Here is a 144,179-nt window from a genome sequence, read left to right on the forward strand (position 1 = left end):
ACTGTTCATAGTGAGATTGTGATACAGGGAGGATTGGAAATTTTGCCCTTTACTCATTGTAGTGCAATCTAAAAGTTGGTATATATAATTAGTGGGGGGGATGGTGTATTCAATAAATCCCATTCATTCACAGGAGCTTTCGATAATTTAATGTTTTTATTGTTGTTGTTGTGTCTTTCGACTTTTCCCGGTTAGGGGTCGCCGCAGCGGAACTCCGGTCCGCTAATGATTGGCAGTTGATTTTTACGTGCTGAGTTGCCAGCCCTAATGCACAACCTTCAATGATAGATCCCAAATTATACACAAATGCAAAATACATGAGGTCTGCATTCTGAGTAAACAATCCAGCAAACTCCTAGTTCTTAGGTTTGCTCCCACAGTGTTAATGTTTGATGCTATCTCCTGGTCTCTTATTGTTAAACTTCCAGACCAATAATATTTTTTTCAGTCCATCACCTGATATTAATTAAGGTTTATACATCTGTATACAGTTTAACATATAGTACTATTGACAGCTTTATGTCTTTGTAACTTCCAAATAGTACTTTTGATTACTAATAGTCTTTGTAATTTCCAAAGCAGTAATATGATGTTTCACAGCCCATTTTCCACTTGTGACAATAGAGGAAGGGCTGAAACTAATACACTTCTTCAAAAGCAATTACCTAACATTCTTATATACATAGTATACTTAGCATTGTTATACACATAGTGTACTTAGCATTGTGGATGCCACTATAATAATACTCTGATCAAACTCTTATATGTCTTACTACGTTGACTGTGTAGACTTTTAAGTTAGCCCTTTCCATCCTACTCTGGCCTTAGGTATAACTACTGGTAGCATATTATTTTATCAGAGCTGTCTCAGAGACTCTGCAGTACTGATTGGCGGCAAAATTATTTGAATTCTGTGCCCTAATGTACTTGCCAATATTTAGCTTTTCACACTCTCTGTTACCTGTTTTGCTTTTTCTCACATCTGTTGTCCTTCTTATATTTCTAGACACTAACCAGTACAGTTCCCTCATCAGTAAACTAGACCCAGTCACCCTCCCAGCTGTACTTGTCACCTAGTTTTGAGTGCTACATGCACTAGCAAGTATCTGGACCTCAGGGGTAGTCTGCTAAAGAGAAAGTCAACGACAGCCTATTTACTACCTTGGTGTGGATGTATCCATCCACAACCCCTTTTTTCCCATTTTTGCACATGGGATTGAGGTGACACACCAACAGTGACAACCATTTAGAGCCAAGGTTTACAGCCACAGTAGTTCTTCCACATCACACACTCACATGCACACTCACACATATGGCCAGTTTGGAGTGTCCATTCCACCTATTGCATGTCTTTGGAATATGGGAGGAAACCAGAGCACCCTGAGGAAACCCACATGAACACAGGGAGGACATGCAGACTCTACACAGAAGGCAACCCAGCTGAGAATCAAACCAGTGAACCTCTTGGTGTGAGGTGACAATGCTATCTGCTGTGTCAGTGTGCCACCTTGTTATGGATGTATAACTTTGAAACAACTTTAAAAGGAATAAGTCAAATAAATATGTGTTTTAGTAAGTACTTATTCACATTTCTTCACTACCAGAACTTCTGCCTTTGCTGTGGCATTTGTATAAGGCATGCACACTACATCAGGTGAGTAGTCAGTAGATCTGTATATTACATATTGCATCTTAACTTGTCATACTTTAAAAACTGCATTACCTAATTTTAAATAGCTTAATATAACATATCTCTTCACAGTCAACATTTAATCTACACTTACCTTATGCAACACCCCCATCTATCAATACTTATTTATTTATTTTATTTATTTACATTTGTTTACCAGGAAAGTCCGACTGGACACAAGTTCTTTTTCAGAAGAGGCCCGGGGAGAAAAGCTCCACAGAAAGTTGCATATAGATAGCATGGTAAACAGCCTAGACAGTATCATTTTACAGTTATAAAAGGTGTTAGTTAGCATGACAAATACAATGGAAGATTTGTTAAGGTTTACGTATATGCATATACAGAACAGAATACAAGAATACTGGGTAATAGAATACATAGAAAACACTTTATCTGACACTAGAGTTATGATAAAGAAGAAATGAAAAATTTTTTGGTAAGACCTGGATTTAGTTGGGGTTTTGGCAAGGACAGAGCCAGTGAGATTTTAGATGTGATTTAAGAACAGACTTGAAAGGATGGCTAGGGAGGGTAGTAATGTTAGTTGGTAGGTTGTTCCAGAGCTTGGATATGGCACAGAAGAACAGTGCTTCCCCTGCAGAATTTTTGGCTTTGGTGACTTGGAGCAGAACGGTATTTCATAGAACCACATTAGATAAACTTATTGCCCTCCCCCAAATTTTCAATAACGGGTAATTCAAAAGCAGGGTTTTTTTGGTATTAATCTAATTTCATATTTTCTCTGTTTGTTTCCCAATAAGCAGTAGATTCTGTCAAACCACCTCTAACCACACTTCTCTTATTTATTTTCTCATTTTATTTTTATGTGCTAAACTATTGTTGCTACCAGTGCCTTACTTAGCAAGTGTTAAACGTTTTAATTAATTTAAGTCCCTGCTTTATATAATTTACTTTATATATTAAAGTGGAAACAGAAACATTTACACACACTTACCTCATTTTGGCCCAGTTCACTGACTGTTTTCTGAAAAAGTGGAAGCCACTTTGTTTACCCTCGCTCTGCTTAGATGCATTCCACTCCCCTACCATACTCCAAATTCCCACCCACCCCTACTTACTCTAAATTTAAAGCTCCCACCTCTACCAACCTCAAACCACAACCAATCACAATCTATGACATACATCCCCTCATTCGTCTGCCCACATTAACTATTTGCAATCCCTCCTACATTTATTTCAATACTGCCTCCACTATCCAGTTTTTATTTCTATCCTGTATATTATAACAAAGAGTGAGAAGGTCCCACAGAAACACCAGTCAGTAAAAACTAAATGAAAACTCCAGCCAAGCTTGAACTTCCACTGAGTGACCTATCAAACCTCTTGTATTAGAGGCACATGGGATATATGCTAATTACCCTTATGAACATCAGGTTTTTCAGCTATATGGTGATTCTGAATGTCCATGACTTACCTACAACCAAGGGAGCCCGCAGGATTTTTTGCGGGGGGGTGCAAACCCAGAGCCCCACCCACATAGCGTGCCCCGCCCCCTGCCAACACAGCCCCGCCCAAGTCCACCCACCCAAGCCCCGCCCACACAGCCATTCCAATGTCCCATTACTTGGCTATTTCTCCCCATTTACTGTAGACACTGTTCAAATCTGTGTGCATACTGTGTTATGCTTTAGTTCTACAATGATTACAGGCAGTTGGATTTAATTTACAACTTTTATTTCAAACATTATAGCCCAAACACTGAGACATTTACTAAACCTAAACAAAGCAATAGTCTTACAATGAAAACAGACTTGGCATTAAAGCTTCTCTACTTTTGAAACTCACATTCAATGAAACGGCATTGAAACCCACATTCAAAGAAAATGCATCTGGCCAGTGGCTGGTTATTTACCTTTGAACTGTTTTCAAGCAATAGGCTTCTTGCACACCGTTAGGGCCATGCAAAAGTTATTTGATTTACCTGATTGTATTAATTATAATATATAATTGAATTATATCCCTTGTATTATACAGCAACACTTGTATATTTCAGTGTTTCATCTACAAATTCAGTGTCTGCTGCCGTCAAAGAATAAATTGCCTATGTTAAATTAAAAAAATGGTAAGCTGGTATATTGCATTAGAAAATGGATGACAAGCTGAAAAACAGGTTCATAGTTATTAGGCATCTCATCCAAAGGAGGACATCCTGAGGACTGCAGCATACAAATGTATATGCTGTAGGAATAGAACCTCAAGTCTTTACATTAAGATGCAAGTATTCTACTTGTGGTGCTACTAACATAGCTTTAAAACTTTATACCACAATAGAGATACCATTTGCTAAACAAAATGGTTGCACATTGTAAATAGACTTGGCATGAGCAGCAGTGAACTTCGCTTCCCTTAAAACTCACAGTTCCTTGAAAATGCACTTGAAAATTCCACCTGCTAACTCTAACTTGGGCATTTCACTTTCTCTCTCTCTTACAAATATACCACACCCCTCAAGGCCTCACCCTTAGTGCAAGAAATCTTGACAAAGCCTAAAATAAATAGGGACAGATTATAGATATGGATCTCAGAAAATTGCAAGAGTAACAGGATTTGTGTTAGTATGCATTTTTCTAAATGACATGACATCTAAAACTGAAATGTCTCATTATTTAGCAACTTCAATCCTTTTTAAGAGGAATATGGGGCAAAAATCTGGACAGCTGAGGGGTATGCTAACTCCCTCTTATACACACACCAAATAATTCTGGTCAGACTTGAATTAGTTCTGGGAAGGTTGCACTGAACGGCACCATGCTTGATCTGAAGTGGGTGAAATCCTGGTAGCTAGTGATTGCAGCTCAGCAATGTGGAGCATTAAAGCATTTTTAGCAGAGCATTGTTTCATCACTACCTATTGTGTTTGCACATAAGCTGTAGTTATTTCAAACATTTGCCTTTTTTTGATTACTACAGAGTACATTTACCCACCAGAGCTATTGTGTTTTGATTTCATTGTGGAGCTAGTTGTTGCAGGGCTTGGCTTTTAAGTAAGGTAGCAATGCTTATTTACCATATACCATTAAAGCCACCCAACTACAAGTGTACTAACACACAGACACTGCTATAAGACACTGGTCTCCAATAAAATGTAATGAGCTTCTGAAAATACTGTAATCCTGTCCTTTTATTACAAATACTGTCATATGCATTTCAATACCCAAGGCTTATACATTATCTAGCTATGTAAATATTCTCTGCATGGCAACAACGAAAAGGCTTTCAATGCTGGCAATTCTTTAACAATATGCTTACTAAAGCTTACTTGCATCTTACAATGTCCGACAAGCTTACTAAAGCTTACTTGCATCTTACAATCTCCGACAAGCTTACCTGATATTCATTAAACCATGGCTACTTAAACAGAGCAACAGGACACTGTGATAGCATGCAGTTCCTGAATAATAAGAAGCATAAATCAACAGTATAAAAATCTGATAGAAAACCAGAACATTTTGCAAAATCAAGGACAGATGAAAAGCCACGGTCATATTTGTGATCTACCTTGGATGGGGAATACTCTGCACACTTACTGCATAACTGCTTCTTGCCTTCCTTGGACACATCCGAGCCACTACAATGGGGGCTGGGGTGCAATAAGTATGTCATAATTTGAAATGTCTCTGGCTGACAGTGATGGCTCTGACACTCCTACCTCTCAACTTCAGAGCAAGAAATCTGGACAAAGCCATACATAGAACTAGAAGTGGGACACAGGCCCAAAAATAAGCCAATTTTTAAATATTGCTCTTATTAACTTAATAGAACAGGTAGATCTTGCATTAGTACAAATTTTCTGAAGGGTATAAAATCTGAAACTCAAATGTCTGCCATTATTTTCTAACTTCAATCTTTAATGACTTGCCACTAATTTGCCAGAAACCACAATTTTATGAAAAACAGACCAAAATGTGATGCAAAAATACCTGTCAAAAAAGGGACACCCTTTTAATATTAACAGTTAACTTGAAGCAGCTAACAAAATAAGAGCATTCACATGCATTTCTGAAATAAAGGTAATCTATAACTGATCATTACAGTTATAATTGTAAACCCTCCACATTTTCTTCCAAAATTGCCATTTTGGAGGAGGGATTATTAGGGGAGAGCAACATTTTGAGCCAGAATTGGGGACAATTGAGATGTTTGGATATTCCTAATCTACAAAGTGATTTGCACGTACCTCTCAACCTCTTAATGCAGGAAATCTGAACAAGGCCAAATATATTGGGGAACATACAAACACTACTAAAAATTGCTCTTGTATAAACTTAGACAGTCTTGCATTAGCATGCCTTTTTCTGAAGGTTATGACATCTGAAACTCAATGTCTGTCATTTAATGGCTTCATTCCTAAATGATTTGCTAGAAAACCACAAATTTTATGAGGAACAAACCAAAAATAAGCAGCAAATATCTATTAAATCTGCAAAGATATGGACAACTGAGAGGTATAGTTCAACCGGGGCTGTCTGAGTTTGCTACCCCCCCCTCACAAAATCATGGTCAAATGGAGCCTCCCCCCCTGCAGCCATTCCAATGTCCCATTCCTTGGTTATTTTGCCCCATTTACCATAAACACTAATGTGCATACTGCTTTACTTCTGCAATGATTTAGGATTTCATTTGAAAGTTTTATTTTACATTTTACAGCACAAACCCTAATACATATCTGTTAAAGCAATGCAGTCTCAATGAAAATAGACTAACATTAAAATTTCTCTGCCCTTGAAACTCACATGCATTGAAACAGCACTGAAACCCACTTTCAGAGAAAATACATTTTGCCAATTGCAAATATTAACTCTGGGCTGTCTTCAAAATCATAGGTCCCTCGAACATAACATACACATGCTCTTTGATACACCTTCCTGACTGTATTACATTATATTCCTTGTACAATACAGTACAGTTGTTAAAGGGCATTTTAAATTTATTGTTTTGAAAATTTTTCCAGTAAACAAAGAAACAAAAAGCATCCACCAATGACAAAATTGCCCAATTCAGAACATTTCCATCATAAAAAGTCTACTCAAGTCCACCAGTATCAGTAAAAAATATACACAATCTCAGTAGTAAAATCCACATTGAAGAAATTTGTAACTAATAGAGGTTTCTGCTAGCAAACACTTTATATGTCATTGTTTAATCTACAAATAAAGTGCCTGTTACCCTTGAAGAATAAATTGCCTTTGTTGCATGCAGTAAAAAAATGAAAAGCTAGTAATACCGCAATAGAGAATGGATAGCAAACTGTTAACAGGTTCATAGTTACTAGGTATCTTTGCCAAAAGGACTGCAGCATCCACCCCCTTTACAACACAATACAGCATCAGCAATGCATTTACCTACTGTGGGAGTAGAACCCACAGCCTTCAGCATCTAAAGCAAGTACACTATCTGTTGTGCTATTAACAATGCAAGCAGACTAAACATAAGCAGCACTAAACTTTTGCTCCCCTGCAGCTCTCAGCTCCTTGTAAAATCTACTCGACACTCAGCTGTATCTCTGAACTTTGCAGCACAAGAAATCTCGAAAAAGCCGAAATTTATTGGGGGGGGGGCAAAAGGCCAAAAAACAGGGACACATTTTAAACATTGCTTGTATAATGTTTGAAAGTTGCTAGAATAAAATGCTGCGTTACCACCATACATTTTACTGCCACGTCTTGAACCCAGGGGACCCCGTGCAAAACAGTCAAAGCAACATACCACTATGCCAAATCAGCTGTTTTGTGAAAGAGGAAGACTGAAACTTTACCATTTAGTGAATTCAGTTCTCACCATAGCACAGCTGTCAACCTCTTAGCACAAAAGACCTGAACAAAGCCAATAATAGGTGACTACAACCACCAAACACTCAGTGAATTCAGTTCTCACCATAGCTCTCAACCTCTTAGCAAATAACACCCGGACAAAGCCAGTAATGAGAGAATATAGCCCCCAAACATTTTCAGTGAAATCAGTTCTTACCATAGCTCTCAACATTAGCAAAAAACCTGGATGAAGCCAATAAATACTTGGATGAAGCCAATAAATACCTGAACAAAGCCAATACTGGGTGAATACAGCCCCCAAACATATTCAGTGAATTCAATTCTTACCATAACTCTCAACCCTAGCACAAAACCTGGATGAAGCCAATAATGGGGGGAATACAGTCCCAAACACAGGGATACATTTCAAATATCCATCTTAGAAAATTGCTAGAATAAAAGCTTGCTTTTGTTACCATACACTTTCTGAAGAATGTGAAGTCCGATATTGAAATGTGTCCATTTTTTTAACATGTATTAACCAGGAAAGTCTGACTTTGAAAAAAAAAAAGCTAATTTTTTTAGCAGAGGCCCAGGGAGAAACACTCCAGACAACCAAGAATAAAACCAGATAATAACATTTAGCTGTCAGGCAACAAGGACACAAATGCAGAAACCACAGATTTTATGAGGAACAGAAAAAGTATGAGGGAAAATCCTGCAATATTTTTACAAATGGTGGTGGGTAGGGAATTCAGGCTCTTGCCACTTGGGCCCAAGGTACAGGGTTCAAGCCTTATTCTCTACCCACCACCATGTACACCTGGGGCATTTTACACACACACACACACCTCTACCTGAACGGGTCCCATCTTCCATTCCTGCTTGAATAATCCGTCTGAGTCCCCGCTCTCAAACTCCTCTACCTGAAGGTGTATGATGTCAGCATGCCTGCCTGCGACTGGACTGTTAGCACAGACTTCTTAAAGAAGAATGCACTATCTTCTTAAAGAAGAACGCACAAAAAAAAAAAAAACTTTTTTTGAAATGATCGAGTCAGCCGATTCCAGGGGGGTGCAAGTACACCCCCTTGCACCTGCCTGCGGGCGCCCTTGCCTACAACTAGTGGGGTTTGGCTTTACTGGCCTGAAATTGTCCATTGAAACAACTTAAAAAGGAATAAGTCAATACTAACTCTTGCCACTCTTATCTAACTGGTTATAATACAACAACTTCTTCACAGTCTTTATCTGTCTACCACTCTCCACTACTATCTTTATCTTCCATAGACACTTCCATTACCTGGATATCCTCAATACACCTTCATAATTTGCAACCACCTTCATTCTATAATTCCTTCACTGTCACATACTTAATATCTAATTACAGCTGATCCCTACTGAAAATAACTATAGTCTTATAACTTCAATATTAACTTCAATATTAACCATATTTACTGTATTCTTGTTTTGATTAACTGTTATAATTTGATTAACTGTGTTTGTCTGGCCTGCTTGCTCTGAATATTGCTGATCTCTGGCTGCATTTTATTTTTACTTGAAGCTCTTCATTTAAGGATTGATTGCTTCTATTTTGTATCTTATTCTTTTATTACATTTGTTTGGTTTTAAGTTTTCTGTTCTGTTGGTGTTTTAAGAGTTCTTGGTTAGGGTCAGTTAAAAGTTAGCAAATAATTCCTTTGCAAACTGTGAATAACATCAGTTAATTAGTGAGGGAAGCTGAGAAACAGTATTGCAATTTTATTTAGAAATATCTCTATTTAGCTGAAGTTTTTGTTTGCGCTGCTTGCTCTGAATATTGCTGATCTCTGGCTGCATTTTATTTTGAATTGAAACTTTTCATTTAAGGTTTGATCACTTCTATTTTGTATCTTATTCTAGCATTATATTTGTTTTGTTTTAAGTTTTCTGTTCCTTTGGAGCTTTAAGAGTTCTTGGCTAGGGTCAATAAAATGTTAGCAAAGAATTATTTTGCAAACTGTGAATAACATCAGTTAATTAGTGGGAGAGCTGAGAAACAGCATTCTCTTATTTAGAAATATCTCTATTTATGGTTGTTTGGCCTGCTTGGTCTAAATATTGCTGATCTCTGGCTGTGTTTTATTTTGACTTGAAGCTCTTCATTTAAGGTTTGATCACTTCTATTTTGCACCTTATTCTAGTATTACATTTGTTTTGTTTTAAGTTTTCTGTTCTATTGGAGTTTTAAGAGTTCTTGGCTAGGGTCAATTAAAATGTTGGCAAAGAATTCCTTTGCAAACTGTGAATAACATCAGTTAATTAGTGGGGGGAGCCGAGAAACAGCATTGCTCTTTTTCTTTAGAAATATCTTTATTTAGTCTAAGTGTTTGTTTGGCCTGCTTTTTCTGAATATTGCTGATCTCTGGCTACACTTTTTTCCATTCCACCTGTCTGATTTTTTGTTGTTGTTAAATTTGATGACTTTTGACTTGCCCACCCCACTATAAATCTCATTTTGGATAGTCTTCCCAGTCCCATCTCATCAGCTCATTCTACTGAGTACATTGAGATAATTTGGAAAAGCCCACCCCCTTGGTTTCTCAACCTTGAATTATTTTGTTTCCTCCCTTCCCACTTAACCTAAAAATGCACTTTATTCATCTGCTTTTACTGTATTTGTGTTTCTTCCTACTTTATTTTGCTTTTGCTGGTTGTTCTTAAAAGTATTCAATTGCATTTATTTTGCTGCATTTATTACTGTGTGTTAATAGCCTGATTAAATTGTAACAGTTATTCTAAGCCTTTTGGTTTAAGCACTTGAGCAGCAGGCCAGTTGTTTTACATTAGGAAGGTTTGTGGTCTACACTCTTATGGCAGGAGAAGTAGCTTACATCCTTCTAAGGTAGGACTTTCTGGTTGAAGGCTTAGTGTGTCTCTTATTCTAAAAGTGTCTTAGTTCTGGTTTAAACACTTGGGCTTCAGAACAGTTATTTTACATTAAGAAGGTCTGTGGTCTGCATTCTTGTGGGAGGAGAGAGTAGAGTCTGCCTTTCTGAGCTTGGAATTGCTGGTTGAAGGCTTATTGTGGCTGCTTATTTGAACTGTTTCTTTCTGAAATTGGTCACTTTGTTTGCTGTACCATAGACTAGATCCAGAACTGCTGAATCTAGCTCTGTTTGTATAACTTGAGCACTAAACCAGGCCAGCTTTTGTTGGAGAGAGTTTCCCTGCACTCTAGTGGGAGGAGTGTGCAGTTAGAACTCATCTGATTGAAGATTGCTGGAACAGGGCTCAGTTTTGAGCTTTTTTGTTGGTTAATTGGATAATCTGTTCAAATCAGTTTTCTCTTTTACTTGCTGCACTTATATTTAAATGTGCATATGTTCTCCTGTGTCAAATTGACCTAAACAGAGTTTAAATATCTTTTGCTGTATCCAGATCTGTTTGTGTGATTCCTGTGTTCCTGGTATACCATCTTGTGCTGGCTGGGGCTTGTCTGCACTTAGTGGGAGTAAGTGAACTGGTTGGAACTGGTCTGGCATAAAGTCTTTAGCTAAGAGCTCAGGGACAAGGGTTGATTGGTTAATTCCAGTGTTTATATTTTACTTTCATTTGTTTGGTATTGAAACCACACATTTTCATGGATTTGTGCTTGTTCACATGTTGCACACCACCACTGTGCTGTTTTAACCTTTTGCAAGGTATCTCAGCTGCATTTTTGTCCTTACCAGCACTCCTGTGTAAGTGAAGCTCTCCCTTGCAACTACTGTATTGATTTTATCCAGTCCTACTCACACCTATAGGTACTCTCCTTAGATAGTACCCACTCCACTATTCCTGACATCTCTACCACAAATTCTGACAAACATGGATGAACAATTTCCTATGGTTTCTCCTGCTAGTCTGATTGATATGGGCATCTTGAGACAGTGTAGCAGCTGCCACATGTATCTAGATAACCCTCTACTACTACCACCTAAGAACCCAATATGTGAGAGATGCAATTACATTAATAACCTAGAATCCTTGATGTCTTAATCACAAGCCAGTATATCTGGCACTGAGAAGGTTGTCTGCACAAACACTACCAATACCACACTTCTAACACCACCTACACATGTACAATACACTCCTACATATGTAGAGGTTCTCAACAAAACCATACCTAAACAAAAGAGACCTCTGAAGCAAAAACACACACACATCACAGCCCATAGCACCTAGCACCACACATAGTACACATGCCTGTGTCTTGCAGCATCTAAGGCCCAGCCACAAACCCAACATACTAGTTATAGGAGACTCTATCATGAGACATACAGATGTGACCCTCACAGGCTAGACAAGCAGAAGGTCACAGTAAGTTGCTTGTCAGGTGCTAAAATCTGCCATATCATGCACGCACTTAAGTCTCTTAACAACAAGTACTGGTATGACTCTGTCATAGTCCATGTTTGTGCGAATGACTTGAGACATACCTCTCTGGACTATATGAAGAGAGACAAGATTGAGCTCATTTAATATGTGTCCCAGGCAGGTATGTCCCTAGCCTTAAGCAGTATCCTACCATCACCCAGAATGATGTCTCAATAAAAACAGAAAATGACTGACTTTAACAATTGGCTTAGTTTTTGATGTCATTCCAAGGGAATCCAGTACTTGACAGTCTGGGAAGACATGATTGACAGACCATGATGTTTTGCCAGAGATGGACTTCATCTGTCTCCCCTGCACATCAGGCTTCTGGAAAAGGCTCTTGCCTCCCCCATAGTGCCTTTTTTAGGCAACCTCTAAATGCTTGATCCCACATGGTTTGGTTTTCTCAAAGGGAAATCATGCCAATTAAACTTGGTTGACTTCTTCGAACCAGTCACCAAAGCCATGGATGAGGGGAAGCTGGTGTACACCACCTACCTTGACCTAGCCAAAGCCTTCAACACTATTCCCCACTTGGGCATAATAGATAAACTCTCCCAGCTAGGCAACAACCCATATGTTACCAGATGGGTAGCTAACTGGCTCACTGATTGAACCCAGTCAGTCAAAATAGGGGAAGCCACCTCTAGTAGTATACCTGTAATGAGCGGTATACCCCTAGGAATGGTCTTGAGGCCTCTACTGTTTGGGATGTACTTTTTTGAGGTGCAAGTCAAAACTAATGGTCTGTGGCTGACCAAGTTTGCAGATGATTGTAAGCTGGGTGCTGTCTTAAAATCCCCTAGTGATGTGGCCATCCTCCAAAAGCACCTTAGCCAAACATATAACTGGTACCAGAAGCATGACCTCAAACTGAATGCCAAGAAATGCATCATTATCCCCTTTGGGGAAAATGGCATCTTCACTAATTATCCCATTAATAACAATGTACTAAGCATGCAATCAGTTGTGAGGTACTTGAGCACCCAGGTTAAGAGCAACCTGACTTTTGACCACCACGTTGTCTCCATTGTATGGAAGGCTTTTCACATGGCCCACTTCATAAGTAAGGGTATTTCATCCAGAAACAAGGAGGTCATAACATCTATGTACTCCTCCCTTATCAGACCCATTATTGAGTACAATGCCCCCTTTGGCATATACCTTGCCAACCACGTGTAGCAGCTGGAGAGACCACAGAGGTTCCTGACCCAGGAAACTCCATGGTCTCAAACACCTATCCTATACAGGTAGGCTAAAAGCCCTGTTCCTCTACTCAGTCTCATACAGAATACTCACAGGTGACCTGTTTCTGGCATACAAGCCCATCTTAGACCCCGGCTTGATGGAGTTGTTGCAGATCTATAAGTAAAACTCAACTCGCGCAACCCACACACAATGCCTCAACCTGGTCTTTGACATTAATAGAACTTGTTGGCAGGATAGATTTGTGTTTCAAAGACTCCTCCATCTGTGGAATAGACTTTCTCTCCATGTTAATCATAGTACCTCACTAGCCCTCTTTAAGAGGAACCTAGATGACTGGATGGGAAACAGAAAATACACCCCTTGGATTCCACCTGTGTCCCTGCTGGACAGGGGAAACAGGTGCTGACTCTGTGGGTACAAGGGCAAAATTCTTGGCTAGGCTTATAAGGGCCTTCAGGCCAATAGCCTAGTATTATCCTATGAACCTATGAACCTATCATTACAATTCAATGCATGTACATTTATTATGTAAATCTTATATAACTGCCTTCTGCTCATTCTGTAAAATGGATTATTTATCCCCAGGCCTTCTTTGAAAATAGAATCCCTGCCCAGCCAGACTTTCCCATTGCACAAAAGCAATAGATAGATAAATAAATAAATAAATAAATAAATAAATATTACAAATGGGAATAACTGGAATCATACCATTGATAATTTGAGGGAACCCATGAGTGGGATAAAGCATTTAGGAACTGCCTCTGTACATTAATAGTGCAGGGGACTGTCCTGGGGTAAATTTTACTACCCATCCATGTATCCAAGTTGACTTGAATATGGACAGGTATGAACTATGTTTTCTAATGGATGGGGAATCAGTTCCAGAGCAGTAGCATTCTGTGTGAGCTATACCTGTTCTATTGATTTTTATAAAAGAGTTTTAGATCCTTGGACTGACTATTTCTGATGCCATTTGACTTGCTGATCTACAGTGTGTCCATCTGTATTGGGTCACAGGATACCTTGTATACCAGACACAGTCAGGTCACTTCTTAGCAAACTGCAGAATATAGAGTATAGTGGTAGAGCTTTGAGGCGATCCATTTAGAACTTATTGTTTAGGCCATGTATGATTTTAGCAATGTATCTCAGTGGGCGTTGTAGTTCTTGTATATGTCTGGACAGATACATGCCAAAGGGGATATTATACTCAATGATTGTCCTAATGAGGGCTGAGTAAAGGGGGGCAATGACATCTCTAGAGCTAGCCACAATGTTGTTGTTTATAAGCTTTACAATACAGAAAAACTTTCTTAAGACAATGGACACATGTTGGTTGAAAATTAGGTTACTGTCCAAATAAGTTGCCAAATCCCAAGCAATGGGGTAATCTCTCAGAGAGGTATTGTCAATGTTGTAGTTTCCCTGGAAAGATGATTTCCCAAGGGATACAATAATGCACATTTTGAGATTTAGTTTCAGTCCATGATTCTAGCACTAGTTCTTTACCTGGGACAAATTTTCTTGCAGGATGACTCAGTCATTTGGGAGTTCAGTAACTGCTTCTAGCTTGCAGTATCTGCAAACCTAGTCAGCCAGAACCCTTTGGTACTGGCTTTACTTCAGAGAAGTAGATGCTAATCAAGAAAAATCTGAGCACTGAGCCCTGGGGATGCCACTGGTGACTGGTTTCTTTGTGGAGGCATCTTCCCCTGTTTTGATCTCCTGAATTCTGTCTCCGAGCCAGTTGAAAATACAGTGGGTAATGTAAAGAACTATTTCAGTTTATTTAGCTTTTCCTCTATGCTTGAGTGGGACACTGTGTCAAAAGCTCTGGCTAGGTCAAGGTATGTGGTGTGTCCTGTTTTACCTTAATCAATTACTTTGGTAGCCTATTCAAAAAAGTTCACTATCCCACCAGAGTCTAGCCTCCCAAACATCTCAGATGCCCAGGTGAGAGCTGCTCTCTCTAAAGCAAAAAACACAGCATCAATGGGACCGGACGGTGTCCCCGGCTGTGTGCTACATGAACTCAATGAGGAACTAAACCCACACATAAGGCTGCTCTTTAATCTTAGCCTTACTACAGGATACGTACCCAAAGAATGGCGTACGGCAACTGTGGTCCCACTCCACAAAGCCGGTGCTTCTACGGACCCTGGAAATTACCGCCCCATAAGCTTGACAAGCCTTGTCTGCAAAGCTATGGAGAGGATCATAATGGAACTCATAAATAAAGACATTGGGGACCTACAGACACTGGATCCTACCCAATTTGGCTTTGTCAAGGGCAGACCCTGCCTCTTGAACTTGGTCGACTTTTTCAAAACAGTCACTAAGGCCATTGATGAGGGTAAGGCAGTTCACACAGCCTACCTTGACCTAGCAAAAGCGTTCGACACAATACCCCACTCGGGCATCATAGAAAAGCTCACCAGCTTAGACGTAAACCCATATGTCACAAGATGGGTTGCAAACTGGCTCAAGGACAGAACCCACAGGGTTAGAGTTGCTGATGCCATGTCAGACTCTAAGCCGGTCACAAGTGGTGTCCCACAGGGCTCAGTCCTGGGCCCCCTCTTGTTTGGCATTTATTTTTCTGAAGTGCAGGCAAACATAGGAGGATTGTGGCTGACAAAATTTGCAGATGACTGCAAACTGGGCACCATAATTGACACTCCATCAGACACAGACATCCTCCAGAGAGGTCTCATAGAAATGGATAACTGGTGCCAGAGCCATGGCCTTAAGCTAAATGCCAAAAAATGTATAGTCATACCCTTTGGGAAAAACAAGGTAACCCCTAATTACCACATAGGTGGTAATCCATTAAACACGGAAGAAGTTATCAGGGACCTGGGGACCCAAGTTTACAGTAACCTCTCTTTTGACCCTCACATTGCCAAAGTGGTTAGGAAGACCTTCTACATTGCCCACCTGATCATGAAGGGATTCACATCCAGATCAGGAGAGGTCATTGTACCCTTGTACTCTTCACTTATCAGACCAATGATTGAGTACAATGCCCCATTCGGAATGTACCTTACCCGACACCTGCAGCAGTTGGAAAGACCCCAAAAGTTCCTCACCAAAAGGGTAAAGGGGCTCAAACATATGTCATACGCTGCCCGACTGAAGAAACTCCAGCTCTATTCAGTCGCATACCGTCTGCTCAGAGGTGATCTGTGCCTGACATACAAGGCCATGTCCAACCCAGAATTAATGGACATGCTCCACCTCAAAATATCCAAATCCACCAGAGCCACGAGAGCAAGAGACTTAAACCTCAACACGGATATAAATAGGATGTGCTGGAGGGACAGATTCATCACCCAGAGACTCCCTACAGTATGGAACAGAATCCCAGTCCATGTGAGGCAGAGCCCCTCACTGACTCTGTTCAAGAAAAATCTTGACGAGTGGATGGGAGATCGTAGGTTTACCCCGGGAATCATCTCTGTGTCACTGCTGGACAGAGGCACAGCAAACTAATGGGTATAGTATTCTCATCCTAAGGGGTGGTGAAAGCCACACACACTCTGGCTAGGCTTATAAATGCCCTAGGGCAGATAGCCTAGTATGAACCTATGAACCTATGAGTAAGCATGACCTGCCCTTAACAAATCAAAACTTAAGGGCCCTCTAAACACTGAACCCATCTATGTCCTTATTGATTGGATACATGATAACTCTTTCCATGGCTTTGTATATGAGGCTGGTCAAACATATGTTTCTGTAATTGTCTGGGTTGGTTGAAGGTCCTCCCTTAAGCAGGTGAATGACTATAGCTGTTCTCCATTCACCAGGTACAAAATCTGTATGGAGGCTGAGTCTGGACAGTGTTGTTAAGGGTGGTTGCTAAATCACACTTTAGCATCCATCAATGTAATATTTTTAGCTTTTGATAATGCTTTCCGGACATGGTCTTGCATGACTGCTGTTGGTAAGTCGGTTTCAGGTATATCTTGTGGGGTAGATGGAGGGGGGGGTAAAGTTTGAGCTGAATTTATCAACAGTAGGTTAGCTATATCTTCTGCCTCAGTGTAGGTAGCAATGTTCACAATCAGCTCAGTTCATTGCTGCATTGTGCTTCTGAGATTATGACCATAATTAAAAAAGGCTTTGTGATTATCTTTGGCTTGGGTGGCTATTTTAGCTACAGACTTGGCTTTGGTGGATTTTATTAAGCTTCCAAGTTGTTTATTTATTATTATTATAATAATGAGGGCTGTATCATTCTGGGAAATACTCTTCTTACTTAATTTCAAAATACTCTTCCTTCTGTTGTAAAGCTTGTTGATATTATGTTCCACTAAATGGGTTTGTTTCTGAAGTTTGTTCCTACAGGGTACATACAGCTGCATGCATGCATCCATTTACATGCTGGTATAGTGGGGTGGTGTATGTTTCTGCATGTTCAACAGTGTTGACTGGGTTTGGTGGGATTTGAAGCTTGCCAATTTATTGCTTAGGAGTAGATAGTTTGTCTTAAAAAAATTCTAAAGGTACCTTTGGTAGAAGGGGGCCTCTGTTTTTAATTTTATTTCAAAGGAAACAGCTTTATGGTCAGACCTAACGAGTGCTGATGATATGCAAGGGATGGTGCAAAATGCCCCCATATTAATAAGGAAAAGATCCAGTATGTTCCCCCATAGTGGGTACTCTGGCTAATAGTTCCAGGGAACTTATACTAACAAAAGTCCAGGAATTTCTTTGTCTGTGCACTAGTGGTGGTGCTGGTTTCCCAATATATAGTTAGATAGTTTAGATCACCTAGAAAAATGGTACTGAGTTTAATACTGAGTGATTCTGGTTCCTGTTGATAGGCACAGTCACTTTTCTGGGTCATATAGAGTTCTACAGCTAGCTAATAAAGATCACATGACCTTTATGATAGTTATTTGGACATGAAGAAGCTCAATTGCATCATGTTTCACCAACATTAATACAAGTGTCTTCTGCATGAAAATTGAGACACCCTTACCTTTTTTCCCCCCTGCGCAGTAGCTGGTCTAAACATGTAAAAGATGTTAAAGCCCTGCACAGCCAGAGTGCTCTCAGCTATTTTAAACATGCTAAATACAAATGTTCAACATTCACAGGACTTTGGTTTGACACCATAGTTTTATGGTTAACACTATCCTTGACTGCTCTGCTGAATGTGTCTGCAAGCCATGTCTTTGGCATACGTATTCATGTAGTGAAAATCAGTAATAAGACTGAAAAAAATAACTGTTTTTCAAAAGAGAAATGTTGGAGACACGGTCATATTAAAGCTATATTGAATTAAGAAACATAAGCAATTATTTAAAATATAACAGTAAATTAAGTTGCATTGTACTTAGACTTTCAGCAAATGTGAAATATTTTAAATATTCTTGTGAGACTGTATATAAGAAAACTGTCCTGGGAATTCATTAAAGTGTTTAATGCCTGCTCCCATGATGCAGTTATTTGTGATTCAAAGACATGTTAGCAGTAACAATGTAAGACCTCATTGGCAACTAATGTGTGTGTGTGTGTGTGTGTGTGTGTGTGTGTGTGTGTGTGTGTGTGTGTGTGTGTGTGTGTGTGTGTGTAGTTGTGGACAAGCTTTAATTATTGTTCGCAAGATTACACTGGAAGGCTCTGGATTCAGTCTAAGGTAGGTGAAATCCTAGAGAGCTAGAAATTATAACTCTGATCCATAAATGCACACTGAAAAGCTTATTTGCGTGTGGCAGGTGTTGGTCATTACTCAAGGCAGCAATGCACATTTATTATATGCCTTGAAGCCCCACCACCCCTCACATATTAATCGGCTTGAATTGGTGTGGATTGCTCTTCACGTACTATTTCATGCCAGAAGTGGAGATTTAAAGCCTGTATCATCATACATGCTTAAGCAAATTTTGCCTGCCCTTATTTTGTAGAGAAAGAAAAGACATACATACATGTACTCTGCAAATTGTTATTGTCATGGTAAATCTAGGCCTGCAAACACACACCCCCTTCTGTTTTCAGCAGTGATATTACACTACTGTTACACATACCTAAGTCATGTGTATTAAAAAGTCGTGTGTATTAAAAATCTTTATGTAAATGCCAACATACTGGTTCCATTTATCAAGTGTGTTATTCATATGCATTTGTCAATACACTGATTATGTAGCTGTTCATATCTTGCACCATGTGATAGTTCATAAAACAGAAGCCCTTTCTGTTCTTGTGTTGCTCTTTCTTCACTTGGTGATGTCTTTATGTTCGTATGAATTTGTTCAAAGACACCTAGCAGCACTAGACTCACAGACTATTGGGCAAGTCCACTGTGGCACTATAGTGATCTGAGGAGGTGCTGTGCTGACTGTTTTAGCAAATGGGAAAAAGAGGCAGAACAAGGCTACCTGGAATGTATAGTAAGTACGTAAACAACTTCACTGCACATTAAATTGTTTTTTTAGCTCCACAGGCTATTAAGGTGAACACTCTTCTGTATCCAAGGAGAATGAAGAGGCTTTCCAGGGCAGAAGGCTGTGTTTGCTTATTTCTTACAGTAATTTTAAGTACAGTCAGTGTGTAGCTGCTAGTATGTCTTCACAATACTAGCACATGTCCCTGCATAGGTGGTAGTGCCCAGCTTCAGAATTGCTTGTTACATACTGAAACTGCATTTAATTCTACATATGTTACATAGATATGCATTTCAAGAAAATAACTAGAGACCTTTGCAGTGCCATTTGTTATAATCCATGCCAGGTATAAAACAACTTACTGATGTTATAAGAGAAGTATGAAGTATTGCATTGGTAGCAGTGGTCTTCATACACTCACATGTAGGACATAGGAACTGTATAACCTGGCATGCTGGTATTATGAGCTGTGTAACTGTGGTCTGATAGATGACTGCCCTGCCAATTGTAGCTGTACACAGTAGTTCAAAAAGAAAAGTCCATGGTATCCCTCAAAGTTTCAGAAAACCCAATATGCAACCTATACTGGGTCAAAAACAAACCAAGAAGAAACTTTGCAGTGTGGAGGGTATGAAGTTCACTCCTTGAATTATGTTATGCACCTAGTTCACTAATAAAAATCTAACTGAAAAATACGCACTACAAAATAATAAAATAGAAAATAATAGGTAATCCACAGTTGAGTTAAAAATGGAATATCCTTAATTAAAACAGGTATTCACTTGTAGATTTATACACATTCATTAATATTATGATATGTTTTTACAGTCTATATTAGATCATCGAAAATTCAATTCAGCAAACTGCATTTTCGGTGCACTTACAACGAGCATGCTGTTTGTTGAACTGTTCATACTGAGATCGCGGTACAGTGAAGCTTGGAAAATTTGCCATTTCCTCACTGTAGTGTGATGTTGGAGCTGGTATATATAATTAGTGGGAGGTCTGGGGGGGCTGCAGAATTCGATGAATGGCATTTCTGATGAAATTCCATACATTGAAGTAGGTTTTCGCTGATTAAATATAGACCCATTTTTCACACAAACCTGATGAAGTATTTATTTGGTACACAAGCAATCTTTGTTAAAAGTGTTGAAATTTATTAGTTATTATTATTTATTCTGATAGTTATTTATTCTGATGGTTGTCTAGGGGAAGATCTTTTTGTTAGTTAATTAATTAGTTATTTTGTTATTGAGTTGATTTCTTAATTAATAAAGTTTGGATTAGTAATTTAACCTTAACAAGCTGTTCTTATATTGTATATTTTAATTTGTCTCTAGCTTTTTAGTTTCAGTTCTAAGGTAGCACAGTCTCAGTTTATACTATGGTGTTAAGGGGGAAGGGGGACTCGGTAAAAGGAATGAGTTTATTGCTTTTATTGCTCTTAACAGAACTGGCCTTTGTAACCACTACCTTGCTCCAAATAACCAGATTACAGTATATATAAATAATGAATGTCTTTAATGCTTTTCATTATAGTCTACTAGGATCACTTGTTTGTGTGTTTCAGTAAAGGATATTCCATTTTTAACTGAACTGTGGACTGCCTACTATTTTCTATTTTATTATTTTGTAGTACATATTTTACAGTTCGATTTCTATTAGTGAACTAGGTCCATAACATAATTCAAGGAGTGAACTTCACATCCTCCTTGTTATTTGTGTATGTTAAGTCTAGTGGGTGGTGGGTTTGTGGTGCATGCTGTGTACCAATGTTTTCAGCTTGAGCTGTGCTCATGACCAATGTCTAATTTTAGTAGCATTACATGTTTAATATCATAGGCTGGCCATGGAAACAGTAGTCCACACAGTGGCTGTGCCTTTGTAGGCACAAAACTAGACAGTTGCACACATATCCCACAGCACACCTGAGCACGCAGTAGGTAATGCTAGTGGTATCATTGCTGTCCTCTTTGTGTTTCCTAGCATAGGGCCATAATATACTAACTTACATGTCACTATAAGTGTATGTTATTAATTATGTATGTATGTATGTATGTATGTATGTATGTATTATGTATTTATTTATTCAGTTATTCTAGATTTGTTCACTAGGATAGTCTGACTGAGCAAAGCCCATTTCAACAGAAGCCCAGGGAGAAAAATTCCAAAGTTGTTACAGCTTATAATAACACAAGCAGAAGTTGGCAAACATTAAAAAAGTCCTTAAGTTATTTAACAGCATTCATGCCATATGGTCATCAAGGATCACTGATTCCAAGATAGCAGAATCATATACTTTTTCTCCATCTCAAGTGTCCAGATAAATCGGGTCTATATTAAAACATCAAAGTTTTAAAACATCGAATGGTCTAATATCGACCCCAAAACAGCGAATGCTGAAAATAGCGAAGCTGCAGAACACCAAATTTTTTCTTAGGGAAAGAATTTGGTTGGCCATTTCTGTGGCTTCGCTATTTTCAGCACTGTGGTGGAAAGTTATAGGTCGGGAAGTGTGCAATTGTGCGGACGTTAGGGTTAGGGCGCGGGTGAGGTGAGTGTGCGATAGTGACATACTTTAGGGTTAGGGCGGGGTAGATGAGTTAGGGTTAGGGCACGTGTCAGGTGAGTGTGTGATAGTGACGGACCTTAGGGTTAGGGTTTGGGTTAAGGTAAGTGGATAGATAGTAGTGTATGTACGGTTTAGTGTAGGGTTAGATGTAGGATTTTAAATGTATGTGTGTAGATTGCTGTTTTTCTGGTGTGCTTGTGTTGTGTGTGTGTTTCTCAGGAAAGCACATTTTTTTCCCAGGAGAAAACATCCACTGTTCTGAGCAAATTTGAGCTCGCCCATTTACGTTTTGGTAAAACGTATGTTCGATGGCGAGTCCTAGATCCATATATAGATATATATATATATATATATATATATATATATATATATATACATGTATATATATATATATATATATATATATATATATATATACATATATATATATATATATATATATATATACATATATATACATATATATATATTGGTCTTGTCAAAACAATAACTTATTTTTTTATTTTCTCTTATATGTGCATAGCTGTCAGTGATGTGGGTGATGGTGTTTGATGTTTTGGAATTTCGATAATATGATATAGACCCGATAAATCTTAAATGATTCAAGATTCTCACTACTTCATATTGCTGCTGAAAGTTTATGCCATAATATCACCATTATTTAGGTTAAGAAAGAGTGGCATAATTAGTATTCACTGTACACAAATCAAAATTCATATAATCACATCTGCATGCAACATTGCAATTATAATTTTTTATGTCCAAACCAGCCTAGAGAATTGAGTCATGAAACATTTTTATATAAATATATAAATTTACCACAAACATAATAGCAATGCAGTATAACCAAAGTTATGAGCCGACAGAATCCTCTTCATATGTTTTTGTTGAAGTGTTTCTAATTTTTTTAACTGGCCTGTGATGTAAATGCAAACGGTACTATAATAGTATAAAACCGGTATACGTTTTATAAAGTGATATAAGAAATTTCTCATTTTTAGTACTCAGATTTTTAAATGAATATTCTGTGTAGCACATGGCTCAGTTACTAATTAATTTTGCATCTGTGTGAAAGTAAAGTTAGCTGTCAGAGTTATAACAAGATCCTTATATTGGGATGCCTTCTGTAATTGATGAAGTAATAAATACACAGACAAATTTGTAATTGTTTTCCCAAAATACATTGTGTTGCACTTGTCATAGCTAAAATGTATTCCAGTTTTAACTCCTCAGTCTCCAATCTGTCTCATATACAAATTATATCTGTTTCATGCTGTGTGATGAAGCCTTTCTTTCAGTCATCTGCGCGTTTGTTTAGCCAGTATGATATGGCAATAGTTATAGAGGAAAATGCAATATTAAATAACAATGGCCCAAGTACTGAATCTTGTGGTACTCCCAAATAAATAGTGAGAAGGTCGGATGTTGTGTCTTGTATGGTAACATACTGGTGCCTGTTTGAAAGTCATGGCATAATCCATTTTATTAGGAAACCATTTACCATGGCATAATGGCGGCATCTCTATAAAACATTATAAGAAAGAGAATCAAAGGCCTTGACTAGATCTAGACAGAGCACGCCACAAGAAAGTCCCATGTGCAAAGCCCTAGTTATTGATCATAAAAATGTAGTAGACTTGTCAAAGTTAATCTACATTTAACAAAGCCATGCTTATCAATATCTTGTATAGCAATGTCAGTACTATAATTTGGCAATATGTCCATAATACAGCTTTCATAACATATTTCCAGAATGGTTGTAAGACTTATAGGTCAGCAGTTAGTCACACCATTTTATTGCCCTTTTTATATATCGGTGTTATTGTGGAAATTTTCAAATAAGTAGAGACAGTACCCATTTGGGGCAATTTGTTAAATTTTAAATGTAATATTGGAAGAAAATAGTGTTTATTTGTTAATGTCTGTACACTAGGAATCATGTCCAGGCACATAGATGTCAAGCTCTTTATTTTATCTAGAGTTCTTCTAGCATCTCAGAAGTGATGGTTGGGCAAATTGTTCCATAAAGAACTGGGACATTTAGAGATGATTTATTCAAGTTAGAATCTTTACTAAACCGTGTTGCATAATAACAATTAAACAAGTTTGCTGTTCTCAGGGAATCATGAATTATGTTATTGATGAATTTTATTAAGATCACTATCTAGCAGGAATTATTTATATACTTCTGGAAAAATTTCTTAGTGTTAGCGAGCACAGCAAGCTTGTTTTCGTTGTTTATTTTCTCAAGTTTAATTCTCCTTCTTAACAGTCTATTGATATTATTAAATATGGGCCTGTATTCATAGTCCAGGGCTTTGCAAATGACTTAAGGTTATCTGCGAATAGCGACGGTACATGGATATGCAAATAAGATCAGTGAAAGTCATTTGCGATGAATAAAGAAAAGAGAAGTTTTTTTTTAAAATGCCCATTTCTTAAAAAAGAGTAAGTTTGCAAAGTTCAGCATGAGGAAGGTGCAGGTTACTTTCCAAAAGCCTGAATATTTGGGTTAATTTTTTTTTGAATATCGCAGATGAGCATGGCTAAGTGCAGTCGTGTTTCAAACATTCATGGAAAGCTGTGGATTGTAGCAATTATTTTTTTTTTTTTTAAAGAAAAGGAGGTTACAATGTTTTATATAGGAGTATCCTTTGGTTTGGTGGACACCCTAATGATTTCATTAAATAACAGAAAGGGGGAGATAGGAAAGACTGAAAAACTAGATACAAACTAAGAGGAAAGCACACAAGGAATAACATCAAGAGGATTTGTGCTGGAGGAGGTGGGAAAGGATGGGCATTATATTTTGTTGGAGATAGACCCTCCGATTTTTTTTTTTTCAAATGTATTAAATGAGAGGGTAGTGGGGATGGGAAATAGGTATGATGGTTTAGGAGAAAGGATAGGGAAAGAAGGGTTAAGGAAGTACCAGCAGGAGTCCCAGTCTATAGAGCCTCAAACATGTATACAGCCAGATGGTATAGCAGTTAAGGACTCCAATGTTGAGACGTTAGAGGCCTGTGTTGGTGCAGTAGTCAGCAACAACTGTGAGAGTTTGTCTTCAACATGCTGAAGACAGGCTTTCACTGGCTGTATTCTTCGGTCCACTACCTCTACCAGTATGTCCTCTTTCAAGCTTTGAAGCCCCTTTTTGGCTGTCATGTGCCAGGGTGCTTGCAGAAACAGTGCCTCCAACACAACCCTGCAAGGACTTCCCTGGACGAGCATAGAGTGGGCATACCCTAGCCTGGGAGAATATCTCTCGGCTATCCAGATTTTTGCATCATATTTTGTTTGCCTCTCATAAAATTAGTGTATTTCTGACAAATCACTGAGGACTGAAGTCACTAAATAATGACATACATTTCAGTTTCAGATTTCATATCATTCATAAAATGCATGTTAATACAAATCATGTTATTCTATCAGCTTTCTAAGTTTATAAGAGCAATATTTAAAATCTGTCACAATTTTTGGGCCTTTGTCTTCCCATTAATTTAGGAATTGTCCTGATTTCTTGTGCTAAGAAGTTGTGAGGTATGCCTGGGAGATACGTATCAGCCTAGTTTGGAGGGATTTGAATCTGAAAGAAAAAAGAAAATAAATGGGAGAGAAACAAAACAATAAAGAAGAAAGAACTGCATAATCAAAATCAGAAAAACAGAGAAAAAACTAAATATTACAATAAATCTTTATTGAAGTAAAACTTGTGTATGGGAAGTGCTTATGCATAGAGTGGGAGTAGTCATTAGGAAAGTGCTTGTGCCCTTAGGAAGAATGATAGGAGTGCTTATGCATACTTCAGATGAATTCATACAGCCAGTGCTTGTGAATACTTGAAGGGGAGTGTGTATCTCTCAGGTTCTGTGCATACTATACAGTCAATACAGTACTAAAAATTCCCTTTGTAGTTATTAAAAGTAATCAGTTAAAAACAGAGTAATGCCATTTATATTTATAACATTAGCTTGGACTGTAATGGTTTCAACTGCATTTTTTTCACTTGCAAAGCTATAAAATATTTTCTTTATGAGCAATACAGAAAACAGTTGTAAAAAGAGTATAGCAGTTGTACACGGACATATTTCTCTCTTTTTTTTTCTTTTGCAGTGATATAATGATTTCCTTTCATATGCTTCTTATACATATTACAAACTAGTAAAACATAATTCTCTTGGGCTTCAGTTCTACTTACCAGATGATTCAACCAGCCTGTCTACTGTTCATTCTTATTTCTGGTGATTATACTCAGTCTGTTCCTAAGCTGTAACTAGAAGACAGAAGGCAGTTCTTGTTTACCTGTTTTGGCACTTGTGATATATATATATATATATATATATATATATATATATATATATATATATATATATATATATATATATGGGTCACCTTCAGATGCCCGACAACGCGTTTCGCTGACACGGAATCCGACGGGACGAAAACACCAACAACGCAGATGACCGACAAGGTGAGAACCCGACGGACTCGGTAAGTGTGCGATCGAGTGAGGGATTTAGTGTTACGGAGCGGACAGGTAAGTGTGCGATAGTGAGGGACTGTGGGTTTAGGGGTGGGTAAGTGAGTTAGGGTTAGGGTACAGGTAGGGTGAGTGTGCGGTAGTGTCGGATCTTGGGGTTAGGGGTGGGTAAGTGAGTTAGGGTTAGGGTGCAGGTAGGGTGAGTGTGCGGTAGTGTCGGATCTTGGGGTTAGGGGTGGGTAAGTGAGTTAGGGTTAGGGTGCAGGTAGGGTGAGTGTGCGGTAGTGTCGGATCTTGGGGTTAGGGGTGGGTAAGTGAGTTAGGGTTAGGGTGCAGGTAGGGTAAGTGTGCGGTAGTGTCGGACCTTAGGGTTAGGGTTTGGGTTAGGGATAGTGGATATGTTATGTAGTGTACTGTGTTGTTTACGTGTAGTGTGTTGGTGTAATGGTTTTGGTGTTTTGCGTTGTCGGTATTTTTAGTTGTCGGTCTTTTGGTGTCGGTGATTAGTGTGTCGTGAAGCGATTCGAAGATATAAATGTGATCTATATATATATATATATATATATATATATATATATATATATATATATATATATATATATATATATATATGTAAAATCTCTCTCTCTCTATTTTTATATATATATATATATATATATATATATATATATATATATATATATATGTGTGTGTGTGTGTGTATTAAAAAATAAAGCGAACCACACCGCGGCAGTGAGAAGGCATACAATTCCACAATGAAAGATACGAAACATCACCAAGTCAAACATTTCAGTGTTAGCACTTTCACAGTTCACAATGACTGCTTCATCAGACAAATTCATGATAAAACACACTCCATATTTAAGGACATTAACAACCAATGAATTTCATCATTCAATTAAAAACATAATAGAATCACATGATAAGATCTTAAAGGCAAATTTCATCCTGCATAGAAAAAAATATATAAGATATATACATTAACTAACCTAACTATAAAAACTTTAATATAAAACATAATTAATGCACATGTTTTAAAAAAATCACTTGGCTAAAGGTCTATTACTGAGGGCAGGTTTTATGCAAATCTTATCACTGAGTCCACTGTCCCTATGGGCACTCATCCTAATAATCCAATTTAACTCACTAGTATCAACTCTATTACTAATATCACCACCCCGGGGCCCATATAATATGACTTCTATAACCATGAATCTGAACGTGTGTGCTGGATTCTGATTAACATGCTTGGCAAGGGCATTTGTCAAAATGGACTTATTTATGCTGTAAATATGTTCCCTAATGTGATCTCTCAACTGCCTATCTGTCTTCCCTATATAGAAAGAACTGCATTGCTGGCAAACAGCTAAATACACTATGGAGCTTGTGTTACATGTGGCAACCAAACTGAAACTGACCTGCTTACCTGTGTCAGGATGTAAGAAAACCCCTGAACTAACTAAATACTGACACCAATTACATGATGTACATGGAAAAGTTCCATTCATGGACATGGACTCCCCTCTAAGTTCATACTTCTTAGGATAACATAACATCCTTTTTAAATTTTTCTTATTCTTATAAATGAAAGTCGGTTTCCTGCCAACTACTCGACTGACCTCATTGTCTGATAGTAAAATCCCTCAATTCTTAATCATAATCCTTTCCATTTCCTTAATGTTAGTGGAATAAGTAACTGGTATCCAAAAATCTTGGATCACCTTACTAGATATAGATTCCCAAGGTCCAGTAGAAAAATATGGCTTACCATAGGTATTTCTTAAATATGTGATACCTACTAATATATCATCTACTTCTGATGCTTTGTAACCCCTGTCTCTGAACTTAACTTTCAATTTCTCAGTTTCTATTCCAAAGTCAAAATCCTTGGCATTCAATCTAGAAGCTCTCAGGCCTTGACCCTTAACTAGATTTCTAAAAATATGAGGGGAGTGCATGGTCTTCCTGTGTAGATAAGCATTTTTACTACACTCTTTCCAGTATGTACTGGTCTTGTATGTACCATCACCCACATCACTGACAATTACATCCAGGACGTCTATACACTCCCTAGAACAAGACATGGTAAACCTCAAAAAAGTAGTGGTGGAATTAAGGTATTCAAAAACAGCATTCAAGGGTTCATGCCCACCTTCCCAAACAAGGAAGAGATCATCCACAAACCTCCGATAAAACCTTATCTCTGGTTTGACCAGTATGTGCTGCTCTTCCCAACTAGCCAGAATCATGTTGGCGTAGCTATTGGCACAAGACGTGCCCATAGCTACGCCATCTTTCTGTAAATAATATTGGTCGCCATATGTGAAAACATTGTTCTCTAACACAAGCTCCATAAATAAGCAAATGAGCTCTGCAAATTTTCCTGTGAAGTCACTGCACCTGTCAAGATAATCCCTCAACATACTAATACCTAGATGGTTAGGTATGCATGTGAAGAGGGACTTGACATCCATGGTCACTAGAATTAATTCATTGTTAGATTCATAAGATGAAGCTAAAGAATATAAATCATTCAAAAAGTGTTTTGTATCCCTAAGCACATATGGATTCTTATCTAATATGGGTCTCAGTTGTTTCTCAACATAAATTGAGAGACTTTCAGTACACCAGCCCCTACCTGAGACTATGGGTCTAAAAGCGGGGTTACATTGATCCTTGTGGACTTTGAGTAAATCTTGAATACTGGGTATCAAAGGTTTATCACAAACAAAATATTTATACATTTCCAAAGAAATATTGCATCCTAATAAACAATCCATAAGAGTATTATTAACTCTCTTAATCATTAAATCTATTTGTTCTTTTGTAACTTTAACATAGGTCTCAGTATCCCCAAGCATGTTATTCATAGCTTGGTTATAAAAATCAAAGTCCATCACTACGACCGAGCCCCCTTTATCCGCTGGTCTAATGGATATAGTGCTATCATACATCAAGCTATCAAGGGCAGCCTGTTCCTCCCTGCACAAATTTTGTGACTTCTTGCATAAACCTCTATTAGTGAACAATGAATATATTTCATCCTCACACATTCTCTCATAGACCTCTAGTGTAGAATTCATGTTTGGAATAAAACTACTGGGTTTCCTAATAACAAAATTTGCATAAAAATTATTCACATTACTTGTCTTAAAATTAATTTTTAACATTGCATTTCTTGTGAAAGCTTTTAAATCAATCAATGAATCCGTGAGTAAAGTTTTTTGTGTGGGTATGTAACTCATACCTCTGTTTAACAGTGCCCGTTCACTCTCCGTTAAAGTTCTCCTTGATATATTCCATACTTGGGTGTTTTCGTCTTCTGCCACATGCGTTTCAATGACTGGCTCTGATAATTGTCCGGAGTTAGTTTCCTTTTCATACTTCCCCTGCTCTGCGAGCATTGTCTCACTTCTTTTATGGGTAACGGAAAAGGACGACTATTGACATCAGTAGAGTTCAACTGTTTATAGGAATACCCAACATTCTCCTTTGGTGAGGTAGTACGAACAGCTCCTACCTCCTTCACTTTCCTCTTGGCCCCTGAGTTGATGGGAAAATACTCAATTAACTCAGTACTCTGCATAGATGTGGACGGCAACGCAGAATGTACTGGTATATTATTGTTACTTTCTTTCAAAGTAGACACACTCACAAAATGGGTGTCTACGACAACTCCTTCATGATTGGATACTTGAGATGAAAACTGTCCCTCTCTTGCTTCTGCTATAGGCTGAACAATAGGCTGCTCTTTAGTTTTACGATTACGTTGTTAATTCACTTGTGTTCTGTCACCTGAATTCTGTGAAGCCATTCTATGTACACTCCTTGGCCAAATGCAAAAACACTATTAGTCGAGAAATCATTTAGATCTCTAATTTCTTTTGCTAATAAAACAATAACATCCGCTCAAAAATCATAGCGGAGTCTAAAATATGTCCCAACTTAGTGTCAACAACATCCATAGGGAAACCAGAATACAAGCGATTCTGAGTAACTGAAATAGAGTTGATTAACTGGTCTTCTTCCGGTCTAAAAAGTCTATAAAAAGTCTGAAATAATTGAAACTTAAATCTAGGTTCAATTTCTGCCACTTAGACAGTAAATCAGAATACAAGTCCCCATAAGTGGGCATGACCAATACCCTCAAGCCTCGAGGTATAATGCAATACTCTATGCAGGCTTCAAAGTGATACCTCTGCGTTTGAAGTAGTTTCAGTTTAAACAGTTCATCTTCTAATTGAAAAAGCTGCTTACGTAGCTCAGCTGAATCATACTCTGACTCAGCAACATTATTGTCCATAAAGCTCTTACCAGTCAACAAAGGATTACCATCCTGGTTCAATACTTCCTTAAATTTTGTGGCAACATTCCCTTGTTCTTTAAAGAAAGGAACAGAGGATTCAACAGCCTTCTCCACGCCTTCCGCCATGGTTCCTTCCTGCTGCTTACAAATCCAATAAATCCAAAAAGTACAGGCAACTAGGACAAGATAGGGTTCTTTTGTTAGGGCTGCAAAACACAGCACTATGAAAATGTAGTAAAAAATAAAGTGAACCACACCACGACAATGAGAAGGCATACAATTCCACAGCGTCAATGAAAGATATGAAACATCACCAAGTAAAACGTTTTAATGTTAGCGCTTTCACAGTTCACAACTGCTTCATCAGACAAATTCATGATAAAACACACTCCATATTTAAGGACATTAACAGCCAATGAATTTCATCATTCAATTAAAAACATAATAGAATCACATGATAAGATCTTAAAGGCAAATTTCATCCAGCATAGAAAAAATATATAAGATATATACATTAACTAACCTAACTATAAAAACTTTAATATAAAACATAATTAATGACCATGTTTTAAAAAATCACTTGGCTAAAGGTCTATTACTGAGGGCAGGTTTTATGCAAATCGTATCATTTCAAGCCTAGAGGTATAATGCGATACTCTATGCAGGCTTCAAAGTGATACCTCTGCGTTTGAAGTCATTTCAGTTTAAACAGTTCATCTTCTTGAAAAAGCTGCTTACGTAGCTCAGCTGAATCATACTCTGACTCAGCAACATTATTGTCCATTAAGCTCTTACCAGTCAACAAAGGATTATCATCCTGGTTCAATACTTCCTTAAATCTTGTGGCAACATTCCCTTGTTCTTTAAAGAAAGGAACAGAGGATTCAATAGACTTCTCCATGCCTTCCACCATGGGTCCTTCCTGCTGCTTACAAATCCAATAAAACCAAAAAGTACAGGCAACTAGGACAAGATAGGGTTCTTTTGTTAGGGCTGCAAAACACAGCACTATGAAAATGTAGTAAAAATGTAGTAAAAAATACATCCTGACATGGGTAAGCAAGTCAGTTTCAGTTAGGTTGCCACATGTAACACAAGCTCCATAGTGTATTTAGCTGTTTGCCAGCAATGCAGTTCTTTCTATATAGGGAAGACAGATAGGCGGTTGAGAGATCGCATTAGGGAACATATTTCCAGCATAAATAAGTCCATTTTGACAAATGCCCTTGCCAAGCATGTTAATCAGAATCCAGCACACATGTTCAGATTCATGGTTATAGTAGTTATATTACATGGGCCCCTGGGTGGTGATATTAGTAATAGAGTTGATACTAGTGAGTTAAATTGGATTATTAGGATGAGTGCCCATAGGGACAGTGGACTCAGTGATAAGATTTGCATAAAACCTGCCCTCAGTAATAGACCTTTAGCCAAGTGATTTTTTAAAACCTGCATTAATTATGTTTTATATTAAAGTTTTTATAGTTAGGTTAGTTAATGTATATATCATATATTTTTTCTATGCAGGATGAAATTTGTCTTTAAGATCTTATCATGTGATTCTATTATGTTTTTAATTGAATGATGAAATTCATTGGTTGTTGATGTCCTTAAATATGGAGTGTTTTTTATCATGAATTTGTCTGATGAAGCAGTCATTGTGAACTGTGAAAGCGCTAACATTAAAACGTTTTACTTGGTGATGTTTCATATCTTTCATTGACGCTGTGGAATTGTATGCCTTCTCATTGCAATGGCGTGGTTCGCTTACTACATTTTCATAGTGCAGACCTAACAAAAGAACCCTGTCTTGTCCTAGTTGCCTGTACTTTTTGGTTTTATTGGATATATATATATATATATATATATATATATATATATATATATATATATATATATATGTGTATGTATATATGCTTGTGCGTGTATATATGTGTATTATATATATATATATATATATATATATATATATATATATATATATATGGATCTAGGACTCTCCATCGAACGCACGTTTCTCCAAAACATAAACCACCAAACACAGTTTCATGAAAGTGCATTTAACGAAAATGTACTTTCACCAAAAAAAAAAAAACCCAAAATATTAAAAAATAAAAGACTGCTCACATTTATGCAGTGGGGTAGCTTTCCTGCACCCCCCACACACCCTCTACTTTAATATTCTCACTCCAAGATCGCACTACAGTGGGGAAAGGGGAATATTCCCTTATTCCCACTGTACCATGATCTAAGCAACAATTTGTTTAGTTGTACAATCTACACCACATGTTGATATACAACTAAATCTACATGCAAAAACTATTTGCTTACTTACCTTCTGGCGAAAGTGCATTTTCAATAAAATGCACTTTCGCAAATTTGAGCTCGCCCATTTACGTTTTGGTGAAACATGTGTTCGATGGCTAGTCCTAGATCCATATATATATATATATATATATATATATATATATATATATATATATATATATATATATATATATATATATATATATATATATATATACGTATTGGTCTTGTCAAAACAATAACTTCTTTTTTATTTTCTCTTATATGTGCATAGCTGTATGAATTCATTTAATACTGTGTCAATATCCCCTGTGCAAGAGAAAAATAAAATATATGAAATGTGTCTAGAATGTTTTCAAAATACTATGCTGTGCCTGTAATACTGTGTTCAGATATAACTTATTCACAAACAAAGAATAGTAGCAGTTCATGGAAGTTTGTATTTCTTTGCTGTACAAGTGTATCTGATTTGATAGATGATATAGACGTAAAACAACATTTCTCAGTAAAGTCTGTGCTGATCATTCACTTGGTACAGCACCCCCCCCCAAACTCTACTCTAATTAAGGTGTAGTGACTGAGACTTCGGCCATGATGTACCTGCAGGATAGAAATACTTTTGAACAAACAACTGTGTTAAGCAACAGTTTTATTTACATTTCTAAGACCTACATAAAACTGACTTCATGTAATGTAACTATTAAGTAATTTATGCAATAATAATACATTGTAATGTGTATTTTATTTTCATTATTTATAAATCCATTAACAAATACTTCTTGTAACCTAGGACATGATTTACAGAGCTAGATATACATATTATTATATTAATAAACATATATCACATTTGTATATATTATGAAAATATGTTGTCACATTATTCATATCTATCTTTTTAAAAACAAGCATGTATGATTATAAACATGCTCATGATTTCCTGTTATGTCACATACATTTTTTCTTAAAAGAAACCAGTTACCTTTTCTTTCTATGCCTGATTAAAACAGAAATACATTATTAATAATTGCTACTTTTTATTGGTAAAGATTATTTTTTGTACCATAACATCAGTATGTCTCATGTAGTACAGACTTTTTCTTTACTTTTTTTGGGGGGAGGGGGGATAAATGTCACTGTGTGTTAATTTTAAGCATTAGAAACTTATAATTTGTTTGAGGTTCTGGAGTATGACATTGGATGGGCAGGAATTACATTTAAGAATGCTACAAACTCAACATTCAGATGATTCCATTTTTTTTAAACACATTTTGATTTTAGTTAGTCTAGAACCATTCATGTGTTCCCATGGAAAGCTTGGAACAGCTGATCTGCAGCACATCCATGTTAGTCTGATGTGCATTTATGTTATTTGGCCACAAGTTCATGATCGGTGAAAAACTGAAATTCACCATTACATTTTGGGATACGTTTGTGTACAACTATGATTCATAGAGCTGGATATAAATTAACTTAATTTGCATATAACATGGGTAAATGTCCCTGAAGTTATACCAAATTGCCATATTAATTCACCAGTAGTTGAGAGGCAAATGCATTAGGATATCATAGACTTTTTAAAGTGAGGAAATATTTAAAAAAATATTATTTACTAAGAAGCACCTCAAACTATATTTTGTTGAGTTAAGGGTCATATTTAATGAATTTACATATATAATGTGCATGTCATTTTAGCAATGACTGATTGCTGGATTTGTGTCATTTGGAAGATGGATTTCATGACAGCAGCAGTGGAAATGATTACTGATGAAAGAAAATGATTACTACTATGGTACAATTTACTGATTGTGCATACATTAGTATGAATGCAGTAATTCACTACTGATATTGTGCAGTGCTAATGATATCAACAGGCACATGATGATGAAATGGAAATTTTCAGAGTGACAGTGATGAATAAAAAAATGGCAGTATAACGAGTGCATGAAAATGCGGAGGGTAGAGGAAGGATGCTTTTGTGACAAAAATGATTGCATTCATGACCTGAATATGCTGTAAGTACTATATTGCAATTTTATGATGCTATATTGAGATTACTGTATATAATTATATGGTTTGAGTTTAATAACATTTATATTTAATATGGGTGGCAGGTAGACTTGGCCAGTGTTTTGTACTTTAAAAGCTGATTACATCCAAACATTACTGTAACACTTTCTGACTGTGGCCCTTTTTTGACACATGTAGTAATGATGGAAAATAAGGGTTCAAAGCAGAGAAAGGACAACTTCAGCCATGATGAAAATTGTGCCATTATGGCAGCACTTAGGACATATTGGGAACTTCTTTTTGGTAAAGGGTGGCCCAGATAAGCCGAGAGAAACAAGGCCTGGAATTAAGTAGTTATTAATATTAATGCAGTGGGTGGTAGAAATCAAGACTGTCACAGTGCAAGAAAAGGGGAAAGGATGTGATGCACATGCTAGAAGCAAGGCCAAGCAGAATGCAATTTCCCATACCACTGCAGGGGGCTCTGAATCTTATTCAATTAACCCCAGATGAGGAATACCTTCTAGCCATCTGTGGAGATGACTATGACATAGAAGATGGTGGAAAAGAAATAATTAGAGGTGGTGTGAACACTTCTGCATATTATCAATGCCTGCCGTAGCAGGAACAACACTCATCTGCTCATGAAGGTTGGTTTAAAATCAGTAACATCCTGTATATTTGTATACAGAATTGAATGCTGTCAAGGAATGATCTCATTAAAAACATGTCACAATTAATAATTATTATTAGGTGAACATTGTACATCAGCACCGAATGGAAATGAAGGCAGTGTGCACGGTAAGTATCCCACGTATCCCCTTGTAGGCGTATGCAATTCCATTATTATTAATGATTCAAATAATTGTTTTACAGGGTCAGCATCAGAAACAAACAGCTCAGCTATACCATTACATTTGTACAATATCAGCAGCAGAATAGATGTTGCAGCTGATGATGATGATAGCATAGTTAAATTTATGAGATAGCCTTAGGAAAGTGGCAGGCACTCCCAAAGTTTAATGGCAGGATCTCTCACTCCACAACATGTTAGCAACTGTGCAGAATGTGACAGTGCATCCCAAAGTCAAGCACAAGCTCATATGCTACTCACGTTTATACTGGATGAATACCCCTGCACCTCTACATCAGTACCTCCAAACCCAGAGGAACAGTCTGAGGATGATGGCAGGCATTCAGAGGCAACAGTGTCCACAGTGACACATTTACAAAGAGGAGGCAGGTGTAGGAATTTCTTACAGCTACCCCAGGAAACACATAAAGCATTGGCTGTCCAACAGGAAATGTTCCACGACACTGTTAGGACTCTGACCAGTTCCACAGAGAGTCAGCTGGAAATGGTCAAGAGTCCACCAGGGTATGCATGATGATTTCCATCATTACTTGGAAATGACACAGAGTAAGGATAATGCCATGATCACACTGATGTGTAGTATCAGAATAAAGATAATGCCATGTTCACACAATGTGTAGTATCAGAGTAAGGATACTGCCATGCTCACCACTGATGTGTAGTATCAGAGTAAGGAATAATGCCATGACCACACATGATGTGTAGTATCAGAGTAAGGATAATACCATGATCACGCTGATGTGTAGTATCAGAGTAAGGATAATGCCATGACCACACATGATGTGTAGTATCAGAGTAAGGATAATACCATGATCACGCTGATGTGTAGTATCAGAGTAAGGATAATGCCACGATCACACTGATGTGTAGTATCAGAGTAAGGATAATGCCATGACCACACATGATGTGTAGTATCAGAGTAAGGATACTGCTATGATCACACTTGATGTGTAGTATCAGAGTAAGGATACTGCCATGATCACACTTGATGTGTAGTATCAGAGTAAGGATACTGCCATGATCACACTTGATGTGTAGTATCAGAGTAAGGATAATGCCATGATCATGCTGCCATGTAGTATGATGACACACTAAGCATCAGTGACCACCTCCATTTGTACACTAGTTAGGACATACCAGAGTCAAGCTGGAGTCAGTCTTGCAAGGGGCAGAGGACAGAGTATTATCCAGACACATGGGGGATATCACATGTTAATACCATTGTTTCTCAGGAACGTAAAGTAAGTAGTCAAGGTGAATAAGACAAACATATGTCATGCAGGCCATGTCAGTGTTCATTTACCCCTAACTGAACCTTGCATTCAAAGTCACAATCACAGTCATGCAGCACTGTCAGATCAGTGTTAGCAGAATCACCTGCATCAAGTAGGTTACAACATTGGGCCAACTCACCTTGCAGTTCCCATGGTAACCTCTCTTCAAAATCACTTGCAGCATCATCTAGAATGTCTGTAGAAGATCTGTATGACTCATTTGATCTTAGACTACTGTGAATCAGCTTCAAAAACACAGCTATATGTTTAACTGGAATAGGTGGTGGGGTGGGAGGACAAGTTTGCAAATGTATGCATTTCATCCCTGTAAAACTAGTATGTACACCATCAATGAAAGATATAAAGTAATCAGTCCTTCATGTATTACTATTCCTACAGGTGGCAGTTACATACAACATAAAAGTAGTAATGCACAAACATTTTCAGGGAAATACATAAGCAAATAACAGATTAAAATGAGTAGCTTGCCATATAAACTTACACTGCTACCTCTTCACCCTCCCCACCACACAAATAATAATTTTTCTAATAATTCCAAAGTCAGAAATTAGTGTGAATGACAACATTAAATTAATCTAATGTGTGATACCACAGAAATATCAAAGAAGTGGCATATTATAAAAAAGCTATTATACATTTTCTTTGACTTTTCAATGAATGTCACTGTTGACAATATTCAGTACTTATATACTTAAGTAAGCAGGACAGCAGAACTTATTTATCAAAGAAGACAAACAATGTGACTTATTTTTAGATTATGCCTTATGACATCACTGAATAGGAGTCAGTGAGCACTCAGGCATGATTTTAAGTAACAATAATATTGTTACTTAAAGTCATGCCTGAGAATATGAGTAACTTTTCTAAAAGATAATACAAAATATTTCAAGATGAGAGATAATGTCAGATGAACAGTGGCAGCAGACCATGCACTACATGTCACAGTGCACATTTATCACTGCATGTCTGAAAATAGCAAAGCTAACAGCAATGTGACAGCATTTTTGTCAGTTGCAACGACAGATTTCGCAAGGCTTCTTTTTATATAGCGCATCTGCAACCAGTGCAGAAAAGTGGAAAAATTTGACTGTAAATCAAAAATGGTATAAAACATACATCATTAGGATATGGATATTTGCATCATTCCTCATTTCCATTTCATTATTTTCACATTTGCATATGGACATTCAAGGTCACTGTGCATTAGTGTAAATGTCATCTATGACTTGCATAGCGTTAACACATTTGCATAAGTGAATTATTTTATTTGCTGTTGTAGCACAATTTCTTGTATGCTTTACATTTTTATCTTCTTCTTCTTGTATGATTTGTGGAGATATGGAGTCCACCAAGATAGCAATAAGTTTTTTGTGTGAATGAATGTGTGTGTGTGTGTGTGTGTGTGTGTGTGTGTGTGTGTGTGTGTGTGTGTGTGTGTGTGTGTGTGTGTGTGTGTGTGTGTGTGGGGTAACTTTCTAGGTTGTTGCAGATTCAAAACTGTCAAATCATAAATCACATAATGCTTTGTATCCATAATCTGACTCATATATTGGCAGACAACATTCCCAGTCAGTTACCTATATTTATTCAATTAAATTCCCATAGTTGATTCTACAATAGTTATTGCTATCATTTATTTTTTTCTGGAGTGTTTATTTTTAGCTGAAACCTCAAGGAGTTGTGATTTGAATGACAGACAGGTGCTTCTACACTTAATATGACAATTATATTACAGTTGTCAGAAAAAAAAATAAATTATTTTGTTCCCTCTAATGCCCTCTGTGAGAATTTGGGTCAGTTCCTGTTGAAGAATGATATAAATGGATTCCTTTTCTTACCTGTTTTTGGTGAAGTATTCCAAAATATACATGGATAATTTAAAGTTTCCCATTAGCAAAACATCTTTCACTGTCAAGTTATAATTTAAGCAAGAGAAGAATTGCCAAACATTGGATGTTTCTATACTCAGACTACAATTATATAGAGCAATAGGGGTTTACTCAAAACATGATCATTAACCTGCTATCATGCATTGCATTTCCTCAATTGCTTTAACATGTGAAGCTGGAATTTTGTTATGAATGCAAAATGCTATGTCCCCACACCTAGAATTATTTCTAAGACATTTATACTTAGTATATTTTGGAATTTCTAAACCTAATGTGTTCCAAGATTCCACAATTGCAATATTCGTGTAATTATCTTTAGTGACACTATCATCAAATTCATCAAACATATTACCTAGACTTTGTACATTACAGTAAAACATTTATCTAAAAGATGCACTTGGATGTTCCTTAATTTTCTCTGAAATAAAAACAGTACCTTATTGACTAAAATGTAATACATTGTGGGAGTGCATATGGATATCATATCTGAAGTTCTCCCAGAACTAATTGTTTGATATTACAGACAGTACAGAGTTGTCTTAGTCAACAGTGAACATGTAGGCTTTGGTGAATAAGTAATCATTCCAGAGTGGAGATAGTATTATTTCCCGTAATGTTAAAGTAATAGAAGATTGCACATGAAATTGTGTAATTTCCAGAATTAAGTTTTTCATATGATGATTGGTGTATATGCAAGTTTGTTGGTTTCTCCATAAATTAAAATCAAATCATAATGAACCTTTTCCAGAAACAGCCTTGAAATCATGCCAGGGAAGTCTGTTTATTGTAATCCTCACAGAGCACTCAACATGATTACTCTCTCAATTGAATTAAACCCACTAAACAGACATGCATAGTAGGTTCAAAAATTATGCATGAATGTGTTTGTGTGTGTATTTATTTTATCTATATGTCTCTCTCTCTCTCCTATATATATATATATATATATATATATATATATATATAAATACTGTATACTGTATGGGTCTACATTGGCCCATTGAAATTATACTTCAGAGAAAATTAAGTTAGACGAGTCCGTTTTCGCAAAAGTGCATTTATCCAAAAACACGCTTTCGTGAAAATCAACTCATCAAACTACAACAGAAAAAAAAAATACAGTACACACATGTATGCTGGGGGCAAGCCCCCCCTGCACCCACGATGTGGCGGCCCCCACACCCCCACTACTTATATATACCAACTCCGAGATTGCACTACAGTGGGGAAAAGGGAGTATTCCCTTAACTTCACTGTACTGTGATGTAGAACAACAAGCTCCCCTGCCATATTCCAGTCAAGAAACACCATACCTGCAACACCACAGGATCCCCGAACCGGCATTCGCTGAAGTGCTTTTTTGCAAAAGTGCATTTTCGGATAAATGCACTTTTGTGAAAATGGACTCCTCTAACTGACTTTTGCTGAAGTGTAATTTCAATGAGTCAAAGTAGACCCCTATATATATATATATATATATATATATATATATATATATACATTTATATATATATATATATATATATATATATATATATATATATATATACATATATGTATGCACACACACACACACATATATATATATATATATATATATATATATATGTGTGTGTGTGTGTGTTTGTGTGTGTGTGTGTAGACCACAGAGAAAAAAATGGTATTTGTGAGCAACAAAGCTGCTAGCTGAGAATCCTAAGAACACAAGGAAAAAGAAATCATGCACTGTAGACAAGCTCAGCTGAGATATCAGAGTAATGAAGCACTTATAACTTGTTTAGTAATTAAAACTTATTTACTGAAAAACAAACAGATGAACATTTTCACCCTTAAAAGAGCTTTGTCAGATCTAACTCCAGTTTACATGACACACAGTATCTATCTGCTTTAACACAGAGATCATTGTCAATTAACTCAAACAGGGTTCATAACTGTATGCCATAGACTGTTCATCCAAGCTAAACAGAATAAATCTCATTTTTTATATCTGTTCTGCATATCTACTCCTATTGGTAGCTAATATCAATGCTTATGTGCTGCATTCCTATCCTATGTGGCTAATGCCTAATACAAAGACTTTATATAAATCTCGGCCCTGTCTATGTATAGTTATTAGTACATCATTGCATCTGTGATCTGATAAGTAGATACTATCTGCCATGTTTAGATGGGGCAATAAGCACTAAAAAATATGTGACAACCAGTCAAATTAAAATCTTAAAGAATTATACTGTAGTAATAATAACTGCAGCTCATCAGGATAATCTGGCTGACCATGTGACTGGAAGCACCTGCCTTGTATCCTTATGTCAGGTAGCATACCACCCTTTCCATATCAGGATGAATTCAACTTTCTAGTGATATATCAATTGTAAGTTTTTTTCAGGGAGGCAAGAAAGGGATCTGTATGAGCTAGGTCTAAGATAAATTACAGCATTCTATGACAGTAAACCAAACAGGGCTAAATGAGGAAAGAGGTAACTGACTCCTATTTCAATTTGTTCTACCAAAATGCTGTCAAAACAGTTAGATTATAAGGGGTTGTCAGTAACATGTGTCATAAATCCTAGTTGCCAAAGTTGTGATCAAATAGGAAAGCATAGTCTCACAATAGGAGTCAGTGAGCCTCCTGTAAGTATGTCTTGTACCAGTGCCTGTTGCAAAAAAACTTTGCAGAGATGTCTAGGGAGAGTGGAAAGATATGTGACTGTATGGACTCACTAGTCCTTGGTAGTATACTGAATTTACTGATCATTAAGTATAAGCAAAATATTAATTCATGTAAAATTGTAAGAAGTAGAAAATAATTAACAGATGGTTAAGAAAGTACTAAGAAACATTAGGTATAACATAAACATAGTCTTACATATGAAAACAGTGCAGATATTACAGGTTGTATACTAACACAAGCTGAGTCTGTGATGGGGGGATATCACAAATGTGAATCTTTGATGAAAAAAGACAAACAAAATGTGTTAAACTAGAACTAAACAAGAGGAAGTGGTGAATATATATATATATATATATATATATATATATATATATATATATATATATATATACCATATTTTCCCGAAAATAAGACTGGGTCTTATATTCTTTCTCCTGGCGAAATACGCATTAGGGCCTATTATCAGGGGATGCCTTATTTACCCTCACCATACAACAATCTATCTTTATTCATTTCTTCATGTACAAAAATTGATATTTATTAATAAACACAAATTGACATTTCTTCATGTATACAAATTGACATTTATTTTGTACTTTTCTATTATTGGACAACAGTTCTAATAATGGGTGACAGTTATGTGAGAATTCTACATAAACAGTGCAACAAACATTTCAACTTCAGAATATCTGCACCTTGGCTTTCACAGTTATTCAAATACAGTCATGTCATCTTCTTCTGGAACATTGTCATAAGTGTCCAACCCCTGAATTTCGATCTGAATTTCTTGCGACTCCATTTCCTGTAGCACCATTGGTCCCAATCTGTCATGCCTAGCAACAGAGTTCTCCTTAAATGAGCACTGCTTGTCCAAGTAGCCTGCTCGTAGTGCATTGGCAACACAGCTGTCAGTGATTTTATCCCATTAAATTTTCACCCAAGTCACGACCTCTTGCAGGCTAGGCTTCACAAAGTTTTCATGATGATTTCTCTCCATTCTGTTTTCAATATAGTCATTGAGTTCCATGCACAAATTATCCTTGAATGGCTTGTTTATTACAATATCAAGATTCTGGAGATAGGCAGTCATTCCTGCGGGAATCATTATTTGATCTATTCTCCTCCGTGCTAGGAATTTCTTCATTTCTTTAGTGTGGTGAGTGCTGGCTGAATCCTAAACTAGCAGACCTCTTTCGCCACCTCGCAAAACAAGTGGCAGCATTACATCGACCCACTTCTTTCTAACTGCTTGTGTGCACCAGGCTTTTTCGGTTTCAAGAATGTCAGTGCTGGAAACATGTTCAATTGTATCTTTCTTGCCCTTACTAATGATTAGAGGTGGGGTTTTCTTTCCATCTAGATGAATTACCAAAATGCAGGTAACATGTGCACTCTCGTAACCAGTGGAGGGAATGGAGATTGACGAGGCACCCATCTGATCAATTGTTGTTTGAGATCCTTGGCCCATAAACACTGCAGTTTCATCCATAGCAATCATGTTGGAGAGTTGGTATTTAGAAAAGTCAATGCCATTAACAAAGAACTTGAACGCAAGTGCATGTTTAATAACTTCAGTATCTTCCAGCTTGAACAGTGTTGTTGATCTTCTTAGAGATGGTTCATATCACTGAAGGAAGCTATCCAGCCAATGTTGTGATGCACACTTACACTTCTTAGTGTTTCCCTCGTCGGCCTGTTGACTGAGGTTAACGTATGCTGCTCGCCATTTTCGGACCATTCGGAGATCTAACTTCTTCTCTTTACAGAAAGCCATCAGATTCTTTCCCCAGGAGTCCTCCATGATTCGTTTCTTGTACTCGACAGAATAGCTCTTTCTTTTTGCACTCATCTTGACTGGGGGGAGGTTAATTGAAGACTTACGCAACCAGAGTGGCAACACAAAATGGCGCCGATTATGAAGAGAAGACTACCACAGCTGCTTGTTATCATGAGCGTGCGCTTTACATGCGTTGTCTGTACTTTGACCAATCAAAGTACACCTGCGTGGGTTTATGGGCCAAGGATCTCAATCGTCAAGTGTGAGTGATGATTAGGATTACAGTAAGAATTGTGGAGGACTCCCAGTGAAAGTCTTATGACTTTCTGCAAAGAGAAGAAGTTGGGTATACGAATGGTCTGAAAATGGTGAGCAGAGTACTATAACCTCAGTCAACGGGTGTCAATAATATTATTTTATAATACAACACGTCCGTCATGTGTTGTTGACGATATTAACTGGGGCTTATTTTTGGGGTAGGGCTTATATCATGACCACCCTGGAAAAACCATGCTAGGCCTTACTCTCTGGTTAGGTCTTATTTAGAAAGAAATACAGTATATATATATATATATATATATATATATATATATATATATATATATATATACACACACACACACACACACACACACACACACACACACACACACACACACACACACATACAGATATATAGTGGGCTGGGGTATCCGGATACAGAAATAAAAATTAGAAGATTAGTAGGAAGGAAGAGATTCAGGAAAGACAGAGAAGAAATATAAGACAAGAGAGAAAGGAAAGAATAACTGGGAGATGGGAACAGTAGGAGACAGGAGAAGAAAAGATTAAAAAAATAAGTAAGAAGATGGAAAAGTAGGAGAAAGGGGTGGGAGGAAGGAAGTAAAAACAATGTAGGGACAAGCAGATAGTCATATATAAAAGTAAAAGACAAAAGAGAGGCAGGATGGATGCAAGGATGGGTTTTGAATGATGAAGGAATAAGTTAACAGAGGTTGTAAGTGTTGAGATATAAAAGTAAAAGTATGTATACACTTTCATGTGCAAGAACAGGAGCAGTTATTTGCTAGATTAGTTAAGGAATGTTTTTGGATTTATGTAATGTCTAACACCTAATGGAAGAGAGCTCAATAGTCTGATTACATAGACACAGTATAATGAGTCACCATAATGGTTATTTGATTTGGTTACTTGTAAGTGGCTATGACTGTGTCAATATAAGTTTCTGGTTGGTATTCAGTTATTAGATAGAGTGGATAATAATGGCCATTTGTTAGTCATGAATAGTGTTTTATGGGTAGTTTTCAGTTGATACAGTGTCAGTAAATAGTGGAGCTCTGGCGAATTTACTTTTTTTAGTGCAGTATAATGATGAACTGGGTTTGAGGCATTTGCAACATGTTTGGTAACTTTGTTGTAAATATATTGCAGTCTATGCCAGTGAGATTTGGGAATATTACAACGGAAGAGGAGTATAGTCGTTTTGGGAGAAGCAATGTTTGGGTTGTGCTTAGTTGTGCTGACTTAAAAAGGGCTTAGACTGATGACACTTTGTGATCTGTAGTCACACTGAAATGCTTAGCATGGATCACTTGTTTAAATGTGGTGTTACTTTTTGATGTAATTGAGATTTCCCTGGCCCAAATAACAGCAATAGTGTTATTGGCATTTACTTTCCGTCCTTTAATTCAGCCAAAATTCTACTTGTGAACCTAAATTTAAAGTCCTATTCACAACTCATCATAGCTTTTCCTTCATACATACTCAGCACAGGTTATTCTGAGTGACATTGCAGTGTGGTGACAGAGATGGATGAGTAGACTAGGATGGAATAATTAGCATACTGAATAAATGAGGCATTAGAAATTGTAATTTACATTTCATTAACAAAAGGGAGGCTAAAATAGGTCCAAGTATAGATTCCTGGGGGACATCTGTAATGGTGGGAAGAAAGTTGGGGACAGTTTGTGACCATCTTACTGCTTAAGAGCAGTTAGAAATGTAACATTTAAACCAGGTTAATGTGGCATTGCTAATGCCCATTTTTGATAGTTGCTGAAGGAGGAATAGATAGGAGACAGTATCAAAGGCTTAGAGAGGTCTAGGAATATAGCTGCAGTAAAAGGCAACTAATTTTACTTTGATTAATGGTGATTAGAAATGACAGCAGAACAGTTTCAGTACTGTGTCCAGAATGGAAGTCATGTTGAGATAGATAAAACGTTGTTTGTAATTAGGTGATTGTCATAATTGTTTTTGTATACACTTCTCAAGTTTTTTGGAGAGGAGGCTATAGTTCTAAAATTGGAAAGGTTGTTTTGTGAACTGGTATTATATAAGATTTTTTTGCAAAGATTTGTAACATACAGTTCAGTGATGGGTCTATTTATTAGGATTGCAACTGGGTAGGCTATGGCTTCAGAGTCTATTTGAAGACATTAAGAAGGAAGAAGGACTTGTCCAAGAAAAGAGGGCTTTTGGTTTTGTAGTTGCATCAATGAGCTGTAGGTTGAAAAATCCAGATGTAAGATTATTACTATAGTTGGCAGTGCTTGTATTATAACATAGTCTGACAGTACTTGCAGTGTTAGTAAAGTATTTATTGAAGGCAAAGGAAATGTTAGTATCAGATTCATCAGGGAGGGCACTGAGAGTAGTTCTTCTTCCTGGTTTGAGCAGTTTATTGATGCATGACCAGTATGTTTAGGATTATTGTAAGTATTGTTTACCAATTGATTGAAGTAGGAAGAATTAAAATCATTTACAGGCACCTGAGGAAGCAGCTGCGTGAATGTGCTTTGGAAAGATGTGGGATCAGTGGAGAAAAGAGGATATGATATAGGCTAAAGAATGGTTCTGGGAAGATATATTGACAATAATGAAGCTGTTAAAAGAGGTGAGTCTTATCAGGGATCATTACAGAAGGATGTCATACAGGTGGTACAGAACACCTTTAAAGATACATGAAAAAGATGGTACCCATCCACAGAGCACTGGATATCTAGGGAGGAAAATGCAGATCAGATGCATATGCAGTGAACATGTAAGGAGGCTGTACAACTATAGAAGGGCACACGAGAGATGTGGAATAAATTACTGGGAAAGAAGATACCAGAAAAATGATTTATGCATTTTTGAGGTGTGTAAAAGAAGGGGATGGACAAAAATGAAAGACTACAACTTCAACTGTTCACCGAGGAAGTGAAAAGGATGATAGCAAAGGCATGGAAAAGGGAGGGTCTGGACATTTATACAGAAGGAGAAACAAGGATCTGAATGCAGAAATTATATTAAGGACATGCAAATGGCTGACAATAAGATACAAGAGGGAAGTTTAATGATGGGTACACTGCCCAAGTAATATGACAAGAGTGAGTGATGCAACAGAAGAACGGTAGTTATAGTGGAATACGTGTGGTTAGTAGTAAGTGCAGATATAGCGATTGCTGAAGGTAAGGTAGAATGTACCCAAATGGTGGTAATGTTCTGTAAACTGAAGGGCAGAGAAAATTAGTACTCATAACTTTGAATATGGTCACTGATATAGTCTGAAATGTGTAAGGGGGAAAACTGTGTTGAAGAAAATCTCATAGCCCATTTTATGAGGTATGCAGTGGCTATGCTTGAGGTATAACAATACAGAATAAAGAAATTATGTCCATTGAATTAGGATGCAAATTATGTGCATTGGGGTTATCAATACCATAACAAAAATATTATATAATTTGGTAGACAATTGCGGAAAGTGTATTATATGTGAAAATGTCTATATAAATCAGAATTGCTGAAAAACTGTATTTCATATCAAGCAATAAAAATCACAAAGTTAAAAAAAAATCCATGGAAGGAAGACCATATACTCAATTTAACTATAGCTTTTGACTTGGTTTCTAAACATATATAGATCTGTCTTTAAGTTTGGAAGGAGAAATTTTTATATTACTTACCTCTACTAGTCATTAGCTCTTTAATCACAGAAAACATCCAAAGTGCAGTGGTGCTTCTTACCTTCATTGCATGGATGGGGACAGAAGGGTTAAGTCCAGCTAAGAACATGTGAGTAAAGTAGTTGGTGGTGTCAGCTAATGAGACATTTTTTAGAGTATATCAGTTACTTCATTTAAATAAGTTAGTGAAAATGTCTGTACTTGACTCCATTTGTTACCACCACCCCAATTTTCTCATCCAAGGTAAACAAAAAGTCAAACAGAATGACACATATGACCTAGTTAGATGTAAAAGAAACTTCAATAGAGTCCCCAAAAAAGACTATTGGTAGTAGTATTATTATCTAATCTTTAATGATTTCCTTCCAAGAGGATTTATCTATGGTAATAGTAACCAATCTATAATGCTTTCTTTTCCAGAGCTTTTACCCATCTGTTATTACTTGTGAAAAAACAGAGGTTAATATTTGGACATACTTGTTGGTAGTCCTTTTTTTTTTTGTTTGGTTTGGTTTGATTTGACCAATCTATGTTAACATTACTCAGTATGATTGCATGGTGTTTAGTATTAAATGAGATCCAGGATAATATGTCATCTAAGGTGAAAATATTAGTGGACTTTGGTTAAGGAAATATTTAAGAAGAAACTATGTTGAGTTGTAAATAAGAAGTTAAGTCTGGACTCGCAGGTAGAATTTCAGCTGAATTAAAGAAGGGAATGGGAAATTAGGACTGGTGTATGTTAAGCTAGTTAGAAAGAGTGTTCTTTCTCCTTTTCTTGTTAGTCCATTAAGACTAATAATGTTATATCCAAGGGTAACATTTCTTCATCTGTGATGAAATGTTTCAACCATGTTTCTGTTATGGGTAGGTCAGCAGGTTTGTGATAGTCTATCCAACTTTTGACTTCAATTATATTGTTACGAATACTCCTGATATTCATGTGATGATTTTAATTTCATCTTTTGAAGAGTGGTTATTAGTAAAATGTGTGCTAAAAAAAATTTAGCCAGGATCAGTTTCAATGTCTCTGCTTAGTAAGAGGTATATAGAAGAACATGAAAAGTAGTAGGACAGTTTCATCAATATTTTAACAAAGTTTGTTTTTTGACGTAGAGGTTTATGTAAGAAGGTAGCTTTTGTGACAAAATTAAATGTTTTATACACCAGGAAATCCAGTGAAAATGTGGGTGCCTCTGTGCTAACCATCACTTAGTATTACTGCTTAGAAGGGTGAAGAATTTAATAACTGCTAAACACATGCTGGAGAACTGTAAAGAAGCATAGAATAGGTGTTGGAATGTGCTTTGAAAAATTGAAAAGTACTGTGAAAGCGAAATGCATATGAGAGTGAAAATTTGCAATCCATGAAAGAACTAGCAATGAGGAAAAGTTTGTGTGTAAGAATTATGACTTGTGAGATATGAAACATTTTAGTTGTAATTGCAGTTAAACGTTGTGTTATTTTTTTTTGTTTGTTTGTTTTTTTGTTTCAATTGGATGTCTCTGGTTAAATGAAGTATTTGGATGGAGCTGAAGCAAATTATGTGTGAGATAGTATTAGCTGAATTATTGGAAGTGTGGTGTATCAGTAAGTGTACCCACACCTGGACGTGGTGGGGTATGGAGGTAGGAGAGGTGTAAATCAGGCAGCAACACAGCACCTAGAATACTTAGCATACCTACAGGCTGTAAAATCAGGTAAGTTATAAAAAACTTAAAATTTGATGGAACAAATTACCATCACTATATCTCTATGTGTTTATAAGATACTAGTTCAGATAAATAAGTCACATATCTGAGGCAAGACTTTGCAGAATGCATCCACAGAAGATCAATTTGTATACAAAAGTACTGTTACCATGAAATCCAGTGGGAACGTGGGCTTTTCTGTGCTGGCCATCACTTAGTAAGGATGGCTACATAGAATGGTGAATTTGCCAACTGATAAAGGGTGACTAAAAACAAATCCCTCTAAAAACACTATGGCAAGACTCCAAGCACAGACAGTTAAGCAATAATAAAGTTTAAATGAAAGCTAGACACAGCCTATGAGTGCTGAAAAAACAGTACAGGGTCAACGTCTGTCTTAGCAGACATTTTGCCTTTAGTACAATGACCCCATTGTTATTCTTGTTGTTTTTTTTTTTGTTTGTTTGTTTTTTGGGTTTTTTCTTGTTGACAATGGGCTACTAACACTAGAAGAAGAGACAAAGAAATAAATGTTTAATTGGGTTGCAAGTGAGGGAGGAAAAACTACACTATGAAGACAGAGCTAGCAGGTGTTTAAAAAAAACATACAGATCAAACGAGGCAATTAGTTAAGCAAATACTCATCGCATTAAACAGCAATGGCAGTGTCTACTTGAACTAGACTACATTGCTGATATATTCCATAATTCAATTACAGTATTTTGACAAACATGAAATAAGATAAAACAAGATATAGTACAGCTATTTCCACATTTAATCAATGACTATAATGCCTTAGTGCAAAATGTAATCATTTACCAGTATAACAGATGGTACAAATGACACCAAAAGAAATACTAAACAAATGAGATAATTAGGATCTCCAAGAAGTCATTTATAACCTGCTTGTGAATTATAGTAGAGGACAAGTCTCCTGGCAATAGGGAAGATGGGCACTAGATCAAAGCAATAGTATCATTCCCATCTAGAGCTGCAGAGCAGGTGCTCTGTGTGAGCATGCGAGCATCAGTCAGCCAGTAGAAAAGAGCATCTCAGATATTTAATAATCTTAGACCCTGTAAAATCAGTGAGGAACAAAGGAACATGGGAACAATTTTAGGTAAGCAATCACAAGGACCGTAAGAGGCCTAACCATATACACCTTTAAGTAGACAAACTTAAAAGTGCTTGCCAACATTTATGAGTACTTAATAGTGTCCACCCCTCAAATAAAGCAGGGATGCACTTGATAACCCTAGTACAAATTTTTGTCTACCGAACCAATCATCAGATTAGCCTTAAAGGCAGGTAAAGTAATGTTTTTTTTTTTTTTTACCTATAGTGGTAACTTATCTGGATACATAATTTCTTGTTGACAAGTCTGTTTCTGTTCATTGTTATTTGAAGTCGGTACAGCTCATTGAAAAGTGACAGCTTTTTCACTATGATATTGCACTACCAGTGGGAGTTGGGGAATATGACCTTTTCCACTGTAGTGTGTTCTTGGAGTTGGTATACATAATTAGCGGGGTGGGGGGTGCAGGGGGCTGCCCCTGTGAAAAAATGTCTATGAATTTAGATCCTTTGCGGATAAATCCTTTTGTGGTCAACTATTATGCATCAGTCTTGTATGGATCAATGTTTTGCATTTTTGAAGTAAGGTTAGGCTTCCCTTATTATATAGGCAGGGAATACATTTCATAAGGAACCTATCTATTCAACAAGTTTTATTTATTTATTTATTTATTTTGGGGTGTCAATTTAGTCAAGTAGGGACATTTGTAGAGCCACTGGTTTTGCAAAGAAATAGGAGGTCAAATAGGTCTGGGTCTTTTCTAGCTCAGAAAGCAAGATATAAGATACATTAGAATACCTGGGTTGCTCAGAATAAGAAAAATTGTGCTTAATCTAGCAAGATGATTGCAGAATTTATGGCCTTTAATTTTTCAGAGTTAAAACTGTTGCAGCCTTTCCAGTTGGGCAATATGTTTTGATTTGCACATAGAAAAGGGGGATACTGTATTCAGTGATGAGTCTTATAAGGGTCTATCTCATTTACTCACTCAACCGAGTACAGTGATATCATATTTTGACTTCAGACACTTCTACCAGTCCCATCTGTTCAGCTGTATCCCAGCTCTATCCCAGTCTAGTGTCACTAGCTCATTCTACCTAATACAGAGAGAACATTTGAGAAGAGCAAGCCACTTAGGTCCTTAACCTTGAATTAGCTTCTGTTTCTCCTTTCTCCCTTTCCACTTTACAAAAAAAAATTCTAAGCTTGTTTCCTGCTTTTCCTGTAACTAGTCTAGTCCAGATACAGATTTGCTGTATCCAGGACTGTTTGTAAGCTTCTGAGCCCACCCAAGCCTTTCTGTTTGGAGGGAAGCATTCTAGCGTATCAGTGAGTAGTGGTAAGCACTAGGTAGCCTATCTTCCACAAGAGTCGTTTCTGGACCAGAAATTGTAGTTTAATGGCCGTTTGGGCAGTTTTTCCATCTCTTTCAACTTTCTGGTTTAAAAGCCCATGTTTGCACTTGTTTCCCACCTTTCCTGTAAATAGTCTAGTCCAGATACAGAACTATTGTATTCAGGACTGTTTGCAATCTTCTGAGGACCCCAAGCCTTTCTCTGTTGGCGGGAAGCCTTCTAGCTTATCAGTGGGAGTGGTAAGCACTAGGTAGGCTATCTAACACAAGAGTGGTTTCTGGCCCAGAAATTGTAGTTTATTGTCCATTTGGGCAGTTTTTCCAACTCTTTCAACTTTCTGTTTAAAAGCCTGCATGTGCGCTTGTTTCCCACCTTTCCTGTAACTAATCTAGTCCAGATACAGATTTGGGGTAACTAGGACTGTTTGCAAACTTCTGAGCCCCCCAAGCCTTTCTGTGCTGGAGGGAAGCCTTCTAGCTTATCAGTGGGAGTGGTAAGCACTAAGTAGCCTATCTGCCACAACAGGAGTGGTCTCTGGCCCATAAATTGTAGTTCATTGGCCGTTTGGGCAGTTTTTTCCATCTATTTCAACTTTCTGATTTAAAATCCCGCATTTGTGCCTGTTTCCCACCATTCCAATACTAGTCTAGTCCATACAGACATTTGCTGTATCCAGGACTGTTTTTAAACGTCTGAGCTCCCCAAGCCTTTCTGTGTCAGAGGGAAGCCTTCTAGCTTGTCAGTGGGATTGGTAAGCACTAGGTAGCCTATCTACCACAAGAATGGTTTCTTCCCCAGAAACTGTAGTTTATTGGCCATTTGGGCAGTTTTTCCTTCTCTTTCTACTTTCTGGTTTAAAAGCCCATGTTTGCCCTTGTTTCCTGCCTTTCTTGTAACTAGTCTAGTCCAGATACAGATTTGCTGTATCTAGGACTGTTTGTAAGCTTCTAAGCTCCCCAAGCCTGTCTGTGCTGGAGGGAAGCCTTCTAGCTTATCAGTGGGAGTGCTAAGCACAAGGTAGCTTATCTACCACAAGATGAGTGGTTTCTGGCCCAGAAATTGTAGTTCATTGGCCGTTCGGGCAGTGTTTTTCCATCTAGTTCAACTTTCTGATTTAAAATCTCACATTTGCGCTTGTTTGCCACCTTACCTATAACTAGTCTAGTCCAGATACAGATTTGCTGTATCCAGGACTGTTTGTAAGCTTCTGGGCCCCCCAAGCCTTTCTGTGTCAGTGGGAGTGGTAAGCACTAGGTAGCCTATCTACCACAAGAGGAGTGGTTTCTTTTCCAGAAATTGTAGTTTATTGGCCGTTTGGGCAGTCTTTCCATATCTTTCAACTTTCTGTTTTAAAAGTCTGCGTTTGCACTTGTTTCCTGCCTTTCCTGTAACTTGTCTAGTCTAGATAGAGATTTGCTGAATCCAGGACTGTTTGTAAGCTTCTGAGCAGTGCCAAAGTCTGTTCTTCAACTTTTCCCTTAGATCTGCTAGTTCTCTCCTTTACTGCACTTTTACTAGCTTATTAGTCTAGCACTTTACCAGACTTCTTGTAGCAATTATTGTAGCACACAAAAGTGCTACCAGCACTAAACCTTCTACAAGTAAACAGCTCCAGTACTTATTATTAATGCCCATTGCTCCAGGCATGTCTAAAGGTCAGTTCCCTGTGCTTTCTCCTATGAACCTGGTGAACTTGGGCATCCTGAGGCAATGTAGCAACTGCTTCATGTACACAGACAACACTCTCCTCTTACCTCCCAACACTCAGACTTGTGAGAAGTGCACTTACTCACATTCTCCAGCCAAGACCGGAATAGCTGGTCAAGAGGAGAAGGTCAACACTTGCACCACACCACATGGAACATATAGCCCTCCAGAACACACACCAGCACTGTCTTCACATAAATACACAAACCACACACCCACCTTTGTGGAGGCTCTCAATAAAAAGCTATCCAAACAGCAGAGACCTCCAAGGCAGAAATGCACTTGACCACCAAAACACAGCACTAATCATGAAACACATTGCTGTGTCTTTCGGATTTTCCCGGGTTAGGGGTCGCCACAGCGGAACTCCGGTCTGCTAATGATTGGCAGTAGATTTTTACGTGCCAAGTTGCCAGCCCTGACGCACAACCTTCAACGAAGGTACGCCCATTCAAGCATGTCTCCAGACAGAAGACGCTTTAGCTGAGAATTGAACAGGACAACGTCTTACTATGAGGCAACAGCGCTACCGCAGCACCACCACTGACTCTCCTAAACAGTGTGCCACTCAACCAGAGCCCCTAATGCAAAATAGCATGCCCAACATGCTAGTCATAGGTGACTCAATAGTGAGGTACAATGATGTCCCACTCACTAGGGTGAATAAGGAGAAAATAACAGTCAGCTGCCTGTCAAGTGCCAGGATCCACCACATAATGCATGCACTCATGTCCCTCAACAACAGGTACAAATATGACTCTGTCATTTTACATGTGGATGTGAATGACCTGAGATGTACCTCCCTGGACTACATGAAAAGATACATGGAGGAGCTCTCAGATTATGTAGCCCAGGCGGGTATGACCCTAGCCCTGAGCAGCATCCTACCATCACCCAGAATAATACCACAGTACAAGCAGAAAATTATTGATTTCAACAATTGGTTAAGTTTCTGGTGTCATTCTAAGGGGATCCATTATCTGTCTGCCTGGGATGACATGATTGACAGACATCGATGCTTTGTCTGAGATGGCCAGCATCTGTCATCCCTGGGCTTCTGGATACTGGCCAAGGCTCTTGCCACCCCTATAGAGCCTTTTTAGGTGATGTTCAAAAGACCAAATTACCACTGTAACAGCTACAAACAAATGCAATCTGAGGGTCATGCTGCTCAACATTAGAAGTCTAAATTTCAAAATGCACTCGCTTGAAGTACTTTTTAAAATGAAGAAAATCGACATTTGTGCTGTAACAGAGACTGGTTCAAGGCAGCAGAAAGCACCCCTGCACTACCAGGCTGTAACTCATTCCACACCTTTCAGTCCCAGAACTTGGACCGAAGCTCCAAAGGCAGTGGTGTTTCCATATTCATAAAGGATGCGCACACCTCCAGACTGGTAGCCCAACATAATGCATCAGAGATACTTCAGGTGTAGCTAACACTGGGTAAGACAGCGATTCAGGTCGGAGCATGTTACAGGTCCCCAACCATGTCCCAAGACTCACACTCCACATTCCTAAACACCCTGGAGAATATTAGGGTCCAACCTAACACTCTCATACGGGGCTTAGCAGGTTTTCTAACTATCAGAAGTATGGGCTGTGAAATTATATCCACTTAATTAACAATTAACCTTGGGCCACATAGCATTCAGAGCTATACCCACAGAATGCATACTACATTTGCACTATGCATGTTTCTGAATCCCAGGGTAAATTCCTTCCCATTGTCTGCAGGCTACACAGACAGAAAAAAAACAAGGATAAAAATGCTGCTGTAAGTTTTGTTTGGAATCAAAAAACGAATAACCCAAAAAGACTGCTTCTCACAACTCTAGCACTTATTTTCACTCCTAATAATCCACCAACTTTCATAAAACCAAGCAGTTTTGGAAGAGCATCATTAAGCTTCATCATCAGGGCAAAATGACTCATCCTTGCCTTAAACCTAATGTAGTTCTCCTAATTCAGCTTCAAATTCATTGCTGCTATTTCTTCTGTGAATTGCCAAAGAATGCAATAGATGTCATTGTCTACCCTGTGTCCATTCTCCTAAATTGCTCCACCTGCACTTTATGTGTTACTCAGTGAAAAATTGGATCATCATTTAATTCCACAAAGGAGGTTCATTTTTTACTGCACAGAGCATCCTCTAGTTCTTTCAACATGACTTTGGATATGGACATATCACAGAAACTGTTCTTGTACATTTTTTAGTGATTAACTAAGTTTCAGGCTCCATCTAGGCTACTGTTCTTGTGCCATCTTTCTAGATATTTCTAAAGTCTTTTATCTGCATGTTTACAACATTCTTGCCCAATGGCTCACTGACTGTGATCTCTCTCCTTATTCTATATATCAGAACTGTGGCTAGGTCATTTGACATCCTGTGCAGTTCACCAAACTGGCATTCCCTAACTTGAAGTTGACCAGCAAAAAAATGTCCTTCTCAAAGCCAAAGATGTAAAATAATCTTTTCCACAGAAACTGTAACAAGCTGCTTGTTACAAATGAAGCAAGCAGCTTGCTACTGTTAAATCACCATGTATTTTGCCATGACTACAAATGCAGTGTTGTCATTCATTTAAGAAAATATGATATCCTTGTGGATTCATAAAGCAATCCTGATACTGCATTCCCACACCACTGACACCTGCTGGTCATGCCCCTTTAACAGTTTTTACCTGGAACAGACACCTCCATTGCCCCACCCTAGTTAAAACTCTGCTACACATTTCTTTACATTATTATGTACCTCACACAACACAATCAGCAAAGTGTGATCATTCCATCTACTTACTCTGTATTTCTCTTCAATTATACCATGGTTATGACACCAGGCCTCTCTCTTCAGTATCATTTTATGCTAATGGTATAGTCTCCTGCTATGTACCTTCCAAAAATCACACTGTTTATTGCTGCCTCCACATTATTATGTGCTGACAGTACTCTGTGATACCAGTTCCAAGCTCCAGAAGTGGTTTGCCAAAGGTGAAACCCTGCTGATGGAATCTGGCCTATATCTTAATGCTACTAAGACTTAAGTGATTCTCTTTGCTCCAAATGCATGCATGTCATTTTAACTCTTCTGAAATGCCACTCTCATCTAAGATTGGCATTTTTCCTCAGGTAATTCCGCAAAATGATTAAATGTCAAATTAGCTTCAGAGATCATAACTGTCCTCCAGATGAAATCCGTCATTCTTCACAGAACCAAAAGCTTGGACAGATCTACTGTGGATAGATTTTCTTCCTATCCATTTTGGGGCCTTACTACTATCCACCATCATCTGTGTTACTGTGACATTCCTCAATATCAATAGCAAAAGAGAGAAGAAATTAATTGTTACAGCAAGGCACCACCTTGATATTAGGGGTGGCTTTTCTCATTTGGCATATCCATAAACCCCAAGCCCCAAACATGGAGTGCAAAAATATCAATGCAATTTTTGTATACATGCCGCCATGTCTACATCCTCCAGTATAGGTGATCTGCTCCCATTCACCTTTCTTTTGTTCATCTGAACTACACCTTTTGGCCTCCACTACTTGGCTTATGTCCTTATCAGCCTGTCTAAAGTAATATTTTTATTCCCTGTAAAGAGAGAATTTTCTACCCATACTGAGGGGGCTGATATGCTGTTATATTGCTAACAGACATGACACTACAGTGGACAGAATGTTTTCCTTCTGTGTTATATGTAAGTACTGTATGTTACAATGAGTAACATTCCATTATAACTCCTCTTATTACCTTGTGTCTTCACAATTTACTACATCATGTTACTTCTATTCTTTCTTGTTGTGTGGAAATAAATAGTACTGTAGTGTGAAACCTATCTGTACAAAAATGGGTCTATATTAGCTAGTCGAAGTGTCAAAAGAGCAAACGCTCTTTCATCGACTGCTAATATGCGAAAACACAGAATGTCGACTGGCCAAAACAGCGATTTTTTTCCCAGAGAAAAAAAATCGGTGGGCCATTGTCAGGACTTTGCTGTTTCCTCCACTCTGGTGTGATCTCGGGGTTGGTATATTTAAGTAAGGGGGATGTGAGGGGATTTGTTTTTTTTTGTTTTGTTTTTTTGTTTTTTGGGGAGGGTTTTTTGGAGCAGTGATTTTTTTCCCCTGGAAAAAAAAAATCGCTGTTCCGTATGTTCAGCATTGTGTGTTTTCGCATATTAGCAGTCAATGAGAGAGTATTCACTCTTTTGACACTTTGACTAGCTAAAATAGATCCTACAAAAACAGGGCTAAATAAATGAAGACTATTCCCATGCTGTCAACAATTTGCCACTTTCACTGCAGACCTGACTTATGAACTGAGGTATTGTTTGATATGACAGGGCAGAGCTAACTTGCTGTTAAACCTTTATTTTAGTTTCCATATGCAAATTAATTATCAAGTAGGGGTACAAGGTAATACGCAGCTATCTAAATTGCAATATAAAATAAATCTGGTTTGATGTGGTGTACTAATATTAAGAAAGAAAGAAGTAGCAATCCTAGTAACTTTTATTATCTTGTATCATTATTTTAGTTGTTGTAGTATAACAATTAGACGTCTTGCAGTCCATTACTACCAGTAGTGTGGTTAAGCAGAAGAAATGTAGTATCTGAAACACAAGACTGGAAACTGGAGAAGTACCACATTCCTTTTTCTAAAACTACACTACTGGTAAACACCTAAGTAGGTTTCTAAATAAAGATATTGACAGATTGTTGTGGTTAATGTAGTAAAAAAAAGAAAAAAGAAACAGTCCTAGCCAGATCACAGTTTATGTACCTTTGACTTCTTTAAAAGGCCCTATGGAGCCAACAAGGACATGTAACTTCATTTGGAAGTAATATAATCAATAGATCAAAATCAGTCATTGCACTTACTTAAAGGGAAGCTGGCATTAATTAATATAGGAGTAAGCTGTAACTGAGGAGATAGACACAATTTAAAAAGACTACCAGTGAAAAGCATGCTGCAAATCAACTGAGGGTGCAGTTTTCAAGGCTGATGTCTGGTTTCTGTCTAGAAGACTGCATGCTTTCTTCATTGCTGTGTGTACTTCATCTGGATGCTTTTGGCACTTGCAATTTTTCAAAGACATTGTGTAATCCTGATGTGTAATCCTTTGCACCTGAAAAACTCTTAAAATATTACATTTAAAATGAAAATGTCCACATAAGTAATATGGTTCAATAAAGTATGACAATGTAAGGTTATCATAAAAATAGCAAACTACAGTATAATAACTGCAGCCAAATCTGTTTTTCTATCTGTAAGAAACATCTTACTTACAAAGCACAATTAATACTATTTTTGTTTTGCCTTTTTTTTTTTTCTGAACCACTCAGCCAAAAAGGAAAGAACTGAACATGGTACAAAGAATATGTTGTATGAAAAGTAACGAAAAAGTAAACAGTGAGAGGTGAATAGAAATTTTAAGAATGAATCAAGATACTTCACAGATTACAAATTCTATTTGTAGCTGTCAGACAAGACATTCAAGTCAGACAGGTGAAGCGAGAATGCTTAAGGAAATCCTACTTCAGGCAGATGAAGATGGTATGATTTGACAAAATATACAGTCCTTGAGACAGGAAATGTTATACGTCATACCTGCTTTTGGATATAAATAATGATATTACTGAAATACGAGTACGTTGGTTAACATGGTATATGAAAAGATATACACAAAACACATACATATTTTCAATATATCTATATCTATACCTATTACTATATGTAACTTTGTACACTGCACACACAAAATATACACAATTCATCTAAATAAATTTCACAGAAATTAAATTTAACATTAAAAGTAAATAAAATGAAAGATGAAATAAAACACCATTAACCTGTCAGAAAGCAGCATAATGGCAAATCAGATGTGAATTTGTAAATATATACCAAAACTAAACTACCTAAAACATAACTAAACTCAAAATGAACACCACTAATGCTATAAAATTACCCGACACTATTAAAGTAAAACATTTACAGCTTATTACAGAACCAGGGTACCAGTAACACAGCTCATTCATAAAAATTACCTAAAGCCCTAGGGTGCTGTCTTAGACAGTATACAGTATGGATCAGGGCTCATGCATCAAAGAATGGCATGTAAATGCCCACTGCAATTCATAAAAAGCATTGCATAATGACATATACCTTGTGTATGGTACTGACCCATTGCATTATGACAGAGCATCCCAAGCACCATTTTCCCGTGCTAATAAATACTCCCCAGTCAGATACATTTCATAAATAATGCACTACCATTGCATATACTGGTCCCAGCAGAGTAGACTATGGGAGTCCTCATGCATACAAATGGGTGGTGTACCATTTGAGGGTGTAGCATTTCCTCTTCTCCCACTAGTATATTGATAAGCAGACACTACTGAGCAGCATATTATCACTGTCAAAGCCAATACAAGCGCACCTCTGTTAGTTCATAGGTTAATACTAAGCTATAGATCAGAGGACCATTAGTAACCATAATATCCCCTGACATAGGTACCCATTGACATAACAATTTTATACTTAGTTTTGAGCCCTTTCAATGAGAGCTTGAGGGGCCAGATTAGGAGTGCATTTACAATTTCCCATCCATTCATCCAGGCTATACTTAAAGAGGGTCAGGGAGATAATTTGTTTTATTCTATAAAAGAGGGATTTTTCTGGGATATATATCTATCTCACCAGCAACCTCCTATTTATGTTTTGTCAGACATTAAGATCTCTTGAGTGAGTGTTTATGATGTTATTAGTTTTATGGATGTGCAGCAGGTCATAGAAAACTGTTTCCTTCAATGCTGAATACGCTAAACAGAGGTTACCGCTCAAGAGCCAGTATTAAACGCAAAAGACAAAGCAAGTTAAGATGGTCTGCATAGGTCAGGGAAGATCCTCGATTATCTTAGTGTTGACACACTGTGATCTCTCAAGCTGGGTCATATACTCAGACAAGTATGCACCAAAGGGGCCACTATACGCTGTTAGGGACTGATGAAGGAGGATTAGAGAGGGATGATAACTTCCTTAAATCTGATAGAAATATTCATGAAGAATAGTCTGGCTAGGTAAAAGGATTTCCTAACAACAGTGTATATATATATATATATATATATATATAGGGATTAAAGGATAGCTGATTGTCAAAGAAGGTACCCAGATCTCTAACATCTGAGTCATAGGTTCATAAGTGCATAAGTATTTACTATGCTGTTGAAATGTGAGTATCTTAAGAAGCCTAGTTTTACATTCCCATGGTAGTTTTTAGCCCTTATATTTTATGCATAAATAACTCAAAGATGGTCAGAACAAAGATATATTGAGACATGTTCATGTTGCCTGTATCCAAGAGGGACAATGGTAGTAAACAATTTGCAAATTTATGATTTGTGATCCATTCATCCAAATTACATTTGAACAGAAACAAAAATGTGCTAACACTAGCTTTGGATAAAAATGCAAATAATAAAAAAAATCTGTGAAAACACACAGCTTGTGCTACCCCCCATGTAAACATTGTTTAAGTTGTTTTAGAGATTTTTCAATGTTGGGGAGTTCAACCTTTTGGGAGTTGTTTTTAGGGTTTGATCATTTGTTTGATCAATGAAATGGTAGGAATCTGATTTATTTACTAATATTTCTGTACAGGGCTGGACACTGTTTCTGAGGATTCTAACATAATTACATACAGCTTTTTGGTCATTCACCTGGGTGGCTATTTTTCCCTCTTATTTGGATTTGTTCAGGGTCCAGAATTCCCTGTTTAGTTTAGCAAGAGTGTTTTTGGTATCTTGAGAGTTAAATTTATTTGCATGTACAATACATTTCTTTTTTTATTATAAACCCTGATTATATTAGGGTTCTATCACATTGGTTTATTTTTGAATTTGGCATTGTGTTTATTTCTAGCAAGGCTGTGTGGCTGTGAGCTATTTACATATGCATAGAAACTAGCAGTAAATGATTCTGCATAATTAATAAGATCATCAGAATGGAAGGGGCTTTTGAATTTAGCCAAGTCATCACTAAGTGTTAGTAGATTAGCCTTTGCATAATCTCTGAATACTGAATTATTGCAAGTTGCATCAGGCTTCAATTTTGTGGTGAATGTGAATGATTTGTGGTCTGATTTAAGCAGGGAGGAAATTACAGTTGCAAGGGATTAAATCTTCCCTGTATCAGCAAAAAATAATTCCAAGACCTGTTGGGGTACAAACTAACTGTCCAGAAAGTTTGTATTAATAAAGTCTAGAAATCTCTGAGCATCAACATTTGAGGATGTATGTCTCCCAATTTATGTAGGAGTTACTGAAGTTTCCTAGGAAAATGGTGTTTGGTTTTATACACAAGGACTCCATACTACTTAGGTAGGAAATGTGAGCCAAGGGGACATAGAGGATATCCTATAGTTAACTATGATATGATATGATATGATATGATATAATATGATAAAGGGTTTTATTAATAGCAAGTTAGACATGGAGGAGTTCCAAATCATTATCATGTCTAATAAGTCTGGAGTTTTTTTTTTTTTTTAAATCTGGAGACACCACCACCTTTAATATCCTTGTCTAATGTGGTAGGCCCGAACATATGGTAGGTATTGAAACAGAGGCGCTGGAAGCTGTTGAAGGCTGGGGGGTGGGGGGGTGGGGGCAGATGGTGCGAGGGGCACTTAGTGATCCAAAAAGGGCAATTTTTTAAAACTATTTACTACCACAACATAGGTTGTTGCATGGGACTGGACAGTCTTCTAGTAAGCAATGAAACAAAATGTATGAACCAATAATGACAAAACTACCCATTTCAGAAAATTTCAACCATAAAAGGCCACTCAAATGTATGTCATTGCAATCCACCAATATCAGTAAATATCCAAAATCTCTGCAGAAGTAAAGTCATCTAAATAATTCCACATTAAAGGGATCTGTAATTAATGAAGAAGTTGCTGCTAGCCAACAACTTTATATTTCATTGTTTCAGCTACAAATAAATTGCCTGTTGCCCATGAAGAATAAATTGCCTATGTTACATTAACAAAATGATAAGTTAGTAATTTTGCAATAGGGACTGGATGGCAAACTGATAAGAGGTTCATAGTTACTAGGTAACTCCTCCAAAGGAGAACATTCACAGGACTGCAGCATCCACTCCCTTTTAAAGTACAACACAGTACAGTATCAGCGATCCATCTGCATACTGTGAGAGTATAACCCACAGCCTTCTGCATCAAAAGCAAGTTTAGTACCTTTTGTGCTACTAACAATACAAATAGCCTTGGTGCAAACAGTACTAAACTCCTCTTCACCTGAAGCTCTCAGCTCCTTGTAAAATCCACTTGACACTCAACTAAATCTCTCAACTTTGTAGCACAACAAATCTGGAAAAAGCCAACATTTATTTTTGGGGGGGTAGGGCAAAGGACAAAACCAGGGATACATTTTAAACATTGCTTGTATAATCTTAGAAAGTTGCTAAAATAAACTGTTTTGTGTTGAAGTGTTTTTCCTGAAAGATAGAAAGGCTTTACTGGAAAGACTCACCCAGACTCTGCCACAGCTTTCTGCGAGGGAAAGGTTAGTTTGCTTTTTATTTCTTGTATTTTTAATTACTTTATTGCATTTTTTTACTTTGTATTCTGTGATTTGTTTTCTTTACACTGTGTTTTACTAGTTTTCTGCTTTTAACTACATACTACAACTTGAAAAGAGACCAGAGCTCTGTCTCTTGTGAGTCAGACAGAATTTTTCCCATCCTCCCCCCCTGTTACTATTGTATTCTTAAACACCACTGTCTCTCTACTTGCCTGCCCCATATGTTAATTTGACCATATAACTTGTTTCCTCTCTCCTTTTACTGGCTGGTGTGAGTAAGCACAACATTATAATTTTGCGAAATCACTCCCCTTCAGCTATTTAAATTTATTGGCCATCCTACTGTATTTCATAGTGCCAGAATACAAAAGTGCCCACCCCTTTCAGTCTATCTTGCTGTTTTAAAAATAGTGGCTTTTCACTAAAACTTAACTTTTTAGACAGCTAAAACCTAAGTTACCCACTTCCATATGTAACTGCTTAGTGCACACTGCAGTGTTCAGGATAAACCATTTTTTTCACCTTACCTTTAAGCATCTATTGCAAGATCACCAGTTATTGGAGAGCCCTCATTCTTCCTCTCAGTAATCATCTTGGGATTAGTGCTTCTGTTTTCTCCTGGTGGGAGAAGGAGTACAGTACAGTGACATTATTTCCTGGAGACTGCTGATCACCAGAAAGCCTAATAACTGCTTTATAGGTGACAGCTTGGAATCTGTGCTTATATTTTGACCCTGGTAAGATTAGAAGCAGAGTGCATTGATTCCTGACTGTTTCTGGTTGGAGAGTGAGTGGCTGTGGTTAACGTACCTGAATGGCCTGGTTGCTATTCAAGGCATGTACCAGAAAAAGGTTACAAGCCTACAGACCCTTGCATCATCTGGGACAAGACTGTGGATGACCAAACAGGCTGTGGCCTGCTTCTCTTCTAGGGATTGGTGCTAATATTTTGCTTCTGGTGAGAGAAGAAGCAAAGAGCATTGTATCAAAACAGAGTCAAGCTGTGGTGAGACCAGCATTAGTAGTAGCCAAGAAGTAGCCATTCATGCGAATCCCCTCTTTTCATCATTCTTGACAAGCTAATAATTTTTTGTTTTCAGTAAGTACTGCTTGATTTGCTTCTAACTTCAGAATATCTGCCTAAATACTTCATCCTTATATTTTTAGGGTCTACGTATTCGTTTCCACTCAAGTGTTTGGTAGTGCTCTGTACAGTCTCAGACACCTTGAGTGACATTTTTCCTGTAAAAGCACAATTGAAATTTCTCCAATATCTAGTTGCACACAGGACAACTAGTTTGCAGTGGCAAGCACTGGATACTCCTGGCAGTGATTGGTATTCTCATGCCGACTGTCTAATCAATAAAAAAGGGTCTGTTACCATGGATATTATCTTTCCTACTGTCTCTATTACCAGCTTGGTGGATATGGGCATCCTGAGGCAATGTAGAAATTGCCTCATGTTTACTGACAACCAAATAATTCTTAAACAAACTGATATGGTATGTGAGAGATTTATTTACACAATGTCACTGGAGGCAAAGACTCACATAAAAGTATTCCTAATGTCAATAAGGTTGTCAGTAGCACACATGTTACATGCATCACACACAATTCAAAGCAGACATATAGACCCACATATACTGAGGCATTTACATATAACCTTCCTAAACCACAAAGACCTCCTAGTCAAAGTACACATAAGAAATATCCTCAGCAGCCCCAAACGCACTCTTTAAAAACAACACCCACATCAACACATAGGTTTACATCTCATGGAGTCTCTACCTCTAAGCCCATAAGGCAAGTCACCACACAATCCTACATTCTAGTCATTGGAAACTCCATCATGAGGCACACTGATGTCACTCTCACCATGCTAAGTAAGGAGGAAGTTATGGTCAGTTGCTTATCAGGGGCTAGGATCCATCACATTACACTTGCACTCAAGGTCATTGGACCACAATTACCAATATGACTCAGTCATAGTCCATGGGAGTAAATGAACTGAGACATACCTCTCTAGAATATATGAAGAGAGACATCATAGAGCTCTTGGAATATGTGTCTCAGGGTGGTATGAGCCTAGCATTGAGTAGTATTTTACCTTCTCCAAGGATGATTCCACAATACGAACAAAAGACGATTGTCTTTAATAATTGGCTTAGTTTCTGGTGTCACTCTAAGGGGGTGCAATATTTGACAACATGGAAGGAGATGGTCAACAGACCATGCTGCTTTGCCAGGGATGGTCTGTACCTCTCTCCTCTAGGCTTTTAAATATTAGCTAAAACATTGGCTTCCCCATAGTGCCTTTTTAGGCAATGCCAGACTGAAAGTACTTCCAACATAGCAAATCAAAACCAAGAAAATCTAAAGGTATTACTGCTCAATGCTAGGAGCCTAAACAAAAAAACTCCATTCCCTAGAAGCTGTCTTTACCCTAGAGAATGCTGATGTCTGCAGTCACTGAGATGTGGTTTAAAGTCACAGAGAGCACACCAACAGTCTAAGGTTATAATGCCTTCCACATATTTAGACCAGCTACTTCACAGGCAGGGACTAAAGGTGGAAGTGTCTCTATTTACATCAAAAATAAATATACTTCAAGGTTGGTCAAACAGGACAATGTACTTGACCTGCACCATGTTCAAATCACCATAGGTAAAGTCCAATGCAACTTCCTTGCAAGCTATAGGTCCCCCTCTATGATCCAGAAAACCCATACCATGTATTTAAACTTATTAGAAACACTAACTATCCAACCCAATACCATATTTGTGAGTGACTTTAATTACCCCACTATTAACTAGAAATCTTATATGACATCAAACATACATGCACAAAGATTCCTGGATTTTGTAAACACAAACTCCCTGGACCAGATAGTTAATACACCACCCAAGGGTGCAACCATACTGGATTTTGTCCTCACTAATATGGGAGACTGATGCACACCCCCTACTGTATTGCCTTCCCTGCTAAGGTCAGACCACAAAATGGTCTCCTTTGAAATAAAAATAAAACCTGGACCCCTAGCTAAACCGAGAGTATTCAGGAACTATTCTAAGGCTAACCTCCTGCTACTAAGTGATAACCTGGAAAAATTTCAAGCCCCCATAAACCCTGAGAACACTTCTGCCTATGCAAAACTGTTCACAGAAACCATGTACAAGCATGTTAATAGCTGCATAGAGGCAGCTGTACCCACCAGGAAGAAGTACAGAACTAACCCAAAAAAACAAGCCATCCTGGTGGAATCAATCATATGTATAACAGGAGGAAGAAAATCGTGGCAAAAATTAGGATGTGGAGCACTCAGCAGGATAAAAGCACTCTCATCAAACTAAACAAACAACTCAGAGGACAAATAAAGTCTACAAAAGCCAGATTTGAGGTAAGTTTGGCCTCCCAGGCCAAGGACAACCACAAAGCATTCTTTAGCTATGTCTGCAACCTCAAAGGCAATACACAGTTATGTGCAGAGCTCATTGTAAATGGAGCCACCTATACTAAGCCAGAAGATATAGCAAACCTCCTGGCTGATAAATTCATCTCCAACTTTACTCCCCTCTCCCCCTCAACCTTCCCTTAGGAAATACCATCAAATATAACATCCCCTGCTATCACTAGGGAACGGGACCTTAATGCTCTAAGACCAAGAACACTGATCAATGGGCCAAAACAATATCCCAGGATGCCTTCTAAATGGCATGAAACATGACCTATCAGGGCCTCTGGAATTACTATTTAACTGTTGCCTCCAAACAGGCTTTGTGCCTCATGAATGGAGAAAGGCAACAAGGTGGGCCATCTACAGACCCTGGAGACTACAGACCCATAAGACTCACTAGTCTTATATGTAAAGCCATGGAAATGATTATCATGGAGGTGATCAACAGAGATATAGTAAACATCCAGACACTGGACCCAGCCCAGTTTGGTTTTGTCAAGGGCAGATCATGCCTGCTCAACCTGGTGGACTTCTTTGAGAAGGTCACCAAAGCAACGGATGAGAGCAAAATCATTCACACTGCCTACCTTGACCTGGACAAGACATTTGACACAATACCCCACTTGGGCATTGTTGACAAACTCAAGAGGTTAGGTACAAACCTGTATGTCACCCGGTGGATAGCCAACTGGTCACAGACAGAACCCAGGAAGTTAGAGTTGGGGAGTCCACCTCTACAAAGAGGCCAATCACAAGTGGAGTCCCCCAGGTATCAGTCCTTGGACCACTCCTTTTTGTCATTTACTTCTCAGAAGTCAAGGCCAATGTCAGTGGTCTCTGGCTGACTAAATTTGCAGATGATTGCAAATTAGGAGCTGTCATTGAATCTCACACTGATGCAAATATTCTCCAGGAGGGGCTGACACAGACAAACAACTAGTGTCAGAGCCATGGACTAAAACTAAATGCCAAGAAATGCATAATAGTATCCTTTGAGAAGTCATCCATCCCTGGTAACTATCATATTGACAACACACCCCTTAGAGTTGACCCAGTAGTCAGCGACTTAGAGACACACATAGATAGTAATCGAGCCTTTGATCATCATGTGTCTACAGTGGTGAGGAAATCATTCTATGTTGCACAACATATAAACAAAGGTATGGCATAAGTCCAAGGAAGTCATTGTTCCACTGTATTCGACATTCATCAGACCTATGATTGAAGACAATGCCCCCTTTGGTATGTACCTAACCAGGCATATCTGACAATTGGAATGTCCACAGAGGCTTCTCACTAAAAGAATACAGGGCATAAGTAATATGCCCTATGCAGACTGCCTCAAGGCCCTATCCCTGTATTCTGTCTCCCACAGGGTTTTGGGGGGATCTATGCCTGGCATACAGGGCATTGTCAGACCCCACTCTGATGGACCTCCTGCATATCCACAAAACAAACAGTGCAAGAATTACCTGTACTAAAGACTTAAACCTTGCCCATGATATAAATAGGACCTGATGGAGAGATAGGTATGTATCCCAGAGACTACCCCGTCTATGGAACAGGCTCCCCATCTATGTGAAGCAGAGTTCCTCCCTAACCCAATTCAAGTGCAACTTGGACAATTGGATGGGAAAATGGAAATTTATCCCTGGTTTGGCACCTATGTCTCTAATGCAAACAGGTAACCTGTAAATGGTTCATTTCCCAGACCCATGCTTACACTTATCAAGGGTATCAGACAGAACATGTCAGATATTTGGGATGCATGGCTAAGCTTAAAAAGACCCTTGTGGTCGTTAGCCTAGAAAACATCTATGAACTTATGAAACTATGAAATGTAAAGGGCTATCAGTATTTAGTGAATTCAGTTCTCACTGATTTGCCAGAAAACCACAAATTTAAGAGGAACAGACCAAAAGTATGAGCCAGATATTCTGTGAAAATCTGGATAGTTGAGAGCTATGGACTCAACTCCCTGAATCACAAGTGGTTGTATGGGTAGGGAATTCAGGCTCTTGTTTCTTGTACCTAAGGTACAGGGTTTGAGCCTGACTAACACTAACTACCGGGTCTACCTAAGTGGGGCATTACACACACACACACACACACACACACACACACACACACACACATACACACACACACACACACACACACACACACACAAGCACACATACACTGCCACCACCATGGAGTTTATTTTTAATTGCTGAAGCTGCCACAGGGGCAAGACAAAGACAAGATGGTCTTGTAAAAGTTGGGGGGGGGTGCTCCCTCCCTCTCACTCTATGGTTCCAGCGCCCTAGTATGGAAACCATACACTGATGGAGTGCTTCCACTGGTCTTGAACCAGGTCTCTGTGATGCTGCATACCTATTAATGTTTTCCAGGGTAATGAGCGCTTGTGGAGAGTTGAGCTTTCGTTAAGGCTCATAAAAGTTAGCAGCAATACCGTAATGTTAGTCAGATTCTTTTTATTTATTTATTTATTTATTTGCATTTGTTTAGTGGGATAGTCCAGCTGGGTCAACAAAAGCAAATCCCTTTTTAGCGAAGGCCCAAAGAGAAAAACTCCACACCTCAATATGAAAAGGACAAAGTGTACAAAGAGGGAAACAAAAAGTTACAGTGATTTTTCCAATAGGGTAACATAATACAGATTAAGCTTATTAACATGCAGTAGCAAAGGTAGGAGATAATCCTACAGTTTTGCAGTTGTACTGAATAATTTTCCACAATTACATATAGAAATCAGTTTCACAGTATATCAGTTCTAAAAATAATGGCATTCATATACAGTTACATAGCAGTTTTAGAGCACAGTAGGAATAGTAACTACAACAGGGGTAGGGTTTAATAGGGTTACTATCAGGGAGGAGTGCTCAGGTAATAGCCAGACAGTGATTGTGAAGAGAGTAGGGTAAGAAGGGAAGAGTCTAGGTCTACAGGTGTTAAGAGTAAGTGGATTTGGGATACAGAAAGGAGGGAAGGTAGAGTGGAAAAGATTAGGAAAACAACAGACAGCGAGTTAGTGGAGCTGGATGGGAGGGAAGCACAGAAGTAGAATAAAGTAGACAGGAAGCATTTTAGAAGTGGAGTATCAGTAACAGTAGGAAAATGTAGAGGAGAAATAGAAAGCAGAAAGGTCTGCCACAGGTTAAATTTGACACTTTTATAAAATACCATGCAAGTGAGAAGAGAAGAGAAGAGAAGAGAAGACAAGAGAAGACAAGAGAAGAGAAAAGGGAGGAAACGCTGTCTAGAAAGGTGAAGACAGTGTAGGGTTAACCTGGTGTGGAAAAAGAGCAGAGCTGTTTATCCTGTAAGTGTTGTTTGAGTTTCATTTTGAAAAGGTTGTTACTGTCATTTTGTCAAATTAGTAGAGGCAAGGAGTTCCTGTTTTGTGATATTGGAATATTCAGAAGACTGTCATTGTCTAAAAAAGGTATAGTGGGGATGGACAGCATTCCAAGGGGTGTCACCTATGTGATAGGTGCATTGGTGCCCAGTTTTGCCAAAGGATACAATGCTGTTGCATGGCAGAAACATTTCTAATAAAAAGGGGTCCCCTATGGTACAGGCAAACCTGCTACCAAGCACCCCATACTCTGATTCTGTTGAGCTCCATCCAATGGGAGCTCTTGTGGAACCAGATCCCCTTGCTACCATAATATGAATAATGAACCATGATCTACCAGCATGACTAATAACTATGATTTTTATATAAAACACAGTCTGACATGGCTGTGGACTATAGCACAGCATTGAAAGGCGACATTTCAAAGTACAGTATGCTTTACTAAGAAGCTACGTGGTAAGGCATAATTTATAATAAGCTGTCTTACATCACTCTGCAGTGTACCCAGTCATGCTACACAGAGTTGCTTTCCTTCCCAAGCAAAGAAGAGCTTAGTATGTATTGCTGTACTATATGTTTCTGTGCACCATTCACAACACAAGGATGGGAAGTGTTTGCAGCCATGATCTACTGTGATTCATACCTATGAATGACAGTAGCCCCCAGTTATATACTTGATAAAGTACAAAGGAACCTTTGCTGCCATTGTGCACTATGTCCATGAATGCCAGGGACACTTAGTAAACAGTGCACTCAGTTTCCCTAACTCTTTGGAGTGAATATGAAACAATAATCCATGCAAAAAGAAAAAAAAAACAAAAACAGGAAAAAATATGGATAAATCAAACTGGAGGGGGGTTGTTGTGTGATAAATGAAAAATCTTGCCGTGTAGGACTGGAAAACACTGTCCATGCATGACTTAATGCTTTGTCATTCATCCCATATGTCATTCCTTAAAACTGCAGTGCAAGATATTTCATGTACAACACACCAGACCATCAATTGTGTGTTGCATGTATTATACACCAGACCACACATGTTGTGTGTGTGTGTGTGTGTGTGTGTGTGTGTGTGTGTGTGTGTGTGTGTGTGTGTGTGTGTGTGTGTGTGTGTGTGCGTGTGTGTGTGTGTGTGTGTGTGTGTGTGTGTGTGTGTGTTTTCAATACATAACAAGAAAAAAGAACGGTCCAACTAACATGGCCAAATCCAGTTTAAAAGATTAGATAATGTTCAATAAATAAAATAAAATAGATAAGCGCTTTTGATCATTGAGCTCTTCTTCAGATCTAAAATCACAAGCTACAAAGTAACCCTTTAAACAGAAACAAATATTCTATTCAATAAAAATTGTCCAATCAGAAAATATAAGGAGTATATCAATGAAACAGCTGACGAGAGCGTAATACAGGTCTTAAAGGTACAGTCCCATAAAGCCCAGGAGACTTATCTGCATGTAGCCTCACAGTCCATTTCATCTCAGCCAGTTCAGTACTATGAACAATGTTACCTCCTCTCTTATTCTTCTCCACCAGCTGTAAAACCAAAAATGAAAAAGTGTGCCCTGGATTCATAGACACATGTTTCATAAGTGTATTCATCATGTTCTTAAGCTGGATATCACCCATATGCTTCAAGATTCTTTCTTTAAAAGGTCTGTTAGTTTTTCCCACATAAAAGAGAGGACATTTACTACAGACTGCCAGGTACACCAAATCACAACTACAATCGGCATACAGCCTGAGACTGTACCTTTAAGACCTACATTATGCTCACATCAGCTGTTTAATTGATACAGTCTTTGTATTTTCTGATTGAACAGTTTTTATTGAATGGAATGTGTGTTTCTGTTTAAAGGGTTACTTTGTGGCTAGTGATTTTAGATCTGAAGAAGCACTCAATGCTTGAAAGCCCTCATCTATTTGCATCTATATCATAACATTGACAGCTTAGGTTGTCAAATCCAAAAACATCGACACCTAAGCGTCAAAAGCTTACAATAGCGAATGGCCACATAATTGAATTCTTTCCTTGGGAAAGAATTCGAGTGGCTGTCCATAAACAAAATAAACAAACACACTCAAACATAGTGGGGACTTTGCCCCCCCACACACACACCCCTAACTAAATATACCAACTCCGAGATCGCTCTACATTGAGGAAAGGCAAATCCCCAATAATGGCCATGCAAATTCTTTCCCGAGGAAATAATTTGATTATGTGGCCATTCGCTTTTGTAAGCTTTTGACGCTTAGGTGTTGATGTTTAAGCATTCAACAACCTTAGCTGTCGACAATACAATAGGAACTCATCTATTTAATTTCATTTATTAAACATTTTATGTTTTTTAAACTAGATTTGGCCTTGTTAGTTGGACAGTTCTTTTCTGTTGGTTTTGTGTTTCTTGTTCAGGGCCAACTTTTTGCTGCAGTTTGTGTATTTTTCTTATTCAATGCATAACACAACAGACACCACTTGTTGTCACTATACATATATAGATGTGGTGTGTGTGTGTGTGTGTGTGTGTGTGTGTGTGTGTGTGTGTGTGTGTGTGTGTGTGTGTGTGTGTGTGTGTGTGTGTGTTTTCCTGTAGTGCTTGTATATAGATAGAGCTATAACTATAGATGGAATGCTAAACAGATAAATGAAGTGTGCATCTTGTAATCACATCAAGCTATAAATACTGTTGTAACTTTTCCTAGTTATCTCACCTTGCTATACTTCCACAAACTCCCTCAGTATTACCACTATTAAGGCTGCACCTCGCCGTTCCCCACCTTATCTTCCCTACCCCAATCCAATTTGTTGCAGCTCTCATTCTGTACTATTACTCACTTCCTCTGCCTTCATTCTGCTACTTTCCACCCTTGTCTAAATATTTTTGACCTCCCTCCCCTTTTAAACTGCACTATATTTCTTACTTTGTCTTTGTCATCTGAAATGATCACTCCTAACTCATCCATTTAATGTCACAGGTTCGAGATTGTTTATTGAATTCACTACAATGCATTTGCAGTTATGGTCTTGACCACTTTGCTTCCACATGTGTTTTAAATAACCTGTACTAAGTATGCTTTGTAAGAGCAGTAAGTTTCTTAAATGTCCTGTACTAAGTTGCATTATGTAAATTCACTGCACTAGGATACATTGTTCAGTTTTATATTAACCAACTTAAATATTCTTAGTTTAATCTGAGTTCTTTCCTGTATACTTACTACACTAGGATTCGATGATCAATTATATCAACCCCTTTAGATTTTTTTTTTGCATAATGTACTATTCTACTATGTTTTCATACTTCAGTATAAGTTGTCTGGGATTCTTTAACAATCGTGTAGGCTTTACACAATGCCTACACGATAGCAGCTCATTAGTGCAATAAGAAGCAGCACTCATTGAGTATGCATTCTGCTCATCAAGCTTACACGATTCCAGGCTCTGTTTCATGGCCATCACAGTGCTGGCAACGAAATGCTGCTAGAATCATGAGCACATAATGTAAACAAAAATGCTTGCCTGTAGGCAAGCATATTACAGGAGCATGCTGGACAGCTTATATAAAGCAAAGGCAAGTGACTTTTAAGTATGTAGATGCAAGGGATGTGAAAGTGGATAATTAACACAAAATACATTGTGAACAGTACAGGGATAATTACGAGGAAAGAGTAAATAGAAAAAATGTACTCAGTTAATGCATACAAACATGATGATGCCAGAAAGAAACATTTTTCAATAGGATATATCCATATTAATGGTAATAATAAATAATCCTGTTTCCAAGTATTTCTTCACATACGTTAAGAACAGACATGATAACAATGAATGTGAGAGGGAGACAATGAAGCATTGTAAGGAAGGGGAGTAAATGTGATATTAATATTGATCGAAAAACACACAATAGTCTCAGAAACGCTAGACTTTTAATAAAGCTTTCGGGCTCTCAACCCTTCATCAGCATACATAGTTCTCATTACTTCACATTTAAATAGAGGGAACAGTTAAAAACACATGACCAAACCAACCAATAAAATTCAAAAAATCATCACATATACTTCATTGTAAAAAAGAATATTTAGGCAATATAACAATTTAAAAACAGTATTTTGTATCAAAACTTAACCTATCAACTCATCACAAAACTACAAATATACAAATATGACTTGTTATAAATTATTCATTTGTCGCTTTAATAATACAGGTTTTATGCTGGTAGCATTATTTAAACCAGGAGTGGTATCTGCCTGCAACCTTATTATCCACTCTAACTCCCTTATTTCCAAAAGGTTATTGACATCACCCCCCCCCTCATACCCACTTGTACTATGTCAATGCATCTAAATTTAAAACTATGTGTATTGAATTCTAGTATATGTTTATATAAAGCATTGGTCTGTATCTGCCTATTAATTTCAGATCTATGCTCTATGATGCGATCTTTAAGCCTTCGTGTAGTCTTCCCAACATAGAACGCATGACATAATGTACATGTAGCAAGATATACCAGTTTTGTAGTGTTACAATTAGCATTACAACAGAACTGAAATTTCCTATGAGTGACCGGATGCTTAAAATAACAGTCTACTTCTAGAATATCCCCACAGCATGTGCAATTATAGCATTTATAGGTACCTCAGGCTTAATGCCAGTAATATGCCTGGTATCAATGAACATATTTCCATTTCTAGTATTTTAAAGAACAAATCATATTGTATTTAACATGTTTTTATATTAAGTAAACAGAATAAAAGAATACATGCATATTAATAACAGCAATAGAACATACTATAATCAAATACATACAAAATTTTAATCTATTTAATATTTATTCATACATATTTAAGAATTGTACAATTTAGAACTTAAAAACACGATTGAACAAACACATTAATTGTTAGTATAAGAAGTTTTTAGTATTATACATTTTAGATAGCTAGGTATTGTACCTAGAGGACTACGTGTTCTCAAAATGCCCTCATATGGCAATACATATGAGGAACTTTTAGTTAAGTGGCAGCAGCTTAACTTAGAGCTGAGTGCAAGTTATATGAGGCTTATGAATGATTACTTTGAAGAGAATGAAAAAACTTTACTTGCAGAGATAGAACAATGTGATAAAGATGTTTTAACAATACTAAAGGGCGATGTTTCTAATAGCATTTATCAAGCTTTTGTAGAAAGAGTGCATTTGTTGGATACCAGGTTGGAAGTGCAAAAGAAACGGAAATTACAACGAGATATTGATGATTTTAAAAACAGCCACATTTTTTCATGGCCGAGAACTGAATACAAAAGACCGTTTAAGGCCAACAAACAAGTGCAGCAAGTGCAGAGTAATATATCCTCTACGGGTGTAAGGAAATCCCTGGACCAGCTAGATGACTTCAATCTACCGCAAACTGCATTAGGCTGTCCTACCAATCAACGAACGCATACGCCTAGCGTCATCAGGTCAACGCCACACCGTCATGAGGCAGAGAAAGCGAAGGAATGTGAATCTACTCCGCATCCACCATTAGGAGAAATTAGCGTGGAGTTACTTTTGACTCCAGCAACAGAAAGCGTTAATCTAGATACTCCAAACACATCAACAACATCTGTGCAATTACGCGAAGCAAGAGGGAAGAGGCAGACTGAAATCTCGGCTTTTTTACCTTTTCGGCTGCAGCAACCAGAAAAGGTTGCAATACACAAACTGCATACCGAGGGAAGTCCAGTAACTACGATAGGAGAGCAACTCCAACAGCAAGGGGCAAAGAGGAAATTCAACAGCCCAAAGAAAAGCAACAAGGTACCACGCAGATGAATGAAATTGTATTTATAAGAGAAGGTACTGTAAATCTAACGCAACATATTCTTTTAAATGAACATTACAAAGTATTAAGCAAGGGTCTCAAGTTTATTCCCTTTGCAATGGACAATGTTGTAAATGCTATTATTGACCTGAAGTTATTTGCTAGAAATTTAATGTTAAGGTTAATATTTAAAAACTCTGTTACAAGTAATTCTGGTTGTAAAAAATCCAGTTTATTTATTCCTCAACTAGCTCCTGTTATTTTGGCATTCACCAACATTGTTGAATTGGAGCTAAGGTCTTTGTTTTCTCAAAGGTGCTATGCTATAAAGAATTATAATCTAACTTATAATGAGTATCAAGCTCTTATATATTTAAAGAAAAATAAGGATATAATTATTAAACAGGCCGATAAGGGTGGGGCGACTGTCCTTATGGACAGAGGTTATTATATGAACAAATTCAACATTTTTCTTTCTGATACTAATACATTTAAAAAAGTAACCCTCCTTGAAGTTAAAAATCATATAACACAAGTGAATATGGTCATCTATGATATGCAGTTGAACAACGACATTTCAATAGACTTGTTTAATTATTTTTCTACTCCATGTCCTAAAATTCCACAAATATATGGAATACCGAAGATACACAAATCCCTGGATGACCCACCACTGAGACCTATAGTCTCAGGTAAAGGGTGGATAACTGAACCTATATCTAAATATTTACAAACAATATTGGCTGATATGTTACCCAAGTGCGAAAGTATAATAAAAGATAGCACACATTTTTTGAAAAAATTAAATGTATGGTATAGTAATGTTTCTGATAACTATATTTTTGTAACTTTGGATATAGAGTCTTTATTCACTGTTATTCCCATTGATTATGGTGAGAAGCAGTAAGGAGATTATTATTGTGTAATTCGACTAAACAACCATGTGAAGTGGAGAATATATGCTTACTTTTACAACTGGTATTAACAAACAATATCTTTATTTTTGATGATATCCCATATAAGCAATTAACAGGAGTGGCTATGGGGACATCTGTTGCTAATACCTTTGCGAATTTGGTATTGTTTTACTGGGAGAAAGAATTTATTTTAAACTATAGTAATGTACTGAGTAAGCATGTGAAAAGTTATGTCAGATTTGTAGATGATTGTTTTTTTATATGGGAGGGCACGGAAGAAGAACTTCATGAATTTGTTACATACATTAACAATACAACAAGTTTCTTTAGATTCAAAATGAGCTTTTTATTAAATGAGATGGTATTTTTGGATGTAAAATTATATAAGAAGAACAATACAATACAAACAATGGTGCATAAAAAAGATGTGCACACATTAAGATACTTAGAAAGTACTAGCATGCACCCACCACATGTATTTAAGGGCATAGTGAAGTCGCAGTTAATCAGAGTAAGTAGACTAACAACAGAAGAACAAGTATACATGAATGAGATAGCAGTTATGAAAACAGAGTTTATAAAAAGTGGATACGCAGAACACCTTATTAATTGTAATATTGGATTGGTGACACAAGGTAGAAAAAATGAGTATAAACCGATATTTTTGAGTGATATGGTGAATGATGGATATGAGTTATCTACATCTATAATAAGAAAAGATACACCCATAAGGTATATAACCACATACTCTGGTTATACAAATCAAATATGCAAATTAATTGAAAAAAAATGGCCAATTTTGATGGCCATGCCAGAACTTAACCTTCTAGCAGGGTCTAAACCAAGGTTTACATATAGAAACCATCAGGCTTTAAAGAATATGTTGTGTTATAAGGATTTTGTAAGACAACCAAGCCCAGTATATAATAAACTAGGTACCTATAAATGCTATAATTGCACATGCTGTGGGGATATTCTAGAAGTAGACTGTTATTTTAAGCATCCGGTCACTCATAGGAAATTTCAGTTCTATTGTAATGCTAATTGTAACACTACAAAACTGGTATATCTTGCTACATGTACATTATGTCATGCGTTCTATGTTGGGAAGACTACACGAAGGCTTAAAGATCGCATCATAGAGCATAGATCTGAAATTAATAGGCAGATACAGACCAATGCTTTATATAAACATATACTAGAATTCAATACACATAGTTTTAAATTTAGATGCATTGACATAGTACAAGTGGGTATGAGGGGGGAGTGATGTCAATAACCTTTTGGAAATAAGGGAGTTAGAGTGGATAATAAGGTTGCAGGCAGATACCACTCCTGGTTTAAATAATGCTACCAGCATAAAACCTGTATTATTAAAGCGACAAATGAATAATTTATAACAAGTCATATTAGTATATTTGTAGTTTTGTGATGAGTTGATAGGTTAAGTTTTGATGCAAAATACTGTTTTTAAATTGTTATATTGCCTAAATATTCTTTTTTACAATGAAGTATATGTGATGATTTTTTGAATTTTATTGGTTGGTTTGGTCATGTGTTTTTAACTGTTCCCTCTATTTAAATGTGAAGTAATGAGAACTATGTATGCTGATGAAGGGTTGAGAGCCCGAAAGCTTCATTAAAAGTCTAGCGTTTCTGAGACTATTGTGTGTTTTTCGACGATATTTTGTTCTATCTTGGTACTTCATTTTCATATTAATATTGATAACATGCTGAGTTGAGATAAAGGTTACCAAGGACAGTGGCTACATTATGGGCCATTCGTATGCAGTGCATTTATTAAATATGATATGTGTATACAGGGAATATATGTATCCTCCACTTTATCCTATATAACCAAGGCATAACCCATACAGCAGCGATGTCATGCATAGTTAAAAGGGACATGTTTTAACATTTGCCAATGGAAAACCATAGACAGAGGTTATATTACATTGACACATAACTTTGACAAGCATGTGTTTCATATATATGAGCGTCATAAACAGTAATATAATAGCAATCAAAATACACAACTGACAATTGACAACACAGATCTGATGACAATGCAGTAATTCAAAGTCTCCATTTGTAAATGGAGTGCATCTAATATAGGATTATACTGAGCGTGCTCACAAGACATACACTGAAAACCACCATAACAGCATGTAAACAACACTAGCACATATTTTTATTTGCATTAATAATAAATAAATAGAAACTGAGAATAATAACTTCATGTAGTGTGCTTCAGAAAGTTAATACATTCATGGAACGTTACCCTCGGCTGGAACTGAACAGCAAGCTACATAAGCCCACCAACTACAAATGTGTATGAATCACATGCACCATGGTGGAAGTCTTTACAAAGCTGTGAGACTGCACCTATGTGAAGTCATTACATCGTATAATTGTGTTGCAATGTGTATGAGATAAAAAGGTTGGGGGATGTTTCTCCCACTGTAATTGCACACATTATAACACTTGTGGATGTCATTCATGCATAACAGCATTAGGACATACAAAGCTTACAGTCAACCAGTGTGGGTTTTGAACACCTGACAATTTGACAACAGAAGTTACATGATATTGGAATGCTACAAGTGTGACATATTTTTGTCTGTGAAGCCATGACATCATTTTATTGCTGCAAGAGATATCTGTTTCTGTTATTTCTTTAAAATAGCGTAATTATGTGTGTTTCTGTCACAACATTGCCTGCTGCTAGGTATTATCTAGACATATGCGGTGCATAATATAGTCATCACTGTGATGGGAGAATGGAAAACAAGCACAATGTGTGTGGATAATTTAAATACATGCCTTAGTAAAGTACAAGCATACAGAACATAGTCTCATGTCCATAGGAAAAGCCTGAGCCCTTCATCATCCCATGGCATCATCATTATCAAAGAAAGCATTTCTGGCTGAAAAAAGGGACAGAAATCATTGATATAGAAATCCGCATCTCTACATGTACACAGCAGATAGATGGCCAACAGTATTGTTACCTACCTTGACATTCACAGACATACTGACACAAGTGAGTCAAAGGAGTTGGATTTGAACAGACTACCAAAGATCACAAGGTAAACACACTGCCTGAATCACACATGCCACACACACAATGTTCTTTTACTGTTGTGACAGTACATATTTAAATGTATGACATCACCATTCATTCATGGATTGATGTTGTTCTAAAAATGTATGAAGGCAGTTGAACTGTACAATAACACTACACAGCTACACATACTACATGCATTACAAGCCTTCTCTACACAACATGACAGACAAACACCCACAGACAGTAGTCCATCACTGCTGGATTAAAACCTCATCTCTCTCTGTACTTATGCAGTCTAAACAGAACAGTATCAACAGCCAGTGCCACAAGGTAATGCATACAACCAGTCTGAAGTGGTTCTTTTTGATAGCATGATGTAAACATGTTTCCAAAAGTGTATATTGCCTGGGGGTAATTCAAATTGATAAGGTATTCCTCTGCCAAGGAAAATATATCACCTAAGTTGAATTTTATATAAGGTATATTGTCATGGACATGACTGTATATGACTGTACTCACACTCTGTCATTATCTACCCAACACTGAATCCGAACCCCCAACATATTTACACAATCTATACAACACAGAATTAGCCACAAGACCACAGGAATACTGTGAGCTGGAAGGAGCAAAGTGCGAAATTTTTACATGCTGACCTCATCAGTGGGGTGGAGAGAAGATAAGTAAAAGTGGGATAAGTGGATAGGAGCATCCTCTCCTATGTTAAAGTCTTCTGCTGAGTGGAATTTTATACACAAAGTGACTTTTAGGAAGTTATACATAACTGACATTGAAGCCAAACACACATACAAGTTCTAGACTGTGAGATTTGAACCTCTTACCTAGCTAGTTATACAATCTAGAGAACACAGTATTAGCTGCAAGCACCACAGAACAAGTCTGATTCTTAAGGGGAGAGAGTGCAGTTTTGTCAGGACTCATCACTATGCTGCAGATAAGAAGTTTGTGTTAAAAGTGAGATAAACTGCACAGGAAGCGATGTCTAAAGTTAAAGTTTTTCCTAACTGGAAGTGGATACAGAACATATGATACTGAAAGTTTATTTCCTTGACACTAGAACAACACAGACACCCAAGTTCACCGTCAGATTTGGACCACCTACCTAACCAGTTACACAATCTAGAGAACACCATATTAGTCACAAGCACCACAGGAGAAGTCTGACTCTTACTGGGACAAGTGCACTTTTGAAAGGATGACCTCATCACCGTGTTGCAGAGAAGATGTTTATGGTAAACTAGGATAATGTGGATGGTGGAATGCATGCCCAGGTTAAATTTTTCCTCTGCCTAGAAGTTGATACAGCATATCTGGTCAGGAAGTTATATATACCTGATATTGCAGCCACACACAGAAGTTTCCTATGATGGGGATTGAACCTCCTACTTATTGAGTTACACAATCTAGAAAGCACAATATTAGTTTGCATGCCACAAGAGAAGTCTGGCTCTTAAGGGCAGAGAGTTCACTTTTGACAAGACAACTTCATTAGTGTGTTGCAGAAGAGATATTTGTTTTAAAAGTGAAACAAAGTGCAGAGGGAGCTGTGTGCAAAGTTAAATGTATTCTTCTCAGTGGAAGTAGACACAGCAAATTTGACATTAAAGCATTAACTTGCCTATTACTATAACCCCCCCCCCCAGATGCACAAACAAGTTTCCCTTGGTGAGAATTGAACATCCTACATAGTTACACAATCTAGAAAGGACAATATTAGTCGCAAGTGCCACAGGTGATATCTAAATTTAATGATGAGAAAAAGTAAATTTGTAATTAGTAAAAATTCAGTGTTTAGAACAGCTGATGCTGTGCATCACAATTAGGTTCATAGGTTGGTACTAGGCTATCGGCCCTAGGGCCTATACAATCCTAGCCATAACAATTCCCTGGATATTTCTTCCCACAATATTTACTTCCCTGGACCCCTGTCTAACAGGGTGACTGACGTGATTCCCAGGGTGAATTTCCTATCTCCCATCCAATCATCATGGTTCTTTTTGAAGAGTGCCAAGGAGGCACTCTGCTTGACATGTATGGTCAGTCTATTCCAGAGTATGGTGAGTCTCTGGGTCAGGAACCTATTGTGATGACAAGGTTTAGATACCTGGAGCGTGTTGCTCTGAGGGACTGGGATTTCTTTAAGTGGAGCATGTCCAACAGCTAAGGGTTTGACGTGGCCTTGTATGTTAAGCAGAGCTCACCTCTGAGTAGAGACAATATGCCACAGAGTATAGCTGGAGTTTTTTTAGATGGTCAGTATAGGGCATTTGCTTTAGGCCTCTGATTCTTTTAGTTAGGTATTTCTGCGGCCTTTCCAGCTGTTGCAGATGTCTTGTGAGGCACATACCAAACAGGGCATTGTACTCTATAATGGGTCTAATGAGGGATGAGTACAGTGGGACAATGACCTCCATTTTTCTGGATGAAAAGCCCTTAGTGATGAGGTGTACCACATAGAAGGATTTCCTGACTGCTGTGGTGATGTGGTTATTGAAGGTGAGGCCACTGTCCACCTGTGTCCCTAAGTCTCTAATCACACTTTTTGTGTTTAGTGTATTGCCACCTATGTGGTAATTCATGGGTACATGGTTTTTCCCAAAGGGGATAACTATACATTTCTTGGCATTAAGCTTGAGCCCATGGCTCTGGCACCAAGCATCTGTTTCTGTAAGGCCCTTTTGTAGAATATCCACATCATTTGGGGATTCAATAATGTCTCCCAGTTTGCAGTCATCTATGTACTTTGTTAGCCAGAGTCCCTTAGTGTTGGCCTGTACTTCAGAGAAGTAGATGCCAAACAAGAGCGGTCCCAGGACGCCACTTGTCACTTGTCTGGAGCTGGATTTGGAGTCGGCTACTTTTACAGTCTGGGTTTTGTCAGTAAGCCAGTTGGCAACCCATCGAGTGATGTAGGGATTTATGCCCAGCTTAGTAAGTTTATCTATGATTCCAGAGTGGGCGAGTTCCAGATAGGCTGTGTGGACCCCCTTACCCTCGTCCACAGTTCTGAAGATTGATTCGAAGAAGTCAATCAGGTTCAGAAGACAAGATCGACCCTTCATGAACCCAAACTGGGTGGGGTCCAGTGTTTGAAAGTTACCAATGTCTTTGTTTATAAATTCCATGATAATGCATTCCATGCCTCTGCAGATCATGCTCGTCAGACTGATGGGATGGTAGTTCCTGGGATCCAAGGTGGATCCCCCCTTGTGGAGTGGGATAACTGTAGCTGTGCGCCACTCAGTGGGCATGAAGTCTGAGGTGAGGCTATGATTAAACATGACACTTAGGTGAGGTGCCAGTTCATTTTGTAGTTCATGTAGTACACAGCCAGGGATGTCATCTGGTCCCATGGATGCTGTATTCTTAGCTTTGGAGAGTGCGGCTTCTACCTGTGTGGCCATGATTACCGGAATTTAGCAATCTTTTGGTATTGAGATGGGCCCTTTAGGGGGTGAGAGGGAGGTGAAATTTGCACTAAATCGATCTGCCAGGATATTGGCAATATCCTTGGGATCAGTATATTTAATGCCATTCTGTTGTAGCTCAGAGCATATCTGAGCATTGCCATTTAGATTATTGACATAATTATAGAATGCCTTGTGTTTGTCTTTGGAATTTTTGGCAATTTTATTTTAGTAACTAGCTTTGGAGGATTTTATGAGGGATCTCAGCTTCTTACTGAGGCTGGTAAGGGAGATTTTTTCATCCTGGAATTTTCCTCTTTTCTGCAACAGTTTCTTTCTTCTGTTGTATAGTTTGTTTATGGCAGGGGACCACCAGATTGGCTTCTTTTTTTTTAGAAGAGGGTCTTGGTTCTATTTGGGATGGTACGATTCATGCACGAGTGGATGTGCTCGTACAGTTCCTTAGTGTAGGATTCAGCAGTCGAACTTTCAGCTCCCGTCTGCATGGATGTCATGAAGTTTGTCACTTCTGACTTGAGTAGCATGAAGTTGGCTTTGGAGAGGTTTTTTTACGAAGGTTTCCTTACTGGGGGGGTGGGATGTGGATGTCAAGGGTGATTAGCTTATGGTCAGACCTAACCAATGAGGGGGGTGACCACTGGTGTAGAGCATCTATCCCCCATGTTGGTAATGACCAGGTCTAGGATATTGGAGCCCCTGGTGGGACAATGGATTAGTTGATCCAGGGCATTAGAATTTATGAATTGCAAGAACCGTTGGGAAAAGGTGTTGGTGCCTGAGTAGTTTTCCCAGTTAATGGCAGGGTAGCTGAAATCACCCAGTATTAGGGTGTTTGGTTGTATCTTAATACTGTCCAGTATGTTTAGAAAGGTGTAGTGAGAATCTTGGGGCATGGTGGGGGATCTGTAGCAAGCTACAATTTGGATTGCAGTCTTACCTAGTGTTAGTTGCACCTGGAGAAATTTAGATGCATTGCGTTGGGCAACTAGCCTGGTGGTGTGAATATCCTTGGTGAATATGGACACTTCTCCACCTTTAGTGTTTTGGTCTTGTTTTGGTGGCCGAAAAGTGTGGTAAGAGTTGTAGCCGGTATTGCAGGGGTGGTCTCTGGAGCCTTGAACCAGGTCTCAGTTACTGCACAGATATCGATGTTCTCCATTTTTAGGAGTGCCTCGAGAGAGTGCATTTTGAGGTTTAGACTTCTAGCATTGAGTAGCATTACCTTCAGATTTTGCATGCTTGTATCTGTTATGGTGGTGGTTTTGTCCTTTGAACCTTGTCTAAAAAAGGCACTATAGGGGTGGTGAGAGCTTTAGCCAGTAACCTGAATCCCAGGGGTGACAGGTGCAGACCATCTCTGGCAAAGCATCGTGGTTTGTTGATCATGTCGTCCCAGGCAGACAAATACTGGATCCCCTTTGAATGACACCAGAAGCTTAGCCAATTGTTGAAGTCAATCATTTTGTGCTTATACTGTGGTATCATTCTGGGCAAAGGCAGGATGCTACTCAGGGCTAGGGTCATACCTGCCTGGGCCACATGATCTGAGAGGTCTTCCATGTCTTTTTTCATGTAGTCCAGGGAGGTATGTCTCAAGTCATTCACTCCAACATGGACAATGACAAAGTCGTATTTGTACTTGTTGTGGAGTGACTTGAGTGCATGTGTTATGTGGCATATCCTGGCACCCGACAGGCAGATGACTGTAATTTTCTACTTGTTCAGCCTAGTGAGTGGGACATCAGAGTGCCTGACTATACAGTCACCTATGACTAAAGTGTTGGGTAATTGTCTTGCCTTAGGGGCTGTTGTTGGGTGGCACACTGGTGTTGTGAGCTATGTGTCACTTTGGTTGTGACTGGTGTTTGCGTTTCAGCTTCGGAGGTCCTTGTTGCTTGGGCATGTTAATGTTAAGGGCCTCTGCATATGTGGGTTTAGTGTTGCTATGTGTGAGTGTTGATCGTGTGGGTTTTGAAGTGCTATGTGTGGCTTGAGGTGTAGTGCAGGTGTTAACCTTCTTCTCTTGCCTGTCAAGCACAATCTTCGCTGGAGAGAGCTTTGCTTCCAGTTTGTCTATGTAAGTGCATCTCTTGCAGGTTGTAGTGTTGGGTAGTAGGAGGAGAGGGCTGTCTGTGTACGAGGCAGTTGCTGCATTGCCCCAGTATGCCCAGATTCACTAGGTGGACAGGAGAAATCATTGGAAGCTGACCCTTGAACATGCCTGTTTAGGTGTTTTTTTTGTAAAGTACAAGAGCTATTTTCCCTTACCTTTGCAAAGTACTTTGCAATTATAGGCTGTTTAGTGCCTACAATTAATTTCTCCTTCTTAACAAGGAGAGTTGAGTGCTTGTATCAGTTTAAGGCTTCCTAGTGCTTTCCAGCAGGTTCTAGAGCAAGTGCTAGTCACAGGGGTTCAGATTTTAGTGCTACTACTGAGAAACCAGCTAGTTCTAAGGGAGAATTTGAAGAATAGACTTTCTGGCACCTGCAATAGTTTAACTGGAGCCCAGCGGTGCTGCATGATGTGAAAAATGTGCAAACATGTGCGTTTTTAAACCAGAAAGTTGAAAGGGAGGGAAATCAGCCCAAAATGGCTAAAATTACAATTTCAGAGCTGGAAACCACTCCTTTAGTGTTAGACAGGCAGTGCAATGCTCACCACTCCCACTGGTAAGCAGTAGGACTCCCCTCTACCACAGCAAGGTCTGGATAGCTCTGAACACAGAAAATAAAATCCTGAAACCAGCAAAGCCTGGGATCTGGACTATACTAGCTAGGAAATGCGGGAAACGAGCAAACAAGATAGTTTTTGTTTTTTTTTGGTTTTTTTGTTAAAACAGGCTAAACAATGCAATAATACACTAAATAAACACAGAAAAGGCGAACACACTTGAGTGTGTAGCCCTAAACAGTAAATACAATTAAAACTCTATAAAATTAACAATTTAAAACTTTTTAAATGAAGCAGGCAAGTGCACAACTGAAAAACGATTTAATAATAAGTAGAATAAGTAGCTAGTCTACATATACAGAAAAGTCTATATATATACAGAAAAGCAGCTAAAACACATTAAAACAATTCAAATGCAGTGCAACCTAGAGGACTTGAGTTGTAGCAATATTAAGACAAATGCAGTTTTAATAAATGCACTAAAATATACTCTATTTTTCCAAAATGTTTGAGAAGCATAGTCAGAACACAAGGATATTTAGACAATTTTTTTTTTTTTAGAAAGGGAGAAAGGAAGAACAGGTCCCAATCATATGTGTGGTCATGCCACTGTAACAGCACTGTGATTGCCCCATTCAATAACATACTTCTCTGCTAAGATTTATATGCTGTCCTTCATACATATTGTGACACAGTGAGGGGCGTGTACCTGTTTCACAGTATGGGATGCCAATGTCTCATGCTTGCACAATATGCATTGACAATACAAACAGACAATTCCTAAATAGGACAGTGCACTGCTGAATAACAGTAATGGATTTTGTGTGAATAGGTTATCCAACATTGTAACACAGTTGCAAGTGTAACCATTGGACGGCAGACATATATCAATATTACTCTGAAATCCAAATACCCTCTTGTCAAAATTCAGTACAGATGTTGTTGCAACCTAAACAATTATTTGTTGCAATTTTTTTTCCTCTCTGCCTCAGATGCAGCACTGCCAAGCTCAATTGTGTTGCTGATGGCAAAGCATTAATGCATACATAGTCATATCTTGAGGTGTTGACTTTAGAATGGGAATCAGTAGTAGTCTATGGTGATCTGTGCCAACTTTTGCATAAAGACACATTTCTGATGGAATACAGAACAAACGTGTTAGAGTCATGTTTCAGGTGTCATGATTTACACATTTGTCATGACAGTTGTAGTTAGCCAATCCTTATATATATGCTACAGATGTATTATGAAACACAAGAGGAACCAAGCATGTTATTACTGGAGAAAGCATGGCTTATGGAAACAAAGAGATTTATTGGCTGACACAGAAGGGGTGGGAAAAGGTGGACATTTTGTGACAGGTATACACAATACAGATATACTAACACATTAGTTCATGTTTCATTCCTTCACATATTTGTGTTGTTTTACTGTTTGCTTTACCAGCATAATTATTCATGCAAGATCTGTACAAAAGAGACTTCACAACAGGGAGCAAGCACATTACCATAACAACAGGATAATGGTAAGTTAAGAAAAGCAGTGGCCAAAATTTACACCCAGAGGAGTCATATAAAACATCCATAAACAGTTCGGCATACATCTGGATTTCAGTCTTGAGAGTATTCCGTGAAAAATCTATCTAAATACACCACATAGGAACTCCTGCTTCACAATGTTCCAATGTGACAACAGATCGCAGAAAAGGAGAATGTATGTATTACTCTTCATTATCGTCATGACAACTGTAAGCTGTACATTCAACGAATCTGTTCAAAAGTAGATTAACCTGACTACACGTAGTTAAGCACAGTAGCATGAAGGGCACCACAGTAATGTGGCTGAAGACAAAAACTTAACAAGATTTTTCCATAAGCTGGGTACTTCCATTTAGCCTCAGTTGTAGTTAGTGCTCACCATCAGACAGTGCTCAAATGCAGAAGAGGAAGACTAGTGTCACAGAAGTGAGAAGATACAAAGACAGGATGAGAGGGAGTCAGGGACCAAGTAGCTTATGACAGAAGCAGGATAATGTTAGCTAATAAGAATGTGTAGGCAAAAGCTACATATAAAATAGTGTACAAAATAGTCAGTAACACTAAGCTAATGCCTGGATTAGAACCTTGAAAGTATGCAAAATCTGTCTGTTGATCTAAACATTATCTAATCACACCACAAAGGAACTGTTACTAAAGACACTTTACATCACACAGTTGCAGGACGGTGACAACTTACTGAAGCAGAAGGGGATGAAAGAGAAACAGATGGAGAGGGTAATAGCAACAGTATTTTTGTGGGACAAGTAGGACCATCTGTATTGTGTGTTAGTCTTAATTATTTCCTTATTATTAAGCTGTCATGCTCTATACAATAAAGTGTTTGCTATAGGGAACATGAAGGGGTTGGGGAGAGCAATCAGCATTAAGACATAAGCAGAATAAGGGTGTCTTACTATGTTTATCTATTGGGGCTAGAATGTTTTTGCAAATGATGTCTTGCTGCACTATTCAAATAGTATGTTACTGAAATGTTGGAAAGAAGACGAATAAAGAGGTTTAAAGTTAACCATATGACAGTAATATAACATGTCATGAAATAATAATTTGACCTACAGCTGTAAACAAACTTATGACACTATGCAAAAACATCATTCTAAAGACATAGTAATTATCTCAACACACCACATAGGCTCTAGTTCATTACATCCAGCAGCCTACGAACTGTTACAATAACTGTTTCACAGTTGTGCCTTTTGTCTGCCTTTCCTCTGTGATCCCATATCACAGTGGATTTAAGCACATTTCTGCAAAAGTAAAAGGACTTCAACTTTTGTCATAGAAACTTGAATGGTATTCAGCGTCAATCAGCATTTGGTGTACAACGCCAACTTCTATGCACATCCTGAGGACAAAAAGTGAAGACTTTTCCATGGGCTATTTCTGGCTATGTGTGTATTATGCACATGATTCCATGTTTCACTAGATTAAACGTATGAAAAATGGGTTGATAGGACACTGGGGAAAATGGGGGGTGGCAAACAGAGGGTAGTACACAAGGGAAAGAATATACAAATTTGCATGAGGGTGGTGGAGGAGCATCATAGCTATCCACTTGTTCACATCAATAGTTAATTGGACCAAATCAAGTGTGTCAACATGACACATAGGTAACGTGGAGAGCTATGTATGGGGTGCAATGTTTTGTGGTGACAGGTACCCATTTTTTATTTTTGTGAGTGAAAGGAATGCAGTACTAAAGTTAAAATATATTATAAATTGTAGTCTGTAAAACACTGAATACCTGTTTCTGTGCATTGAACCCACAAATAATTACTCTGATGTACTCAATGCTTAATACAATAACCAAGAGATATTTGGAGCAAACATGCAAACTTGATATTAAAGTTAATGTATGACTGCTCAAGATGATAGTCACTAATGGGGTGAGAATACTTCTGTGCTTTGCAATCAGAACATATATATCCTTATCCCATATCTCTCTGAGGCATGTTAGTCTCTCCTAATGTGCTTTATGGTTTCCTACAATCCCTGCTGCAGCTGTTCAGTAGAAAATGAATATATATATATATATATATATATATATATATATATATATATGTACATATGTATGTATATATATATATATATATATATATATATATATATATATATATATGCGCATACTGAATAACTGTATTGTCTGGCTAATTAATGCCATATCATAGAGAGTTTATGGGCCAGTATACTTACACAACTGAGGGGATGTTTGCAGTCTTAAAGTCATCCTTCCATCTGCTAAATAGGTCCCTCTTGCACTTTTTCATGTCATTGTAGTGGTGATGACATTGATCCCTGCACTACAAGAGGACAGCCACAAACATCCTCAACTCCTCAACACCCCACCTTTGTGCTTTAAATGGAACATCATCTCTAGCATTGTCAGCTATGTCTGCAGCAGGAAAGCCAGAAATATGGGTCTGAACTGGCACCCAATAGAGATCTCACATGTAATAGTTTTTTGCAAAGAGACACCGCTGTACCAACTGCATTTGCATAGGTGGAAGCACTGCAATGGCTTGACAGTCACATTGGCAATGAGTACATCAAAAAGGAGAGAATTTTTTATAAAATGGCAGTAACATTTGGCCATGTGGGATGCTCACACTATTGACACATGTTCCAGTGTTTAACCCTGATATATTTTATGTTGTTAGTTATGATCATGGTTGTTTGGAAGAAAAAATTGTATGACTTCTGAAATATTGACAAGTTGGGAATTAGACACTAGTAAGATTGAGTAGTACCACTTGGGAATCAAAGCCAGGTAAAAGAGGATAAAAAATTTAACTTTGATGATTAACTGTCACTGCAACAACATAACTCACTTGTTAAAATGTTGATTTGAGGTATAGTAATGTAAGAATAAATGTAGAAATAATGAAGAAATGCCTGTGCATGTCTGACTTTGCTTAGTCAAGGGACTACATTTCTATGTAAAAGGCATTTTTTTGTGTAACTACATCTCAGATGCATGCAGTTGCATGATCTGAGTAAGACATGGTGGCTTAGATTACATACATACATACTTCATAACGCATGCTGTCATAGACACAAATACTTATATGTGGCAAATCAATAATTACAACAAAATATGTGGGTGCATTCTATATTAAATCTCATCAGTGTCATGTTTTACATAATTTACACACATTATATCAGGCTTCTATAGCAAGCAGTAATGACATATTTCTTGAGATAAACATGGTTATGATAATAAGGTACATTTACTGTGGCATTCCTGAGCAAAATATGGTGACAAATCACAATCCAACCCTCTCTGTAAAAGTAGCTGTCAACTGGATTCAATCCTTGCAGCAGCTGTCTTCACTCTTTATGTTCTCTGCAGTTACACCTTGTGCCACAGGAAAAGTTTGATGCAGCTTGAATTTATTCATGGAGTGCTATCCAAACTACTATCCAGAGTGCTGGCATCTGCGTACCACTTCCAGGTTCGTTTGCACTACAGAAAGCAGCCTAAGCTAAACTTTTCACTTTTATCCTTAGGCAGTGAAATGGGTTTGCATGCTGCCAAAAGGAGTGCAAATGCAAAAGGCATTATAAAAATATGAGGGAGAAAAAAAGCTGACAGTAAAAGTAATTCAATCAATGGGAATATCTAGCAATAACCAGAGCAAGTAGTGCATTCAAGTGACACACATTTATCCGTCTCACATCTCCTTGCAACATGAGAAATGTACTTTGTGGAACATGTAATCAGACTTGTAGTTAATGACAAATAATGTGAAAGGGGCAGACAACAGCTCACATGCTGCTAGTAATACTGAGAATAATTGAGTTTTATAAAACAACACAGTGATCTAAAAACAATGTGTAAATATGTAAAATAATCAATTAACTGGATTGGAACCGTACATCACCTATTTTATTTCTGTCTCAAGTCCCTTCAGTTATACCTTATACCACAGGAATAGTTATAATTCACTAAATACTATCCAGAGTGCTCATAGTTGAGGACTGGTGCCAGACTTATTTGAGCTACAGAAGGCAGTCCCAATTACATTTTTCACTTTTTAACCTCAGGAATAGAACCTAGTTTGTATGTTACTGAGTGAAGAGGAAATACAAAAGGCATCAGAGAAAAAAATAAAATCTGTATTTATACCTTGTACCACACAGAAAGTTACCTGACAGGTACATTTTCTTCAATAACTACCATCAAGTGTGTTGGCATCTGTGCACTGCTGTCAGGCTTGTTTGTGCTGCAGAAGGCAGCTTAAATTATCTTTTTTTTCAATTTTCTTAGGCATTGAACTGCAGTTCATGACAGGGACTGTTGCCAGTCCAGAATGTCCAATGCCAAATGAGGCACAAACAAAGAAGTGAAAAAAGGTACTGAAATCGAAGACAATTATGAAACAAGTAGTAAAAATGTATAATTTTGATATTCCTTCCACTTGGGCTGTGTTTCAACATGAACGTATGCTCATTAAACATGATTTTATGTTTACACAAACACAGCCATATTTTGATTAGAACCCAGGATATCAGGGCATTCAAAACACATAGTTCAGATTCTTATCACTGTGTGCCACACACATTATACTGTGACAATAAGAAAGAGGTTACTTATACACAGTATGTAACATAGTATCAATTGACATTACTAGTGCAATACAAAAAAATCCTGACTATTGTCCTGTGTAATTTGCAGTTAAATGTGTAAATGGCTGTGATACTGGCAACAGGGCAGATAATATTTTCTCATACAATATAAAACATTTGAATATTGCACTCTTTGCTTCCCTTTATTTTGTGAACATCATTCAAATATCTATGTCTCTCTAACAAGACTGCTATGTGATTTGCCTTTCAGTTGATATATGTTTAGTAATCTACTTCCTTGGAATTTATGACACAATTATATCTAATATTCTGCCATTTACCTTTGTTTGGTGAATAAATACCATTGTTTGGTGAATAAATACAAAATAGCTCACTACCATGTGCATGAAGTGCCACACAACGTACATGATAGCTGCATTTAGTGTAGCTGCTAATGAATCCAGCTCACTGTTTAACATACTGATTCTATTATGTTTTAAGGTTTAGTGTAGAGCATCTGGCTTGCTGTTATTTTAACTATATAAGGCAAATTGTTTCTGTAATGCTTTTACTGACTCTTGGCCCATGTTATTCCTGAAAAGCATCTTGGAAAAGTGTACTTACCCAGTTAACAAATGCAAAATGATAAATAGATAACTTTATTTATATAAACAGAGGCCTAAATCTAAATGTAGGTAGATTGTCAACTAGCTAGAGAGACAGAGGGACTGACAGAGTTTTGTGTGTGTGTGTGTGTGTGTGTGTGTGTGTGTGTGTGTGTGTGTGTGTGTGTGTGTGTGTGTGTGTGTGTGTGTGTGTGTGTATGTATATATATATATATATATATATATATATATATATATATATATATATATACATATACATATATATATATATATATATATATATATATATATATATATATATATATAGATATATAAAACATTTTATATAAATATATTATATATGGAGATACCTAAAATTATCTAAACACTTAATATAGACTAAACTCAAAATATCTAAACTCAAAAACATCTAAATACAAAATGCCAGTAAAACTGATGTTATACTAAGGAAAGATTTATACCCTTTTCCCACTGTTGCGTGACCTTGGAGTTGGTATACATAATCAGCAGGGAAGGTTGATAAATCTAAGCACATCCAAAAGCTAATGTTTTTGTAGGGAGGAAGGTCCCCTGTACCCCTCATACATCCTGCTAATGGTATATGGCTGAGTAGTTAATAAACAGTGAAAACTGACAGCAAATGATGTCAGGAAACACTATGTACCTGTTGAAGCAGTGGAGAATGGGAAATTGAACACTGCATGTCCACCAGTCCTTGTCAGAGAAAGGTGGTTCTGGCTTGCCACATGTGTGACACATAACAAGAGCAATGGGTATATACCCTATGGAGCTTGGGTCTATTGAGCCTGTTGTGCCATGCACAAGCCACACTGTGAGCTAACATGAACACTCTGAGGTCAGCTATAGGGGAGCTCAGAATAGTTGCACAAGGGAAGAGGGTGCTCAATCAGGGGAAAGGGTAGGCCATCACTTTACCCAACTCTCACTGTGAGTAGATGAGCTCTTGAGCATCCCAAGGCAGGAACTCTTGCCTGCCTGAGAATCTCCCACAATCATGGAATGAATGGGCCAGTGGGGTGCAGGTAGAGGAGCCACTGGGCTCAGTCTTGTGGTGATGCAAATAAAAAAAAAAGACTTATAGCTAAAAGACATATAAATTAATCCACCTCCAGCCTCTCCACAGTCATCATTCCAGTTACTGCACTGGAAAGATTGTGCTAGAAATTTAAAAACTCACTAAAGTATAGCCCTGATGAGAATCCCCTGGCTCAAGTGGATTATCCATAGTTATGTACATAATCCAGGACAACTTATTACCTTAACTGTCTCAATGCTTTCAATATATTGATGAATGGCACCAAATGCCTTTCTGTGGTATGAATATGTCATCACAATCCTATCAAAGAATAATAAGCCACCCTACTTGTCGGCAAACTCCATACCTCTATCTCTTATCTCAGTGTGATTTTTAATTGAGTGCATATCACAATGTCAGATGAATGCTGACTCGAGATCAAGAAATCTTACCATGTTTTAACTGTTGTTTTCACCTCTCAAAGTTCTAAAATAAACCCTGGGATTCATTATCATGTACACTTCACACTAAGCCTATACAATTTAAGCATGCAAGCACCCTAATACTAGGTGATTTCAACTACCCTGCCATTAACTGGGAAAACTACCTGGGTACCAACACCTTTTCCCAACGGTTCTTGGAATTCATAAATTTCAATGCCCTGGATCAAGTAATCCATTGTCCTACCAGGGGCTTCAGTATCCTAGACCTGGTCATTACCAATATGGGAGATAGATGCTCCACACCAGTGGTCACCCCCTCATTGGTCAGGTCTGACCATAAGTAAGTCACCCTTGACATCCACATCCCACCCCCACCCCCAGTAAGGAAACCTCTGTAAAAAACTTCTCCAAAGCCAACTTCATGCTACTCAAGTCAGAAGTGACAAACTTCATGACACCCATGCAGACGGGAGCTGAAAGTTTGACTGCTGAATCCTACACTAAGGCACTGCATGAGCACATCCACTCGTGCATGAATCGTGCCATCCCAAATAGAACCAAGATGCTCTCCTCCAAAAAAAGGAAGCCAATCCGGTGGTCCCCTGCCATAGAATAAGAAAGGGACGAATGCCATCTACAGACATAGTTTGGACTGTATGGGGTATACAGGGTTTACATTTGGTATTGTGGATGCAGTTAGCCTGGATGTGAGGGGAGGAGATTGAAAAAATTATTTATGTAAAAAGGAACTAATGGCTGCCACAACTTCCCCCCAGGCTTAAAAAAAACACCTATCTATTTACCTAGTGTTAAAAGAAAGAGCAAATCAAATAACATAGCTACAAAGATAGGTGCTATAATTAAATTTATTTATTTTATCATATTTTTTCTAAAAATTATGTAACACGATAAATTGACTTGACATAGGCAAAGTATCAACAAACAGTAGGGTTGGTTAGCGTAAAAGAACATTCATGTATTTTATTGTATTTCATTTATTAAATATTTTATATATTTTTATAAAGTTTTCAGTGACTATGGCACTTTAAAAACAGTACTCTGGCTAATTAACTAATTAACCGGGTGGTTTTTGAGTAATTGTGTAGTGAGTATTTAAAGATTCAGGTTTAGTTGGGCTGGTTGTTCTGATGAAGTCATATTATTTTGATGAAAGCACTTAACAGTGATGGTTTGTGGATTTTATTTTTTATTTTATTAAACAAAACTATCCTACAGTCCTTGTGGTGCATTTTGTTTTTTGTTCTTGGTTCTATTTTTGCACCAAGACACCACTTTGTTGTTCCTGGTCATATTTTTGTGGTGTGGGGACTCATGGATTCTTTGGACACCTTTGGTTCACCAGTGGATGTGAACCCTACACAGGCAGGGGAAATTGGTGAATTTAAAAAAGAGGTTGTGGATCTCAAAGGAGAGGTTTCCAAACTGCTTGAACTTTTTTCAAGGCATAGGCTGGAAACTTGGGCTCCAAATGACTTGGAGAAAACATGCAGCAGCGGAAAACGGGATGTGGGTTCCCATGGTGATGAGGAAGCTCCTATTTCATCAGATGGAGAGGTTTGTGAACAGAGGAGATGTAATGACATCACTACGGCAGCTGAAATCCATCATGGCAGTGGTAACATGACATGGGAGTGTGTTATACAACAAGGTGGGGGTTCCCTTTACCAGCAAACGAAGGCTTTGTGTTCTTCTCACAATGGAGCGATTTATCATGGGGAGGGGGTTGACCTCATACAGACGGAGAATTGCGTATCCATCAGGTGTTCGCCGAGTGCATCTAAATGAGGTACTGTAAACATTACTCATTCCCAGGTTACCCATTCAGGGGCAGTAGATTCGTTTTTTGGTGGTCACCAAACCGAACTGTCCCATTCTTTGGCGCAAGATGATGACATTTCTAAAAAATATGGTAACCTTTTGAAAAAGAACTTTAACTTTAAAAACTCCAAAAACATGACTGCTGAGAAAGCTACCAATCATAAATCTAATATTTATGTATATAATTCTTTGAAAGACTTGATTTTTGCCTTTGAAAAAAGACTTTACAAATTTAAAACATTGCAAATTGAAGCTATGTATTTTGCTGAGCACATTCGTTTAAAAGTTGTACTGCAAGGTTTACATGTTTTTAAATTTCCTTTTGGTTTATATTATGATGCAGAAATTATTAGTGATTTTGTTAATATTTTTGACAAGTGAGGTTTAGAATTACTGGAAAAGGTAGTGTTTTACCAGGAACAAATGAAAGTAAAATTGGAGAAGGAATTAGATGAAATGAATAACAGCATATTACAGGATGTGTTGTTTAAACAGTATGAGGGAATGTATGTTAAAGTAATGAACAGAGTAGAGAACAAGTGTAATATACAATTTCAAAAGAAAAACAGAAAATTGAATCGAGATATGGGCCAATATGAATTTCATGAAACATGCCACACTTACAAAATCTATTCAGAAAAGAGAACAGTTGAAATTGAAAACGAGATGATTCAAGAAGACTTAATACAGGGTGACATAGATGAAGGGGGCGACAGGGGTAGAGGATACATTGATACAGAAGATAATGGTTCTGATATGGGGGATTTTCAAGTACCCAAACGCTTGAAAAGAATAGCCAACAGGAATATGGAAAGGAAAGATTTTTACAATCAGGGAAATCCATGGAAAGGATTTGGCAATCGGGGGAGGGGCAGAGACTATTACTGAGTGAAGATAAGCCCAAATTGTTCATTCTTTTTGTGGGTTTAACATCTATAATTATACTTCTAGAGAGATTAAAGAGGAATTTTTTACCTTATTTTCTAAAGGGTTTAAATTTGTCCCTTCCCAAGTCCCTGATTTAGCTGATGTTGTGGTAGATATACATCGCTACACTAGAAAATTAAATTTCCGGGTAGTGTTTCCTGAGGTTTCCTATGGTTCCACAATTTCCTACAAAAAAGATGGTATCAGGAAAATAGTATGTATAATCCACCCTTGCATCCTTTGATAAACACCTTTGAAAAGGTGGTCAAAGAGGAAATTTATGAATTATGGGCAGAGAAAAGGGAGATTTTTTTTCTAATTTGAACCCCCAAGAAAGAATTCTAATGAAAGAATTGAGAGGCGATAGGACTCTTAGGATAATGGCCCCAGACAAAGTAGGTGGAATTGTTGTGTTCAACACTGATTATTACATTAACATTATGCAGGATATGCTATTTGATGAAAAGAATTACCTTCAGGTTTCCAGAAACCAGATATATATCGCTTATCAGCGTATAGATAGTTATCTTGAGGAATATCTATTAGAACAAAGGATTACCCTAGAAATATACAATTTCCTTGTCAATGCTTATTCTAAGATCCCTGTCTTTTTTGGTATACCCAAGATCCATAAAAGTATTGTTTCCCCACCTTTTAGACCTATTGTGGCAGCATGTTGGAGCTAAAACACACACTTTGGCAGTGTTTGTGGACAAAACCTGACAACATGTTTTGGAGGGTATACCACATATCATCAAAGACTCCTGGGATTTCTTAGGATAGTTAAAGCAAGAGTTTTGGTCTGAGGAGGTTATATTTTTTAACTACTGATGTCCAGGATCTATTTACATGAATTCCCAGAGTTGAGGGGATGGAACTTTTTGAAGGCATCTTACAGGCATGCTCCAATTTGGATCCTGGACAACTCCAACTTATTTGTGAAATTATGGCACATGTTCTTGACAACAACTATATATTTTTTGAGGGAGAGTACTACCAACAAATAATAGGGGTTGCCATGGGAGCAGCCTGTGCACCCCTATATGCCAATTTGGTTTTGTTGGGGTGGGAAGTACAGTATGTCTTTAATAGCAGATTCCAGGCAGATATATTAACATACATAAGATTTCTGGATGATATTTTTATCTTGTGTTAGGGGAAACAGGAAGATATACCTCATTTCATCCAGTATTTAAGTAATACTACTAACTTTTTAAAGTTCACATATGAGATCAATGAATCAGAAATTAGTTTCCTTGATGTGAAGATTTCTAAGACTAACTGTGGTTTTAAATCTAAATTGTATCGTAAGCCCACCTTCTGTAATGCTTATTTACACTATTTAAGCCACCATCCTAAAAATCTGAAAAAAGCATAGTGAAGGGTCAAGTTATCAGAGTGGTTAGAATGACTACTGAGAGGGAAGATGTAATAGAAGGGCTTGACCTATTGAAGACTGGTTTTTGAGAGAGGATATCCACCCCACAGAGTTGAACCTATCATAAAATAGATCTTTGAGGAATGGGGGAAGAAATATAAACCCTTTTTAGGTAGTGGGGATAGTAGGATTGAGAAAATAAACCAAATAAAAACCACGAAATAACCGAACCAACAGTAACCTTGGTTGAGGAATAAAAGCACCTGGAAACAAAATAACGTACTAGTATTTAATGACTGCTTTCGTCAAAAGACTTCATCAGAATAACACTAAAGTCTGCGGCAAATGCCTCGAGTCCTGCTGGTTCGTTTAAGGAAATGGATACAGTTATTGAAATCATTGAAGAATCTGGTCCCTTTAAAGACCAAGTTAGTGCAACTGGTGTTTGCACTTCCCGTTTACATCAATGTACTGAGCACGGAGTAAAACTGTTATTGGATAAGTTTGCTAATCCTTTTGGAGATACCTCCGAACATGTACGGACCTTTTGCAGCGAAGAAATAAACAAGAAATGTGAGCTTCTAACTAAACTACTGAAAAGGTACCGTTCTTTAGATGTAGAAAATTGTTATTTTGAACACTGCATTGAATTACAAATTATGCCGAAAGGGCTGAGATTTTTCAAATGCCCTAACGGCGTTTCCATTGGTGACCCGATGTTTGACACACTGGTAGCTTTCTTTAACGAAGCTGGGTTACGTTTTCTAAAGTTGTTAATTGAAAATAATTCTACAAAAATGAATCTCTTAAGAGAGGAAATCTGTCAAGTGGAGGCTGATATACAAACTATGTTAACTGATAAAAATCAAGTTGAATTTTTTAAAAAACTGACCGAACAGGTAGAAAAACATTCAGTAGATGTCACGAACAGGAAACATCTTAAATTGATGCGGGACATTTCTTCTTACCAACAAAAGACTGCTTACCATTTTTTTGCGCCAGGCAGTAAAGATAGTAATACCAAAACACCAGTTCATTACAATGTTAACAGGCGCAATTACAGTTCTGTAGTATCTGATAATACCAACGGTATGATGTCTAACACTAATAATGTGGGAAAGGTTCCGACAACATTTTCTAATACTACTGGTAATGTGTTTAGTAACAAGAACCCAGCAGCTGCTGGGAACGTTGACAGTGTTACTGATACTGATAATTCTAAATCTGACACCAATATTTCAGAAAACGAAACAACTGATGAATGTATTGTTAAGGCAAAGACTGGTGGTGGTACCATTAATTCTGTTGCTGGCTCTTCTTCATCTTCTTCTTTTTTTGCCAAAAAAATTCCACCTGCCAAAAAAACAGTGTTAACGAGGAGTCGTACCTTTCTAGGGTCAAACTCCTCAGGGGACGAGACTTAACACCACAAACGGATGGCTTTGACATTATTAATTTGACTGATGTTACTTTCAACATTAACGAATTAAATGTTTTAAGGTTGGGTTTCAACTTTGTTCCTACAGTGAAGGCCAATTTTAGCAAAACAGTCGTTGATATTAAAAAATATGCTAGGAAATTAAACCTTTTTCATTTGATGTTTGATGTTCCAGAGGTGAGCAAAGCTCTGATTAAACCATCTACATATAATCCTCAGTTAACACACACTATCAAAGTATTTGAGGAAGTATGCATACAAGAACTAGATAACGTTTTATCAAAGAATGTTAGAAGTAAACATAATTTAACTTCTGAGGATAGAAAAGCCTTCAAACAGTTGCATGATAAAAATCACACATTAAGATTTATGAGAAGTGACAAAGGGGGAAACATTGTCATTATGACACAAGATTCTTATAAAGATAAAATATTAGAAATGTTGGACAATAAAGATGAATATGAAGTTGTTTCACTTCATGAAATAAATAAAAAACAATGTTTAATACATTCATATTTATATGAAGCTTTAATGTCTAACGAGATCAATTTAGATGTTTATGAATTCTGTGTTATAGATCAACCTAGAATAGGGTTTTTTTTCGGAATACCGAAAGTGCACAAAAATCTTTTAGATCCACCATTTAGACTGATAGTGTCCTCCCCACATTCTGTTACTGAAGGCATATCACTTGTTGTAGATGCCACCCTAGGGCCACTAATTTCCGAACAGGAATCCTTTATTAAGGATTCCTGGTACTTTTTGAACAAGCTAAAGGTTTTGCTGATAGGGACAACTTTGATCCCAACATCCACACCATTTTTACTATGGATGTGGTTTCATTATATACCTGCATTCCCCATGAAGAAGGGGTTGAGGCTATACGTAGTTTGTTAAGTAAAAATCAGCATTATAGTGTTGGTCAGGTTACCACGATTTGTAGGTTTTTGGATATTGTGTTACATCACAACTATTTTTTATTTGGTCAAACCTACTATAGACAAAAAAGAGGTGTAGCTATGGGGTCCCCAGCTGCACCTTCCTATGCTAACTTAGTTATGTCTTGGTGGGAACAAGAGTTTCTTAGTCCCTTGAAGTCCAAATTTCAAATTTTTTTGTACTACAGGTTTGTTGATGATTTGGTTTTCATTATTGAAGGGAATGGTGATACCGTTAGAAGTTTTCTTTCTGAAGTTAACTGTTTTGGGAGTTTTTTTTAATTTACCCTGGGGGAAGTTAGGTTAAAGATCAATTTTTTAGATGTGTAATTTTGGTGGGACACATTTGAACATAGGTTCCACAGCCGGATTTTTCGTAAAAAAACTTTCACTAACAGTTATCTCCATTACCAAAGTTGACATCCAAGACACATTATCAGAAATATACCCAAGGGACAGTTTATTAGAGCTTGTCGCATGACATCAAAGGAACAAGATTTACATAGTGAAATTGAATTTATTAGATCTATGTTTATTGATAGAGGGTACAATAAACATATGTTAGAAGATACGATTAGTGAAGTTTTAAACAAGAGACAAATGTACTATCCAGCACTGTTAAACACTGATACATCTAACAATACTACCACCGTGATAGCTGGACCAAGTAAAACTTGCACCAATGACAATTTGGTTTGTTCTTTGGACATGAGTATTGACAGTATTACAATAAAACGTCTGCTTGAGAGAAACTGGAAAGTTATACAGGGAAATTCTGACATTTGTAAAGTTATAGGAAACAAACCAAATTTTGTTTTTAGAAACAATTTTAACATCAAAAAAGCTTTGGAGACAAATAGGGATTGGGTGGAACAAGCAGAATTAGCAAAAGAGGTATGTTTCCTTGTCACCAATGCAACATGTGCAGGTATATTTCTCAAGGGCCATTTATAGCCATCGATACCATAGACAGAACCCTGGAAGTGCCAGGGTATGTAAACTGCTGTACTAGGGGTGTCATTTACATCAGTACTTGTAGTACCTGCCCTGCTTTTTATGTCGGAATGACTACTAGGTGTCTAAAGACACGTATTCGTGAACATGTTTATAGTATTAACCATCAAGACGAGACAAATGCCCTGTTTAAACATTCCTTAGTTTGTCATAATTTTAAGAAATTTTTATTTTCAGTTGTTGAAGTATGTAAATCAGATTTGAGGGGGGGGTGATTTTAAAAATTATGTAGAGCAAAGGGAAACATTGTGGCAAATCAGGTTAAAATCTGATAAATTTCCTGGTTTAAATGATGCTATTAATATCAAATGTTTTTTAAGAAATCGCAAGTTATGCATTGACAAAAGCATTGAAATGAGATTGTTTAATTGATGCTTTCTTTTTAAGTAAACAATTTTTAATTGTGTAATTGATTGTTAGCAATGCTATTTAATGCAGCTTGTGGAATTTAGTGTTATTCTGATGAAGTCTTTTGACGAAAGCAGTCATTAAATACTAGTACGCTATTTTGTTTCCATGTGCTTTTATTCCTCAACCAAGGTTACTGTTGGTATAGTAGGATTGAGCCCAGGAGGGATGAATTGGTCAATGGACCAGGAACTAATAGAGGTGACCAAGATAATGATTTCCCCTCAAGTACAGACATCAAGAATTTCAATCAAGCATGTATTATCCAACACAGTCCTTTATCAAACAGAATTAAACAGACCTTGTATAAAAAATGAAAAGCCACAATAAGGCTACTCCCTCCACGTGGTAGCTAGCTCTAAGATGGTCCGTTTAGTGGGTATTATATATCCCCTTTCTTGTAGTTGCTGGTATGCAAGCACTACATATGTGTATCCCAGGTCCTTCCTTAAATAAAAACAATTTTTTTAATTCTGTTCAGTTAAAAACGGCAAATTGCCTACTTCAAAGTACTGATTCAAACACTAATAACACTTTCCTCTGAGCAAATTTCTTGTTATAGTAACAAAAAGACAGATTGGATACAAGTAGTAAGTGTAACCAATGAATAATGAAGGCAGAGAGTCTTATTTGAATATAATACCTCATTGGTCAATACCTAGAATACACACAGTATAAAAGGAAGAGTAAAGCAGATAAATACAGGATCTGAAGAAGGTTTACAACCGAAAGCGCTTATCCGTTCCTGAGTCCGTTTTTGAACACAAGCAGCATGCTTATTTGAAGTTGGCTTTAGAACTAGGAATATTTTGGAACCTGCTCCAGAGACTTTGCAAACAGGTAGTTTGCTGATTCCAGTTGGCTTCAGAAGAAGGAAGAATTATTTATCCTGGAATTCGTTTAAGTGCACAGGCAACACGCCGATTTGAAGTTGGTCTTAGACTTTGGAAATTCATTCCGGTGACCTTGAACACAGGATGCCTATTGGAATCAATTGGCTTTAGAAGAAGGAAGTCCCCCCCCACACACACATTTTACACACAGGCTGTATGCGGGTTACAGGTTGGCTTCCAAGTAAGGAACTTTTTGCAACTTGCTCCAGTGCTTTGCATACAGGCAATTTATTGACTTAGAACTTTGGAAGTACCTACTGAGGAAGTGGAGCATATAGTTGTCACTGAATGGAGGTTTTGCACTCAAGGAAGAAAGGTAGCTGGAAGTGACTTCTAATGAATGAGTAATTTCTTATCATATTGAGCCAAGTTTACTATAACAAGAAATTTGCTCCGAGGAAAGTGTTATTAGTGTTTGAATCAGTACTTTGAAGTAGGCAATTTGCCGTTTTTAACTGAACAGAATTAAAAAATTGTTTTTATTTAAGGAAGGACCTGGGATACATATGTAGTGCTTACATACCAGCAACTACAAGAAAGGGGATATATAATACTCACTAAACGGACCATCTTGGAGCTAGCTACGACGTGGAGGGAGTAGCCTTATTGTGGCTTTTCATTTTCATATGGTGAAGGCTTACCCCCTAGGCTAGAGCTTGTTCACTTTATCTTTTCATTTGTATAAAAACTGAGGTATATTTAAGACCAATAGTGAAATATACAGGAAGATTGGTGAGAAACCTATCTTTTCCATGAAGGTTGGTAACAATATTAAGTTAAATTTGGAGAAATTCAAGGTGGGTCTGTTCATCACTGGGGAAAATACTAAACCCTGTGGGTGATGTTCCCAATGTGGATATTTTTTTCAGGTTCCATCTGTAACTATAAATAACAGGATTGGTAGTGTTATATACCTTAGAAAAGGGAACTGTTATACTAACAAGATAGTTTATGTTGCATTGTGCAACACTTGCAATGGGTTTTACACTGGGAAAACTGAGAGGGCCTTTAAATGTAGGATATATGAGCACCTATATGAAATTAAGAATAAGAAAGAGACGAATGCCCTCTATAGACATAGTTTGGACTGTACAGGGTATACATGGTTTAAGTTTGGTATTGTGGATGCAGTTAGCCTGGATGTGAGGGGTGGGGACTGGAAAAATTATTTATGTAGAAAGAAACTAATGTGGCAACTTAGGTTGGCTGCCAACTTCCCCCTGGGCTTAAACAACCACCTATCTATTTACCCAGTGTTAAAACAAAGAAAACAAAATAACATAGTTACGAAGATAGGTGTTGTAATTAAATTTATTCATTTTATATTTTTTCTAAAAATTATGTAACACGATAAATTGACTTGACATAGGCAAAGTATCTACAGTAGGGTTGGTTAGCATAAAAGAATATTCATGTATTTTATTTTATTTAATTTACTAAATGTTTTATATATTTTATAAAGTTTTCAGTGACTATGGCACTTTAAAAACAGTACTCTGGCTAATTAATTAATTAACCTGGTGGTTTTTGAGTAATTGTGTAGTGAGTATTTAAACATTCAGGCTTAGTTGGGCTGGTTGTTTTGATGAAGTCATATTATTTTGATGAAAGCGCTTAACAGTGATGGTTTGTAGATTTTATTTTTTATTTTATCAAACAAAATTATCCTACTGTCCTTGTAGTGCATTTTTTTTGTTCTTGGTCCCCTGCCATAAGCAAACTATACAACAGAAGGAAGAAACTGTTGCAGAAAAGAGGAAAATCCCAAGATGCAAAAAAAACTCCCTTACCAGCCTCAGTACGAAGCTGAGATCCCTCATAAAATCCTCCAAAGCTAGTTACGAAAATAAAATTGCCAAAGATTCCAAAGACAATCACAAGGCATTGTATAGTTATGTCAAGAATCTAAATGGCAATGCTCAGATCTGCTCTGAGCTACAACAGAATAGCATTAAATATACTGATCCCAAGGATGTTGCCAATATCCTGGCAGATCGATTTAGTGCCAACTTCACCCCCCCTCTCACCCCCTAAAGGGCCCATCTCAATACCAAAAGATTGCCAAATTCTGATAATCACGGCCACACAAGTGGAAACCACACACTCCAAAGCTAAGAATACAGCATCCATGGGACCAGATGACATTCTGGGCTGTGTACTACATGAACTACAAAATGAACTGACACCTCACCTAAGTGTCATGTTTAATCATAGCCTCACCTCAGGCTTCATACCCACTGAATGGCGCACAGCTACAGTTATCCCACTCCACAAGGGGGGATCCACTTTGAATCCCAAAAACTACCGTCCCATCAGTCTGACAAGCCTGATCTGCAAGGGCATGGAACACATTATCATGGAACTTATAAACAAAGACATTGGCAACCTTCAAACACTGGACCCCACCCAGTTTGGGTTCGTGAAGGGCCGATCTTGTCTCCTGAACCTGATTGACTTGTTCGAATCAGTCTCCAGATCTGTGGACGAAGGTAAGATGGTCCACACAGCCTATCTGGACCTCACCAAGGCCTTCAACACCATCCCCCACTCTGGAATCATAGATAAACTTACTAAGCTGGGCATACATCCCTACATCACTCGATGGGTTGCCAACTGGCTTACTGACAAAACACAGACTATAAAAGTAGCTGACTCCAAATCCAGCTCCAGACAAGTGACAAGTGGACTACCTCAGGGTTCAGTCCTGGGACCGCTCTTGTTTGGCATCTACTTCTCTGAAGTACAGGTCAACACTAAGAGACTCTGGCTAACAAAGTTTGCAGATGACTGCTAACTGGAAGCCATTATTGAATCCCGAAATGATATGGATATTCTACAAAAGGGCCTTACAGAAACAGATGCTTGGTGCCAGAGCCATGGGCTCAAGCTTAATGCCAAGAAATGTATAGTTATCCCCTTTGGGAAAAAACCATGTACCCATGAATTACCACATAGGTGGCAGTACACTAAACACCGAAAGTGTGATGACAGACATAGGGACACAGGTGGACAGTGGTCTCACCTTCGATAACCACATTGCCACAACAGTCAGGAAATCCTTCTATGTGGCACACCTCATCACTAAGGGATTTTCATCCAGAAAAAAGGAGGTCATTGTCCCACTGTACTCATCCCTCATTAGACCTGTTATAGAGTACAACACCTCGTTTGGTATGTACCTCACAAGACATCTGCAACAGCTGGAAAGGCCACAGAAATACCTCACTAAAAGAATCAAAGGCCTAAAGCAGATGCTCTATGCTGACCATCTAAAAAATCTCCAGCTATACTGTGTCACATATCGTTTACTCAGAGGTGATCTCTGCTTAACATACAAGGCCATGTCAAACACTGAGCTGTTGGACATGCTCCACTAAAAGAAATTCCAAGCCCTCAGAACCACACGCTCCAGGGATCTAAACCTTGTCATCACAATGAACAAAACATGCTGGAGGGATAAGTTCCTGACCCAGAGACTCCCCATACTCTGGAATAGACTGCCCATACATGTCAAGCAGAGTGCCTCATTGGCCCTCTTCAAAAGGAACCTTGACTATTGGATGGTGATAAGAAATTCACCCCAGAGATCACGCCAGTCACCCTGCTAGACAGGGGTCCAGAGAAGTAAATAGTGTGGAAAGAAATATCCAGGGAATTGTTATGGCTAGGCTTGTATAGGCCCTAGGACTGATAGCCTAATACCAACCTATGAACCTATAAACCTATGTTAGCACACCAAACAGCAGCGCTTAATGAATATGCACGCTGTTTGTCAAGCATACATGTTTTTTACACCCTTTACATGTCCACCAGAAGTGCTGATGGCCATGAAAAAGTGTTGGGTAGCTCAGGCACAGAAACGGTAAACCTAGTAAGCACGCACACTATATCTAAACTCATATAGGAAGTAAGCGCAAGTTGACTGAAAAAATTAAGATGTAGGAGAAGTTAAATGGAGAGAATGCATACAGAATGCAATTGGATTTCTGCAGAAATTAGTAAAAGGGGAGGATAAATAGACAAAATGTTCCCAGAGAATGCAATCAAAAGTACTTAATTCACAAAGAACATCTTTTTACCATAAATGCTTCCATATTGATGCATTAATGACTAATCCTGTTCACAGTTCTTGGCCTATGCACATAAATAAATCGGACATGCTAACAAAGGGTGTGAGAGGACACAAAGCAACAGTGTAACAAAGGGGAGTAAATGTGATATTAATTTTAATGAAATGCTGAGTTAGTTAACAAGGACAGTAGATCCATTAGGGGATATTTGCACAGATTGCAGTTATTGCCTATGCAATGTACATGCAGGGAATTTATTTGAGCTAACCAACAGTAATGATGTATTCTCTACATCATCATGTATAAATAAGAAGAAATGAACTCTACAGCTGTTGTGTCATGCACATCAGAAAGGCATATTGCCATTTCTTGTCATTTACAACCATAGAAAGGGGGTATATTACCTTTAAGCATATATTAGATAAGCATGTGTTTATATTCATTTAAATCCTAAAATGTAATATAACACTCAGAATACATACATGACAAATGATAACACAGTTCTAATAAGATATCATTAGATCAAGGTTTCTGGTCATAAATGGTGCACATCTACTACATGATTATACTGGGCATGCTCACAAAATAATAACAGTGAACACTGCCATTACAGCAAATAAACAACATAAGCACACAAGCGTGTCCTAACAACATGCCTAGTTACACTTTATAATGATTTTGTATTATGTCACACAATAAGAAATGTAATGTATGCCCTTATGTCCTATAAAGAACAATAGTGTGAAGATAAGAATTACAGTAATACATAACTATCAGGATGAAGCATACAATACATAGCATTACTATATGGAAAATAAGACTTGTATAGCATATTTACACAAATAGAATATGTGTGAATGCAAAACAACGGAAAAAGCTTTCTTGGTAAAGAAAAGTTTATATTAGACTGCTCAATATTGTGAAAATAAGTAATGCCTGTGAGCAATCGATAACATACTCAATATTTGCATTTTGCAAGACTCTAACACATGCTAGGACAGATATCAGAAAGCATTGATGCCACAGAAATAGGCATGCCATTTGTCTCGTAAAGAATACCCTTGAAGGGCTTTCAGCACTTTCCTATTGTAATGTGTATTGATCCCCTACCTTGAAGTGTGAGGCCCTAAAAATATGGACCTCTGACTGTGCCATAACTACTGTCTTTGCTTAAGCCACTCCTGTCTGACACAGTTATCAGACAGACAGATGTTATCAAGTTTAAACCTCTGCCTATCATACTATGCACTCTACAGAACTGGCTACTGATTGTGTCTATCACAGAAGACAGCAGTGGAGCTTATCACAAATAACTGAAATTAATGTGTGAAGGAAAAAATGCTTTTGATGATAATTTGTACAAAATTAATTTGTAAACTGATGACAATGAGGTATCTTTGTTAATGTTCACACAACATTGAGCAGTCTAATATAAACTTTTCTTTACCAAGAAAGCTTTTTCCGTTGTTTTGCATTCACACATATTCTATTTGTGTAAATATGCTATGCAAGTCAGTATTCAAAGCATATGCCACAGGAGCACTCAAACCACAACATTTGCAGAACAACTGTTTCACTGACATGAAATGACAACATGTGCTTATATTTGTTTGTCCAGCATAAAAATAGATACTAATAACTTGATGCAGTGTTGTTTGTGTAATGTACATTTATATAATGTTGCTCTTTGCTGGAATTCAACAGCAAGGTATGTAAGTCCATTGACTAACAACATGTATATGAATCACATGCGCAACAATGGAAGTCTTAACACACTGACTCTGCCTATGTGAAGTCATTACATCATATGATTCTGTTTCAAACTATTTATATGACATAAAAGGGATGGAGGATGCCTCTCCCACTGTAATTGCACACATTACAAGTGTGGTGGATGTCATTCATGTATAACAACATAAGGACACACACTGCTTACAGTCACACACTGTGAGTTTTATACCTGACTATGTGACGGTAAAAGCTAAATGATACTGTGAAGAATGAATGCACCAAGATACAATTGTTGCTACAAGTGTGAGATACTTGGTTATTTGAAGGCATGGCATCCTGCTAGTGTTGCAAGTGATATGTGTGCCTTAATTTGCTTAAAATATTGTTGCTATATGTGTATTTGTCAAGCAACACTGCCTGATGCTAGGTATACCCAAACACGTATGTCTTAGTAGAAGGGCAATCATTAAGAATGTGTAGATAATCATGGATTTGAACATGTGTTACTAGGCAACAACATGCAGAAGAACATTGTTTCATTTCCTCACACAGGAGAAGTCTTAGTTCTTCTCTTAGGAAAGCTAATTTTCATCAGATGGCCTCATCAGTATCAAATAAAGCAATTCTCTTTAAAAATAAGCAGAAGTTTTTGTAAGAGGACTCCCCAGGTATACATGTACACAGCAGATAGCTGGGTGACAACATTGTTACTTGCGTGCACATTCACAGTCATACTGACACAACTGAGTCTAAGGAGTAATGTCTGGATTTGATCTGAATACCTAAGATCACAAGGTACAGAACATTGCCTGAATTGCATCAGCCACATGAGATGTTGATTTACAATTGTGACAATGCACATTTGAATGGATGACATCACCATTGATAGGATGATGTTTCTGCTAAGAAGGAAAGAAAGTGGTTGAAGAGCATAGTAACACTACACAAGTACACATCCTATATGGATTAGAAGCCTTTTCTACACAACACAACAGAAAAACACACACTCACAATAGTCAATCATTGCTGGATTCAAACTACCTACCTATTTAGTTACACACTCTGTGAGCACTGCATCAGCAACTAGTGCCACAGGATATCACAGTACAACTGTAAGGTAGTTTATTTTTGAAAGCAAGATGTAATCATTGTGTTTCTAAAACTGAGTTTTGCCTGGGGATACTAGAAATTTATAGACTAGCCATCTGCCAGGGAAAAATATCTCCTAAGTGAAAGTTTATATAAAGGGTTGTTATCAGGGAGCCAATTGTAGATGTCAGTATACACAGTCATATTACTTAACCATTGCTGGATTCAAACCCCTTACGTATCTAGTTATAAAACCTACAGAATGCAGTATTAACTGCAGGCATTACAGGGAAGTCTAACTTTTATAGTGAAAGAGTGCATTTATGAAAAGAGGACCTCATCCGTGTATTGCAGAGAAGATATTTGTGATAAAAGTGGGATAAGGGGGTGAGGGAGTCCTCTCACAGTTTGAATGCCTCTTCTGAGTGGAAATAAATATAGCACATCTGCTGAGGCAGCTATGCATTCCTGACATTTAAGCCACACGTCTAAGTTCACTACTGTGAAATTTGAACTTCCTACCTATCTCGTTGCACAATCTAGAGAACACAGTATTAACTGCAAGCTCCACAGGAGATGTCTGTGTCTTAAGAGGACAGTTTTGACAGGATGACTTTATTGGTGTGTTGCAAAGAAAATGTTGGTGTTAAAAGTGGGATAAAGTGCCAAGGGAGATGTGTCCAAAGTTAAAATTCTCTACTGAGTGTCTGTGAACACAGCCCAATCAATTGTTGAAACTTTACTTACCTGCTACTAGATCCTCATACACACAAGTTCACCACTGAAAGATCCAAACCATGTACCTAACTAGTACATAATCTAGAGAACACAATATGAATTGCAAGTGCCACAAGAGAAGTCTGACTTTAAACATATAAAAGTGCACATTTGTAAGTATTACAACTTCATAACTTTGAAGATCAGCTACTCTGTATCACAGATTTTGGGACAAATGTGTGTTTCTGGACAGGTCAAGGTAACAGCACTGTACTTATCCCATGTAGTTACACACTTCGCTGATAACATCTATATACTGTCATTCATGTACATTGAATTAAAGTGAGTGGCATGTACCTGTTACACAGTATGGGATGTCAATGGCAATCACAATTGTAAGAACAGTGGTTTGTTAAGCAAGCATTCATGACAATTCATACCAGGATGATTGCATACAAATAATAACTGTTACTTGTGCCATTGTCCATGATATTTGCTCATTCTTACACAATGTGCATTGGCAATACAAACATACACTTCCAAAATATGACACTACACTTCTGAATAACTCCGTTGGATTATGTCTGAAAAGGTTAAAACCATTGTAGCAAAGTTACGAGTGTAACCACTGGAGTGCAGACATACATTAACAGACTGAATTAACTGAGTCAACATCACTGTGAAATTCAGATACCTTTGTTTCAAAATTCCATTAACACATACAAAAGTTGTGCAGCCTACTGACATAATTCTTTGCTGTAATTTTTTTTAACTCTCTCACTGAAGTGCTCCACTGCCAAGCTCATTTGCACAGCTTATGGCACAGCATTAGCACATGGCTAATCATATCGAGGTGTTGCACTTAGAATGAGAATTAGCAGAGTCTATGGTGTTTCATGCCAATCTTTATGCGAATAAGCAGCATACACATACAGCCATGCCTGAATCTGATGGAATGCAGAATAGATATGTGTGATGGTCATGTTTTATGTGTCATGATTTACACATTTGTCATGACTGTTGCAGTTCTTCACTCCTTACATGTATAATATAGGTTAATTATGAAACACATAAGACAGTAAGCATGTTATTGCTGATGGAAACATGGTATGTTAGGTAGTCCAATGTCACCTTCATTTTTACATATGGGTTCGGAGCCGATCCTCGGCTCCGACTCGGATGATTTTCAAGCTCGAAGACTTCTGGTTGACTCATGGCTAAGCAGGTATCCCATGGTGCACCAGTGCAATCCCCAGATCTCGTTTGCCACGTCGACGAGTTCAGATGTGCTTCTCTTGGCTCTGGCTAATTCTTTTGCAATTTTTTCATTAATAAGTGGTTTTTGCATATTTACTGTTATTTAGTGGGAAAAATATATATATATAGATATATATATATATATATATATATATATATATATATATAAAGATAGATAGATATAGGTCTTTACCTTAATTGTCCTGTGGTCTTGTTTGACCTTAGTAGTAGTATCTTGTGTACCAGTAGTTAGGTGCAGTTGCGCTTTTTTTGCCTAGATCATTAGTTTTGGTGGTTTTGCCATTCTTAATCAACAGGGGCTCCTGTTGATTAATTTACTGTTAATCAGTTGATTGTTAACTGGTGGTCTTTGTCGGGGATCTGCTAAAGTCTTATTTACGATTGCAGTTGCAAAATTTTTTTCCTGTTTTATTGAACGTGTGTATGTGTGTGGTGTTGTATACTTGGTCTGTTTGACTTAGAAGACCCAGTTCTTTCACAGGGCTAGGCCCATTTAACTTAGAGGACCTAGTCCTCGTGTTACTCCTTCATTTGTAATTTTCTTTGAAAATTTTCCTGTGTGACTGAATCTCTGTCTGTTGGTCTGTTTTTTAGTTGAAAGACCTAGTTTCTTTTACACCAGGCTGGGCCTGTTTAACTTAGAGGACCTAGTCCTCGTGTAATTCTTCTGTAGGGCTAGGCCCATTTTAGTTAAGAGGACCTAGTCCTCAGTTTCTCTTTTCTCATCTGGTTTTGCTTGTGTGTCTGCAATGTCTAAGGATAGCAAGGAGCATAAACCCTCTGGGTTCAAAAAATGCATGAAATGCTCGCAGACAATGTCTTTGACGGATGGCCACAGTAGCTGTGTCTACTGCTTGGGAGCCATCCATTTGCAGGAATCATGTTTGTTCTGTCATGCTTTCTCTCCTAGAGTGTTGCAGGACAGAAAGAACAAGCTGATACTCAGGGGTCTTCTGAAGCCAACCTTCGAGGAAGCCTTATCTGGTTCTTCTGCTTCTTCTTCTAAATCTGCAAAGTCCAGATCTGACTCCAAATCAAAAGGTTCAAAAAGGCCTTCTCCGGCACTGGCTGGTGTTTCAGAGCCACCTTCCAAATGAACAAAATCTGTCTCCTCGACTCCTCAGTCTTCGGAACCGAAGGAGAGCACCATGGTTTCAGAGTCGGTCACAGGTGCTTCGGTGACGACTGCTGAACCTTTGGAAATAGTTGTCTCTTCTGCTCGGAGCCGGTCTGTAGAATCCCTTCCTGCTGATCAAATCTCCAGTGCCTGCTAGGTCGAGATCCCCAACTTTATCTTCCAGATCTTCCAGGAGTCTTTCAGAAGAAGATGAGGAGAGGGTAGTATTGAGACTCCTAAAGTCGTCTGCTCTGCCTAAATTTCTGTTGGCTCCGACCCAGTCGGCTCCGGAGCCACTGGAACAAATTTTGCCCTCATCCAGGAGTCCTCCTCTGAGCCATGTTGGCTTTTTGGAGCCGGAGTGCTTGTTACCAATGGAGGAACCCTCGGTTCCAGCTCCCCTTGCTGTTGCATTGGAGCCGACTTTGGCTCCGACATGCTTGTCTCCATCCGTCATCTCCAGGGACCAAAGCACTTCTGTCGGCGCCGATGGGGAGGGTTTGAATCGATCTTAGTTGGTTCCAAGCCTACCTCTCGGTGCTTCTGCCAGGGTGAGCTCAGACCCTGCATCTATCTTGTAGCCGATGGCTCAGGCTCCGGCACTATTGGAGCAGGGAGGATCTTCAGAGCTAGAGAGGTCGGCTTTTGAGGTGATGAGGAGTGTGCTGTCTCAATCTACAGCCCCTGCCAGTGGTACAAGCACTCTTCCCCCCCAGGGCTCCCATTTCGTTCTCAGTACCTACTCTTTCCGGAGACAGCAGAGACCCGTAGACTCAGGAGCCACCGGCTGGTGGCCCCCACTCTTCCAGGGCCTCCCCAGAAGGTCCTTTTGAGGAGCCTCCTCAGAAGAGGGTATGCAAGAGAAAGCATATTGACTCCCAGGATGAGTCTCTGACATCGGACACTGACCTAGAGGAATCGGAGGGGTCCCCCAAGTCGTCTTCTGATGATGTCTCCTTTGTGGACATCCTGGAGATCCTTAAACAGAAGTTCAACTGGCCCACTGTCAACCCTTCTGATGAGGAGTCAGTGTACCTGAAGGCTTTCGGGTCTCAACCCTCTGCCTCTTGGGTGTCTCCACCTTTCGACGAACTAATGGATCTGGTTAGTCGGAAGGTGTGGGATATCCCGATGCCATGGAGCCAGTTCCTAGAAGACCAAATAAGTTCCTGTCTGCCCCTCCTGGAAAAGAATTCTTGTCTAAGGGCATTCCCATAGATGCCATGGTGGTGCCGGTGGCCACGAAGAAGGAGTTGGTGGAGACTTCTTCATCTGTTCATCTGCCAAACAAGGAGTCTCGACAGATGGACATATTTGGGAAGCATGTATTTAGTTCAGCGGCTTTCACACTTAGATCTCTGAACTATCTTACCCATTTCATGAGATTCCAGAGGGATCTCCTCAAGAAGTTAGGAGATCCCATACAGGGTGCTTGTCCTGAGGGAGACCCTGATAGGATCTCTGCTCAGTTGTCCACCCTAAATTTGGTAGTTAACTCCTCCATGCGGCTTATCTCCCATGCGGCTGATGGAGCAAGCAGAGCAGCAGGTTCAGGAGTTGCCCTTAGGTGCCACTCCTGGATGTGCTTGTGTAATTTTGCGGAGCCTTTTAAGTCCACCTTCACCAATGCCCCATTTGATGGTTCCCCCTTATTTGGTTCCAAGGTGAAAGAAACACTCACTTGGTGTGAGCAGGAAGGAAAGACTCTCTCTGCCGTGGGAGTCTGTTTTACCGTCCCCTCTTGACCATACCCCAAAGGTCAAAGGGGAGGTAAAATGTGATTCAAAAAGTCCCAGAGAGCTTTTCCGGACACACAGAGTGAATCCTCCTTCAGAGGCAGAGGAGGAGGAAATGGTAGACATTGCCCTAGAGGCAGGGGTGGTCCGCAATACCAGCAAGGCTGTGATTCCTTTCAAGGGCAGCCTTATAAGTGCTCCTGATGTGGGGCCCAAATGCATTTCTCTGGGAACAGTCGGGGTCGCATCTCTTTGTATTCAGAAGCCTAGCTAAATATAACCTAAGACAAGTGGGTACAAAGAGTTGTTACCAGAGGCTATATCATACCCTTTTCCCTTCCACTGCTTGTTCCCAAAAAGATCCCAGATGTTCCACCCAATCACAGGGATCAGGCAACTGTGGAGATCAACAAGTTACTCTCAAAAAGAGTCATCCAGCCTGTCCAAGCAAACCAGACAGGATCCAGAACTTACTCCAGGTTTTTTTTAGTCCCAAAACGAACCGGAGACTGGAGGCCAATTTTGGACCTCAGCAGATTAAACAAATCCGTGAAGGACAAGTTTCAGATGGTCACACTGCAGTCGATACTCCCATTGTTAGGGAAAGACTATTGGATGCTCTCTCTGGATCTCCAAGGCGCCTACTACCATATAAAAATGGACAAGGCATCAAGGAGATATCTGCGCTTCTGGCTGGGAGCCAGCCATTATTAGTTTCGTGCTCTGCCCTTTGGTCTCACCACAGCCCCCAGGGTGTTCACCAAATGCATGGCAGTAGTGACAGCTCACCTGAGACGTCAAGGATTCCAGGTGTTTCCGTATTTGGACGACTGGCTCCTGACCACCCCCACCAGGTATCTACTCCTCCAAAACAGGGATGCCACCATTCAGCTTTGTGCTCAACTAGGGATCTCCATAAACTGGGAAAAATCTCCATTACTGTCCTCGCAATCTGTGAAATTTATAGGCGCAGAGGTAGACACAGTGGATATGACAGTTCATCTCCCCGCTGAAAGAGCAGAAAACCTCATCTCACAAGTTCCACTTCGGAAAGTCAAAGCAAAATGGATTCTTCAACTTCTTGGAATGATGGCCTCAACCATTCTGTTAATACCTTTAGCCAGGTTGCACATGAGAATCCTTCAATGGCTCCTGTTCTCCCAGTGGTCATTCCAATATCTACTGCTGATTCACCCTATCCTGCTGATGGAATCATGAAAAAAGGACCTTCTTTGGTGGATAGCCCCCAACAACTTGTTCACAGGAGCTCCCTTTGTGCCTGCCCAACGTGTTGCCACTGTGACCATGGATGCCTCCCAGGTTGGGTGGGAGGGGGCATTATCTTGGCAGGACTGTCCACGGCACATGGCAAGAACATGAGGCTCATCTGCATATCAACGTTCTGGAGATGAGAGCGGTGCTTCTGGCATTGCAAGCACTTCAGAACCTTCTTCCTCCAAGGATGATTGCGATACAATCAGACAACATGTCGGTTGTGTGATATATCAACAAACAGGGCGGTACCAGATCTTACCCACTCTGTTGAGAGGCCAGGCGAGTTTGGGAATGGGCGATTTTTTTCCCAGCACTTTCTGGTGGCAACGCACATTCCAGGGACAACCAACATGATAGCCAACAAGCTAAGCCAGGCAATCTTACTGCCTCATGAGTGGTTTCTGAAATGGGAAATAGTGGAACAGATTTTCCGAAAATGGGGACAACCTTGCTGCGATCTCTTTGCCAGTCCAGTCAATGCCAAGTGCAGCAGTTATTTTTTACCTAATTCCTCCTCTGGGGGAAACACCCAGAGATGGTCCACGATTGGCCCACGGGACTTCTCCATGCCTTTCCTCCATTCCTTCTTATCCCCAAAGTGATGCAGAAGGCCAATCGGCTGGGAAGCCAGTTGATCCTCATTGCTCCTTATTGGCCTCATCAGGTCTGGTTCCCCTTCCTCGAGCCTCTTCTCCTGGATGATCCTTGGATTCTGGACCCAGTTCCAGATCTATTGACCCACATGTCGGGTTCGCTACACCCCTCTCTCCACAACCTCATATTGACAGCTTGGCTGCTCCAGTTCCATCTCTAGTCAGGCTTCATGATGATTCTTCATCATTGTCCCATATTCTCTTATCCTCGCATAAACCCTCAACCAGAAGGCTGTATGACAGTAAATGGAAAAGATTTTCTATTTGGGCACAGAAAATGAAAGTGGATCCTTACATCACTCCCATTCCTGTGATTCTGGAATTCCTTTCAGAGCTTTTTCAGCAGGGATCTGCTGCGGCCACCATCAAAGTACAATTGGTGGCAATCTCTTATTTTTATTTAGGGTCTCCAAATGTCAACCTTATGTCTCATAAGCTATGCAAGCCTTTCTTGAGAGGAGCCACTTTACTGAGACCACCATTACAAGAACCTGTGGCTTCTTGGGACTTAAATTTTGAGTTGTCCAAACTAACATCCCCTCCCTTTGAACCGTCTCATTCATCTTCCTTAAAATATTTGTCTTGGATGACTGTGTTTTTAGTAGCTATTGCATCAGCCAGACGTATATCTGAGCTACAAGCTCTGTCTATTAAGCCACCTTATTTAGTCTTTCATAAAGACAGGGTTTCTTTATGTACCAATCCTTCATTTGTTCCCACAGTTCTATTGCCACATTGAATCAGTCCATTGAGCTTCCAGTTTTCTTTCCCAATCATTGCAATGCAGCTGAATAGTGTTTCCACCAGCTGGATGTTCACAGACAGCTATGTTTTTATTTGCAACGGGCCAAAGAATTTCAGAAGTCAGACCAGTTTTTCATTTCTTTTTCCAACTCCAGATTGGGCTTACCAGTTACTAAGGTAACATTGTCTAACTGGATTTCTAGTTGCATAGCCTTTATCTACAGTTCAGAGGGCAGACCTTTACCCCACAGGATCAAGGCTCACTCTTCCAGGTCTCTGTCTACCTCTGCAGCCTTTCAAGCCAGGGTACCACTTGATAATATCTGTGCAGCAGCTACATGGGCTACCCCTCACACCTTCATTACTCATTATAAGTTGGATTTGGCTTCTAGGGGTAGAGCATCCTTTGGCTCCACAGTGCTCAGGAGTATTTTTCAATGAGCCACCCAAGAATAAGGCGCTAGTGACACTGTCCCATATGTAAAAATGAAGGTGAGATTGGACTACCTAACATAAAAAGTTATGTACTCACCATAACGTTCCATGTTGGTAGTCCATCTCGCCCTTCATTTTTACCAACCCGCCCTCCTGCCCCCATCCTGGAAAATCTGGAGGTAATACTTTAACTTTTTTGGTTGGCAGATACTGTTGTTTGACAACATATGCAGCACACACTTCACACATACTATCAATATGTGAAAACATTAAATAAATTCATGACATACATTTGGATTTGAACCGTTGAAAGTATACAATAAAAATGTACAAACAGAAGGATTTTCTAAGCTCATCACGCTGGAACTAAAGAATTCATAAGTTTAACTAACACATTTGAAGGGAAAATGACAACAGACTAAAGCAAGGGAAAATGTAAGCATCAGCCTTCATCACAGTAAGGACAGGTGTAACATCCCAAAAAGTGTATATGACATCTATCAGCTTAATACATATGTCAGACATACTGTCTCAGTAACATTTCCTAGTATGTGCAACCACCAGCATGAACACTTCACCCAAGCCATCGCTTCAGTAGAATGTTGAGGTATGCACAATGTCCAAAATTAAACGCTTCCCCAAACGAAACATCTGTAAGATTAGCTAGTATTAAACCACCAAAATGAAGCATTCAGCCATGTGAGCCTTTCAATATAATGTATGTACAGGCACCAAAATGAAAGATTTCCCTGAAACAACCATTCAGTAACATTTCCTGGTATGTACAAGCACCAAAATGAAAAATTCAGAAACTAACACCTACTGTGCAGGTGGGAAATTGCATCACATTTTCTGTTGAGTAGACATGCATTATATTCCTGGTACAGGTGTAATATAAGATAAAGTTATTACCATCTGTTAGGACAAAGACCAGAGTAAGTAATACAGCAGTTATATATTACTGAACATTGGATATACATATATATTTCTGAATTGTGGAACACAGATGTAGATTCATACATGGACTTAAAATCCTTTGCTTTGGTAGAATTTCAGTATAACCAATATGCCTAGTAATTATTAGGCATGCTTTCCAGGAGAGTCTAGCCTAGTTTTCAAATTATATATATATATATTACTTTTGCTTTTTTAATCATGGATTTAACTTCTTGAGCTGTATTTTGATGCTAAAATAGGAGAAATATCAGAAATATCAGTTTACCTTTATCATTTCACTGGATGTTGAAGGAAAAAAAAGCACACACATAAAATCTACAGTGATACATGAAGGACATATAGAGAATATACAAAAGAAACTGCAGCCAACAAACAAACCAAAAAAGTACTATGATGTGGCAGGGCAACATCACACACCACTGTGCCAGTGACCGATAAGCATCCTAGCCATATTACCAAACATGGTCACCTCTTACTTGCAAAACTGATGTTTGATAGTGATGGAAATAGAAAGAGGGAGAAATTATAGCCACATGCATGTATTTTAATAGATACAACTGTCAAACAGCCTGAGCAGGGCTATTTTTTTAAGATGGATACCATTCACAAAAACTCACCATTTTGACTGCACTAGCAGGCTGACCATTACAAGCTGCATCACCAAAGACCTATTCAGACTCTACAGGACTGAAGTTAGGTTATCTGGTGGCCAGAACAGCTCATCAAACTGGCACTGCCTCAACTCAAAGTTCAGCTAAAAAAAATCCCAGCCATTTGCACTTGCACTTCTGTGTCTGTAGCAACCTTGCCACAGTTAGTATAACACAATGAGCTTTGCAGAAAACTGCAAACACAGTATTAGTTTTTATTCATAAACCAGTTCTGGTATTGAACTCATGCACCATCAACACCTGTTGGTCATGCCCGCTTAACAGTTTGACCGCAGGGATGTCACCCCCTTTGTTCCGAGTTAGTTATAGCTTTGAAACTGTTTATATCCAATTTCCACCCCATTTCACCTTATCCATCAGACATTCTTCAACATTTAAATTATAAACACCATGATATCTAGATTTCAGTAAGCCACATTTATATTTCAAACATCCCAGCTCCACTTCCTTTTACCTGTCGATTATTAGTTCTATATTTTTCATTTACTGTAACAACCCATTTCTCCTTTCACTACCTTACCTTCTAACCAACTAACTGACGTCATTGTCCAAGCCTCCTATTCTCATCTAATGTTTAGACTCATTTTTCTATTTAGTTACCAGATTCTTGAAATTAGAGTTCAGAGCTCCAGTGAGGCATGCCACTCCATTTGTAAGCAACCTTTAACACTAAAAAGTGTAATGTTTTACTGATTTCTTCCAGCTTACCTATGTTAAATGGTATTACATCTTAACCTTTACAAAATGTGGAAAATAAAGTCACTGTAGTACATTAGTAAAATGTCTTTAAAAATGATTTTTTCCAGATTAATACACTTGATTTACTTACAAACAACTGCAAAAATCAGAAAGATTTCAATATCATAAAACAGAAACATCAAAATACACCTCTCTAGCGCTTCTTCACCCGTTGCAATTTAAAAGGAGCACCTAGTGCAAACCGTCCAGTCACAACATTGATACTGCTCCACTTTTAATGACTTAGTTCCAGTAGTTGTCAGCTGTTTTTATGTGAGGTTTAAGGTACTAATGGTAAAGGGCATAACTTTCAGCTTTTTAACTCAGGGTTTATTTATAAAGCTAAAAAAAAAGTAACGAGGAACAAAAAAGTTCAAAATCGGGGATATGTTTTAAATGTTGCCAGTGTTCGCTTAAACCGGTTTTGAATTAACATACATCTTCCTGAAGAACAAGAAGTCTGAAATTCTACTGTCTGACTGTCCCATCCATACTCACACACTAGAATTAATAAACTCCTCCTATATGGTAATCATGACAAACCAAATGTTATGAAAAAAAGAAAGAACATTTATATTCACAAGACTGCAGTACTCGAGGTGCACTATGCTGGCGTTTTAATTTGAGACCAAACAGGAAAATTAGAGTTCATAAGGCTTTTGTTTAGCTCTTGCTCAAGTTTTCTGATAGGCAATTAAAAAAAGTAGAGAATTAACATCCTGACACATCCTGACAAAGCAGACTACTACATAAGTCTAGGAAGTGCACTTCACACAAACATTAGTAACGACATTCCATATTTAACAACAAAGAAGTTGCTCCTCATTTGCTGATGCAGTCTGAACTTTAACAAAATCATGACTAAGAAATTTTTAAGATTGGGCTAAAGCGTTGTCATCTGGCATCAAAATTAAGATGGCATCTGATCAAAATCCTGTAGGACAATGAAATTCAGTAAAAAGCAAATACCTAGCAGAAATACGGATGCATTATCTGCCATCCAGACTTCCGGACTAAGCATACTTTACAAAGGGCCATAACAAGGAAAGCGAGCATCAGATTTCATAATGATATACAGACCATTCTCATCCCAATGTTCACAGTACAGACACTGCATGAAAAGATTTGTAATTGCGGTTTTCCTGGACTAAATCAGAGCAGTTTGGCTTAGTGGTAAAGACACCTTTCCTACAAACCACCTTCAACAAAAGCAAGACTGCATCAGTGAAAGCTTTAATAGCCTACAATGCATAATACATACCTACACATGCTGAGAGGGATATTCGTTGCAGCTTTCCAATGGTACAGGAATGGCATGATAAACAGAGGAATACAGTAGATAATTCCACAAAATGCAGAAAAAGAAAGGGAATATCTACTGTAGTACCCTCTATTTATTTGGACAAAACAGAGTGGGGGAGTGTTAAGTAAGAAGTGACTCTCATTGGCTGCCACAGTTGCTTAATGAAAATCGGCTTGCTGTTGAGATGCAGATACAGGCTACGTTGCAAGCAATTTTCTAAATAAAGTCAAATATGAAGACCACAAAACTCCATGCTGAAACTTAAGTTGACAAGGTAATTGAAAAAGTTCAGTTACTTTTTCAACTTAATTTTCAACAGTGGAGCCATGATATGCCTGCAAACTTACATACGCTGGGAGAAGGCACTTGGATGTAACAGCATGTAATTACTACCATCTCACAGCATGCTCGGTGTTAAGCACAGAGGTGCCATGAGACGGTAGTCGGAGTTAATGAGTTAACCTCATCAAAAGCAAAGAATTGTTGTTTGGCACTTTTTTTTCTGCCTTCAGAAGTTTCCTCGTGACTCCCCTCTCTTACCCTCTTTCAGTGATCCTTCGATTCTTTGCATGATGATATTGTGTATTGGCATTTATTATGTGTGGTTTTGTTTTCTTCCAGGAACAGCAGTTTGGGTTTCATTCAGCGGTACGTCCCCTCATAAGTATTGAGCTGCTTGTTTCTGTTTTCGGTAATGAATGCTAGTCTGAGGCTCATGCTGACACACAAAAACTTGGCATTTTAACAGGGGTGTGTGTGTGTGTGTGTGTGTGTGTGTGTGTGTGTGTGTGTGTGTGTGTGTGTGTGTGTGTGTGTGTGTCTGTAAAAATCAGGGGGTTCAGAGGGTAAGTAGTTGATGGAGAATGAAAAAAAGTGGACAACACAGATGAAACATTATGTTGAGTACATAACTTCTTAATCTGATGATGTCTGAGTATGTACAAGCACAAAAATGAAACATCTCCCCAGTGACCCCCTCAGCAGTCTGTCCTGCTATGTACAAGCACCAGAATGCAACATTTCCATCGACATTCTGCAGCCCTTCCAAGTATGCACGAGAACTAAAATGAAACATTCCCCCTAATGACCCCTTCATTAGTATATCCGAGCTGCTGTTTACCATAAATAAACCACATTTCCCTTAATTATCTCTGTAAAAATACTTCCTGCTATCACAACTAAATAAACTGAGTGAAATTTACAAAACTAGTCCTGTTAAGTATGCACAAGCACCAAAACTAAACATTTGCCACGTGACCACTTATGAAAAAAAAGAAAGAAAATTTATATTCACAAGACTGCAGTACTCAAGGTGCACTATGCTGGCATTTTAATTTGAGACCAAACAGAAAAATTAAAGTCCATGTATGCACAAGAACCTAAAGGAAACATTCTCTCCTCAGTAGAAAATGCAGATTGCATGGAGGTGCTGTATAGAAGGAGAGCAGAGCCTTTTGGTAACAAGTGGAGGTGAGTATGCTTATTATGTCAGCCCAGTATAACTATATGCAGGTGATCCTAGGGCTTAAAACAAAAATTCCAATCCATATTGCAGAGATGATGGCTCTTAGTCCAGGCTAACTCGATTCTTACCATAAGTAACATGGGGTCCGGACGGACAATAGGGCTGTTGCCTGGAATGAGTGAGTTGACAGAGCAGTCAGGGGTTAAGGCTGGATGGTCAGTTGAGGAATAAAAAAATATTCTTGGGGCTATGCAGTTCTATGTGCTTAGCTATTCTTACAGAATTGCCTATTTTGCCCTTACTTAGGACTACAAAACAAGTCATGTGGCTAGTCCCAGCACTGAGCTCCCTTCAACATTGTGCAGCAATGTATATTAATAAAAGCTTTGAACTTTAACCTAAAATAACTACATATACAAGACTGAATGTTGGTACCAGCAATCCCAGTATTATGAGCTGGCCTTAGACAGAGACAAAAAATAAAATATGCACCTCTTGTAAGCGATTCTTAACTTTTTTGATGGCCAAAAGCACACTTAGAAGATCCATGCTTTCTAGACATCAAAGAAGGAGAGCTTTTCAACAAAGCCATTAAAGTGGGCATCCAAAGAGACTTGCTGACATGCAGTAAATCTGTTGGTAATGGGTCAGAAGTTGCCTTATATACCAAAAACACACTGCCTCATAGCAGTCTGTAGGATACGGAGTACAGTCACAAGGTTTTGTGTCTGATCATGTAGAACAGGTTGTCAAAGCATTGTATCCTTTTAGTAGGGTATATCTGTTGGCATTCCAGTTGTTACATATGTCTGGACATATACATACAAATAGGGGCATTATATTCAATAAAAGCTACATTTAGGTTCATAAGTTAGTACCAGGTAACTGCCCTTGTGGGGTATTTTAAGCCTAGCCAATGACCGCATGTCAGAATCAAACTCCGTACCTTGTATCTGTAAGATAAACACCTTAATCATCATGCCAACCTCCCAAACCATTCAAAACTCTCCCTATTTTCTAGCCCTTGCCCCCCCACCACCACTATTTTAGTTGGTCTAGGTTTCTCGCATTTACAGGTTCAGTGGCATAACTGCAATAGATACCATCCAAAAATGAGAAACCATGGTTCAGGGAGGTAGGATGACTTACCAAGATGGAAATATAAGGAAATGACTAAATAATTAAATCATCAAAACTAGAATATCAAAACATAGACAATTCTGAAAGGCAGTTCTTTATTTTTTCTAAGGCAGCCCTGCTTTGGATAGGTGGGTCTGGGGAGGAGGGCATGAAATGACACATCCTGCTATTTTAATGAAAAAAAAAGAGTGCTGACTTATACAGGAGTGGGGTCACTGTTTGTCCAGCAAGTCTTGCAATGCACTAAGCAATGTCTCCACTATGGACATCTGGAATGGCGGCAGTAACCTATACAACGTTATGAGCAAATGCAGCCAATACAACTGAAAAACACAAACAAAAGCCGAGATAAAAAGAACTCAAAATGTTGTAATTAAAACAAGCAGCATAGTACCATCATCACAAGATTCTTATTTTTGCAATTATCAGTTCTGACAGTGCCTAACCCTACCCCCAACGACAATGGTTATGTGCAAAGCACAAGACAGAATAATGTGGTCAATGCACTTGTGCTGCTCTGAACAATCACTCATAGGTTCATAGGTAGGTACTAGGCTATTGGCCCTAGGGCCTATATAAGCCTAGCCAAAAATGTACCCTGACTTTCGCCACCCAAGAAAATTATTTTATATAAAACTTCAAACCTAAGCAAATATTGCACGATCACAACACAGACCCCTCTTTCATCCACTTCCTTTGGATAGCAAGCACAGCGCAATATTTTATTTTATAAGATTTTAATGTTATTACATATTAGATCACTTTTGTGGACATGTTCTATCAACTCCGTAAGCCAATGTACTAACATCAATCATTATACTAGACTTCACTTTAAATAAGAGGCAAACAATTTCCATCTACAGACATTAATATTTGTTCTAAAACACTATAAAATACAGAAATTAAAACCACAAACAAACAAAACCTATATGCATGTTCTACAAAAGAAAATGCATCTAAAAATGGGGTAATTTAAATTAAATACCACACTCATACTTCTGAAGTGCACCTCATCTGGGGTCTTAAAAAGTTCATGATCCTAGAAGTCTCAAACTGAAAAGGCCAGTCACACATTTTGTGTTAGGAACCAACTGACAACCATGATTAATTCATTAAATGATCCATTTTATAAGTAAGACCAGCATATTTAACCATCATATGACCTTCCTAGATGAAACTGTTAGTAAGTTGTCAGTATGTGTTCCACATTTTCCCAATTTGTTCCACATTATGGAGGCTGGTGTTCCTCATTTTGGTGACGCAAGGCTCAAAGTTATGACCACACTATTGGGAGCATCTGAATAGTAAACACACACCTCATAACTTGCTATTGACAATGATTCCCTCAGCTTCCAAGCTAGCATATGCACGTAAGATAACACAAAGCATCTGTAACAGGCAGGAAATCCTACCCAGTCATCACACATAAGAAAACACATATAAAAGAGGTCACAAGTCTAATCTACATGCTGATTTGACGGTACCATTACACTAGCAAGCAAAGACTTAGTCCTGTAAAAATGTACAAGTAGTTGCCCAACAAAAAGCTGCACATCTTGTACAAAACAAATTAAAAGTTTAATTTCTTTCTGGTTATAAGAAGTTGGCTTGACATAGCATGATAACCACAATTCAGACAATCATGTTTTGAAAAGCGCTACCCATTATAGACGTATACACATACACAAATATTCGAAAGTAAGTCAACAGCTGCAAAGTCAACTACGGTCCTTTCAATTCCTCGTACTATGCTGCAACCACATACTACTACTGAATGAAAGGGAGGACAAATTACAATATTAAATCATATTAATCGTGTAATCCACACAATAAACTTGACAGTACCACACATACCTGAAACCCCATTACCTCCAAAGAAAGACATGATGTTAAAACCTCCCCCTCATGTTAGATGTGATTCGAGGTGATTCAGTCAGTAGTTAACCAATGACAGCGAAATTATAATGTGAAATAGGAATCTCAGTATTGAACGAGGTGCACACATAAAAGGGCCTGATTATCAGTCTTGCAAGGCTTACAATGTAATTAAACTTCTGTTAAACTGTCACTAAACACTTAACTTGAACACATTGAAAATCTCCGTATTTCAAACCTCCATGAAAAAAGTATATGCATAAAGTACAATTAGCAGCGATAACGTATGCTCGTGCCCGCACTGTTTATCATACCTGTACCATGATAGCCATCCTGAGAACATCCTTAGAAATATTCTCTTTACATTTTTTACAAGATGCCCGTCCACTCTTAGCATACTCTGCTTTATACATTTTTTTTTCAGCCATGTTGCCTGTCTAACTCAAACACAGGTGAATGCTTTGGTTAGTACCAAAACTAAGAATAAACACTGCATGTATCCGACACTCAAGATATATAGCACAAAATGAATTTCTGTCTGAATTTCTGCAAAATGGAGATTGGAAAAAAGGAATGATTGATTTAAACTATCAGAATAACACTTATGGAGATGATCACAGAACAATGAAAGTTAGGTATGGGGGTGGAGTTGTTTGGCAAGTGGTGGCTTGGATTGCAAGAATCCGATTGGCTGCCACCACTTGCTTCAGGGAAAACATACAGAATCAGCTTGCTATCTGCAAGCCGATTTTCTCCAAAATGTTAAATGCAAACATGATGTTACTCCACCATTAAAATGAAGTTGAGAAGGTACCTGACAAAGTTCAGGTACTTTTTCAACTTAATTTCTAACAGTGGAGCTAAAAAGGGACTGTGAATTTACTGACGCTTGTGGAAGGCACTCGGGTGAAACAGCTTACATTTTCAAGCGCCTCACAGAGCACTCGGATGTAAGCACTAAGGTGCCCTGAGAAGGTACTAGGGGTTAATGAGTTAAATGTTAAATGAATAAATGGTGTAAACAGATGTGAATGAAGTGTTATGTTATGTGACCAGAATGTTGGCATTTGCATTTAGAATGATTGATTGAAAAGGTAGGCTTTAATTCAGTACAGAATGATGGGTAAGAGGAGGTTTCTTTGATATGAGAAGAGAGAGATTCCTCTTTCATCATGGGCTGTTCCTAGAGCATCCAGTTTCTGTGGGACTTTATTCATTTAGAAGCTGCTGGAAATACTCGTTTATATCCCATGGATTAGTTAGTAGGTTGTTGTTGACACCTGTTATGAAGGGTGTCTGACTATCTTCTTTATCTCCCTGTCTTTGACTTAGCAATATGATTGAATTTCTTTGTACCATCTGCTGAGTCACTTTCAAGAAGCGGGTAGAGTGCCTCTGAAAACTTGCTCTTTGCTTTTGCAACTGCTTCCTTAGCCTCTCTGTTAGCCATCCAGTATTCCTTCTTAGTCTGGTATGTCTTTTCTATCTTCCACTTTTCCCTGCACTCCTTCCTTTTGATAACTTTCTGGACTTCTGCATTTTCACCACCACCTATCCTTATGTACCTCACTTCCATACCTGGTTCAGCCACATATCTGTTTTATAGTCCTCACACATGCCATTTTGAGACACTGTCATTCTTCTTCTTCTCCAAACCACCTATTTTCTCTTCTTCACAAGGTGCTAAAGCCATGAGTATTTCCTTGAACTACGATGTTTTTCCTCCAATCAACTTCCTGGTCTTCAGCCTAGTCTCTGCTGGCCAGAAATAAGCAAGGTCAGCACTAGTCCATACACAGACACTCCAGTAATAAAGCATTTTATATTTATATAATAAAGCATAAATGTGCAACTTTTGACCTTAGAGCCTTCTCTGACCACTGCTTGCAGCTGATTATGGCAACCATTGGTTTATGTTGTGGGCTGGCTGTTTCCCTGGGCATAACTTTGCAATAGCTGCTTCTATCCCAGTGCCCTTTCTTTACTAGAAGGAAGACTACTGAGTTGCATGTTGGCCACTCTTGTATGTGATCTTGTGACTGTCTCTCTTGCTGACCCATGTACTGGCCACCATCAAGCCATTCCCTAAACAGAAGTCTAGAATGGTTTCTTCTTCTTTATTCCTGTTACCCCATCCATGTGGTCCCAGACAGTCATTATATCATGTTCTGCCAGTCCTGATATGTGCATTCAAGTCACCTATTATCAAAACCAACTCATGTTGTCCTGGCTTTATCTAGAAGGCCCTAAAACTGCTGCCTGAATGCAGTCTTTTCACTGTTTCTGCAACCATGCTGTGGGGCTTAGGTTGAGATTATGAAGAGTGTCCTAGCCTTACACCTGTCACTAATTCTGATGACATCCCTCACTGCCTTCTGAAGTCCTTGCCTCACTATAATTCGCACACTATTGCTAGTTTGTTGTCCCCCTGAGTAGTAGACTCTGGTTCCCACATCAAGTTGCTTTGCTGTTCTGCCCTTCAATCTTGTCTCTTGGACACATAGGATGTCCACTTCATGCTGCATCCTGTCACTGAATCTACACTGAGTGGAGCAATTGCTACTTCATGTTTGGCAAGTTGATTGGTTTTATGTCCCAAGTTACCCAAGCTAAGCAACTGGACCCCAACTAGTCAGAAACTTACATACCCAGAGCTGATGGGCTTTATGGAAGGCACGCACTGATCAATAGGGATACACAGACCTTTTCAACCATAAGCACAGGTCCAGGTTCTCAACCCATTTATCATCAGCAAATATCCATGCCTACTTTTGGTTGCATTAGTCAATGCGACCAAATCACCTAGATCAAATTCTTACATTGTTGAGTGGCTAGCCTTGACACAGTCTGTGATCTATGTTCTCCTACCTATGGAATACTGTACATCCCAGCTGATCCCCAAAGGGGTTGGTTTATACAACTCTTATCCTGATAGGCACCATCTACTGTCTGTGCTGCTGCCCATAACTCCATTCTTGAGAGAATATGAGGTGGAAACACCCAACATGCTTTTTTTTGGGAGGTGGGAGGACAACCATGGAGGCACAGGGAGAACAAACCCCACACAGACATTGGCCAGAGATGAAGAGTATACTTGTATCTTGTGTATGGAAGTCAAAGACCTTGACTATTATGCAGACACAACTTATGATGAAAGAAGAAGAAGAGGAGCCCACCGTAGAAGGAAAATGAAGTCAGGGAAAAGCAGGGGGCACAGATAAGGTCACAGCAGATATGACTGAGATGTTGAGTGAGATAAGGGAGAAATGGCTCCAGAGAGTACTCACAGCAGCATGGAAAGAAAGGCATATCCCAGATGAATGGAGAATAGACATTAAAATGTATTTCACCAAAACAAAGGAGACATTCACAGTCATGGGAAGTACAGAGGTATCAAACTTATGTGACACTGCATGGAAGTTCTGGAGAGGTTGATTGATAAACAAATATGCAGATTAATAGAAAGTTAGATGGGAGATGAACAGTTCAGTCTCAGATCAGGATGCAGCCCACTGACCTGATGTTTGCAGTGAGACAGACAGTTGAGAAGAAGGTAGAGATGAAGAAAAAGTCCATTCCTAGACTTGGAGAAAACATATGACCAAGTCCCAAAAAGCTGATTTGGGCAGTCCTGCAGTGGTTCAAAGCCTAGAAACATTGGTAGAACTAGTGCAAGCTATGTACAAGGACCCAGTGATACAAGTACAAATAGCATTTGGATTGACAGAAATGTTCTCATTGGGAGTGGGTGCTCTTCCCAGTTCAGCTCTGAGCCCACTGCTGTTCATACTGATGATGCACTACATTAGCAAACAGGTTGGAGGGGACAGATCAACAAAGCTACAGTACACAGATGATGTGACATTACAAGTAGACTCAGAACAAGAACTTCAGCAAATGATGAACAAATAGAATGTAAAGCTGAAGGTACATGAGATGAAAAGGAGTACAGATAAGACAGATGTAATGGAAGCAAATACAGAAATCCAGTGAAGCTGAGAATTGAGATAGAAGGGAAAATAGTGGAACAGGTTAACATCTTCAAGTATCTGGAAGGGTGGTTAAAAATAAGGAAGTTTGAATAAGGAGTTCAAAGCTAGGATCAGAGGGGCTGCAGCTAACTAGCACAGTGTCAGGGGTAGGTTGTGACAGAAAAATGACAAAGAAGCCGAGAAGTAAGATATATAAACAGTGGTGTAACCAGTACTACTGTGTGGTACAGAAACCTGGGCAGTGAAGCTAGAGGTGATGGAGTTAAAGTGCATGAGATGGATGATAGGATGCACACTGTGGGACAGATGACAATCTGGTGAAGAAGATCTGAGACAGACAGGAAGAGGGCAAGAGGAAATGGGGGCATCCAGCAAAGAGGTGGATGGATTGTATGAGAGAAGACCTGGGACAGTCAAGCATAGCTATCAAAGAAGGTAGGAAAGTGGCATTGAATTGACAGAGATGCTGACAGTTGATATGGCACATTAACTCCATGTAGAAAATTAGAAAAAAAATGTGTTTATGATGATGATGATGATTCTGACATAATACTTAACAGTTTCTCTATACCTGCCTTGAAGGTGTCTCAATTGTCTCAATCAACCCATTTGTTGAAGGTGCCCTGGTGCATTACTGGAATGGAGTCCACAAAAAAGGAAATCCAACGAGTCACTGAAGATAAAACCACACAGTATTTATTCAAAGGTAGATGTAAAGCGCTTTTCGTTGCTCAATATTTGAGCAACTTCCTCAGACATAAGTAACTTAATCTAATTAAGTATTTATACTCACATCACTTACACCACTCAATTACAAATCAATTAAAATTTAAAGTGATGAAGTATACCACACAATACTACAAGGAAAAATGTATATAGTAGTAAATAAACACCAACTCACAGTAAATGCAGCCTTAAAAAATGTACATAAACAACTTAATAAGGCAAAAACAGTATAAGAAAATGAAAATATAAAAAAAATATATATAATAATAAAATAAATACACAGTATCCTAAACAAATTACAAATATAATTAGTTAACCTATGAAATATTCAATATTAAATTATGTACATACTCACTAACCTAGTAGCAGTAAATTCAATTAATTTACTATAACTACTTGTGGTACATTCATATTTACTATTTACTAAGCAGAACAACCTTTCAAAGAAAACATATAAAAATACCAGCTAACTATAAAGTACCTATATTATTGTGTGGTTATATGTTTGTATATATAGTATAGTTATTAAGTCTAATAAGTTAAATATAATAAATTAAATATAAACCTACACAATACAAAAGTATTTTATAACTCCTTTTCTTATGTATAGTATAAATATATTATATTTTATTTCCTATCTAGGCTCCTTAGTTTCAATAAACAACTAATGTTACAGTGGTCATTAAGACCTGGATATACAAATGCATTAGTACGCCATTGCCATGTTAGTTCTCGATCTTCTAATAACAGATTGTAAGGACCCCCCCTAAGATTAGTTTGAATCTGATCTAATGCCATGAATTTAAAATTATGGCCCGGGTTGGCTGAAGTGTGTTTAGATAAAGCATTGTCTGCCTTGTTGTTCTGTATGGCATAATTACTGGAATGGATTATTTAGTTTTACTTAACAAAATGATTACATTTTTTCTGAAGTAGTTTGAGTTTCATTTTCAGTAACAGCACATTCAGCAGAGCATAGGCAGAAATATTTTTCAGATAAAGCATGCTGGACAATGGTACACAAAAAACATATGAAACAAAATAGACCATGTTAATGCCCTCACCACAATGCCAAACCCTGATTTGTTAGCCATTACTGAATCCTGGATTATAAAAGACAGCTTCAGTTTCTTTGTCTCATATGACTGCTACATAGATGCTAGACTCAGACCCACAAATGGAAGAAAAACATACCTACTTTACAAAGACCAACTAAATGTTCAACTCATAGCTCTAGCAAAACCAACTTATGACTCCCTTCCTAACTAGTTATTAGGCAAAATACTCAATAAAAATAAAATATAAAAAAATCAGTCAACCTTGCAATGGCCTACCTCCCACCCCCGGCTACTGTGGTTAAATTCAAAACTGTTTTGCAGAGTATGACCATCAGATTAAGAATCTTTTATTACTTGGTGATTTTAACCTCAACCTAACCTACTCAACTCCATCCATAATGATGTAATTGGCCTCCTAAATACAATCTAAAACAATTAGTGCAACAACTAAGTTGCCTATATCTTAAAACAAACAGCACATTTACATATCTGTTTACAACCAACAATCCCTCTCTAGTCTCAGACATCACAATCGATCCTCATCATTAAGCAACCACTGCTTAACAAGCTTTCAATTACATTTCCCTGTCCCCAAAAATCCTCCCTCTCTTAACTTTTTCAGATCAAAATCTGACTCTAGCATCATAAAACCTAGTCAGTTCTTTCAGCCATATATTGGTCAAATATACCAAACAGTACCAAATCTGTCCTTACTGCAGACACCTTCATTAATACCCTCAAAAATATATAAGACATTCTTTCCATTACTAACTAGACTTTACAAGCACAAGAAGAATGATTGATTCACTGCTGAACTAAAATCACTGTTATAACTCAGAGACAAAGCAGGGCATAATTGGAAACTTAATCCTAAACCTGAAAGTATAAAATACTTTATCCAAATAGAAACCCTTTCCAAGCAATCCATTAGATGTCATAAAACCCAGGTGACTAAAACAAAACAAAACATACTAATTAATACCCCTACATAGTTTTGGAAAGAAGTTATCAGGCTCACAGGAAGAAACAATCCTTCCTTTAATCACAATACGTTAAAGCATTTTTCTCAACATCTGATTTCCTCTAAGAATTTAGTAACCCTTCCACACTGTGGTCACTTTTCACTATACCTATAGTTCTGAGCTGCCTTTCATTCCTCTGTTGTATTTCAAGAACATTAAAGACAAGCTCCTTGAACAAATTAAAATTCACAGCCACCCAGGCAAAGATGGTCTCCACCCATGGTTCGAATATGGTTACAGAAAATACACTGCACCACTCCATCACATATATAACCACTGCCTAACACAAAACACCATGTCAGCTATGTAGCTATATGGAAAGCAGTAATAGATGTCAATCATATTGATCACTGCTGCAGCAGCCTTAGCTATATGGGTGGTATCTTTCCAAGGATATAACAACTGGTCAGCTTCAAAAGCTTTGGGGCACCCTCCACACACCCAAACCATCAGTCAGGTCCTCCTGAGCTGACTTAAAAAGACAGGTTTGGGCACCAAACACTTCATAGCTTTAATGGCAACAGAGAGGGGGAGGCTTTGCCTCGAAAAGACAATGCTAGGAACAACAAAAATAAGTATTCACACCCTGGTATAAACATCTGACCAAAAACAAAGGGGGGGGGTGGAAGGAGGGAGCAGCTACTGCAGCAGAAATCATTCAAACCTCTACTGTTATGGTAAGTTTACTTGCGCAATTGTACAATGTTCATCATATTGATCACAGCTGCAGTAGCCTTATATTTGGAAGGTGGAAGGGGAAAATCCCAGGATCCCCTGGAAAATGGTCCTAGCAAAATTTGATCTAGACCTAGTGAAGGAATCAGTCTTGTGATGCCTAGTAAGCACATGTATAGAGGTTCAAGATGTTGCTTCTAGAATACTTCTAGAATCCAACCCTTTCCAAAAAGCTATAGATGAACCCAAGGCACTGATAGACTGGGTTTTAACCCTGCCTGGCATACTTTGTTGTAGTGAGCATAACAAAAGGTAATAGCCTGAGACAAACATTTGGAAATAGTCTGTTTTGACACAGGTTGGCCCTTCTTACCTTAAGTAATGAACAAATGGTCAGAAGATCTGAAAGATATAATACTGTCAAGATGGTAACCGAGTAGTCTGTGGACATCCACCATTCAAGATAAAACACAAATCTTCCCACTAGAGGCTCTGGTGAATAGCAAAATAGATAAAATGTCTGTTAAATATGAAAAAGATTAACCCGCTACTGTTCTTGAGTCAACAAAATCTCCCCTTTCTTTCCCAATATTCCAGAATAGCAATAGGAAAAGGGATTCTACTAGTTCATAAAAATATGGACTCCCATTACTAACATACACCTCTAAAAGGAACTGCACAGTGATTCAATCACCAACAAAATCTGCAGCTTCATCATACTCTTCCCAAATCATAAACACCACTGCACAGCAGTACAAAAAGCAAAATGGCTCCCAGTCAACCAAAGATCTGTCCTGCTCTTAAGCTCTCAAATTCTCAAAAGCCTACATAGACACACACATTCTGCTCTTGCAGCCAAAGTAATACGAGACCCCTCATCCTACAGCCTCAGGTATCCAAGCCACCCAGGAATTCCTAAAACTAATTTATAATACACAAATTATTACCTCTCCTTACTGGGCACTAAAGTATGGAACTTTATCCCTGACAATCTCAAACAAATATCTTCTTACCTAAAATTTTGAACATGACTAATGCATTATAATCTATCTGTATTCCATCTGTCTTCCTCCTAACAAGTTTGTATTACATCACTTGCAAATGCAGCTAACACAATAATCACTCTGCACTGTACATGATTGCATGACTATTTATGCATATGCATGCATACATATGCATACATATATATACAGTATATATATATATATATATATATATATATATATATGTAGTATATTTCTATACTTGTGTGACTGCTCCTCTTTATATTGTATATAATGATTGCTTCTGTCAGTGTTGCATATTTGTCATAATTACCATACTGTAATGTATATGTATGTTTTGTTTCTTTGCTTTCCTTTATTTTCTCTTCTCTGGGATGTGACTGAAATTGGACTTTTGTAATCAGTGCTCTGTCCCTTTTAAAAAAAATACAAATAAAATAATAGAAATTAATATCCATTTTGAATATGTGGTGCAGAGGTTAGCGTTGTCACCTCACAGCAAGAGGTTCCCGGTTCGATCCTCAGCTGGGGTGCCTTCTGTGTGGAGTCTGCATGTCCTCCCTGTGGTTGGGTGGGTTTCCTCCAGGTGCTCTGGTTTCCTCCCATATCCCAAAGACATGCTGTAGGTGGATTGGACACTATAAATTGGCCCTAGGTGTGAGTGCGTGCATGTGTGTGCCTTCTGTGGAAGGTTGGGCGCCGGGCTGGCAACTCGACACTGTAAAACTCCACTGCCAGTCATGAGCAGACAGGTGATCTGCTGTGGCGACCCCTAACCGGGAAAAGTAGAAAGAAGAAGATCCACCATTAACATGAGTATACTGTTCATTAACAGCCCCACAAAAATCTGTGTGTCTTCTTTTCTACCACCTACCTCAAAATTTCCATGGGTTAAATGGTGCTTTTCTATGCATTTTCTGCTTTGTATTCTTGGTACACAAACCTTGCACAAATTCTCAATGTCTTCATCTAGTTTAGACTACCCTTCTTGCTAGGGATTTTATTTTAACAATGTCAGGATGGCCTGTACTGAGTTCTTCCAGTACAACTCTTACCATCATATATGGAATTATAGTTTGAATGCCCCAAAAGACACAACCTTTTTACACTTAAAGTTCATATCTTCTATAAAACACTTCCAGATCCTCATTAGCATTACCTGTTGCTGGAGATGATCAGTCTTCCATCTTAAATCTGAACACTTGTGATAGTTCTTAATCAGTTAGTATTACTTGTGTTGCCAGGTCTGCTTTATTAGGAATGTTCTGAAAGTATTTGTCAGTGAAAGCCCTGACATACTCTGTGATTCCCTGTGTAGCATAATCTGTCAGTTCAGGTAGCAAAATTCTAGGGAGCCCATTAGCATTGTCACAACTCAGATAAACTCTGTAGTCTTCGTGATAGTCATAGACCGACAGTATTATAGCCTATCACTGAATTCTTGCTGCTGCCATGGTATGCAAGCTCTTGTGCTCACCAATTAGCATTAATAAATGCTTATGATAAGTAATCATCTTGAATATTCTACCTCAGAAATATTGACAGAATTTATTTACTCCAAAAATGAAATCAAGCACCTGTTTCTCAATATGGAAATACTTTCTCTCAGCAGGATAAGTTCTTAATGTATAAGCAACTGGTCTTTGACCTCAATGGCATGGTCTGTTAAATTTCTGCACCTATACTATAATCTGAGATCTCACAAGCCAATGATGATGGTATTTTTTAATCATAGTATACTCACATCTTATCTCAAGCCAGTATTAGAGTGGCAGCAAAGCAGTTTGATACCCCAGCCAACATACCCATCTGGCAACCCACTACTGCTAACAGTAAATTATCATGACTGCTTAATAATAGCTAATAAACTCTCAAACTGTTTTTTTTTTAAGGAAGCAGCAAGTTATTATGTTGCTCCTTTATTAAAAACGAGTTTTCTAAATTTTCATTACTGACAACACTTACTTGATAACACATAACATTTATAAAAAGGGAGTTTGTTAATGTACAAAAAACAACTACCTCCACTATGCAGAATCAGTCCAAAACCATTAACTGTGGCAAATACAGAGACAATGAAAGAGAAGCATGAAAAGACCAAACACAGGCAAAAAAAGAAAAAAAAAAAAAACGTTTCAGCAGGTAACTCACCCTTTTTCAGTTCTCTCTGTTTTTGCCATAATAACTAATTTTGGACTGATTGTGTGTGGCGGTGCTGGTTTTTTTTTTTACTGAACACACCTGCATTTCTGTGGAAGTTCTCTTGCAATTATAGATGCAGATATTTTTATTAATGTACTAACCTATTAACTCCTTGCTACCTTTGAAAAAAATAGGAGTTTGGGAGGGGTGGCTTGGATGGCACACTGAAAGCAGCATAATTTTTCTGCTCTGCAATAACAGAAATTCTCTGACAGAAATTTAACAAAAAATTCACAATAACTACTTGAAGGACATCAATCTACAATTCAGAAGTATTAAGCTATCTATTGGTGTATTTTTCAGCAAAAATTATTATATTTTCCTGTCAGGCTTCAAACAAAAAGAAGGAGATAAGGAATTCTACACTGAAGAAAGATGAGTCTTGCCAAATCCACTCAACAGGATAACTCTATCATAAAAGAACAACATTCAATATTAGCAAATATTCAAGACTTAATACTGAAAATAGACAAACTTAATCTTAAAGTTGGCAAAATCAAAAAAGACACAACAAACAAATTGAAATACTAAGTGATGCCTTGAAACAACAGAAAAGTCAAATAACAGCATTGGAGGAATCTGTATCTGATATAGACTGTAGACTGATAAAAAAAGAAAAAAATATTGAACTTTTTTTGCAACAAAATAATAAATGTATCAACAAAACAGATGACTTAGAAAACCGATCAAGAAGAAATAATATTAGAATTTTTGGCATACCAGAGGGAATGGAAGGAGACAACACAGTGACATTTTTAACTACATGGCTCTCTTAAACCTTAAATCTACCAGAAGCCCTTTCTTTCGTCATCAAAAGAGCCCACAGGTCTCTATCCACAGCCAATTCCTATAGCAAAGTCACCCATCCAAGATCCATCATTGTGAGATTCATATCTAGTCAAGATAAAGATCTCATCCTAAAATCTGCCTGGGCTCCCTCTCCTTTAAAAATAGGTAACTGAGTATTTAGATTTGATAATGACTACTCATCAGCTGTCATCACTGAAAGAAAGTCATTATCCCTCTCATAAAATCATTAAAATAAGCTGGAATTAAAACATAACTGATATAGCCTGCCAAAATAAGAATCTGTTTACCAGAGGGGAAAAAAAGACACGAGACTCTTAAAGAAGCAAACACATTTGTACAACAAAAAAAAAACTCGATTTCTACAGTAGAACAAATGCATATTACTTCTACACTAAAAAGATAGGCAACAAAAAATGACTGATCTGTGAAAGAAAACAAGAAAAAATCTAGAGACATATAAACAAATATATCCTAACTTAAGCACATGTAACAAAACATTGTCTATAATTCTTATAGGGCTTACAACAATAACAATGAAAAAGGTAACACATTTTTGTTTATATACAACTTAAATAACTTTGATACCTTACTATATATATGTTACCAAAATAATAGAGACAACTATTAAATATCTTTTTGGTTTGCTTTGGTGAAATGATGGCTTCTGAAATGGGTACTTGTGTTTGCAAGCATGTGTAAATATGTATAAATATAGTCATATGCTTCTATGTTTGTGTATATTCAGGTGCTCAGGAATATATGAGTACATATATAATTATATAGTAGTGATATGGTAGCTGTCATTCTAATTTTTCATGACAAATATGGATATTTTGGTTGATCAAACATGAGAGGAGTGTGTACCAGGGGTGGTGTACTACAAAGCAGAAACCCAGATTTTTATTCTGGTGGGGGACAGGTAGAACTCCAGTTATTAAAACAGAATACTTATTGCTAGTCATTATAATATTGCTTCGTATGCTAAACTGGCAGAATATGGCTTTGTTGCTCCCATAAACATTGTGTGGTTAGATGCTGTATCTTATCCTATTTTGATTACTAGATAGTTATGATCATTGTAAATGCTTGCTACACATGTAAACAGTTGGGGCCAATTCTCGGCAGTGAGAAACGATCATGATATCATTCACAGTGTGTGGAGCATAGCTGTGAGAGTATTTTATTGAAGACTTTACGTTGTAAAAATAATTTCCTGCTAACTCAGCAAAAAAGTGTCTTTTAAACAACTTTTTGAAACTGGCTTGAACCTCTAGATCAGCTGTTTGACTTCATCCATATACAGAGACCTCCACTATGATATCCAGGAAACAGCTAGTAACCTCTGAACTCACCACACAACAGGAAACCAAATGGCCCAATCGGATAAAAGAATAGAGCCAGAATCTGTGGAAATGAAACAAATAGAGAAAATAAAAAAAAGGAGGGAAAAGACTTTTCTTCTTGGAATGACTTTGTAAGTAAAAATAATACAAAGAAATTTTAAATATAATTGCAACAGTCACATGCTAATTCATTTAAAAATAAATAAATAAACATTGACATCCTGTTATTTTACGAATAAGCAGATATTCTAATACACAGCAGAGATTGAAAAGTAATGATACCATTTGATTATATATGAATATCTTGTAATGTCATTGATATAATTTAGTGAAATGATTATAGTTATGTAGAGCAGTAAATTTGTGCAAACTACTGTAACAATAAGCAGCAGTGAGTAAAATGTTTTACATAAAAGTATATTAATCTGGAAAACAAAGTAGTCTGTTAACATCTGCAACAAGAATATTACTTCACAATATCAACCAACAAGTGCTGTTTTATATTTCCTTCTGCTTTGATTGCAATAATTTGATCACTTTTAATCTAGGTTTATGACTATTCATATTGCGAAACATCTGATTGTTCTAAAGAACCAGGGGAAAAAATAGTGTGAATTTAAGAGCACTATATTTTATTTCTTATAATCTGCTACCTGCAAAAGAACAAAACGTCCTAGTAAAGTATATTAAGAATAAGTAAAGGTCCATTAAACTTGATATTATGACATGGATAATGAATAAAATGGAAATTATACCCACCTTACAATACAAAGTTGAGTGAAATAACTTTCCCATTAAAATAAAAATTGTAATCATTTTATGATGCCACTCAGAGTCTAAAGTCTCAAGAAGATGTCTTGTGTTGGACCACTATATAGTCTGTTCAGATTCATTGTAATACATGGTTGATAAATATGAACTAGTTTTATAGAATCTACTGAATAGTCTTCAGAAGGGATAATATTATGCAAAGAATACTTACTGATATTATATAAAAAACAAATTACATAAAATTAAGTTGGTTTTATCTGATATAATTACCTGTTATAAGAACTACACTGAAATAATACTATGTACAGAGTCTGTTTAAGTTAAGCAAAAAACTATTAGAGATTGTATGCTCTTTATATCATGAGGTTTACTTAAAACTTAGCTTAGGCAATGTTCAATATTATATTACATGTCAGAATGTATAAATAGATTTTAAGAATGTTGTCCAGATACATGAGATCTAGTTGAGAGCTACTACCTTGGGTATAATAATCAAGAATGGATCACTGAAAATATGTAAAAGTGTAATTTCACTGTTATAGAGTTTGGCAAAAAGTGTAGTTAAGAATATATACAACCTATTAATTTGTAATTGCAAAGAAGATGCAGTGTTAACCACACTCTATTATACTGGATCATTAAGTTACACTTCACTATGGATTAGTAATATATCTCTATATTAATAGATTATGCTAGGCACAAACAAATATCATACATCCTGTAATAATTAAAATATACCTCTACATCCTATCTTTTATGAGTTGATAGTGATAAAATAGAGAAATACAATTTCAATAGCTATGACCTAACTAATCCCTAAGAAAAATGCAGTTTTTAAACTAATAGTCATACTGTAAGGACACAAGCCTGAATAACATATAATACAGATGGGTATGGATTACAGTACTAAATATCTTATAAAAATATGAAATACTTAATATTTGTATAACAGTATACTGACTTAACTAACATGCTACCCCCTTTATACAAAAGACTTTATACATGGTCCACCCAATAAATAAAGCTATTTTATTCATTAACTAAGTGGCCATAAAACCCTAGTGGCCTCATATAAATGGAAGATCACTAAATACACCTATAGCTAAACAATAATACAGTTTATATGATACACCCAAAAATAAACACTATACCTAAATTATTATACTTAAAAATGACAACAAAGAATAGAGTTAGCCTAAATTAATTTAAAATAAAAATAGTAGCTACCATGCAGTGATTTAAATAGTTATCTTTTCACTATATAATTGTTTATAATCACTTATACTAAAAGTTTTTTTTTACTATAAACAGAAGTTTTTCTCTTTTCTCTCTCTATTTTTCTCCATAATTGTTAAATCTTTCTCTCTTATTTAAAAGTTATATCAATTGCAGTAGAAGAAAGTTACTATTGAATGATATGGATAGGCAGAATTGTGGCTTATATGGAAACCATATAAAGCCAGGAACTTTAAGTTCCATGAATAAAGGTTCTAATGTACATATTGTTGAAAATTACAAGTTGATTATAGAAATTTTGTCCACAATAAATAATATAAACTATTTGAAAAATATTGCAGGAAATCATTCTAATAATTTATTTAACATAAAACATGTAAATAAACAACAACTTATAAACTCTTGTCCCTAAATGTAAATGGGCTAAATAATCCAATAAAGAGAGCTAGTCTGAACAAATATCTTTCCTTGCACAAAGCAGATATAGTTTTTCTCCAAGAAACACACCTAATATCACAAGACTTAAATTATTACTAAAGAACTATGAACATTGATTAATTCCAAATTTAAACATAAAAGAAGGGGTGTCTTCTTTGGAAAAAAGGCTTACAATTACCTGAGATTATAGATTCATACATAGATAAGGATGGAATGCTTGCATTAGTAGTAATTAAACTTGAAAAAAAGTTTTATACGCTCATTAATTCCTACTGGATTCCCAGAATTGGTACAAGAACAGTGACAAAATATTTAGACATTATTACTTTACACTCCAGAGGAGAAATTATTTTTGCAGGTGATTTTAATTGCATTCTATCACAAGATGAAACAGCAAACTCTAAAGGTTTTAAAGTTTCTTCTGTTGCAAAACACTTAATTATATCAACATAAGAAACTTAATAGATACTTATGATATAAAATGACCTTGCTCTTTAAAATTTTCACATTATTCATACAGATTTGGTACACAGACTAATAATGATAAAATTTTAGTAACCAACTCACTAGTATAAAAAATAGATAATGTATCAATAATATCCTGCCCCCTATCTGACCATAACACTATTACATAAAATATAACTCTCAATACAGAGGCCCTAAATTTTTGTAAAGAATTCCAGCATTTACTACAAAAATAAAAACCTTTCAAGATTGGATTCTAACAGAAATAAATAATTTTATAGAAATAAACAGTAATGGAGAGGTATCAGACATGATTTTATGGGACACCTTAAAGGTTGTTATTTACAGAAAAATTAAGAGCTGGTACTTATTAAAAGGAAAGAATGGGCTAAAAGGCTAACTGACATACAAAAATAAATTGACAACCTAAAACAAAATTTTATACCAAGTGATAAAAAGTATTAGATAAAATAAATTAAAGAATATCAAGAAATCCTACAACAAAACAAATCTATAAATTTAGAGGAATTAAAGTTATATTTATATTGTTAACCCCAAAAGCTTGCATAACATAGCAATAAGATCAAAATATCTAAATGAGAAAAATCATATAAAAGAAATCATTCATATAGAAAACAAGACAAAATAAATAAATAAAAGCATCTGACATGACAAATATACTACTTTGCTTTAAGAAACTTTATGAAAATATAAACAGTAATAAACTAAATGGAAACGTTAATAAAATCCTAATAATTTTTAAAAGAGAACACCTCAAAGAAATTATCCCATAAAATGTTGCCAAAATTGATAAAATCTTTACCTTTAAGGAATTAAAAGATCAAATAAAAAATCTAAAAACTAATAAAGTGCCAGGGTTAGATGGTCTGATTCCTGAAATTTATAAAATCTTTCCAGACAACATCTTAAAAATCTTGCTAAATACATTCCACAAAGCAAAGAACACATTAGACATTCCACCATCATGGAAATATATTCATATTTCTCCTATAATAAAGCCTAACAAAGAACCCACTTCTTGCTCTTCATATAAACCTATATCCCTTCTAAACATAGATTATAAGATTTTTATGGCTATTCTTGCAAACAGATTAAACATTATCCTTACTGAATTGATAGATAATGGCCAGACAGGTTTTATAATAGAAACATTCAAGATAACTTAGTAAGACATCTGTCATTAATAGATGTAGCAAACAAAAAGAAAAATGAACTGACCATAATAAGTCTTGATATTCACAAAGCATTTGACTCTCTTAGCTGGCCATATCTACTTAAAGTATTGCAAGAAAATAACTTTTCCCTAAATTTTTTGAAGTTAATTAAAAAGGTTTATGAAAATTCTATTTCCTTTGTAAAGACTGGCACTTTTTATCTTCTCCCTTCAAAGTTTTGAAAGGCACAAAACAAGGCTGCCCATTATCTCCCTTAATTTTTGCATTGGTCATAGAAACCTTTGCAAATTATATCAGAAACAATACAAACATCAAAGATTATAAACTTAATAATGAACTAACACCCAAGATTCAGTTATTTGCTGACACTCTATTATTAACTAGTGGGGATATTGAAACCTCAATAGACCACCTAGCTAGTGCTATACACCTATGTGAAATTTTATCTGGTCTGAAATTCAATCATAGCAAAACTCAAACACTCCTAATAAATAAGAAAGTCAATAATAAATTAACAACTTACAAACATTTTAACTGGGTCGATATAAATATTAAATATTTAGGTTTATATTTTAAATCTAATCTTAAAGAAACAATCTCAGTTAACTATTAATACCTAATTAATACAATTACTAGCTTAACCAATAACTGGAACACATTATTTTTTACATTTGAGGATAGATTAACACTAATTAAAATTATACTACTATCTAAAAATCCTTTTTATTAGTCAGTCTTTAATTATCACCCCCTCATGTAAAATTTTATTTAAAAAAAAATGATATTTTATTAAAATTTCTTTGGTACCCTAAGAAACCCAGGATACCCTTACAAAGACACACAGCAAGTTGGGAAGAAGGAGGTATTGGATTCCCTAAGATTGATTTATATATTAAAGCTGTCATTATTAATGTAGTATTGTTTTGGTTCAATAATTCATACACATCATACTGGAAGGTAATACATTAAACTAACTAATTAAATAATAACAGAGCATTACTTGAACCACTTACTCAAATAAACAGGAATATTTGTATATGGTCAATAAAATATATATATATATATATATATATATATATATATATATATATATATATATATATATATACAACAAGATACACAGAAATTAAAATCCTGTTCTTTCATTAATCAGATATTGTTAAATTTTTAAAGACTTTCATTCCAATCACTTAACCAAAAGTCTAATCATTTCTATTTTTCCAATTGCTTACACTAGTGAGCGTTTACTCTCCTTTGACGTTAGTAAAATGCTAGCCTTTAAAAGATGTAATTAGTTATTTTGGAACCAGTTTTTGTCTGTAAACAAAATATATTCAGCTGACTCCTTAATTACTAGATTTGGCATACAAAGTAGGAATTGGTTAGATATCCAGTCCTGCAGGGAATTCTTCTATAACAAAACTATATTATCATTAGAAATCCACAATGAAAAA

This window comes from Protopterus annectens, chromosome 6.part0 (assembly GCF_019279795.1).
Source record: "Protopterus annectens isolate FY-2018-M chromosome 6.part0, PAN1.0, whole genome shotgun sequence".
Classification (NCBI taxonomy): Eukaryota; Metazoa; Chordata; order Ceratodontiformes; family Protopteridae; genus Protopterus; species Protopterus annectens.